At 43.5% G+C, this 144,179-nt stretch overlaps 1 protein-coding gene across 1 annotated transcript; it reads left to right on the top strand.

Moving 5' to 3' along the window:
* Window positions 1–29,309: 29,309 nt before the first annotated feature.
* PLRG1 (pleiotropic regulator 1) lies at window positions 29,310–127,227 on the top strand. Its single transcript, XM_077477071.1, has 15 exons — window positions 29,310–29,422; window positions 60,036–60,142; window positions 67,461–67,594; window positions 69,402–69,455; window positions 70,226–70,319; window positions 75,166–75,256; window positions 78,425–78,523; window positions 81,523–81,615; window positions 103,794–103,943; window positions 106,545–106,646; window positions 106,759–106,861; window positions 112,387–112,495; window positions 115,522–115,661; window positions 115,772–115,965; window positions 126,638–127,227. Exons 1-15 carry the CDS (start codon window positions 29,393–29,395, stop codon window positions 126,695–126,697), a joined length of 1,560 nt encoding a protein of 519 aa, XP_077333197.1. The 5' UTR covers window positions 29,310–29,392; the 3' UTR covers window positions 126,698–127,227.
* The last annotated feature ends 16,952 nt before the right edge of the window (window positions 127,228–144,179 follow it).

The following is a 144,179-nucleotide window of genomic DNA, read 5'->3' as shown; positions in this document are numbered from 1 at the left end:
ATGTTAGAGCGGAGACCCCCCACCAGAACACTTTGATCAGTGTAAGCAGCCATTGGTATTCCAGCATGCTCGTTTAACAGAAGATGGTCGTGAGACCAGCTTCTGTCTGACAGGGGGCTGTACACAGAGGCTAAAAGTTGTCCCAATTCAAAACTGACCACTTTTGGACATTTTTTGGCCCATGTGTACCCAGGCTTAAAATGGCCATAGATAGAGTGATTTTCTTTCCTTGCAATTTTGGGTTCAGTGTGCAGGAGACACTGCTGATGGGGTATTTATTTAATATGCTAAGGTAGGTACTTTCAGCTATTGAATTGCTATTATCCTGTGAGTGATGTTGGTTTGGTGGTAACTGATGGAGATATAAATATACATACAGGCATACTTTTAAGTACACAATGGGGTTTATTTACGAAAGTGGGAAAGTGCAAAATCAAGCTCACTTCTGTAAAGAAACCAATGATATTCCAGGTTTTATTACCAACACTTAATTGCACAAGCTGGGGTTAGAAACTCATTGGTTTTTATGCAGAAGGGAGCCTGATTTTGCACTTTCCATCTTTAGTAAATAAACCCCAATGCGTACTTAAAAGTGGGGTATGCCTGTATACACCCTCTGCCTTCTCCTCTATAGGTGACACCCTAAATGTTCAGATTATATTCTAATTTTGGATACTTTTGAGTCATGGGCTTTACCCTCCTATACTTTGGAAATACTTACCTTGTGCTTGACTTTACTTCCAAGCTTGGTCGAGATTAATACTAAGCTTTTTTGACACAAGATATCAAGCATTGTTATCATATATGCAACAGACCTAGCTGTGCTGTCTACAACCTACTTTGTTTTTTTGGGCCTCTTGTTTATGCTTCTATAAACCACCTCCTGGGTAAGATATACACAAGTCTGAGATATTAGTACATGGTTGATCTACCTATATTTAGCCGTCACTAAGCAGTATAAAATGTACCCCTTTCTTCTAGAGTTTTGTGGTTAAACAACTTTATTTCTATATGTTTGGTTGGTCTGGTTTGGGGAGTAGTGGGCATCGGAATCGTCTATCCAGGCCCCCCCCCCCCCCCCCGCTTATCCCTGAGCTTACCCCTGTGTCTTACCCCATGATTGGCTATTGCTCACATCTCTACATTCAAGGTTGATCAGGCAAGCACAATTTTAATGATCGTCTATGAATAGGATGCATATATACAGGTACAGATAAAATAAATGTATAGTCAATGAATAATACACTTTTCAATAAGATATGATACTTATGATACTTATGGAGTGTCTTTTGTATATTTTAAATACAATAACAGGACCTACCCAATCAGTCCTGAAGAAACAAGTAAATCTTGTGAAACACGTTGACTAATAAGTATGGAGAAACTGTGAATTTGATCTGTGACATACATGCTGACATCGAACATATATACTCTCCATTGATGCACTTCTATATATACTGCTTAGCTGGATCTGTATCTCCACGCTTACGATTGGGTATATGTTGATCTCCTAAATGTAGAGCTGTAATGATTTTATGTCTACTCATTTTGAAAGCATTTTTGAAATAAAGTTTGTTACATATTTTAAACAGATTGCCTAATTTTGTGCCTACAAAGTCCACCTCTGCAACACACATACTGAATGATGGCAGCCCATTCTTGCATAATCAATGCTTGCTGTTTGTCAGAATTGGTGGGGTTTTTTGTTCACCCTCCTCTTGAGGACTGACCCCAAGTTCTCAATGGGATTAAGGTCTGGGGAGTTTCCTGGCCATGGACCCAAAATGTCAATGTTTTGTTCCCCAAGCCTCTTAGTTATCACTTTTGCCTTATGGCAAGGGGCTCCATCATGCTGGAAAAGACAATGTTTGTCAACAAACTTTTCTTGGATGGTTGAGAGAAGTTGCTCTCGGAGGATATTTTTGTAGCATTCTTTATTCATGGCTGTGTTCTTAGGCAAAATTGTGAGTGAGCCCACTTCCTCGACTGAGAAGCAACCCTACACATGAATGGTCTCAGGATGCTTTACTGTTGGCATGACACAGGACTGATGGTAGCGCTCACCTTTTCTTCTCCGAACAAGGATTTTTCCAGCTGTCCCAAAAAATCGGAAAGGGGATTTATCAGAAAAAATTACTTTACCCCAGTCCTCAGCAGTCCAATCCCTGTACCTTTTGCATAATATCAGTCTATCCCTGATCTTTTTCCTGGAGAGAACTTGCTTCTTTGCTGTCCTACTTGACACCAGGTCATCCTCCAAAAGTCTTTGCCTCACTCTGCGTGCAGATGCACTCACACCTGCTTGATGCCATTCCTGAGCAAGCTCTGCACTGGTGGTGCCCCAATCCTGCAGCTGAATCAACTGTAGGTGATGGTCCTGGCGCTTGATGGACTTTCTTGAGTACCCTGAAGCCTTCTTCACAAATGCAGTGTAAATGTTTTTTATGGGATTAAGTTCATGTTCAAGGAAAAGAGGGACTTTGCCTTGTTCAAGGCAAAGAGGAACTTTGGAATTAATTGCAATTCATCTGATCACTCTGGAGTGTATGCAAATTGCCATCATAAAAACCGAGGCAGCAGACTTTGTGAAAATTAATATTTGTTTAATTCTCAAAACTTTTGGCCACGGCTGTATACTACCAGATTAACCCCCCTGGCTCGGGGTGGAATTTTTATACCAAAAGCGGTAACCCCGAGCCAGACTCGGGACCGCATCGCTGGATCCAGGAGGACGCTTACTTACCTTCTCCCTTGGATCCAGCGATGTCCCCGCGCTGTACGCGCGAGCCGTGTCTCGCTCTATTCATCGCATCGCCGATCTCCGTTCCCTGCAAGCGTTGCGACGCACGGGGACGGAGATCGGCACCAAATTCAAAAAGTGAAACACACAGTATACATGCAGTATAATGTAATCTTACAGATTACATTGCTGTATGTAAATATTTCACATCCCCCTTTGTCCCTAGTGGTCTGCCCAGTGTCCTGCATGCAGTTTTATATTATAAAAACTGTTCTTTATGCCTGGAAACTGGAGATTGTCCATAGCAACCAAAACTGTCCCTTTACATCAAAAGTGATTTCAGACCAGCTAGAAAACAGCGATAATAAATTAGAATCACTCGCAGAATTGAGCGACAGCGATTTGTGGGGAGATCCGTCATCAAATACTGAAAAGTAATGACAGTGACAATTCTGCAACTGAGCAAATTTCAGTGTTTTTGTTTTGATTACATTATTGAATCATTTTTATTATTGTTATATTATTATTTGGTACAATTATTTATAATTATTTATTATATTATAATTTATGATTTCATTTTTCAAACTTACTTTCAAACTATTTTTCATGTGGGATATCTGCTAGACTCTGGTTTGGACAGATTTAAGTTATTGCTAAGAATTACAGGACTACAATATAAAACACCAAATTTTCATGCAAAATAATTGTACCGCTTTCAGCACCTAAAATCCGAAATAATCATACCGCCAGGGAGGTTAAGTAAAATAGGGTTATGTATTCTGTCCATTTAACTATTTAAAATTGACTCACTAAATGGGTACAATATTTGCTTTTATACTTCTGTTTGGTCACCAGGTCAATGTACTTTGCTAGGTTCACAATCATATGAAGGACAAATGTTGGTACAAAGATTACTTCTGCAAACATTATCTAAGTTCCTAACCCTAGGAGAAGTGGCAGAGTGACCGAAAAAAGGCAGCAAAAAAATCAAATGTGGATTTGTAAAACAGAATAATAGGCAACCCATACCTATACCCAATCATGAGTAAGGGAAATTAAAAACACAGATTTGTGCGTTACACGTTACACTCTCACTGTATTTACTAACATTCAACTGACAAAGTGAACAGCCTTTGCTCTAGTAAGTCATTTCGAGGGAGTGAAACAAACATAAACTCAATAAAATAAGGTTTCACTTCTAGTTAGAATAATAAATCAATGAACCAGCCAAACAAAATTGTAACTGTGAACTAGATAGGTGAACAATCATCAACTGGAGCGCAAATACTTTTCCAATGGCAGTAAAGAACCCTTTTGTAATGCGTAGATCCAACATATCCATTGCTATATATGCTTCAACATGGAGGCTCTTAATTAGAGGTAGGACTGCATTTAACAGGGGGTCCTTGATGAGGCAGTGTGGCTTGCACAGTTTATAAGGCCTTGCTACATCTGTGTTTGTTAAACTTTTTACACTTTGATTACCGTTTGTCTGGTTGTGATTGCAATCATACCTCATGCCTACATGGTTCACTGCATATCAACCTGATGTCACAAGGAGGGACATTTTGTGATGTCGCTACTGTGCTGCTTGATGGAGAAGAATCTGTATGAACCTTTATGGATCAACCTGCTTCTACCTGCATCCATTCATGCTGCAGATCTATGCTTCCTACACCTCTTCTGTTGCTTCTTGAATATTCCCCCAAGAGTTATCAAATCACCAGGGGAAAATCCAGGTGTGAGGAAACAAAGCCCTGCTCAACCAAGATGGCTGCCTCCGCACAGAAATGCAGTGCAGAACAACATATATTCAAGTTATTTAAATTGCTATATATATCTATATTTATATACAGTATAGCAATATTATTTTTTTTTGCAGGCGAGCTGAAAAGTGTGCAGGGAAAAATCTTTTTGTCTGCCCTTTTGTCTGATAACACCTGTTTTTTATGCAATAGTGGAAATAATAGTCACCAATAACATTCAAACCATCCTTGGATGATTGTATATGCAAAAAAGGAAATAATAGCCACCAATAACATGCAAACCTGTCTTGGAAGCTGAATATAACTGGTGATACAAAAATAGGAAGATATGCAGACAAGTACACTCCTAATGTACCTGTCAGATCTTTTGCTGACTCTGGTTGCAGTGGATTAAAAAAACTCAAGTTACAGTATATTATAGTGTTTGCTGAAGGACAAGAATAGCTCACTGGAGGGGCATACCTACAGGGGTTGCAGGAGTCACAATTGCAACCCGCCACCATGCTCCAGGGGGCCTGTGTGGCTCCCCTGTACACCTGGATAGAAGCAGCGGTGTAGAAGGCTGCATATAGACAAACCAATCTCTCCATTTTCCTCTTGTAGCCACTGAATGTCCGCTTCTCCTCCTCTTCCTCCTGCAGACATTCAGCTGCTGCAGGAGGAAAATGGAGAGATTGGTTCCTCTATATGCAGCTACCCCCACCGGTCCTCCTATCCAGCTTCTTTCTGCTGCTCTGGGCCCCTGAGCTCTTTCCTGGCTCCCCTGTGCTCTCTCCTGGCCCTGCGTCTCCGTCCCTCACATCTCTGCTGGCTTCCCCCTCCCCTCTCCCACCAGCTGCAGCGGGGGGATGTGTCAGGATGAAGAGCAAGGAAGGGTCCGGTAATGTGTCTTTCTTGACTGAATAGACAGAGTGGCGGAACTACCAGGGTCACAAATGCCACACTTGTGGCCATGCCATGGCATTTCATTTGCAACCAGGCCCTGAAGCTTTTATTTATGCCACTGGCCTACTGGTTGGTTTCAGATGTTACCTAAAATGTTTTTTTTCAATATATACAGTTATGTTATTCATTTTTAGTGAATTAGTTAACTGCATGACCTGGGATATTTTTAATCAATGACCAAACTGTTTCTATTAAATGTTTTTTAGGTGTAGTTGAATGCCAACTTGTGTGCATTTACATTTAATTGCATTAATTGAAAATAGTTCTTTGTTGTGAAAATTACACATAGTATAACACATAGTGAATGTATAAAAAACCATAACATAATGGGGAGATGTAGAACTTTTGACATTTAAAGCATTTCTTCAGTCAATATGTCAATTCATATATTAATTTCCATATTGTATTTCAATTATATTTGGCCTATTTGAACAGTCTTCAAGTTTGTAAATTTACTTTGTGAAGATCCCCACACATTTACTTTATGTGACATGTTCACTATGCCCTGTGAGTAGGCATAGTGTCACACATTTCACAGAGCCTGCCTTCTACATTGAGAGAGGGGCTGAGAGGAGGAGTTTCAGGAGGCGGAGTCAGTACAGGAATTGCTGTTTGCAGGCGGCAAGGTACCATGGGATATGTAGTCTTTGAAAGTAAATAGCAAAGGAGAATCTGCAAGGCATGCAGGGAATCCAGGAAGTTGTGGAAAGAGATGACCAGCAGAAAGGCAGTAATCATAATACTAAAGGAGATTTTTCAAGCAAATTTATATTGGATTAACAAAGATAACTATTGTTTGTGATTCTATTACAATGCTGATGTTACAGTATGTAATATAATGAAAGTGTATGCTGTGACTATAGATTTCCTGTATGTGATATCCAGTTTAGCTAAGTTAAGTAAATAAAGATACAAGGTTTTGAGAGAACTTAGATCCCTTTACCATGCTTTATACATTTCTTTAATAATTAAATTTAGCCAATAAAAGGTAACATTTAAATTCTTTCACTATGAATTGATGGTTAACACGGTACATTACTTTAAATGTAATAATAATAACACTAATAATTATAATAATACATAATAATGTAACACATTAAAGGGAAACACATATTTATCCTTATTCAATAAAGAATTACTAATCATTAATGCTGATTTCTAACTACAATAATGCATCTATCATGTACTGACTGATCTGACTTTAGCAGAGTGAATTCTAACTAGTTTATGGATTACTGAACTAAATTAAAACTATTTATTGAATAAGGCTGCTCACTGTTTACCAGTAGTGATTCATGCTTTCCTAATCAACTCAACTGTATATAACCCTGCAAAATAATAGCAAAAACAAACAGCATAACGGTACATAAAGGTGTGGTGCTGTAACCCTATTTTGTTTTTTCCATTATTTATGTCTCACGCAATGATTATAGAATTAGTCAGCTCTAGAAAGTATGCAGAGTCAGCTTTTGGCTTGTTTTTGTCATTTGTAATTTGAAATTGATCTCATGTAGATAACTAGTGCCACCTAGTGCTGAACTATATAATTTCAGCTGAACAATAAATGGGGCAAATTTAAAATAATTTTCCAGGGGCAAGGTTGCCAACCGCCAGTAAATTTACTGACAGATTGTTAAAAAAACGCAGTAAATATCAGGGGCTGATAATTTCATGCTTTGTTGACTGTTTAAGTGTAAATCAAGAAAATGACTTTGCTATAGGTATTGTCGGTGTTTCCATATCACGTTTATACTGTTTAAATATTCACTGTGTTAGTTTTCAATAGAAGCTCTGTAATTTTTCAGGTTGCCAGTAAAAAATTTGCTCCGCCAGTAAATTTCCCATGTTTTGTCAGTAAAAAATGCAACGGTTGGCAACCCTGACAGAGGGAGATTTTGTAAAAACAGTCAAATTCAGGCACATTTACATGCTGGTCATTTGTCATTATTTACATTATCTTTACATAGGCTAATTATTATAGATCAACAGGAACAACATATTTAAAAAGTAGCCAGTGACTCATCCACAGACCATTTACATTTTGTTATTCTGGGTTGTTGCCAGTGAAGGATTTATTGCATTTGTCTTGCACAGTGGTCTCCAAACTTTATAAACAAAGGGCCAGTGTACTGTCCTTCAGAGTTTAGGGGGGCCAGATGTTGGTGTCAGTGGGAGGAATAATGCCCAATCATTGGTGTCAGTGGGAGGATTAGTACCTCATTGTTACTAGTGGAAGGAATCTTACCCCTATCATTGGTGTCAGTGGGAGGATTAGTGCCCCATTGTTGGTGTCAGTGGGAGGAATAGTTCCCCATCATTGGTGTCAGTGGGAATAATAATGCCCGATTATTGATAGTGGGAGGAATAATATCCCATTGTTTATGTCAGTCTGCGGAATAGTACCCCATCATTGGTATCAGTGGGAGGAACACTGCCTTATATCAGTGAGAGGAACACTGCCCCAAAGGCCGGATAAAGGCAAGCAATGTGCTGTATCCGGCCCCCAGGCCACAGTTTGGAGACCAGTGGTCTAGCACATCCGATATCCAGATACACCTGTTTGTTCACATGCTATGGGGATATTCTCCAAAGTCCCCCAAAATCTAATATCCCCAAAGTCAGAGGCACAGAGGTAATCAAATAACACCAAAAGAAAGCTCTATTTGTGGGAAAAACATCAGTTTTGTTTGGGTGCAGCGTTGCACAGCCGCGCAACTGTCAGTTAAAGCAACGCAGTGCCAAATCGCAAAAAAATGGCCCGGTCTTTAACCACTACAATACAGGGCACTTTCGCCCCCTTCCTTCCCAGCCCAATTTTCAGCTTTCAGCGCTCTAGCGCTTTCAGTGACAATTGCGCGGTCATGCTACACTGTACCCAAATGAAATTGTTATCATTTTGTTCGCACAAATAGAGCTTTATTTTGGTGGTATTTATTCACGACTCCGTTTTTTTTTTTTGCGATATAAGCGCAAAAATAGCGGAAATTTGGAAAAAAAACAATATTTTCTTTTTTCTATTTGAAAAGAAATCCAATAAAATCAAATTTTGTCATAAATTTAAGCCAAAATGTATTCTGCTACATGTTTTTGGTAAAAAAAATTCCGTTAAGTGTATAATAATTGGTTTGTGTGATCACGGACATATGTACGCAAATGATCATGTACATATGTGTGCAGGTGATCACGTACATATGTGTGCAGATAATCATTGGGACATGTGATTTTAGTGGGACATATGTGGGGGACATGTTTTTATTATTAGGGACATGTGTTTTTATTATTTGGGGACATGTATGTTTTGGGGACATGTGTGTTTTGGGGACATGTGTGGGGACTGTGTTTGTACTGTGTGGTGTGTTGTGTGTTTACACTACACTGATGATCAGTGAGTAAAAAGCTGTAAAAAGCAGCCCATACTCACTGATCATCAGCCGGCTGCAGCGTTCTGCTCTCCTCTCCTCAGCGGTGACTTCCGTGTGAGGAGAGGAGAGCCAATTGCCTAGCAACCGGCTGTTTGTTTACATCACATGACGGCCGTGATTGGACACGGCCGTCATGTGATCAGGAGGGCCAATCACAGAGCCCTCCTGCCGATCTGAGATGTGCCGTGTCCGGGTGAAACGAGCACATCGGGATCGCGCCGCTGCGCGGGCGCGCGCGCGCGCGATCCCGCTACTCCTGAATGACGTTCCTGAACGTCCTATCAGGAGTAGACGGCTCCCACCCGGCCGTATATATGCATTGGCCGGGTGGGAAATGGTTAAGCAGCCAAATCTTCCAGGGCTAAAGTGGTTAAGATGGCTCTCATAGGGAAACACTGATTTTTACAAGTCATGTGACATGTGCTCTCATAGTCAGAGCGAATATCGCACCGTTGTGAACCGGGCCTGAGGAAGAAGTCTCATTTCTAATTTATGGAACACAAATGAAACCACATACAATACTTTGGAATGAACAAATTAGACTTTAAAAAAAAAGCTTTTAACTCTCACTTGAATTAAGCACATATAGTTGGTCAATTTCACTACCAATAAACTTAAAACCTACCTTGTTAGCATGAGTGAATAAATAGATTGGGCTACTAAATTATGGAAAAACCAACCCACACAAAGGAGTTTGGGTCTCTCTCAACTCGAGCAGTGGGAAACTGTAGTGTGCTTGGGACAAACATTATTTTCTCTCTTCCCCGCGATTCTCAGTCCATTGTATTTTATATGGGAAGTCAATGGCAACAAGGAAGGCATTTGATTGACTGGACAAACTGGGGATAAGCATGGGATTGGTTGAGTCAATTCAAGTGATGGAAGGAGACACGGTGCATGTGCACATTGCTGATGTGTAAGCTGAGCTCTAAAGGGTTATATAGCACTCACTGTCATAGGAGACAGTGGATTTGTTGGGTCTTTCCCTTTCACACAGACAGGCAAAAGGAATTTTCATGCTTTCTCAAAGGCTCAATAAACAGTCCAGGGGTTTATGTTTTTTTTTTTTTTTTTTTAGAGAATAACTTGGATAGGGAATAGGGAAGCATGGGATGCACAAACTGAAGAACTTGAATAAACTGTGCAGACTTGCTAATATCTCTGGCTAATAAGAACTGACTTCAACTGTGCTGTCCACCTGTGGGAATGATGGTGCAGCTAAGAAAACAACGAAAGAGGTTCCAAATTGAGCACCTGGCTTTTACTGTCCCAGGCTAGAGGTATGTGATTGCTTCTAGCTGCTTTATACTGGCTCTAAGCTGACCCCTGGTCATGTAAAGACATGTAAAGTGTTGCAGCCTTACTGTCCTCTCTATATAGGCTTGGGGGTAAGTTGAAAAGGAAGTTACTCACTTAGTCCTTTAGGTAGTTCCTGGAATGCAAGAAGCTGCTGTATGGGCACAGTGCTATACTGGCTTGGCCCTGGTTCAGGAAGGCTTCAGCCTAGCTGAGGCTCTATCAGTGTCTCAGCTTACACATACAGTATCTCACAAAAGTGAGTACACCCCTCACATTTTTGAAAATATTTTATTATATTATTATACACGATTTATATAGCGCCAACAGTTTCTGCATGGATTTACAATGTAGAGGGGGGGACAACACAATTACAGTGCAGTTCAATACAAAAGGTACAGGAGGGCCCTGCTCATAGAGTTTACATTCTAAAGGGAAGGGGTGGTGGTACAAAAGGTAATAGATGTGATGAATGATTTGATGGGGGTGGCTCGGGGACAGTGGTTAGGTGGGTGTGGTATAGGCTTTCCTGAATAAATGAGTTTACAGGGATCTCTTAAAGGTAGACGGGTTAAGAGCTGATCAGACATACCGGGGCAGGGAGTTTCCGAGGATGGGAGAGGCTCTGGCGAAGTCCTGAAGGCGAGCATGGGAGATGCTAACAAGGGAGCTGGAGAGCAGGAGGTCCTGGGCAGAGCGGAGGGGACAATATGGGCGATATCTGCAGATGAGGTTGGTGATGTAGCTGGGGGAAATATTGTGGATGGCCTTGTATGTTGTGGTTAGCATTTTGACTTTTATACGGTGGGGTGGGTGTCCATGAAACATCCCAATTGACAACAATGAGACTGCCTGCACAAGGAGGAATATAACACCAGTGCACCTCATTTAGGTAAACACATCCCTCAATGGGCATACACTTTAGTACGACCTGTGCGAACGAGGCTATAGTGACAGTCCAATAAGCTATTTTCTTCTTTTTACTTGTTAATTGCACCAAAAACCTTGCTGAGAAGTATTGCACTAGGCAAAGGCCAGATAAATAATACAATTGTAGGACGGTGTTGTGCACCCTGTATATAAAGGTTACAATTTCAATGCATTATAGCGAACCTTTAAGTTAAACAAAGTTGAGTTTTTTATAAACTGGATAAGATTAGAGGTTTACTGATAGAGTTGACCTTTAACTTACTTTCCCTGTGTTCTAGCATCAAGGTTATATTAACTTCACACAGAAGAATACAATAAAAAAATGCTGTCTATAGCACTTTCTAAAACTTGCAGGTTTTCATAAAAAACATTTTTGCTGTTGTCAGCTATTATTCTGTCCTTAATATATTTTGTGGGTTATAACACATTAGCAATGCAGAAACATGAGGTTATTATTGTTAGGATAAATTGCTGGACCATGTGTGATGATGTATACACACACATAAGAGAACATTACCAGTTTAACACACTGTGCAGGTTCTCAGGATTCATATTGTCATTGCCAGAACTCTTTAAAACCCAATTATCTCAGAACAGAAAGTGGAATGGGAATAACATGATAGAGCAATATACTTTGTTGCAACAGGCACTACATTTTTTGTAGACTGTATGCAAAAAAAATCAAAAAAATCATGTAAACAATAAGCAAAGCTTTCTCGTATATATTCCTCTTTCTATAGTGCTTCGAGAACATGTGCAAACGCGCTTTGCACTTGTTATGCCATTCATTGTTAAAGGAGAAGTACAGCCAAAGCTCCTTTGGCTGTATTTCTCCTGTGGATCACAGAAGTGCAGTCCGTTCTGCACTCCTGTTACCTGTATTGAGCAGAGAGTGGGCTGAAGTCTATAGATACCATAGAGTCAGGATCCGTCTAAATCCCTGGACCGACATCCGGTTCAGCCTCTCAGTGAGCTGCTGAGAACCTGAGGTGTTCACTCCCGTCCCCTCCACAGCCCAGTGTTCCAGTGAGCGAGGAGGGGGCAGAGCAGAGAACTGGTGACTGAGAGTCTGCAGCTCTCTGCTCACAGAGCTGCGAGAACCGAGTGATCGGCAGTGTTCGATCGCTCCGTTAGAGGCGCCGGGGGACGGGTGCAACATCAGAGCAATGCTGCATCCACCTAGGTAAATATGATTCTAAAAAAAAAAAAAAAAAAAAACACATAAATCTCTTTTAAAGGCACTCTAAACACACAAAAACATATACAGGAGTTTCATGTGAAAAAACACACAAGTGCAACAAAATGCACAGTTAAAAACTACACCGAGATCAAAAAGGTGCATTTGTTGCATGTGGAATAGCCACTTAAAGGAGTTGTAAAGGCAAAAAGGTTTTTCATCTTAATGCATTCTATGCATTAAGATAAAAAAACCTTCTGTGTGTAGCAGTCTCCCCAGCACCCCTCAGAGCCCCATCTCTCCAGCGATGTCCACTAGTGTCTTAGCTGTCCAGGACTATCCTCCTGATTGGCTGAGTCACAGCAGCGACGTCAATGGCTCCCGGGGCTGTCAATCAAAGTCAGTTAGCCAATCGGGGAGAGAGGCGCGGGGCTAGGACTGGGCTCCATGTCTGAATAGACACATGGAGCTGTGACTCAGCTTGGGTGCCCCCATAGCAAACTGCTGGCTGCGGGGGCACTCAGGAGGGAGGGGTCAGGAGCAGCAAAGAGGGACCCGAGAAGCAGGGCCGGATTAACATAGTGGCTGATGGAGCTGCAGCTCCAGGCACCTGCCTTAAAATAGGCCTCCACAGCCAGCAGTATAAGCCCGATTTCTCCTGTCCATAAACGTCTATGGGACTGGAGAAGCTGTGTGTAAATTTAGGGGTGTCTGACTGTACCTGTGTTGGCTCACTGTGGTTGTTACAGTGTCACAGTGCACAGTCCCCCCCTACACAAATGGCTCTGCCTTCCCCCTCCCTCTCTCTCCTCTCTCTGTGTGCAGTGAAGAAGCCGTGTGGGTGGGGAAGTTGTGAACAGAGCAGCCGGCAGACGGAAGGTGAACTGAACACATATCTGAGTGATAAGCTTCCGACCATCCAAGTGTCAGCTCAGTGACTCTTATCTCCTTTCTCTCACCCTCTTCTTTTTAACTTTTTCCTTCAGCAATGGCTGTTATAGCTGCAGCCAATATGTTTAGACTTGGCTCCTTGTGCTTTTAGGTGGTTCACACTGGTTTGCAAAGTTTTGGCCTATTGTTGGTGTATCTGCAGTTTACCTGCAGTCCTATTGATTTCTATTAGGTTGCATGTTTTTTTCTGAAAGCACAGCAAAATTCCTACATGCTGCATCTGTCGCACTGTCAGAAAATGTGGCAAGGGTGCGGTCAAGTGGGCACAGTGTTCCACACCTGGTGGGCATGTCCAAAAGTTAACAGATTCTGGATAAGAATTTTTAATTTGATATACTTGGTGACCGGAGTGAATATATCTAAAAATGTTAAAACAGCCCTATTCTCTGACCTCTCGAATGACCTGCCTAAGCATCTCAGGTCCCTCATTTCTTTTATTTTGGTGGCAGCTAAAATTTCCACAGCATGAGCGTGGAAAACCCCTCAGATAAACCTGGCGCTAGTTAAAAACAAAATTTCCTGGATCATGATAAATGAAAAACTAACTAGTATTCTCCGAGACCAACAGAACTGATTTGAAAAGATATGGAACCCCTGGGTTAGATATCTTCAGTTGCCGTGAGGGGGGATTTAGTAGTCTGGAGCATGGAGATCGTCTATACACTTTTTATTTTCTCCCTTTTTGTCTTCCCTTCCTTCCCTCTTTTCTCCTGCCTTATTTTCTCCCTTTTTACCTTTCATCTCTTTTCTTCTTCCCCCCCCCCCCCCCCTTTCTGTTTCCCCTTTTTTTTTTTTTTCTCCTTTTACACAAAGAGCTATTTTGTTCCCATGGTTGGGTTCCCATTAATGTGATAGTGGGTTCCACGGATTATTCAAACCAGCATACATTAACCATTAAAGATCTGCTACGATTCCAGGCTGGATAACCGGATTCTACCTCGCGACGGTTTCTCTATAGTGTGATGTAAAGGTCATTGATAGTGTTGTCAGATATATAATGAACAGTCTTGGAAAGAGAAGGTTGGTTATTCTATGATTCACTAGTTTGTTGATAAGTGTTTTAATATAAGTACATATGGTTTCTTTCACACTAATTTGTGATCCACAAATGTAACGTGTAATGATTGTGAACAAAATATGTATCACAGTGAACCCTCTTATTGACAAAACTTAATTTCAATAAAAATCATTGAAAGAAGAAAATGTGTCAAAAACCTGCAACCTGATATAAATCAATAGGACTGCTACAACTGCAGATACACAAGCAGTGCAGCCAAATCTGCAGCACACCAATGGGAGCCCAAAGGCTTGTACACCCCTCTCTGTAGAACTTGGTCTGATCAATACTGCTGGCATTCATTTTACACACAGCCATACAGGGGCGGATCTAGAGTCTAGTCTCGGGAGGGGCACTTCTATAAAATATGTTTTTTTGGGGGCAATTTATATGGGAAATGGCTGGTATTGGCACTTCAATCATTACGGCACCATGGCTGTTATGGTGTCAGGATGATTGAAGCGCATTATTTCTATTAATACATTGTAATATAAAATTAAATGGTTCAACTCACCATAATGCAGAATCAATGGGAGCCCTGAGGGTGTCTTTCGCCATGTCGCCTGCCACCAAACGCGGATTGTCACTTGCCACTTCACTTGTCACCAAATGCGGATTGTTACTTGCCACGTCACCTGCCACACATTGCGGATTGCCACTTGCCACGTCGCTTGTCACCAAATGCGGATTGTTACTTGCCACGTAGCCTGCCACACATTGCGGATTGTCACTTGCCACGTCACCTGCCACACATTGCGGATTGTCACTTGCCACGTAGCCTGCCACACATTGCTGAGTGTCACTTGCCACGTCACCTGCCATACATTGTGGATTGTCACTTGCCACGTCGCCTGCCACACATTGCGGATTGCCACTTGCCACGTCACCTGCCACAAATTATGGATTGTCACTTGCCACGTCACTTGTCACCAAATGCGGATTGTTACTTGCCACGTACCTGCCACACATTGCGGATTGTCACTTGCCACGTCACCTGCCACACATTGCAGATTGCCACTTGCCACGTCACTTGTCACCAAATGCGGATTGTTACTTGCCAGGTAGCCTGCCACACATTGCGGATTGTCACTTGCACGTCACCTGCCACACATTGCGAATTGTCACTTGCCACGTAGCCTGACACACATTGCGGATTGTCACTTGCCACGTCACCTGCCACACATTGCAGATTGTCACTTGCCACGTCGCCTGCCACACATTGCGGATTGCCACTTGCCATGTCACCTGCCACACATCGCGGATTGACACTTGCCACGTCACTTGTCACCAAATGCGGATTGTTACTTGCCACGTAGCCTGCCACACATTGCGGATTGCCACTTGCCACGTCACCTGCTACACATTGCAGATTGTCACTTGCCACGTCACCTGCCACACATTACGGATTGCCACTTGCCACATCACCTGCCACCAGATGCGGATTGCCACATAGCCTGCCACACATTGCGGATTGTCACTTGTCTCGTTGCCTGCCACACATTGCGGATTGCCACGTCACCTGCCAGACATTGCTGATTGTCACTTGCCACATAGCCTGCCACACATTGCGGATTGTCACTTGCCACGTCACCTGCTACACATTGCAGATTGTCACTTGCCACGTCACCTGCCACACATTACGGATTGCCACTTGCCACGTCACCTGCCACCAGATGCGGATTACCACATAGCCTGCCACACATTGCGGATTGTCACTTGTCTCGTTGCCTGCCACACATTGCGGATTGCCATGTCACCTGCCACACATTGCGGATTGTCACTTGCCACGTAGCCTGCCACAGATTGCGGATTGTCACTTACCACGTCGCCTGCCACACATTGCGGATTGCCACTTGCCACGTAGTCTGCCACACATTGTGGATTGTCACTTGCCACGTCACTTGCCACACATTGCTGATTGTCACTTGCCACGTCGCCTGCCACACATTGCGGATTGCCACTTGCCACGTAACCTGCCACACATTGCGAATTGCCACGTAGCCTGCCACACATTGCGGATTGCCACTTGCCACGTAGCCTGCCACACATTGCGGATTGTCACCTACTGTGTCACTTTTCTGCGAAGGTGTTCTTTTGTTGAGTCCAGAGTGAAGATAGGCAGCAGAGAGATGATGTAATCTCTCTGCTGCACACAGCTTCAGTGAGGGCGGAACTGGAGGGATGTAGGGCAGTGAGAGATGATGTCATCTCCCTGCACCCCTGTCTGCTGGCTTCCTAAGCCGCCCAGCTGCCCCCCCTCACCCGTCCACTCAGCGCTGGCACCCGTGGAACCGGCCACACTGGTACCCGTGGAACCGGCCACGCTGGCACCCGCGGAACCGGACGCGCTGGCACCGGCGGAACCGGACGCGCTGGTACCCGCGGAACCGGCCGCGCTGGCACCCGCTGGCCATATTCTCTGAGGGGGCAATTGCCCCGTTGCCCCCTCCCCTGGATCCGCCACTGCAGCCATACCATCGCAGCTCAGGAGGGGTGGGGGCTCCAGGGAATTTTTGAATATGTAGGCCCTGTCCCTTCTACCCATCCAGGAAAAGTCCTGGAGGGAGTGGTAGGCTGCTGGTGGCAAGTGGCACACTGTATCTGGGTGCAGGCTGCTGGTGGCAAGTGGCACATTGCATCTGGTGGCAGTCTGTGGGTGGCAAGTTGCACACTGTATCTGGTGGCAGGCTGCTGGTGGTAAGTGACACACTGTATCTGGTGGCAGGCTGCTGGTGTCACACGGTATCTGGTGGCAGGCTGTCGGTGGCAAGTGGCACACTGTATCTGGTGGCAAGCTGCTGGTGGCAAGTGACACACTGTATCTGGGCGAAGGATGTAGGTGGCAAGTGGCACGCTGAATCTGGTAGCAGGCTATCAGTGGCAAGTGGCACACTCTATCTGGTGACAGGCTGTCGGTGGCAAGTGGCACACTGTATCTGGTGACAGGTTGTCAGTGGCAGGTGGCACACTGTATCTGGTGAAAGGCTGTCAGTGGAAAGTGGCCCACTGTATCTGGTGACAGGCTGTGGTTGGCAAGTGGCACACTGTATCTGATGGAAGGCTGCTGGTGGCAAGAGGCACACTGTATCTGGTGACAGGCTCTGGCTGGTAAGTGGCAGGCTGTGGTTGGCAATTGGAACACTGTATCTGGTGGCAGGCTGCTGGTGGCAAGTGGCACATTGTATCTTGGTGGCAGGCTGCTGGTGGCAAGTGGCACGCTGTATCTGGTGGCAGGCTGCTAGTGGCAAGTGGCATGCTGTATCTGTGGCAGGCTGTGGGTGGCACGCAGCACACTGTATCTGGTTGCAAATGGCACACTGTATCTGGTGGCAAGTGACATGCTCAGGTTCCCACTGATTCTGCATGATGGTGATTTGAACTATTTCACTATACATTACAATGTAGTAATAGAAATAATGGAATTTGATCATCCTGACACCATATCAAGCGTGATGTCAGGATGATTTTAAATGCTAACACCAGCCATTTGCCTGACGAATCACCTCCACCACTGATTTCCCCATCAACCCAGAGACTACATCCCCCACCCTCATTTTTTTTTTGTGAAGGGGGGGTTATCCCTGAATGGCAGTTTGGAAATGTGGTCTCCCTATGTTGCTGCTGGTGAGAGACCGCATAGCAGGTGGTATTGCTGGTGTTGCTGCTGCTCAAAGTCAGCGATTATATTTAATTTGTTTGCATTTTCATTTTGTTTCCATAAAAAGGCCCACCAAAATCCTCAGCACCAGGCCCATGATGCTCTTAATATGGGCCTGCCAAGCAGAGGAGGATCTGGGCTGTTCTGTGCAAAACCATCTGCACAGGAGGTAAGTATAACTTGTTTGTTATTTAAAAAATTTTTTGGAGCTAAAACATTACTTAGAACTCCAAAACATGATATATTTTTTAAAGCAGAGGTCCTAGAGAATAAATTGGTGGGTATTACATTTTTTTATATTACACCATATTTGCGCAGAGGTTCTTCAAATGCAATTTTTTGGGGAAAAATATGCTTTTTTAAACTTTAATGCAAAAAAACACAATACCTAACCCATTTTTTTTGTACAATGTAAAAAATGATGTTACCCCAAGTAAATAGATGCCATACATGTCACACTTTGAAGTTGTGTACACCCGTGCAACGGTAACAAAGTAATTTTTACTATCCATAGGGTACACTTTAAATGCCTTTACAAGTTACCACTTTAGATTTGCAGCAGTGGTCTGGTGCTAGAATTACTGCCCACAATCTGACATTTGCGGTGATACCTCAGATGTGTGGAACGATCGCTGTTTGCTTGAGTGCAGGACCGACGCGCGTTTGCTTTTGTGCGCAAGCGCATTTCATTTTTAATTATTAATTGATTAATTAATTCGTTTACACTGTGCTTTACATTTGTTTTGTTTGTTTTTTATCACTTTTATTGCTATCACAAGAAATGTAAACATCCTTGTGACAGCAATAGGCATGTGACAGGTATTCTTTATGGAGAGACCCTTCAGGTCTGGTATGCGTTTTAAGGGGAACCTCAAGCCAAAATGAAAAAAAAAAATGGCATGGGGTCCCCCCAAAAATCCATACCAGACCCTTATCCGAGCATGCAACCTGGCAGGCCACAGGAAAAGAGGGGGGGTGAGAGAGTGCCTCCCCTCCTGAACTGTACCAGGCCACATGCCCTCAACATGGGGAGGGTGCTTTGGTGTACCGACCCCCCCCCCCAAAGCGCCTTGTCCCCATGTTGATCCCCACAACCCTCGCCCGGGGTGGGGTCACCCGGTGACATCATCGTGTGGCCCCGCCCTCAGTTATAAAAGATCTGTCACCTGAGAGGTGGTCATTATGGTGGGTGCCTCCCATAGAGGCAGATCGGTGGCGGCATTTTTTTTCTTTTCTTTTTTCAGTCCGTCGTAGCGAGAGAAGAAGAAGATGAATGGACTTCATGGGACACTTATTTTTTTTATTTTTTAATAAAGGAATTGTCCCAAGCCGTGTCTTGTGTTTTTTTTACCATTTCCACACTTTTTTTGTGAAATGGTAGGGGTACATTTGTACCCCGTTACCATTTCACACAAGGGTGGAATACTGGGATCTGGGGGTCCCCTTGTTAAGGAGGCTTCAAGATTCCTATAAGGGCAAGGGTTGTGCGGATGAGGCCCTTGTTCCTGTCAACATGGGGACAAGGTGCTTTGGGGGGGCCGCTACACCAAAGCACCCTCCTCATGTTGAGGGCATGTGGCCTGGTACAGTTCAGGAGGGGGGCACTCTCTCGTCCCCCCCTCTTTTCCTGTGGCCTGCCAGGTTGCCTGCTCGGATAAGGGTCTGATATGGATTTTTGAAGGGACCCCGTGCTTTTTTTTTTTTGGCGCAAGGTTCTCCTTAAAATCCATACCAGACCTGTAGGGTCTGGTATGGATTTTGAGGGGGGACTCCCACACCATTTTTTTTTACATTTTTTACATTTTGGCGTGGGGTTCCTCTTAATATCCATGCCAGGCCTGAAGGGGGGACCCCCGCACATTTTTTTTTTTAAATTTTGGTTCGGGGTTCCCCTCTGGGGAATCCCATGCCGTTTTGTTTCAATTACTTTTATATGTATTGCCAGGACTGACAATTTATTATAGCCGGGAGTACTTTTAAATTACTTTTTTTTCCTTTAGAAATGTAATTTTGCTCTCGGACTGTTCTAAACACAGGAAACATGCGCCACTTTATAGCCATACTATAGACACCCCCCAGGTATGAAATTTAAAGGAATATTTCACTTTTATTGTTTCACTTTAAGCATTATTAAAATCACTGCTCCCGAAAAAAAGTCAGTTTTTAGAACTTTTTTTTGCATTGATACATGTCCCCTGGAGCAGGACCCAGGTCCCCAAACACTTTTTATGACAATAACTTGCGTATAAGCTTTTAAAATTAGCACTTTTGATTTTTCATGTTCGTGTCCCATAGACTTTAATGGTGTTCAAACATATTTTTTTGCCTGCATTTTTTTGAAAATGCACAAGTTTCTGCACCAAAGCGCATTCCTAACACAGGTCGGGCACAAAACACTACACCTTCAAGTGAAGTCAAACCCTCCCAATTACAAGGAGAATCTAGCCATCTGGAATCTACTGTAACTACGGGTACCATTATTACCTCAAAAATCTTTTCTACACAGACTCAAGCTCAGGCAAGTCAACCAATTGGCAACAATTCCCAATTGGATTTTCGCCCAGCACCAATCTTTTCTCAACCAGTTTTGGATGCAAAGAAGGGAGACCTATTGAATCCCCAACTGCACACAAACAAAAAACTAAGTTGAGATAATTAATTTATCTTCCCACATACTTACTGATGATCAGGTTCAGGTCTTTGGTTTAGGTTTAACATTCTGCCCCACCCAAAAGGTGGATCAGTTTGAACTCATCAAGGACATCAACCTATTCTCAAGAAAGTTAATGTTTAAAATCCTATATGACAAGGAACAACCACATTCCCAATGTCACTCCCTGGCTAATCCACTTTGGAAAGAACTAACAATCAATGATATAAAGGCATTAGACGATCTTATGGATTTATGGGAGAGTCATGTGTCATGAGCTCCCGGGCTCAGGCGAGCCATCCTTTGATTGGAATTTGGCGATCCCAATAGATACCCCCCCCCACAATGTCCCTCCCTAGGGATTATAAACCTAAATCCAAGGTATTTCCAGCTTTACAATGTAATCCCAATATATGGGCCTTCACGAAACAAGTTACCAATGAGATTTGGTAAGACTAATTTACCAGACTAATTGGAAAGGCCTATCTCTATCTAGTTTAACCCCGGCTCAGCAAGAGTCAGTTTCCTCATTACAACAAAACAAAAATCTGATTATCAAGCCCTCAGACAAAGGGGGCAACCTTGTACTGATGAATTTTCAGCAATATGAAACTATGGTCATGAATCTATTGAAAGATCGTGACTGATATAAAAAAATTTCCGATAGCAATGTCAACCTTACAGAGATACAATATCGCAAACTAATGGACTCAGCCTATTATGAAGGACTAATAAAAAAACTTGGGAGTTTTTAAACGTCCAATTCCCAGAGAGACCCACTCTTTACGCTTAGCCGAAAATACATAAAAATGTAATGCAGCCACCTGGAAGACCGATTACATTCGATTACATGTGGAATGCCTTACATCTTTTTTACAGGACACTTCAAATCTCCTTCGGGCTCCTGATGGGTTACATGTTCCCAAGGGAGCCTGGTTAGTACTTGGATGTTGAGGCCCTCTACAACTCCATCCCCCACAGGAAGGGGGTGGCTGTTGTGGAGGGCTTCATCTCTGAAGGTGAAAATTTAAATTCATGCTGAACCTTTTGGAATTGTCTTCACAAACAATATCTTTCTGTTTGGTCACTCCCACTACCTCCAGGTGCAGGGGGTGGCGATGGGGACTAGATGTGCCCCATCGTATGCCAACCTGTACCTGGGGGGGGTGGGAGATAGGCTTATTTTGCAGCGAGGAGATGCTGCCCTCTCTATGCAAGATACCCCTATAACGTTGATACATTGACAACATTTTCCTTATTTGGACTGGAACCAAGGATGAGTTGTTGTTTTTTTTTTGAGAAATTAAAAATCAATGAATACAACCTCAACAAATATACTTCAATCCTGATGGAACCTTTGGTTCCACCCTTTTTCGTAAACCCTCTGCAGGAAATTCACTCTTGCATGCCAACAGTTCGCATCCAACTTCCTTGGTGGCAAGTGTTCCATATGGGCAGTATCTTAGGCTAAAAAGAAGTTGCAGTGAAACCAAAACCTTTGAAACAGAAGCAAAGGCACGTCAGCTACGTGTGCAGTCTCCGCGTCTTGGATTGCACATGCGCACCTTGGAAATGACGTCCACATTCCGGAAGTGATGTCAGACGCCTCCGGAATGGGCAGTTATGAATGCAGCTTTGGCCACCATTATCTGTCAGAGGATCCTGTATGAGAGAGATGGTATCATCTCTCCTCTCCATCTGCATTCTCAATATAATATTGCCAGCAGGTAAGCTAAATATTTAGTCCTCTTTCCTTGATGTAACATATTACCAGCCATTGACAAACTTTGATTACTTGTTGAAAATTACTATTTTTTGTCTGACTAGTTTTTCTAGGCAAGCCAGCTTGTATACCACTCCCATTTGGGACAATCACATTTCTGGGGGTTTACTGGTGGAGTGATTTCCAAAATGCAGCTGGATCCTGCTCCTCTATATTTATACCCAGCAAATTCATGTCTGCCTTCAGGTGAATATACAAGCTTAAATAATAACCTTTCAATCCTATTGATCCTATCAACACTGATTCAGGTCATTCTTATTTACTATTCTCAACTATATATTTTTTTTTCCCTCTGTTGGGTCAAATTTGACCCAGCACAGAGTTTAACAGATGGTATGATGATATGGTAATGTAAGGGGCCAAGTCCCCATATTATTTGCCATATATACACTTGATTTAGAGATATTTGTGTTTGCTTTTTTTAGGATTCAGTATTTGCACATTGCCCCCCTGTGGTTATCATGCTCATGACATGGAGTCATCTGCTGGAATTATTCAATAATCAAAATGCCTAGGTTTCATACTGTGTAAAGTTTGTATACTTGGTAGGTCCTTTAATGCTTCAATAAATAATTGACTGTAAAAACTTTTTGAAATGCTTAATTATAATTATAAGTGTGTATTTTTGTGCACCTCTATTGACAAATTATAAATTATGAATTCTGTAGTAATTAATCCCAATTTTGTTGTTGCTTTACTTTTCTAGTAATCATTTCATACAGCACTCTAAAATCTCCTGAAGAAGCTCATTCGAAGCAAAACATGTAGAGCAGTAGTGTCTGTACATATGATTTGAACTTAATAAGCAAAAGGGATTTTTTATGAAAATGTTTTTATTGACATTAATAAAATATGTTTTATAATTAAAAATACTATATTGTTCATTTATTGGCACCTTAAAAGTCCCACAGTTAGCTGTTTTTTCATGTATTTTTCACAAAAATGGGATGTGGTGTCCTTTCTGACCAGACAACCCTCTATCTTTTTGATAGTAATATCTGTAGCTAACACCGCAATTTAAAACAAAACAAAACATTTTCATAAAACATCAGACAATGATACAGAAATGTTATCTGTGAGTGGTGTACTAGGTTTGTATCTGCTTTAAGAAAAAAGTGCACAGGGGGGCCACGGGCACCTCTGTGAACGTGCATGCGCGTGCGCAATCGCGACCACGATTGTTCATTGATGCGTGCATGTGCACACCTGTCGTTAGAACTGGCGCTAGTTAACCTATTTAAACTGAGCTTCAAGAGTGACAAGCTGCTGCTTGGTCTACAGCGTTACCTGAAGCCTGATCCCTGTGGGCGTGACTTCTGATACTGAACCGACTTGCTCCTGTCTACCTCCTGCCCTGATCTCTGGCTTCTCACGGACTGATCCCTGCCTCCAGTTACCTACACCTGTTGCCGAACTTGGTTGTGACCCGATTACGCCTCTGTCTGCTGTTTATGCCCGATCTGCCATTCTGTTGCCCGAAGCCTGCCTGTGCCCGACTACGCTCCTGTCCGCTGTCTCTGCCTGATCTGCCTGTCTGTTGTCTACACAGCCTGTATGACCCTGCTCCCCGCCGCCAGCCTGCTTCAAGTTCCAGTTTCTGGTGGTGCTTCTCGGTCTGTCTTCTGCCAGTCTGCCAGCCATCTGCCGACTCTTCAGCCTGCTACCTGCTGTGTTCCAGCTTCCTGTTTGTGAGTTCCCTGCCTCTACTGGTACAGACTTCTGGACTAATCAAAGGCACCCTTACCCCGCTCTTGAGCCAGCTATCTCACCATCAGCTGTACGAGGGCCTTCCTCCGCACGTCAGGCTCACCCACCGGGTACGTGACAGGAAGCACACTGGCTTAGTAGCCTGGCAGCACTGGGGTCATCGGTTCAAATCCCAACCATGACAAGATCTACATGAAGCTGTAATAGCCAAAACGCATTAACAATAATCCTATTTTACATGATGTAGCCAATAAAGAATCTTAAAAAGAGTTATCGAGTTTCTGCCTTAATTCTTTATTTTGGATGTCTACTAGGGGAGTTGGATCAGCCCAGCCTGAGCACTGAATGTCAGCAAGTATTAAGTACTACTCTTGGGGTTAAGCTTTGGGTATCTTTTGCTTGTAAGTTGCCAAAATATCCTTAATGGCTTATGCAAAGGGTCGATAAGGGCCATATATCACCCAGATCAGTGTATTTGTGGGGCAGGTGCATCCAGGTGTTTTTGATCAATCATGGACAGAAAGCCTGTACAGATCAATGACATGCACATTAACAACCCATTCACACTTGTGCGACTTGTCATATGACTTTGGACATCATACTTGGTAAGGTTGAATAAAGACACCAGTCCATCCATATATGTGTGACTTAAAGTCGTAGCCACTTCAAAGTAGTTCATGCCCTACTTTGGTCCAACTTTTATGCAACTTGAGGGCCATAGATTTCAATGTTAACCCTCAAAAGTTGTATGAAAGTTGCACCTGAATGTTTTACATGCAACAGTGGGTCTGAAAATTGTAGAGGGACAAGTCGTACAAGTGTGAATGGAGCCTAAAGCCTCGTACACACGATCTGATTTTCCGAGGGGAAATGCTGGATGTCAGGCTGCTGTCGGTAAATCCGGCCATGTGTATGCTCCATCGGACAATTGTTGCCAGATTTTCCACCAACAAATGTTGGCTAGCAGGTGTTCAAATTTTCCATTAACAAATGTGTGTTGTTGGATTTTCCGATCGTGTGTACACAAGTCCTTTGGACAAAAGTCCATAGTACAAGGATGCATGCTCGGAAGCAAGGATGAGCCAGAAGCAGTTGGCCTTGGAAACTAGCATTCGTAATGGAGAATTAACATTGGTGACGTGGCAAATTGTGAAATCTCAAAATGCAGCGCACAATTCTCTTCTTCTTTAATGGGATAATAATGAAGCTGCTTTGCTGGTGATACTGATGGAGTTACTGCAATCGAATTTTCAAAAGCTTTTTTTTTTCTAGTGATATCAAGAATAAAATAATTACCAGTATGTTTTTTTTTTTTTTTTGGGCAATTTACAACAACACCATTATCTTGTAGTTTTTAAGATCAAAGATACAACTACCGGTATGTTGGTGTCCCTTGTTAATTTTACATTTTCATTTCTAAATGTAACTGCCTACTTCCAAACTGTCATTTGAAGTAAAACACATAGCCTAGTATTATTCTACACAATTATTTTATTGTGTATTAAAAAAAGAAAACAAATAAAATTAGACATGCTATCTGCCAATAGAACTTAAAGTGGTAGTAAAGTCATTTTTATAAGTTTAACCTACAGGTAAGCCTATAATAAGGCTTACCTATAGGTAAAAAAAAATCTCCTAAACCTGTATGGTTTAGGAGATATTACCCTCGCAATACGCCGCTGACTGCAGCGGCACATGCGCACAGGTGATTCTCGGCTGAAAGACCGGCAGACGCCGGACCCTGCCGGAAAGAAATCTCAGAGGGAACATGTCAGCTCCCTCGGCGTGGATCGGGCCAGATGTGGGGGCCTCGTTCTAAGGTAAGTATTTCATAATGAGCTAGTATGCGGTGCATGCTAGCTCATTATGCCTTTTCCTTTGCAGGTCAAAAAAAGACAAAAACTTCAGCGGGTTTACTCCCGCTTTAACCAAAAAGTGCATTCTATACATCCAAAAATATAGAAAATATACCAAATCAAATCATTATTCAACCCAAAAAATTATGTCAAAGCAATAACACCAAGGCCAATGATAAATAACACGTTATCTCCTCTGATTCCGCAACATGGCTGGTTTATGAACGGCCGTTCAGAAACAAACTGAAAAGCACGAAATGAAAAGTGCGAATCAACACACAACAAACTTCTACTAACATGAAATTAGCAGAAGGAGCCCAAAGGGTGGTGCTAAAGAGCTGAAAAACCACATAGTACGTCATTGCGTTCATAATTGTTGGCCAACATTTGTGTGACTGTGTGTATGCAAGACAAGTTTGAGCCAACACCCTTCGGACAAAGTTCTACGGTTTTGTTGGCCAACAATCCGATCGTGTGTATGAGGCTTAAGTGTTTACCTGTGGTCAGGGATAGAGGTGCCCCCGGAGGCAAACTGTCTGCGCCCATAGGCGAACATTTGTCCCTAACCACAGATTAATGTCAGCCTGGTATTGATTTGTAAAGACTCCTTGTCTGCTAGACATGTACAGACTGAAATATTTCATTTCATTTCGTCCGAAAAATAAATTTATTTAGTTACTCCCGAAATTCGTTTTTATTTATTTTGTTTTTCGTTAAAAAACTGCATTCGTCCAAAAATCCAAATGAATTACGGTCGAATCTGTCATTGAAGGCTTATGGTGTCTGTCGGAATGTTTAAAGAAGATTCAATGGAGCAGCGAAACTCACTTATGATGCTGCAATCATACATTCCCGGTCGAATACAAGCTATAGTAGGATTCTAATGTTGTACGTCTTCTATGGGTTTTTTAAAGGCTATTTGCATTGCACACAGGTCATTAGCATTAGCATTAAGAAAAAAAAAATAATTAAGAAAAAAAAAATGTGTGGGGGTCCCCGGAAATTCCATATCAGGCCCTTCGGGTCTGGTATGGATATTAAGGGGAACCCCGTGCCAAAAAAATGGTGTGAGGGTCCCCCTCAAAATCCATACCAGGTCCTTCAGGTCTGGCATGGATTTTAAGGGGAACCCCGTGCCAAAGAAAAAAAAATGGCATGGGGGTCCCCCTCAAAATCCATACAAGGCCCTTCGGGTCTGGCATGGATTTTAAGGGGAACCTCACGCCCCCAAAAAAATGGCGTGGGGGTCCCCCTCAAAATCCATACCAGACCCTTATCCGAGCATGCAACCTGGCAGGCTGCAGGAAAAGAGGGGGGGGGGCAAGAAAGTGTGCCCAGTGGTTGTGGGGTCTGCGGGCCGGTGGTTGTGGGGGTCCGCGGGCAGGGGTCTGCAAGCAGGGGGCTTATCAGAATCTGGAAGCCCCCATTAACAAAGCGACCCCCAGATCCCGGCCTCCCCCCCTGTGTGAAATGGTAAGGGGGTACAGAAAACTACCATTTCACCAAAAAAGTGACAAAAAAGTGTTAAAAATGACAGGAGACAGTCTTTGACAATTCCTTTATTAAAGTCTTCTTTCATCTTCTTTCTTCTTCCTTTCTTCATCCTTCGGTTTCTTCCTCCATCTTCTTCTTCCTCCGATCCAATTCTTCTTGGTTCGGTGTTCTTGTCCGGCATCTTCCTTCACGGCGTCTCTTCTTGGTTCTCGGGACGCTTCTCTTCTTCTGACAGTTCTTTTATAACGGTGACTCCGCCCCCTCTGACGCACGGTTCCATGCGATCAGCTTTTGGCTGATCTCTTATATATGAACAACAATGACTATGGCTTCTCTCCAAATGCCAGACGGCACAGTTCTCTCGCATACACGGTTCCATTCGTCAGAGGGGGCGGAATCACCGGGTGGCCCCACCCTCAGTTATAAAAGAACTGTCAGAAGAAGAGAAGCGTTACACAGCGGGAGCCTCCCATTGCGCGGAGCGGCCCGAGAACCAAGAAGAGACACCGTGGAGGAAGATGCCGGACTAGAACACCGGACCAAGAAGAAGTGGATCGGAGGAAGAAGAGGATCGGAGGAAGAAGAAGATGGAGGAAGGTCCCCTTGTTAAAGGGGGCTTCCAGATTCTGATAAGCACCCCACCCGCAGACCCCCACAACCACAGACCAGGGTTGTGGGGATGAGGCCCTTGTCCTCATCAACATGGGGACAAGGTGCTTTGAGGGGCCACCTCAAAGCAACCTCCCAATGTTGAGGGCATGTGGCCTGGTACTGTTCGGGAGGGGGGGGCGCTCTTTCGCCCCCCTCTTTTCCTGCGGCCTGCCAGGTTGCGTGCTCGAATAAGGGTCTGGTATGGATTTTGAGGGGGGCCCCTACACCATTTTTTTTTTTGCGCAGGCTTCCCCTTTATATCCATACCAGACCCGAAGGGCTTAGTATGCTCTTGAAGGGGAACCCATGCCGTTTTTTTTTACATTAAAGTCGTGTTGTAAGTCGCGCTGTGATTCACACTCAAGTCGTGTCCAAGTTGCCTCCCAAAGTCGTGCTGGAAGTCGTGTTGCCTGTGTGAATGAATAGACTGTTATGATACAAGTTCAATAAACACAGATTGTTATTTCATGATGAATCTGTTATCTGTATCGAACTGTGCTAAAGCGTCGCCTATGGAGATTTTTAGGTGCTGCAGTTTGTCGCCATTCCACAATTGTTCGCAATTTCAAAGAACGACATATTAGGTATCTATTTACTCTGTGTAACATCATCTTTCGCATTATACAAAAGTTGGGATAACTTCACTGTTTCATTTTTTTTTTATTCATGAAAGTGTATCTCTTCCCAAAAAATTGCTTTTGAAAGACTGCTGCGCAAATACCGTGTGACATAAAATTTTGCAAGATTCGCCATTTTATTCTTTAGGGTCTCTGCTAAAAAAAAATATATCTAATGTTTGGGTTTTTTCTAGCAAAAAAATACAGATTTTAACTTGTAAGCAACAAATGTCAGAAATCACCTTAGGCATCAAAGGGTTAATATTTCTGTGATATATTTTTGTATAGAGAGGGGGGCTTCTGGCAAGGGGGCAGTTTCGCCTTTTGCCCCCTTAGAAACCCGGCACCGCACACACTAACAGATATCGGATTAGTATAATAGACAGGAAACTATTATTGCAATAAGCCGACATCATATTTCTCTAACACAAGTTTTTCTTTTGGCCGATCTCTTATATCTGAACAACAATGATTACGGCTCCTCTCCATATGTCTGACGGCACAGATCTCTCGCATACAGCGTGTCGCACATGCACATTTCCCTACGAGCCATAGAGGTCGCTGTAAAGAAGCCTCTATGGCCATCTCTATTGTTTTCCTAATCTTCCGGTTTAGGAACGTCACATCCGGTGGGGTTTGTGTTGGTACGGCGGTGCAGCTTCCTCTCGTTGCTCCTGTAGTGTTTGGCCGGGATGTCTCAGCGGGAATGGGGCGTAGTGGAGGTGAGTGGCAGAGGGCTGTGACTGGGTGTATGTGTCAGCACTGCTATCATGTCTCTGTGTGTGGGGACGTGTGTAATAAATGAGGTGTCATGTCCAGAGGGATGGGAGAACATCCCACGTGTGTTGTGTGACGGAGGTAAACACACACGATGTGCATTGGATGAGGTTAATGAATTATATGAATGGTAAATAATTTCCAAATAGAAGGTATCAAAACTGGAGTAGCTGTGCATTGCAACCAATCAGCTTCTACCTTTCATTTCCAGAGCATAAAGAATTCAAGTCAGCAATACTTACCTCTCAGTGGTGTACCTGGTGCTGGGATACGGCTGTGTTAATTGGCTGGTGGGGGATAAGTTCAGTCATCTCTGCACTCAGGATTAAGGATGCGCTTCAGTGTGTTTGCAAACAGCGCTTACAAAGCCCGCCAGGAAGTTGGCACTGCACTAATCACAGGCAGTAAGACATTTCCGATCTCTCCAGCCCCGCATTGGGACAATGTCTCACTGTTTGTGATTGGCGCTGCCAACTTCCGGGCGGGCTCTGCACGTGCTGTTTACGAACATGCCTGAGCTTATCCTTAGGATCAGCACAGCTAAGTCCCGGTTCACACAGGGGCGGCTTCAGAGCGCCCCGTTCAGCGCGGCTTGCAAAATGACTTCTGTATAGAGGTCAATGCAAGCTTCTCTGAAGTCGCCCCAAAGTAGTACGGAACCTTTTTCTAAGTGGGAGCGACTTGATTCGCTCCTATTAGAACAGTTCCATGGTACAGAATGGAACGTGGCTTGTCAGGCGGCTAAGTCGCTGTGTGAACCGAGTCTAAGTGTACATTCAAAGGAAGACTGTCAGGCAGGTCAATATGTTGTATTACAGAGGAGACATAGCATGTTGTGCAGTAAGGAGCCTGCTTGATTGTTTTTTAACTGCTCACCAACCACCCCATAGAAGATTTACAGCTACAGGATGGCCGCTCTGTGCAGAATCACCTACAGTGTGTATGTGTATATATATATATATATATATATATATATATATATATACCACTAAAACTAACCCCTGAAGGAGCTGCTGGTTATTTTTGGGCTTACCGTTGCCTTCTTTTCACCTTGTGGCACGTCTAGGGGATGTCCCATGGTAAATAGCCCATTAACTAGAGACTGACTACAGATCCACTTGAATGGATTTATTTGCAAAACTCAATCAATTAAACAGTCTTTTAACTTAGGATCAGAGGGTTGGGAAAGGAAGTCCAGGTACTCTTATTGCAAAGTCCAAAAACATTAAAGAACTTGCTTGCTTTGACTGCATCCAGAGAATAGCCATTCGCAGCTGGATGAACAATCAGGTTGGACAGTCCCTCTCTCACAAGGCCTAGCAGCCAACAAGGTGCTTACTCAGGAACAAAGTCTTTGTCACAGACATTGTTGCAGAACATGTAGGGAAACTAAGCTTTAGAACACTTGTAGGATACCTGGATCTTTCAGCCTGCTTAGCGATATCCACACGACTGGATTCTCTCGGTTACTAAAGCCCTTCCAGGCTCTTGTTAAGAAAACCAATCCATACGTGGTGTTCTTCTAAAGAGTCCTCTCCTAGAATGCTCAAAGTACAATGGGTCTCTCCCGAACCGAAGACGGCACCCAACCACTTCAGAATCCTCCTTTTAGTTTTCCTGCCTCGGGCTAGCCAGCCCCGAGACTTTGAAGCTGGGTGGATCCGCACCCCAGACCATAGCTTTCCTGGGGGCTGAGCAGGAGGACCAGGACCATGTAATCGACACTTCATACTGGACCGGAAACCCCAAACCACATGACGTCTGCATCTCAAATACCCTCTCCCAGAGGGCACAGCGAGAGGGCCACTCCCACTGACCTGATTCCGAAAAAAAGTAACTTAAGTGCCTGACCAGACCCTAGTTCCACGCCTGCCCCAAGAGACAGTGCCCCCTGTGGCCAGGCTGAACATCTCATGGTCCAGTCAGACTGATACAGAGGTCCAATTTAGACAAATAAAACCCAAACCAAACTGCAGTTTAGGTAACGTTTAACTATGAAAAACAAATAGCGGGTGCTCAGGAGCCGCCGCTACATATATATGTGATTCTGCACTCCGGGTAGGGGGGTGCGCTGCTTCTGCTGTGATTTATCAGAGCAGAAGCCAATCAGTGGGTGCCGGACAATGGATGTCCAGCTTCATCCTGAAGTGGGAAGGGATAGAATTCTGTGTTCCTGGAAAGCAGGTAATAAAATTGATCACTTCCCATAGTAAAAGCATCACAAATAGTACACACAAACACTGGCTAGGCACACATTTAACTCTTTGATCGTCCTTGATGGTAACCCCTTCTCAGCCAGTGTCATTAGTACAGTGACAGTGCATATTTTTAGTACTGATCACTGTATTAGTGTAATTGGTTACCACAAAGTGTCAGAACGTCTGCTGCAATATCGCAGGCCTGCTATAAGTCACTGATTGAAGCCATTACTAGTATAAAAGAAGAAAAATCCAGTATATAGCCCATAGTTTGTAAGCGCTAGAAGGTTTGCGCAAACCAATATATGCTTATTGGGATTTTTTTTTACCAAAATTATGTAACACAATATATATTGACCTAAATATATGAAGAAATTTGATTAAAAAAAAATGGATATGTTTTATAGCGGAAAGTAAAAAAAAGTAGTGTTTTTTTTTTTTTTTTTTTTTCGGAATTGTCGTTTTGTTTATAGCGCAAAAAAATAAATAAAAAACAGAGGTGATCAAATACCACCAAAAGAAAGCTCTATTTGTGGGGAAAAAAATGACATACATTTTATTTGGGTACAGTGTTGCATGACCGTGCAATTGTCAGTTAAAGTAATGCAGTGCCGTATCGCAAAAAAAATGGCCTGGTCATGAAGGGTGGTAGAGCTTCTGGCGGTTGATTAGAAACATAAAGCACAACTAAACCCTCTCTTTTGGATAAAAATGACAAACATGTCATACTTACCTGCTCTGTGCAGTGGATTTGCCCCAATCTTCCTCCCCTTGGGTCACTCTTCGGCTCTCCTGGCCCCTCCCTGCTGCCCCCACAGCAAGCAGCTTGCTATGGAAGCAGCTTTGCTGCTGCTCTGTGTGTGTCCATTCAAACATGAAACTGCGGCTCGACCTGCCCCTTTCTCTGTCATTGACTTTGACAGCAGTGGGAGCCCATGGCGCCATGCTGCTGTTTCAGCCAATAAGGAGGAGAGTCCCGGACAGCCAAGTCTCTTGTGCAACATTGCTGGATAGAGATGGGGCTCAGGTAAGTGCTGCACAAAGCAAGCTTTTTATCCTAATGCAGGGCTCGACAAATCCCAGGCGCCAGGTCGCTGTTGCGACTAGAAATTGTGCCCTGTGCCTGATTTATTGTCACTGACAGGTGCCTCTGTTGCTCTGTGTCTGGTGCCTCCAGACACAGAGCACTGTCTGGTAGTCGGGATGGAGCAGGAAGAGAGCGTCCCAGCAGCCTCTGACATCTTCCTTCCTTCTCCACACACTGTTGGCAGAGCAGCGCCGCAGTGTGTGAAACTGTGTGTAGAGAGGAGCTGTCAAAATTGAGGCCGAATGTTGGGGTGGGCGGGACCCTGCTTTCCAACACCAGCCAATGGGATGGGATCTGGGCGGGCGGATATGTGTATGTGGCCCCTCCCCTTTCTTAAGCAGCCCAATCATTGGCTGGCTAGCTGCTAGGTCCCGCCCACCTCTGACATCACGCTGAATGTGCCAGCTCCTCTCTCTCCATACAGTTTGACACAGTGCAGCACTGCAGGGAGCATTCAGTTTCACAGTTACACTATTGGCTGTGAAACCTGCCATTGCTTCCTGCCAATACCAGTTAGTGCCACATGCCAGTGCAAAACAGTGCCACATGCCAGTGCAATACAGTGCCAGTTAGTGCCACCTGCCAGTGCCAACCAGTGAAATCCAGTGCCACTTGCCAATCAGTGCCAGCCAGTGCCACTTGCCAATCAGTGCCAACCTGTGCCACGTGTAAACCATTGCCACCTGCCAGTGCAATCCAGTGCCACCTGCCAATGCCAGTTAGTGCCACCTGCCAATGCCATTTGCCAGCGCCACCTGCCAGTGCCAGTTAGTGCCACCTGCCAATGCCATCTGTCAGTGCCATGTGCCATCCAGTGCCACCTACCGGTGCCATCCAGTGCCACCTGCCAGTGCCAGTTATTGCCACCTGCCAATGCCATCTGTCAGTGCCATGTGCCATCCAGTGCCACCTGCCGGTGCCAGTTATTGCCACCTGCCAGTGCCAGTTATTGCCACCTGCCAATGCCATCTGTCAGTGCCATGTGCCATCCAGTGCCACCTGCCGGTGCCAGTTATTGCCACCTGCCAGTGCCAGTTATTGCCACCTGCCAGTGCCAGTTATTGCCACCTGCCAGTGCCAGTTATTGCCACCTGCCAATGCCATCTGTCAATGCCAATCAGTGCCTCCTGCCAGTGCCACATGCCAATGCCATCTGCCAGTTAGTGCCACCTGCCAGTGCCAGTTAGTACCACATGCCAATGCCATCTGCCAGTTAGTGCCACCTGCCAGTGCCACCTGCCAGTGCCAGTTAGTGCCATCTACCAATGCCATCTGCTAGTGCCATCTGCCAGTGCCAACCAGTGCCACCTGCCAATCTGTGCCACCCATTGCCACCTGCCAGTGCAATCCAGTGCCATCTGCCAGTTGGTGCTACCTGCCAGTGCCAATCAGTGCCATCTGCCAGTGTAATCCAGTGCCACCTGCCAATGCCAGTTAGTGCCACCTGTCAATGCCACCTGCCAGTGCCAGTTATTGCCACCTGCCAGTGCCAGTTAGTGCCACCTGCCAGTGCCAGTTAGTGCCACATGCTAATGCCACCTGCCAGTGCCACCTGCCAGTGCAAATCCAGTGCCACCTGCCAGTGCAAATCCAGTGCCACCTGCCAGTGCAAATCCAGTGCCACCTGCCACTTGCCAGTTAGTTCCACTTGCCAGTTAGTTCCACTTGCCAGTGCAATCCAGTGCCACTTGCCAATCTGTGCCACCCATTGCCACATGCCAATGCCATCTGCTAGTTAGTGCCACCTGCCAGTGTCAATCAGTGCCACCTGCCAGTGTCACCTGTCAGTGCCACCCATTGCCACCTGCCAGTGCCAGTTAGTGCCACCTGTCAATGCCAGTTAGTGCCACCTGCCAGTGCCAAGCAGTGCAACCTGCCAGTGCAATCCAGTGCCACCTGCCAGTGCCGCCTGCCAATTAGTGTCACCTGCCAATGCTGCCCATCAATGCCACCTGCCAGTGCTGCCCATCAGTGCCACCTGCCAGTTCCCATTAGTGGCACCTCAGTGCTGCCTATTGGTGGCCAGCAATGCCACCTGCCAGTGCCCATCAGTTCCAACCTCAATGCCGCCACATCAGTGCCCATTAGTGCAGCCTATCAAAGCACACCAGTGAAGGAGAAAAAAACTTATTTGCAAAATCTTAAAGTTTTTTTTTTTTTTTGAATATGGTCTTTTTCTCTTGGCATCAGGCATGAGCAATTCTTATTGTCTGATGCCCCAGACATGCAGTTCTGGGCGCTGGGCAGAGAATTTAAATAACTGGCTCCTAATTTTTTCAGCTGGCTCCTAGATTCTAAGCAAATTTGTCAAGCCCTGTCCTAATGCATAGAAGGCATTAGGATAAAAGTCTGCCTTTACAGTTGAAGGGGCTGGTCTGTTCATAACATGTTATTACACATTACACCATGAATATGGGGTGTATATACAAAAGGTGAACTTATCCTTTACTGCAGACAATGCATTAGGGCAGTGCTCGACAAAACCAGGTCGCATTGGCGACTAGAATCAGCGACCTTGCGCCTGGGGCAGCATAGCTGGGGGTATCCCGTCTCCGTGGACCCCCCCCCCGCGCGATCGCGTCGGGTCGCGCCGCAGGCGGCCGGTAATTGAGCCCCCGGCTTTGAGGCCTTCTGTGATCCTATGGTTCCTTCTGGAATCTGGCGCCCTCTTGTGGTGGCCGTTGGAATTACAACCAACAATGCTAATGGGCCAGTCTTTCTCCATCCCTTTACTTAGAACCCCTAAACAAAAAAAAAAAAAAAAATTTTATATATATATATATATATATATTTTTTTTTTTTTTTATTATTTATTCTAACACCCTAGAGAGTAAAATGGTGGTTGTTGCAATACTGTCTGTCACACCATATTTGCACAGCGGACTTAAAAGCGCACTTTTTTGGGGGAAAATTTCTTTATTTAATAAAAAAAAAAAAGACAACAGTAAAGTTAGCCCAATTTTTTTTTTTTTATATTGTGAAAGATAATGTTACGCCGAGTAAATCGATACCCAACATGTCACGCTTCAAAATTGCGCCCGCACATGGAATGGCGACAAACTTTTACCCTTTAAAATCTCCATAGGCGACGTTTAAAAAATTCTTCAGGTTGCACGTTTTGAGTTACAGAAGAGGCCTGGGGCTAGAATTATTGCCCTTACTCTACCGATCGCAGCGATACCTCACATGTGTGGTTTGAACACCGCTTTCATATATGCGTTCGCTTCTGCACGCAAGCTTGGCAAGACAGGGCGCATTTAAAACAATTTTTTTTTCTTATTTTAACTTTTATTTTTATTTTTTTCACTGTTCTTTAAAAAAAAAAAAAAAAAAAAAAAATGTGTGTCACTTTTATTCCTATTACAAGGAATGTAAAAATCCCTTGTAATAGAAAAAAGCATGACAGGTCCTCTTTTATATATGAGATCTGGGGTCAGAGAGACCTCACATCTCATATTTACACTAAAATGCAATTTAAAAATGTCCCTCTAAGAGCTATGGGCAATGACTTGGAGACAGGTGGGGGGCTGGGGGCTATCTTCCCCTCACTCGTCTCCATGTCAGGCCAGGGACAGGTCCAGATCGCCGTCACGGACCTGGCTCCTAACTTTTTTTAGCTGGCTCCTAGATTCCAAGCAAATTTGTCAACCCCTGCATTAGGGTAAAAAACCTTTTAGGCCTGGTAAACACTTTAAGTTTTTTTTCATTCAACCCAGAGTGCTGTATGAAGAAAATTTGTGAGCTCGGGAGGAGCTCTCTGTAATAACTATCCAATGTTAGTACAACAATCTCCCTGCTGAGCTATTGTGTTCTGACACGGAGACTGCCAATGCTCATTGGCTGCTGTTTTTCCAGCATGCCTGTTCGACAGCCGATGTTCGTCCTGTGTGTGCGAGGCTTTACAGGCTGCCATTACTGAGCGAGAAAAAAAAGAATATCAGGAAGATAAGATAGGACACTATGCTTGTAAGTTTGTAAGTCCCTGGCAGCAGAGTTTGTATTGTCACTTCTCCTGTTTTTCTTTTCTCCCTCCCTAATCTGTGTTCCCTCCAAACATTCTTTATCATTCCTTTTTGCTTTCTTCTCTGTTCAGCAACAGTAAATCTTAAAGCTGTCAGCTGATCAGCCTCTAGTGGCTCCGATTTAGACAAAGTAACTGAACAAGCTAAAGATAGAAACTGATTTTCTTTTGCCATGCACAGCTGCTCTAGATTCTGTGCCTTTCAGATGCCAATCAGTAATGCCGATCAGTAGCTCCTCATCAGTGTTGCCTATCCAGTGCCACCGATCAGTGCCCATCAGTGATGCATATCAGTGCCACTAAATTCTGTATATCAATGCAGCATCATCAGTCCCCATCAGTGAAGGAGAAAACAAAATTTTATAACAAACAAAGAAAAACATTTTTATTTTGATCTTTTCTAGTTTAGCAAAAAATAAATACTCCAGTGGGCAGCACTGATAGGAAGCACTGATCAGAGGCGCTGTCAGGCATCACTCATGGGCACAGAGTGCTATCCCTAATGGGCAATGATTGCTATGCCTGGTTTGCTCTAGTGGGCATCCTCGAGGGCTGCACTGATAATCAATCCGTGCAGACCCCCCTCTTTCAGGAGAGCAACCGATCGGCTCTCCTTTACTCACATCTATCTGTCAGCATAATACATGGCTTTTCCTGTTTACACTGTGACCAGCTGTGATTGGACACAGCTGAGCACGTGGTAAAGAGCCTCCGTCAGGGGCTCTTTACCTAGATGGGAGATGCGGAGCGCGATCACGGCTTATCCTGCTGGATGTCATATGACGCCCAGTCAGGTTAACAGAACCATTTCACGGCCTCCATTCTGATATAGGCCAGGCGGGAAGTGGTTAAGGAGCCTGGAAAGCACTGCACCATGCGATCAGCAGATCACAAGTGCAAGCTCAGGTTCCTGTAGACTGTCAGTCCTACCTTATATGGACAGGAAATGACACAATGACAAGAAGAATCAATGAACTACGAAAACTCTCAACAGCACCCTGGTAGTTTGTTCATTCACGGGTGGAGCCCCGTACCGCCATGCAGTTTCCAAATTATGACAGCTAGTACAGGGAACTTTTCTCCATACTGCTGTTATGCTAAATGCTCGGATTGACAGGCCACTGCAGGAGCGAGAACATGTTACATGTTCCCAAAGCTGAACCTATCCTTTAATGCTTTTTATTATATATGTGCAAAATGAATTTTTGTACTTGTGCTTTTCCAAGCAATGTTCTCACTTGCAATGTGCATATCATTCTGTAAGCACATACTCCCATTATCAACCTTAGATGGGGGTTTTGCATTGTAATAACACACATTTTGGTAGGCAGGGCGGGAAGTGGTTAGTGACTTCAGAAAGCTCAATGCAGTGACGAAGTTTGACACGTACCCAATGCCCGGGGTAGACAAACTTATAGACAGACTTGGCAAGGTCGCTATCTGACCACTTTGCACTTGACCGGAGGATATTGGCAAATACCCCTGACTGGTAGCGCTAAAGAAAAGACTGCGTTTTTGAGCCCAGGTGGTTTGTTTCAAGCTCTCCTAGGAAGGGTTTACAGTGAATCCAAAAAAAGTGCTATTGGTTTAGAGGAAGCCAGGTATTTGGGCTACACTATTGGCCGTGGAGTTATAAAACCTCAGTTAAACAAAGTAGAAGCCATCCAAGAGTGGCCAAATCCTACAAACAAGAAGCAGGTTACTAAGGAAGGTTTACCCTGAATTTTGCAACTCTAGCTGCTTCACTGACTGACCTTGGGTAAGGGAAAGACTCTGTAATGGTGAAATGGTCCACAGTAGCAGAGGGGTCTTTCTAAATCCTGAAGAATACTTTGTGCAAAGCCAGTGCTGTACTCCCCTGATTTCTCCAAGGATGTTTTGGTTCAGACAGATATGTCTGATGTAGGGGCAGTATTGTCACAGGTACACAATGGGGAAGAACATCTTGTGGTGTTACCTGAGCAGAAAGGTCTATGAAGTGAACATGATAAAATGTATACAGTCATTGAAAAGGAATGTTTAGACATAAAGTGGGCCTTGGATGCGCTAAGGTGTATTATTCTTTAGGGTGCCGGTTTGATTTAATAACGGACCATGCTCCCTTGAAATGGATGACCCAAAAGGAGACCAATTGACGGGTGAACCGGTGTTTTTTGGCTCTACAGGATTACTCCTTCAAAGTAAAATACAGACCAAGTGTTGAGATGGGGAATGTAGATGCTCTGTTCACTCATGTGGGGCCACAGGTGTTCCAACCCTGGGGTGTGTGTGTGTGTGTGTGTGTGTGGGGGGGGGGGGGGGGGCGGGCGAATATAGCAGAGCATCCCTGAGAGAGCTGGGAAAAGTCCTGTCTGGGGTTTATACATCTCCCAGGCATTGTTAATTTTAGTCTTAGGACTAAAATGGCATTTTAGTCTTCTTCAGTTGTTTTAGTTATATTTAGTCGACTAAATCTCCAGTACATTTCAGTAATTGCAACTTAGTTGTAGTCAATCTTTTGACTAAAATGGCTTTTAGTTTTAGTCATATTTTAGTCATCTAAATTGTTTTAGCCATATTTTAGTCGACTAAAATAGTATTCATATGTTCAACTAAAATGTTTTAGTAATTTTAGTCGACTAAATTAACACTGCTCCCAGGTTCCTCTAATACACATTTAGAGCTCTCGGATCCACGATCCAGTTTGGATCTTGGTCCTCTCCCCACGGCCAATTTATACTCACCTGAGACAGCCAACGCTCTCAGCCTGGGAATGGGACAACTCTTGCCTGTGAGAACAAGAGGTTGGTAAAAACTTACAAGCTGTATATGTGGGAGCTGACAAGCAGTAGGCTTTCTCAACCTGTTAGGGCCTATGTGTTTATATAGTTATTGCTGAGACACAGCTAGGTTTGGCTCGGTTCACACAGGGGCAACGCGACTTCAGTAGTGTGCATTAAGACGGCTCTCATTCACTTACATTGATTTCTACATGTTGTGCGACATGAGGTGACTTGGGGTGACTTGAAGTCGGATCTGTGTCGCCCCTGTGTGAACCGGCTCTTTTTGTTTTGCTATTATTGTTCTTGTTTGTTTTCTGAGACACTGTACAGCACCCGTATGTAGACTTGTAAATATCACAAATCAACAGAGCACGGGTTTTTCACTTTTGGATTTGGTATCTGTGCCTGAGAGACTGCTTATCCCAAGGAGCTTTTGTACCTGCTACCTGTTCCCCGCTCACAAAATATATATGCACTTTAGTCATTTTCGCTTGGCTCATCGCTTCTTGCGAACGTGTGTGTGTGTAAACAGTAGGGATGTACTGGTATCGGCGCCGATATTAGCCATTTTCGTGAGTATCGGTACTCGCGAAAATGCTCCGATACTGGAAGTGACATCGCTTGGGAGCGGACCACCTCCTCCCCTCTGGACAGTGCCTTCCCCGCCTCCTCCTCCCATTGGCATCGCTAGGTGCAGGCCCGCCCATCCTAACAGCCCACAAGCGTTTCCTTGCTGCATGATGCCTGCAGTCTCTGACTGTCTCCTGTGCCGTGCCTTTGGTCCCTGACTGTCTCCTGTGCCGTGCCTTTGGTCCCTGACTGTCTCCTGTGCCGTGCCTTTGGTCCCTGACTGTCTCCTGTGCCGTGCCTTTGGTCCCTGACTGTCTCCTGTGCCGTGCCTTTGGTCCCTGACTGTCTCCTGTGCCGTGCCTTTGGTCCCTGACTGTCTCCTGTGCCGTGCCTTTGGTCCCTGACTGTCTCCTGTGCCGTGCCTTTGGTCCCTGACTGTCTCCTGTGCCGTGCCTTTGGCCCCTGACTGTCTCCTGTGCCGTGCCTGCAGTCACCTCTGCCCCCATGTCTTTCAATAATCCTAACCCCCCCCCCCCCCCCCCCAAGGGATCACAGCCCTTTACATCTAAACTCTCCCACCCCACAATCCCTATTTCACCCCACCCTCAGCTACCTTGCCATCACCTGGCTCCCAAACAACAATCCCCCCACCACCTCCCAAACCACCCCTCTTGGTAGGGGATAGGTATCGGTAATTGGTATCGGCGAGTACATGATGTCAAGTATTGGTACTCTGTGTCAAAAAAGTGGTATTGTTGCATCCTTAACAAACATTATTTGTGTGAGAGGTGAGGCCTGCATATGTCAGATCATAGCTGCATTACTGGCCTTGTACTACTACTTTTTATAATTGGAATTAAAGTTTAAAGAGGAAGTAAACCCGCCCAAAAAAATTCCAATTTTCTACTGTTACTCTAATACTGTACATCAGCCTTCATCCTATATATGTTATTTCTCAAAACGAGCGCTGTAAATACCTTTTTTTATCGTTTCCAAAATATCTCCCTTCCGGGTATCGCCCGCGCCATTTCAAATTCTGGCTTTGACGTCCTTTCCGGACGTCATTTCCGCCCTTAGTTAGATTTCACTCCGGAAATCTCGCGCATGCGCCGTAGCGTCAATAGAAATCCTAACCAAGCCTCGATTGCAACGCGAGACTTCTCCTCTGCCGCAATGAGGAGAATGCCTCGTATTAAAAAAAGGCAGAGAGGCAGGAAGATGAAAGTCGGCAATACAGTATACGCCGCATTCGCACGACCACACTGCGCAAGCGCGGCTGACGTCACAGAAATGTAAACGGCGGTTTTTTCGAAAATGTGACAAGTAAGTTCACTTTCTCAGGCAGCGATCAGCTGCCTGAGAAAAGTATTATCTAACAAGCTAAACATGTTTAGGAGGGTTTACTTCCTCTTTAAAGCCTACGTTTAGCTAAAATTAAAAACAGAAACAAAAGGGACATAACTTACATTTAGCCTTGGTTCACATTGATGCGCTTTGACATTCCAAATCGCATGCTACATCGGCGGCAATGGCAGTGTCCCAAAAGTAGTCTCTGCTAGTTTTATCGATTTTGGGGTGCGATTTCCATTGATATCTGTGCAAATATCCACACAGAGGTCCCCGAAATCGCCCCCAAATTTGGGACTGACATGCAGGAATGAAATTGTGTGAGTTCAGCTGAACTCACATGATTTCATTCCTGCAGTCAGTGTGAACCTGGGTTTAGTGTGATTGGATTTCTGAATGGAGAAGGTCTGCCTGTCTCACGTTCATAGAAGCTTTAGGCCACTTTCACACGGACGATCTGTTCAGATCCGCCTGTCAGTTTTTTAGGTGGACCTGAACGGATAGACTCCATCCATAGAGGTCTATGGAGGGACGGATGTCAGCAGTGACATGTCCGGTGACATCCGACCCGCTCCGATCCAAAAAAAAGTGTGATGGAGCAGAAACCTATTTTTCCGTCCGTCTGCGGATTGGATGGGGTGACAACTCTGCAGTCCATCTTCATCCGATTCCCCCATAGGGGAGAGCGGCGCTCTGACAGGTCCATCCCTGCACAGTGTGTAGAGACAGACCTGTCATCTGCCTGCTCAGTGGGGAACGACGGATCGATCCTCCGCTGAGCAGAGCGGGCTCCGTATATACGGACACGCCTGTGTGAAGGACCCCTTAGTATGGTTTTCATGAATGACAGATCTGGAAGAAAAAAAAGGGTGGGCATCGTAGAGCTTTCTTGATCCAAGCTCCTGATAACCCTTTGCCTATATTAATCCATGCCACACCAGAAGATTACGGCGGGGGAGATGTGGGGTCTTGAAACACAATTTTTCCTAAAAGAAGGATCAGCACAAGGAACTTATTAAACTAAGGGAAGTTACGCCCCTCATACCGATTTTTCTGTTTTTAGTTTAGGCTAAAATTAGGCTTGAACCCCATCCTCCCATGCAGCAGCATTTTGAGAATCCTTTCTGTGGTTTGATTTTCTTTTTTTAATGTTACCTGTGATATATATCCAATCTTCTATTCCCTAGGCTTACATCATTTTATTCTACTGCATTACTGGCAGTTTGTCATGATTTTATTCTGTACATGATCTGAAACTTCTTAGTGCGTTGATCAATTAGTGAATGCTGCCCTAGGAAAGAAGATAAAGGTAGTTTGCTGTGTATTTGGTATGCATGGTAAGCCTTCAGATAATGCATAGTAATTCAGATCATGTTCCTATCTGACTGTCTGGAGGACTTACAAATAGCTGGCTAGAAATCATACTGTTCTAATAATGCATACCTTGTGAATGTAGGCGCAGATCTTCTTTCTTGCAGAATTTCTTACTTCCAAATATATTATGTTCTGAGTGTGAATGTAGTAAATTTGTTACAAGAAAAACAAATGCTAATTGCCTGTAATTATGTTGAACCATTAGATTTAAAGTCTATGTAAACCCTAAAGCTGGCCATATACATGGGGAGGTTTACTAAACCTGGAGAGTGCAAAATCTGGCGCAGCTCTGCATAGAAACCAATCAGTTTCCAGGTTTTATTGCTGAAGTTGAAGCTGATTGGCTACCGTGCACAGCTGTACCAGATTCTGAGTGCTCCAGTTTTAGTAAATAAACCCCACTGTTTACATTTTGGGCAGTTCCTGATGAGCCGGTGTAATGACATATTCGGCGACCCATTGCAGTTTGCTACGGAAGTGACGTTCCTTAGCCGCCATCTTGCTACACCCCACACTCGTCCACAGTAAGGATACACTAAAGGGGAAAGCGGACATGTTGTTACACCAACCGGAGTTTTGCATTTTACACGCCTTTATAACAGTAAAGTCAGTTTATATAGTGAAATACAGGACTTATAACTCCGTCTGACTACTTAGATCTTAAATTTTAAAAATAGTGGCAACCCTGCTCATCTCACAGGTTTACTAATCTGACAGAAGTTTGCTGCTGTTAAAATTCAACATCTAAGCAGTCAGGTAGAGTTCTAAGTCCTGTATTAAACTATAGAAACTCACTTTACTCTTATAAATACATCTAGAATTCCGGTGGGTGTAACAAGATGTCCGCTTTCCCCCTTCTTAGTGTATCCTTACTGTGGACGAGTGTGGGGTGTAGCAAGATGGCGGCGACGTAACGTTACTTCCGTAGCAAACTGCGATGGGTCACCGAATATGTCGTTACACCAGCCAAAGTTCGCTTAGTGGGTGGCCAGCTTAAAAACATTTTCCAGATTCAGTGCAGAGTTCTCACAGCTGTCAAAAAAAAAAAAAAAAAAAAATCCAGACAGCCTGCCAAGTTTATGGCAACATTGTTAGACAGAGATATAGAAACAATGTAACATTTAGATCAAAGTAGTGAACTTCGGTCTGAGGGAAGTTTAACCACTTAAAGACTAAACCTTTTTCTGACATTTTTTGCTTACAAGTTAAAATCTGAATATTTTTGCTAGAAAATGACTTGGAACCCCCAAACATTATATATATCTTTTTTAGACCCTAGAGAATACAATAGCGGTTGTTGCAATACTTTGTCGCACTGTATTTGCACGCGGTTTTTCAAATGCAATTTTTTGGTAAAAAAACATACTTTAACTGCTTTCCGACCGCTGCACGAACATTTACGTCAGCAGAATGGCACGACAGGCAAATGGAGAGTACTGAACTAGCCTGCAATGAATCCAGATCTGAATCCCGTAGAGCACCTGTGAAGAGATCTCAAACCAGCAGTTAGTAAAGGGAGCCCTTCCAATCTCAGAGACCCGGAGCAGTTGTTGAAAGAAGAGTGGTCCAAAATTCCAGTAGAGGCGCGTAAGAAACTCATTAATGATTACAGGAAGCGACTGATTTCAGTAATTTTTTTCCTAGGGATGTGCTACCAAATATTAAATTGAGGGTGACAGTTTTGCGTGGAATGTGTCAGATATGTTTTTTGTTTCTCCACTTTGTGTCATTCCAATACAAGCAAAAGACATAAACCTGACAATGCCAAAACATTTGTAATTTCAACAATTTTCTCAAACTATCATTCTCCCTCACCCCTCTTTCGATCATTGTCCCCCCACCCCCCTTCACATTAGCGCTCCCCCACCCCCTTTAGATCAGAGTTCCCCCTTAACCACTTCCTGTCCACTGTACTTTTATATACATCCTCAGATGGGAGTGATGATATCTGGATCATGGCTGCAGGGATGTTGTGCATCCCTTGTGATTACAATAAAGTTCAATAGAAAGAATTTGAGATGAAAAATAAAAGGTTTTTAAGGTGCCCTCATTCCCCCCCCCCCCCCTTGCTTATGCCCGAATGCACATGTAGGTCCCGAACACATGTAAATGGTGATTTAACCAATTGCCGACCGCGCTATACCCGAAAGACAGCTACACGGATCGTGTTTTCCTGGATGGATTTCCTCCCATCCGGCGCATCACGGATCGTGGTAAACGTCCGCTGATGGCAGCCGTTTACCATGTGTTTGCTCCGTCATATGATGGAGTGATCACATGTAAACTGGCGTCACGTCATGACGCCGGTTCCTCCCTCCCCTCTCTGTGCCAATCGGTACGGGGAGAGGGGAGAGGCGGAGAAATGGCAGTAGCGCTGTGGGCTGGATGTGTAGTGCCCACAGCGCTGCTCTGTGCCAGTACTCTGCCATCAATTTTAACAGAAACAAAGAGTTTTTATTTTATTTTTTTGCCGAATTTTCAGTCTTTTTTGATTTATAGCGCAAAAAATAAAAAACCCAGCGGTGATTAAATACCACCAAAAGAAAGCTCTATTTGTGTGAAAAGGACAAACCTTTCATATAGGTACAGTGTTGCATGACTGAGTAATTGTCATTCAAAATATGAGAGCACCGAAAGCTGAAAATTGGTCTGGTTAGGAAGGGGGTTTAAGTGCCCAGTGGTTAACCACACGTGATTTATTACCGCGAACATCAGAATGGGAACAACTGTTCTAGCGCCAGACCACCTCTGTAACTTTTAACTGGTAAACTGTAAAGGCTATGGATAATTTAAAGAGGAGTTCTTGCCTATATTAACTTCTCCCCGCCCAAGGTATGTAATATGATGTCATAGACTTTGTGCGGGTATATCTGAATGATGCCTGCAGCTACAGGTATCATTCAGATATTAGCTTTTTCAGCCAGCGATTTCCTAAACCATAAGACCAGTCATATTGGCTGTTCCGCCGCTTAATCATTCTTATGGGCGGCGAGAGGGGATGCCCCGCCGCACTCCAGTGCTTCTACTGACTCGCTGCTTCCATCGGTGAGTCGGAGACCGGATCCGCCAGCCCCAGATGTTGATCATAGAGATTGCTATAATCGTTCGGAAGGCCAGGCGCGATGTTATGACGTCACACTCTGCATTCAGACAAATGGTGCTGCCTTAGCAGGAAAGCCGAGATCGTTTATTTTATTTATTTTTATTTCAGGCTTCCCAGCCTAGAGGTGAGATGTGGGGTCTTATTGATCCCATATCTCACTGTAAAGAGGACCTGTCATGCCATATTCCTATTACAAGGGATGTTTACATTCCTTGTAATAGGAATAAAAGTGATCAAAATGATTTTTTTTTAAAGTGTTAAACAAAAACAAGAAAAGTACAATTAACAATAAAAAAAAAAATGTAATTCAAAGCACCCCTGTCCCCGTGAGCTCGCACGCAGAAGCAAATGCATACGTAAGTTCCGCCCACCTATGAAAATGGTGTTCAAACCACATGTGAGGTATCTCTGCAAACGGAGCAAGAGAAATAATTCTAGCCCTAGACCTGCTCTGTAAGGCCGTGTACACACGGGCGGACTGTTCGTCCAACTTTGTCCGCTGAACAGTGTTTGGGCGGACAGTCCGCTCGTGTGTGGGCTTTCAGCGGACAGTTTCAGCGGACAGTTGGACGGACAAGGTTTTTCGGAAATTCCGTAAAACTGTCCGCTGAAACCTTGTTTCAGCGAACAGTCCACTCGTGTGTAGGCTTGTTCGTCAAACAAAGTTGCGCGCATGCTCAGAAAGGATTTTCACGCCGAAAGCTATAATGCAGTGTATAGGACGTCGTATTTTTCGTCCCGTCGTACGTGCCGTTCACGTCATCGCGCACGGTTTCAGCAAACTGTTCGTCCGTCGTGTGTGGCCATGTCCGTCCATGCTAAGTTTGAGCGGACTGTTTGCCGAAACTGTTGGACGGACAAAGTTGGGCGAACAGTCCGCGCGTGTGTACGCGGCCTTACTCAAAACTTGTAACCAGTAAAACATTTTAAAGCATCGCCTATGGGGATTTTTAAGTGCCAAAGTTTGTAGCCATTCCATGAGCGCATGCAATTTTGAAGCATGACATGTTAGGTGTATCTATTTATTCGGCGTAACTTCTTCACATTATGCCAAAAAATTGGGTTAACTTTAATTTTTTTTTTTTTTTTTTTTTTTTAAGCATGAAATTTTTACTAAATTCCAAAAAAAGTGTTCAAAAATTGCTGCGCAAATACCGTGCGAGATAATGTTGCCACGACCGACATTGTATTCTCTAGGGTCTTTGCTAAAAAAACATATATAATGTTTGGGGTTCTATGTAATTTTCTAGCAAGAAAAATGATGAATGGTACATGTAGCAGAAAAATGTCAGAATTGGCCTGGGAAGTGGTTAAAAAAAATAATATATGGACACTTACCTGTCCAGGGAGCCCGTGATGTCGGCACCTGAAGCCGCTCCATCAATTGGCTTTGGATGCAGGCGCCAGAATCCTTGCTAAGGGAAACAGTAAATGAAAGCCTTGCGGCTTCATAGCCAGTTTTCTACTGCGTGAGTTTACGCTGTGCTTTCTGAATGGTCCTGCTGTCTTCTGTTCTGAAGCCTGTGTGTTCACATTTTACTTTTATAGTCCTAAACATGTCTAATGAAGAGCTTTTATCCAAAACCACTACAGGGAGTCCCCGAGTTGGCACCGGCGGGCACATCGGAAAACGACACCGGAAAACTTCGGAAACGCCATTCTGCGCATGCGCGTCCAGATTACGAACAAATCCGACTTCAGAACAAACAGGCAGTCCCTAACCTGTTCATAACTTGGGGACTGCCTGTACATGGTCACCTTAGCAGATAGGACATTTTGACTGTGCTTTCACATTTCCTTGCGAAATGGGATTAACTGTGCCCTGTTTTTCTTCCCATCATGTTAAGGCCTCATGGACACTGGACATTTTTACAGCTGCTATTTTTGGCTATAGGCGTTTTTTTTCTGCAGCCAGTAAACTCCCCAGCATGTTATCCTATGTGTCCATGCAGGCATAGGCTTTTATCAGTGTTTTTTGGCAGGGGTGTTTTCAGGCTGGGGAAAAACCCCCAGAACTACTTACTGCATTTTAAGGTGTTTTTCAGCTGTAAAAGCTTTTGTGGTAAAAACATGGAAAAACGTGAGTGTTTAACCACTTCAGCCCCGGAAGGATTTGCCCCCTTCCTGACAGGCCATTTTTTGCGATACAGCACTGCGTCAGTTTAACTAACAATTGCGCAGTCGTGCGATGCTGTACCCAAACAAAATGTATGTGCTTTTTTCCCACAAATAGAGATTTCTTTTGGTGGTATTTGATCACCTCCTGTGGTTTTTATTTTTTGCGCTATAAACAAACAAATTGACAATTTTGAAAAAATTACAATATTTTGTACTTTTTTTTTCTATACTAAATATCCCCCCAAAAAAAGTCTTCATCAATTTAAACCAATATGTATTTTTCTACATTTTTTGTAAAAAAATCGTAGTAAACATATATTGATTGGTTTATGCAAAAGTTATAGCATCTACAAAATAGGGGATAGATTTATGGAATTTTTCTACATTTTTATAATTTTTTTTATTTTTTTACTACTAGTGATGGCGGTGATCTGCGATTTTGGACACTTTTCACACTTTTTTTGGGATCAGTGACATTTATACAGCGATCAGAGCTAAAAATAGCCACTTATTACAGTATAAATGTCAGGGGTTAAAACTAGCAGGCGATCAAGGGGTTAACTGTGTTCCCTATGTGTGTTTCTAACTGGGTGGAATGGTATGACTAGAGGAGGAGACAGATCGCTGTTCCTGTCTCCTCTCCCCTGACAGAACCAGGATTTGTGTGTTTTACACACACACACAGATCCCAGTTCTCGCTCTGTCAGGAGCAGTCGCGGGTGCCCGGCGGTCATCGCGCCTGCTACAGCATCTTAAAGAGCCAATGTACAGCTATGATGGCTCGCCCAGGGGAGCCAACCTGCCGCAGTATAACTGCGGCGGCTGGTCGGTAAATGGTTAATGCGGCGTGCTAAAGCTACTGTCGTTTTTGTAACGTCTAATGTGCATGGGGCCTAAACGATGTTGTGTTTTGGAACATGAAGGCTTCATGTACACGGCTGCTGGTAAATGGATGTTTAGGGCCGGTTCACACTGCGGGCGATGCGAGGCGACACGACTCGCCTCGCCGCTATCTTACAAGTCGCCCCCGTTCTGTACAATGGAACCGTTCTGAGAGGAGCGACTCGAGTCGCTCCGACTCAGAAAAAAGGTTCCTGTACTACTTTCGGGCGACCTCGGGGCGACTTGCATTGACTTCTATACAGAAGTCATCTGCAAGTTGCCGCTGAGGTCGCGGCAGGTCGCGGCGAGGCAAGTCGGTGTCGCCTCACATCGCCTGCAGTGTGAACCGGCCCTTAGGAGCAGTTGGGCGTTTTTATCAGTACAAGTACACAGGGTTGTTTCTAGGCAGTTGAGTTTGGAAAGCAAAAAAATGTGTTCAGAATCGATGTTCAGTGGCATTTGAAACGCCAAATGCTTGTAACCGCTTTTAAACGCTGTAACTCCCATTTAGCCTACAGGCTTTTTTAATGGAGATGCATTTTTAGACTATTTTCAAGAAGAAAAAAACATTTTGTAAAACGCTCCTAAACGCAGCGTGTAAACGCGGCAAAACAGGTTTTTAAATGTTGTTTACTACATGTCCAGTTAAATCGTTCAGGGGAGGCCTTTATTATTTTTCATTCTTTGTTTTATAGTTGGCTTAGTTCAATGAAAAAGATTTGTAGATGTAACCAGATTGATTTAAGATGATTAGTGATCACGCGCCCAGCATATTTAAAGATAATACATAATCCAAGACTGAGAACATTGCATAACAGAATATTTATCATCCGATTAAATATTACCTCAATTCTTTTGTTCTAATCCCAGCACTGTCTGCCTTGGAAAGCCTACAGCAGTTTGGTAAAAGAAATGTCTGAGTACCAGCAGTATTTGTACAGTGGAGCTGCTATACTATACACATCATTATCCAGTATCATTATTGTGCAAAAGAAATGCCTTAAGCCAGGATTCTCATATATTTTCTTGGGAAACATGATTTATAGTTTTTGATAACAGATTTATATCCGCTAATTTGTTATATTTACCACGCTTTTTTTTTTTTTTGGGCTGTAGATTGTGTACGCAGTGTTTATTTTTGTGCAGGGTATAAAAAAGGAGTATGTTTGTTTTGTTTTTTTGCATATTTTCTTCAGTCTGATAATGAGGGATGATCAAAAAGTTCATAGAATGACCTATAAACAAATTTACAAAAGCTGAAGGTTAAAGGGGTTGTAAAGGCAGAAGTTTTTTTTTTTTTATCTTAAGATAAAAAAACTTTGTGTGTAGCAGCCCCCTAGCACCCCCCTAATTACTTACCTGAGACCCTTCTCTCTCCAGCGATGTCCATGAGTGTCTAAGCCAACCGGGACAATCCTTCTGACTGGCTGAGACACAGCAGTGGTGCCATTGCCTCTCGCAGCTGTCAATCAAGCAGCCAATTGGGGGAGAGAGGGGGTCAGGTCGGGGCTCTGTGTCTGGATGGATACGCAAAGCTCTGGCTTGGGTACCCCATAGAAAGCTGCTGGCTGAGGGGTACTCGACAGGGAGCGGCCAAGAGCAGCAAAGAAGGACCCGAGAAGAGGAGGATCCAGGCTTCTCTGTGCAAAACCCACTACACAGAAGAGGTATGGCTTTTCTGGGAGAGGCTTGGCGCACCCTGCTGGTGCTTCTGGCCTCTCCCCTTTGTCCAGTGCCTCCATGGGAAGCTGCTTCCCATGGGGGCACTCGTGCATGCTTCCACCCAAGCCCTGCTGCTGCATCCATTGACACAGCTGGTTAGACTTGACCCCCGACCTCTGCTCCCCGTCACTGGCTTTGATTGACAGGACTGAGAACCGATATCTCCCTGTGCCCCAGCAAAGCTAGCGAGACCCAGAATTGAAGGGAGAGAAGACGTGCATAGTGCTGGATCAAATGAGGGCTCGGGTAAGTAAAAAGAAAACAAAAGGGGGGGGGGGTGGAATGCTGACACCTAAACATTTTTATCTTAACCACTTTCAGACCGGACCATTTTGCTGGTAAATGACCAGAGGTCTTTTTACAATTTGGCACTGCGCTGCTTTAACTGGTAATTGCGCGGTCATGCAATGTTGTACCCAAACAAAATTTGCGTCCTTTTCTTCCCACAAATAGAGCTTTCTTTTGATGGTATTTGATTGCCTCTGCGATTTTTATTTTTTGCGATATAAATGGAAAAAGACCGCAAATTTTGAAAAAAAATTATATTTTCTACTTTTTGTTATTAGAAAAATCCAATGAATTCAATTTTAGTCATACATTTAGGCCAAAATGTATTCAGCCACATGTCTTTGGTAAAAAAAAAGTCAATAACTGTATATTTATTGGTTTGCGCAAAAGTTGTCACATCTACAAACTAAGGTACGTTTTCTGGAATTTACGCAGCTTTTAGTTTACGACTGCCTATCTCAGTTCTTGAGGTGCTAAAATGGCAGGGCAGTACAAAACCCCCCCAAATGACCCCATTTTGGAAAGTAGACCCCCTAAGGAAATTGATAAGTGGCATGTTGAGCCCATCGAATATTTTATTTTTTTGCCTCAAGCGATTGAATAATGACAAAAAAATAATTTATTTTTTTTTTTACACAAAGTTGTCACTAAATGATATATTGCTCACACATGCCATGGGCATATGTGAAATGACACCCCAAAATAAATTCTGCTGCTTCTCCTGAGTACGGAGATACCACATGTGTGGGATTTTTTGGGAGCCTAGCCGCGTACGGGGCCCCGAAAGCCAAGAACCGCCTTCAGGTTTTCTAAGGGCGTAAATATTTGACTTCACTCCTCACTACCTATTACAGTTTTGAAGGCCATAAAATGCCAAGATGGCACAAAACCCCCACAAATGACCCCATTTTAGAAAGTAGACACCCCAAGCTATTTGCTGAGAGGCATGTTGAGTCCATGGAATATTTTATATTTTGCCACAAGTTGCGGGAAAATTACAAACTTTTTATTTATTTTTTTCACAAAGTTGTCACTAAATGATATATTGCTCACGCATGCCATGGGCATATGTGAAATGACACCCCAAAATAAATTCTGCTGCTTCTCCTGAGTACGGGGATACCACATATGTGGGACTTTTTGGGAGCCTAGCCGCGTACGGGGCCCCGAAAACCAAGCACCGCCTTCAGGCTTTCTAAGGGCGTTACAGTTTTGAAGGCCATAAAATGCCAAGATGGCACAAACCCCCCCCCAATGACCCCATTTTGGAAAGTAGACACCCCTAAATTTAGGGGTACACTAGTGAGACTAGGTAATAAATGGCGGGTGCCCTGAAACTATAAAAAAATAACTAACCAACCAGCGTCACCTGTAACAGTTATATGGTGATCACTGGTGAAAGGGTTAACTAGGGGGCAATCAGGGGGCTTTATGCGGTAGTATATGGGGGTCCCTGGCGCTATAAAAAGTTGCGGCAAACCTAAATACCTACCTGCCTAACTAGCGTCACCTGTGACACTAATACAGCCATCAGAAAAATGATCGCTTATTAGGCTGGGTTCACACTGGAGCGATGCGGGAACGCCACCAATCCGCGGCGGGTTCCCGCATCGCATGCCTCCCGGCGGCAGTTCACACTGCCCTATGCGAACTGCTGGGAGTGTCAGTGAAATGTTAATGACACCCCCAGATCAGTTCGCATATCGCAGTGCGATCTGCAAACTCGGATCGCATGGTGTGAACACCCATGCGATCCGATTCTGCTGCGGACCAAAAAAAGGGTCCCGTGCGAATTTGCGGCGGGTGCGACACGAATTCAGCCATACTATCTGTATGGCTGAACTCGAATCGCACAGAGATCGGATGTGATTTGCACTGCAGTGCGGTGCGAATCACATCCGTTCTCAAACCGCTGCAATGTGAACCCAGCCTTAGTGACACTGGCGACGGGGGGTGATCACGGGGTTAAACCTTTATTGGGGGGGTTAGGGGGGTACCTTAGAACTAAAGGGGGCTAACCCTAACTGCCCTAACAGTTATTACAGTCACAAATGACACCAATGCAAAAAAAAAAAGCAATTGGTGTCACTGTGACTGGGGGGGCAGGGGTAATTGGGGGGGTGATCGGGGGGTAAAGGGGGGGGTGTGAGTGTGCCTGGCATGTTCTACTGTATGTGTGGTGTGTTGGTGCAACTCACGAACCTCTCTCCTCGGTGCCGGAACGAAAAATACCGACACGGAGGAGAGAATACATCACTTCCTCTCCTGTGTTTACATTACAGGAGAGGAAGTGATGTCACGAAGGATTTCCATTCGTCGAGAGCGATCGCGAGGGGGTGGCCATGAATGAATGGCCGCCCCCTCATCCCGGATCGCTCTCGAAGGAATGCCGACCGCCGCAGGCACCGGGGGGGGGGCCCGATCGGGCCCCCCACCCGCGGGCGGGCAGGGACTTATATATACGCCCATATGCCTGCCCGTGCCATTCTGCCGACGTATATCGTCGTGCGGCGGTCGGCAAGTGGTTAATGCAAGGAATGCAGTAAGGTAAAAAGTGTTTAGGCTTTACAACCACTTTAAAGCGGGAGTCCACCGGGACTCCGCGTTTTTTTTTTTCTTTTTTTAAAAGCCAGCAGCTACAAATACTGCAGCTGCTGACTTTTAAAATAGTGACACTTACCTGTCCAGCGCGCCCGCGATGTCGGCACCCAAAGCCGATCTCTAGGTCGTCTGTCGGGTCCTGCCGCCGCCATCTTGGGTATGGGAATCAGGAAATGGAGCCTTTCGGCTTCATTTCCCGGTTCTCTACTGCGCATGCGCGAATCGCGCTGCGCAATAAGGACACTCCCCGCTGCCTCTGGGATCTGTGTGTTTCCCAGCAGGCAGCGGGGCACTTGCGGGAAGGGGCGGGCACTTGCGGAAAGGGGCGTAAGTTAGGCCCCTTTCCGCAGAGAGCTATCCCGGAAGTGGGTGCAGTTACCTGGATTATCCAGGTAACTGCACCCCCCTCCCCCCTGAAAGGTGCCGATTGTGGCACCGGAGGGGGGGAGGGTTCCGATGAGCGGAAGGTCCACTTTAGGGTGGACCTCCGCTTTAAGTCTGTGTACTTCTCGTAACCATCATCAATTCATGCTCAAAGAAGCCAGTGAGTTGAAAACTGTTTGCCATGACATTTAGATTACACTGGGGTTTATTTACTAAAACTGTAGTGGAGTGCAAAATCTCATGTAGCTCTTCATAGAAACCAATCTGCTTCTATATATTATTTTTTTTTTTGTTAAAGCGGAGTTAACCCAAAAATGGAACTTCCGCTTTAAGTACTAGTGACCCTATGATATGCCACATTTGGCATGTAATTTTCTTTGGGGGGGGGGGGGGTTACCCAGTTTTGACAGGCATCCAGCTCCCACTTCCTCCTCTGGAACTGCAGTGCCGGAAGGAAGTTCACCTCTACCCCTCCCTCCCTGCGATCTTCTGTGACATGTCACAGCTCCCAGAAGATTGCCCGGCCATTAATAACGTGCGGCTCGCGCATGCACTGTTGTGCGCCCGGCTTTGAAGGCACACTTCATGCGCCCGCATCACCGGACCGTGGGACAGCTGAGTGTCTGTTTTATTACCATAAGTCAGCCGCTACACTTTTGTAGTGGCTGACTTTTAAATGGGTGGAACTCCGCTTAATGCCGGCCATACACGATGCGAATTCCGAACGACCCGTCGAACGATAAACGAAAGCGGCACTCACAACAACATGCGAATGTGCCATCAATTAAGTACGAAAATCGTACGTTAAAACACTATGTTTTAACGGGTTTTTTTTATTCCGTGTTGCGTTCGACCATTCGTTCGTTGTTTTATATGGTTTCCTTCTGGTTCAAACTTTCCAGAGATCGTGCGCAGTTCATTTTCTTATGTCAAATCGTCCAACTCTGCCATTAACGATACGATTTTTGGACGATTTTTGAAAAAAAAACCAACATGTTGGATTTGTCAATTTGCCCTGTCGTACGAAAATCGCATGTCGCGCATACCACACTAACGATACGAAAATCGGTCGATTTTACTTTCGCTCGGATTTTCGTTCGGAATTCGCATCGTGTATGGCCGGCATTAATTGAACAGGCTGAAGTTAGAAGCTGATTGGCTACCATGCACAGCTGCGCCAGATTTTGCATTCCAGTTTTAGTAAATCAACCACAATCATGTTACGATTGCCATACTGAATTCTAAAATTTGAGGCAAAGGCCATAAGTTGCTAGGAGTTCTAATATAAAATATCTTGGTCTCCCCTATAGAATGACCCCAATGTATAGCACACATAGTGATGGGATTCAGTTCCAAACGTTTGAGAAATTGCATGAAAGCAGATATGTAAAGCTTTAGAAAAACAATCTTGAATAAAGGGCAGCTAGCTAGATATGCACTAGATAGGGGCTGGTTCTGTCAAAATCTTTATTGATTTAGAAATGCTGGGGAAACCGTAACAATAATAAAGTGGCTTGTAGCCCACCAGCAATCTTTTGAAGCATAACTAAAGGCAAAATCTTTTTTTAAGATTTAGAGTGGAAAGGGATGAAAAGCCCGGTCAGGTTTTTATTGCTCTCTGTGCACCCGTTAGAGACTCACCCTTTCTTTTTGCCCTGTTTACCATTATCATTGAGAGTGAAAGTAAAAGGTAATCCAAATTTAGATTTATCCTCAGAAAAATAATAGAGGGGAAACCTTCCAATGGGAACACTAGTTTTGGTGACCTGGGGGTCCCTAATATATTTCATTGTTTTGCAGGGATTTCCTCTCACTTCCTGTTTGACTATAGGACAGGAAGTGATGTAAAATCTCCACAATAGGACACTGATGGGGGGGGGGGGGGGAATCTGACGAGTTATAACCCTCCCTTGCTCTTTCGTCTTTAGTTTTACTCTAAAACCTGTGCAGTTGAAATGCCTGCTTCACACAAAAAATTCTATATATGGTTCCCTTAGTAATGTTTGTTGTGAGGATCGCACTTCTATGTTTCTGAATGCTCAGGAAGTGATCGTTCTTGCATTTATCAATATGGCATTTTTAAGTGCTGGCAATTAAAGTGGTTGTAAAGGCTCACATTTTTTACCTTTTGTGCCTTCTGATCACGAAGATAAAAAACCTTCTGTGTGCAGCAGACCCCTCTACAGTAGTTCTTCCCCGAGCAGTGGGAAACGTTTTCCATCACAGCCAGTGAACCAATGAGGAGAGAGTGAGGGTGGGGCAGAGCCATGCTTTGTGTGTGAATGGGGACACAGCAGCGGCTCGAGACAAATACACGCCAAGTTTTACAGATACTTATTTGTAAAAAGAAATGTGAAAACCATTTATCCATTCCCTTCCACTTCACTATTATGTGCCACTTTGTGTTGGTCTATCACATAAAATCCCAATAAAATACGTTTGTTTTTGGTTGTAACATGACAAAATGTGGAAAATGTCAAGGGGTATAAATACTTTTTGCAGGCACTGTGTGTGTGCACACACACACACACACACACACACACACACACACACACACACACACACACACACACACACACACACACACACATTAAAAAAAGCTATGAACAGCCCTTGGATAAAGCTTATCCTGTCCTGAGTATGAGCTGTCAGCAATTGGATAAAAGCTGGGGGATCACATCAATAACTCGGTTTATATGCTACAATTTGGTTTATTTGTTAAAGTGGAGTTCCGCAAAAAATAAATAAAAGTCAGCAGCTACAAATACTGCAGCTGCTGACTTTTAATAATCGGACACTTACCTGTCGCAGGGTCCAGCGATGCGGGGGAACGAAGCCCCGCTCCTCTCCACCTCCTCTCTGCAGCAACAACATCGTCGCTGTGGGCACCCGGCTGTGGCTCCACACCCGGGCACGCACTACGACTGGCTGGGCAATCATCTGGGACCTGTGACGTGTCCCAGATGATTGCCGAGAGGGAGGGTGAGGTTAACTTGCTTCCAGTGCAGTGGGAGGAAGTGGGAGCTGGAACCCTCTAAAATGAGAGTCCCCCCACCCCCCCCCAAAAAAAAGACATGCTAAATGTGGCATGTCAGGGGTTCACCTTCTCTTAAAGTGGAAGTTCCATTTTTGGGTGGAACTCTGCTTTTTAAGTGTAAAATGTAATGGTAACATTTGTATCACTGAGCTTCAAGTTGTAAAGGCAGAATGTTTTTTTATCTTAATACACTCTATGCCTTAAGATAAAAAGCAGAGATTCCCCTTCCTGATTGGCTGAGACACAGCAGCGGTGCCATTGGCGCCTGCTGCTGTCAAAGTCAGCTAGCCAATCAGGGGAAAGAGGGGCAGGACCAGGTTGGGGCTCTGTGCCTGAATAGACACAGGGAGCTGTGACTCAGTTTGGGTGCCCCCCATAGCAAGCCGCTAGCTGTGGAGGCACTGACCAGGTAGGAGGGGCCAGGATCACAGAATAGGGACCCAAGAAGAGAAGGATGCAAATCTACTGCAACAGAGCAGGTAAGTAAAACCTGTTATTTTTAGAACGACTTGCGATTTGTCATATGATTTTGGACACACAGTCATATAACAAGTCACAGCCCATTGATTTCAAAGGCAAACGTTCCCATCTATGTGCCTTTGAAAATCAGTGACTTTGAAAAGTTGCCTGCACTACTTTGATAAAACTTTTGATTCGACTGATCCAGAGTGTAAAGTTGGATCAAAGCTTCACTCAGTCGCACTCTAAATCGCACAACCTTAGAGTCGTACTAGTGGGAAAATAGCCTAAATCTAGAGTGCGACTTTGGAGTGTGACTTTTATGCAACTTTACACTCTTGATTTAAAGTTGCATCAAAGCATTGCAGGTACCTTTTTTTTAAAGTCGCTGATTTTCAAAGTTGCATAGATGGGAACGGGTGCCATTGAAATCAATGGACTGTGACTTGTGATGCGACTTTGTGTCCAAAGTTGCATGACAGTTCATACTAGTGGAGCCTTAGTCTACATTTCCACTATTGCAACCCCAAATTTGCACGATTTAAGGTGCAGCTTTGATCAAACGTTACGTTCTCTGGATCAAAGTCACATTAAAGCATTGCAGGTACCTTTTCAAAGTCGCATAGATGGGAACGGGTACCATTAAAATCAATGGGCTGTGACCTGTCATGCGACTTTGAACACAGTCGCATGACAAGTCACGTCTCCACTATTGCGACCACAAAGTTGCACGACTTTGATGCAACTTTACACACTCTGGATCAAAGTTGCATCAAAACATTGCAGGTACCTTTTCAAAGTTGCATAGATGGGAATGGGTGCCATTGAAATCAATGGGCTGTGACTTGTCATGCAGCTCTGTGTCCAAAGTCGCATGACAAGTTGCGCTAGTGGGGACAGAGAACCCATCCTTTTTATGTCTTCATTTTCACATGAAAGAACCCTGGGCAGGAACCGACGATCAGCTCCTCCATCCTGTATATGCCCACTGGCTACACAGGAACCGTGTCCCTCCCAGGAAGTGATGTTGCCAGCTCTCAGTAACCACGCCCACTGGTTAATTTTAGTCTCAGAAGGAAGTAGAGTTGAAGTCATGTGACTGCATCGGATAATGCAACATAAAGGAAGAAAAACTGGTATTTTGAGACATAAGTGTTGGGGTAGACTTATACTTTAAAGGATAAACCTTTTTCTGACACTTGTTTCTTACAAAGTTAAAATCCGTATGTTTTGCTAGAAAATTACTTGGAACCCCCAAACATATATATTTTTTAGCAGAGACCCTAGGGAATGAAATGGCGATTGTTTCAATATTTTATGCCACATTGTATTTGCTCAGTGGCCTTTCAAATGCAATTTTTGGGAAAAAATATACATCAATGAATAAAAAATAAAAAAACAGGAACTTTTTTTGTTTAATGTGAAAGATGTTACGCCATGAAAATCGTGAGAGAATCGTGATCTTTATTCTAAGCAAATAAATTTTGTGATACCATTTTAGCCAGAATCGTGCAGCTCTATTTTGTGTACGGGGCTTTAGGTTCCCTCTGGGTTCTTCCAAGGGGGAAGAGCTCATCATTATTGATCAGTAGACTTACACGATCCAGTAGAGGACCATAGGATGATTAAAGCGGTATTAAACACAAAAGCAAAAATGTAATATATTGCAGCAGTCATTAGATGTGGCTGCATTAGCTTTCTTTTTTAGGCTTTTTTCTCCTCTGTTTTCGCCTGGTGATATTGAATATTTCAAAGCAAATGTTTATTATTTTTTGCAATAACATGGCGAAGGCAGAGTTTTTAAGTTGACTAACCATAAGGCCCCATTCGCACCTGAACACGCACAATTTTACTGCGATTTTGTGCAGGGCAAAAGGTCACCAATGTAAAGAGAAGAGAAAACGCCCAAATCCTGCCCGATTTGAGCGACAAAAAAGGGTCCAAGACTTGTTTGAGCTTCAGGCGTTCGGCTTCAGGCGACATGGACTGGAGATTGAGAATAATAGATTTTTTCCCTTCCGACGTTTTGTAGCTTCAGGCTTCAAGCTACAAAACGCTCAGGTGTGAATGGGGCCTAACATTCACTTTGTTCACACTGTAATATCTGGAGGAGACTCTGCCAATCACAGGATGTCACGCCTGTGTCTATGTACTGGGACTAACAGGGAAACGGGGAACCCTCCATCAATCGCTATCTTATATCTTGTCCCAATCGTGTTTAGCAATACCAGGACATGGAGGAGGAGTGAGGGTATTGTCATTTGCCACTGTGTATACACCCACTTGTGTGACTCTATAGTCGCTGCACAGATCAGAAAGAGGAAATGAACAGCTTTGAAGGGAACAGAAACTGGATCATGCTCAGTAGATGTCAACAGCTAGTCTACACATTCTCAGGCTGCATTAGGAACACAAAGAAAGAGGGAGGGATGGTAAACAGAAAGATCAACCAAGATTTTTGCAGTCTGAAGAAAACAAATGCTCTAGTGTATGTGTGAATATGGACACAATGTGTAATATAGCAAGCATTGACCGTTTTTGATGATTTGGCTTTAATGATCCTTGTTGTTGAATGTCATGCTATTTCTTTTTCTTTCTTTCTCAGGATGTGCAGAAACACTCGGTCCACACACTAGTGTTCCGATCTCTGAAGAGGACACATGACATGTTTGTGGCTGACAATGCTAAATCTGTCGCTATAGATGAAGAAAGGTAAATTTTGTAGCTGTATTTTTAGTTTATTTTCAGTGAATTATGTCCTATTTGTTTTTAGTAAGTAAATATCTGGTGAGCCTGAGCAGAAAATGCATTGCATCTGTAATAGTCATGGAAGCAGAGGTAATGATGGCAGTAGTAATTAACATCTGATAGTTTGAAGACTCCTTTAAGCTGGGTTCATGCCTATGGTGGGTTGCCCGCATCCAATTTGCATGACAAGAGATTGTGACCAGTTTTCTATGGAGCCGGTTTACACATCTCCATGGCGGCTGCGGACAGGCTTGCACGGGGGTCCTGTGCCTCTTTGGCTCAGTTTCAGGGCTGAATTCAGGCAAAAATTTTAGCCCCGATTCATCCCTGAAACAGAGAACAGGGACACACCGCACCCCCTGCCATGAGCCGCATGCAGAGATAGTATGAACCCAGACTCAAACAGCATGTGGCAAATTCAGTTACTTACATTTTGCTGACATGTTTCTCCTTTTTATGTGCAACAAGTACTGTAGAGCCGTAAACCGGATATTATTTATACCTCCTGTGTAGGTTCAGAGCAGGAAGTGAATGCTGATCATTTTTGTGAAATCCAGTGAATGAAATCCCTGTTCAGTCCACTTGATGCTTCATTTGTGGTCATACATAAAATGGATAGGGAACAATTCTCACCTGCACCTAGATGATGCCAAATTGGGCAATTGGCATTACATTTGTAACAATGCAATTTACTTTTAATTATAATGGTTTGAAATAAGCTTTAACTAATGCTAACAATCAGCAATTCTCATTGCTTTTATCATGTGTTCAAGTCACTTTGACAGTTATCTTTCCAAGAGCTATTTTTATGTATAATGTCACATCACGCTTGAATTTCACTACTATTAAAGCTACACACCTTGAGGTAGACTGAAGATGGAACACTAGGCAAACTGCTACGAACATAATTGAAATGAATTTATACTTGTTTACCTGGCAAAGAATCTTTCATTGTGGCCAGTTATCTTTGGCATTTACACACCGTTGCTAGTTAGTAAAGATCTCACTGCTACTCCCTAGTTTAGCATTACTGTTTCCTAGATCAGTTTTTGCTGTTTCTAGGTCCGCTCCCTGCTAAGTAGTCAAAGGTAAGGTTGCTGATTTTCTTGTCCATTGAGGAAGTTTGAGGTGGAGAGGGGACGCAGAAAGCTCAATTGTTGAACAAGAAGGATTAATTGCTTAATTAGGGACTTTGGGGTTGATTTACTAAAACTGGAGAGTGCAAAATCTGGTGCAGCTCTGTATAGTAACCTGTTGGCTTCCAGGTTTTAGTGTCAACACTTAAAGGATAAGTTCACCTTTTGGAATATGTAACATGTTCCAGCAGCTGGAGCCTCCCCCCAGTGACAGCAAGCAGGCATGTTCTCTGGGTGCCTGCTGGCCACGTCATTCATTCAGTGGTCTGTGAATGGGAAGCTAAAAGTACCAACAGCCTTTGAGCGCTTTGGTAGTTTATTCTTTTAGTCAGTGTGTATCTGCCTGCCCATATGAGGTACGAGAAGACTTATACGCAGACAAGCTCTGCAGGAGCCCTGCATGGCACTCGCAGTCTGATTGTGGGCGGGATGCTTTACAGGCTCCAAATAAAAAAATAAATGCACAGTTTTTGTTGCCTGCAAAAAGATGTGCATTTACTATTTATTTTTAAAGGGCAACTCATTCTTTAACCACTTGCCAACTGGGCACTTTTACCCCCTTCCTGCCCAGGCCAATTTTCACCTTTCAGTGCTGTCACACTTTGAATGACAGTTGCGCAGTCATGCAACACTACTTTTTCACCAAATAGGGCTTTCTTTTGGTGGTATTTAATCGCCTCTGAGTTTTTTTATTTTTGCTAAACAAATAAAAAAAGGCAGAAATTTTAGAAAAAATAAATTCTTAGTTAAAGTGGAGGGCCACCCTGAAAACAAAAAAATATTAAAAATTACAAAAAATATAAAAAAAAAAAAAATGAAAAAAATTTTTTTTTTTACTTACCAGAAATGCCTGTTGCTAGGCACTTTCTCCTAATCTTCCTCTTCCTCCTCCGCGGAGATCTTCTGTCTTCTGTCTTCGCCGCGGCGTCTTCTGGGTAATGAGTCGCGCTGTGTTCTGGGAACTGTGTGTTCCAGAACACAGCGCGTCCCATTCAGAAAGCGCTGCGGGACTCGCGCATGCGCAGTAGCTGCGGGACTCGCGCATGCGCAGTAGCTGCGGGACTCGCGCATGCGCAGTAGGAAACGGGCAGTGAAGCCGTAAGACTCCACTGCCTGTTTCCCTTACAAGGAATGGCAGCGCCGAGGGACGGGTCGGCCTCGGGCGGCCGACATCGCGGGCACCCTGGACAGGTGAGTGTGTTGATTAAGTCAGCAGCTGCAGTGTTTGCAGCTGCTGACTTTTTTTTTTTTTTTTGTATAACCGGCCCTCCTCTTTAAGTTATAAAATTTTGCAAATGGGTAATTTTTCTCCTTCACTGATGAAGGCTGCACTGATTTGAAAGCACTGATTGGGAGGAACTGATAGGTGGCGCTGGTGGGCAATGTTGGGACCAATGTCTCTTTAACTGAAGCCAGTTATCGGCTTTCTTCTGTTAACAAAAGCTGATAACCTGCTACTGTTTACATCCTGTAATCAGTTGTCATTGGCTGACAGCTGATCATTTGGTAAAGGGCCGCTGTGATTGGCCCTTTACCCCAATCTGTGATCAGCAGAGTCCGAAGGAAGGCATTATAAGCCTGCACTGTAGCCGCCTTTCGGCTATAGCGTGCAGGACCTGGTTAATTGAACAAGCTAGAGTTAGAAGCTGATTGGCTACCTTGCAGAGCTGCATCAGATTTTGCGCTCTTGAGTTTTAGTAAATCAACCCGTGTCAGTGGTCTGGTTAGGCAATGTGAACAGTGTATGTAAATCACAAAATTGGCTATGCAGAATTTACATTCCTGCTTGGTTTAAGATGGCAGAATTGTCCAATTGGCTATAAATGCTGAGGTATGTTTATTTCACTCGTTTTATTGTTGAAACCAATTAAATGAGTGGTAAAACTTTTTCATGGTAAAAAAAATACTATTCAATAAAATAAAAACTACTGCTAACTGCATGCGTGATATTCTCTATATCTTGGATAATTAGGTGGGGGACCCACCAATCAGATAACTGGCACAATCCCTTGTACAAATGAAGTAGTCAAAAAGGTAAGTCCCCCACCTCTCCTCCTCTCAAAATAGATGTAACACATAAATGCAATATAAATATAGGAAAAGTGCATTTTGGGACTTTAAATGAGGCCAGCATCAAAGGGACGCCAGCCTCCATCCCTGTCAGTAGTTTATAAGGAGAGGAGAGAGATGGGACTTTGAGTGAAGTACACAGCAGTAAATGGATTGGTCAAGTGACAAAAATTTTTTTTACATTTATTTATATTTCACAAATCGTACATTGTTTGCAAGTATTTTGGGCAACAGGCCTCTAAAAAATACTTGGGGCAACATGCCTCGTACAATATAAATCACAGTTCAATAAATAAACATGTATTGAGTAGTTTTGAGACCTTAGTTAGTAAGTAAATTTTAACCAAAAGTTCAGATTATGTAAAAACTTGATATTCCATGATTACAATAAAAAGAAGGTAATAATTCAAGGCTCTACACGTTTCACAGCGCTATAGCCGCTCATCAGGAGCAAGTACCATGGAATAGATATTTGCATCCGCACACCATCTGGGTGGCATCGAGGATCGCCAAAAAAAAGACCGCAAAGTGAAGCCCCCAGGTAGCACAGTAGCCTGAATGGATGGTTGCAACCGCCAAGAACACCTCCAGAGTCGGTGAGTGCAATGGGTGTGATGTAAACATTAATGATTGAAAGAAACCCCAAAGGGGACCTAAGTGAAATAAAGTATAAAAATTTGAATTGTAAACAAGTGTTGCAGTATTGATGGATGGATGGTGCAAGAAAAAAAGGAGCAAATAAAGTGAAAAAAAGAAAAAAGAACATGTTGTGTACCTATGTCAACTGAGAAGGACCGTAGTCGATCCACGTAAGTGTGATCATACTAGTGAGAGAGAAAGATGGAATGTGTGAACCTACAACGGGAGATGCCTGGGCAGACGCACCATCTACGTCCTGTCACCAGAGCCACGTAGGTGCATGCAACAGTGGAGGGAGGAAAAGCTTTCACCTAGACGGCTCAGCCGTCCGGCGATTAGCGCCTGGCCATCCCCGCACTTGGGTCCCCTTTGGGGTTTCTTTCAATCATTAATGTTTACATCACACCCATTGCACTCACCGACTCTGGAGGTGTTCTTGGCGGTTGCAACCATCCATGCAGGCTACTGTGCTACCTGGGGGATTCACTTTGCGGTCTTTTTTTTGGCGATCCTCGATGCCACCCAGATGGTGTGCGGATGCAAATATCTATTCCATGGTACTTGCTCCTGATGAGCGGCTATAGCGCCGTGAAACGTGTAGAGCCTTGAATTATTACCTTCTTTTTATTGTAATCATGGAATATCAAGTTTTTACATAATCTGAACTTTTGGTTAATTTACTTACTAAGGTCTCAAAACTACTCAATACATGTTTATTTATCGTACGAGGCATGTTGCCCCAAGTATTTTTTAGAGGCCTGTTGCCCAAAATACTTGCAAACAATGTATGATTTGTGAAATATAAATAAATTAAAAAAATTTTTTAGTCACTTGACCAATCCATTTACTTCTGTGTACTTCACTCAGTCCCATCTCTCTCCTCTCCTTATAAACATAAATGCAATATGTCTAAAAGCCACAAATTTTATTTATACAAAAATATATTAATTTAAAAGAATATGTATCATTGAAACATATCGACATTGTCAACATATGATATGATATAACCATTCCATTCAATCAAAGTGTGGTCTTGGTGCATGTAATTTCTGCTGTATATGGCTCAATGCATTTCGCCCAAGCAAAAGGGCTTTTTCAGGACCCATGTTTCATTAGCGATAAGTTGAATAGCTAATAAACAATATAAGTGTAATTTCTTCAATGTTTTCACATGAAAATATATAATAAAATATTTTCAAAAATGTGAGGAGTGTACTTACTTTTGTGAGATAATGTACATATAGCAGTAAATAACAAAATTAACACATTTTCTGACAGTAAAGAAATTGTGTTCAATTTATTGCTATATGTATGTATTCTATGCGTTTTGTATTATGTTTAATCAAAGCACTGTTTATATTGTATAAATAAAATTTGTGGCTTTTAGACATTGATGTGTTACAACTTTTTTGTTTTGGCACCTAAAACCCCCTTTTCCCACTATCTCCTTTTTCCTGAGAAGAGATGGGGACTTACATTTTTGACTACTTCTCTATCTCTTGACACCTTGAAGAACTTTGCCTACATCAAACTGCTTGTTTTCTTCTTCCTGTTCTTCTTTATTATAATAAGAAATACGTAGATCGATCTGTTATCAGATAAAAAAAAAAAAATGTCATAGTGTATATCTGTCCTTGTATCCCTGCTAGAGCAATGTTCTCATTCTTTTGGCAGCGATGGGGAAATTTACTGTATAATTTAGGATACCATACTAAAATGTTGTAGTGTGTTGTACTGTACTGCCTAGGGGTAGCAGCTAAAAATAAAAATGGAGGCAAAAGCTTTTCTGTGCCTAACAATATATTTTGAGGTAAACGCTTTCAAAAACACAAAAGGTATCTAAACAATTAGGTGTTTAATTATCTGTATTTTAATTACCGTATTTATCGGCGTATAACACACACTTTTCCCCCCTGAAAATAGGGGTCAAATCACGGGTGCGTGTTATACACTGATGGTGTACCTCGGAGGGGGACGAGCGCCTCCGGAATTCACTGAGCCGTCATCTCCTGTATAATCGGCTCTGACGTCACACTCAGTCCTGCCTCCGGGATCGGACCAGTGTCAATCATAGGAGCTGTTCCAATGCCGATGGTGGAGGCGGTACTGTGTATGTGACTGCCGACTGAGAGCCGAGTAAACAGGAGATGACGACTCTGTGATTTCCTGCATGAGAGATGGTAAGGCTGCATTGATGGGAGATGGGCGCAGATCAGGTTGCATTGGGGCTGCATTGAGGCTGCAGATGGGCACAGATCAGGCTGCATTGAGGCTGCAGATGGGCACAGATTAGGCTGCATTGATGGGCACTGACCATTATTTTGCTATAGAGTGGTTTATTTTGAAAAGTTTTTTTCCCTCAAACTCCGCTCTTAAATTGAGAAGCTGCATGTTATACAATCATAAATACAGTATGTAGTTAGTTTTATTGCTTTAATTGGATCTGCTAACGCTAATAATTTGTATATATGAAATAAATGATCAAAAAAGTATATGTACTACTGCAGGGCTCGACAAACCCCGGGCGCCTGGTTGCATTTGCGCCTAGAATTCGTGTCCTGGCGACTGGGGCAACGCTGCTGGGGTATCCCGTCTCCATTTGGACCCCGAACTCCGCCGCGCAATTGCATCGGGCCGCGCCGGCCAGTAATTGAGGCCGCGGCTTTGCGGCCTTCTAAAATCTTTCGGTAGTCTGGCGCCATCTTGTGGTGGATGTAGAAATTACACCCTATTCCAATAATGCTAATTCCTAATGGAGTGAAGCTCCCCTGCCTGTTTTTCACATTTCCTTCCCAAAGTGATTGCGGGCATCATCTGGCGCCTTTTGCCCAACGGTGAGTGTGGTGGCTGGTAAATGGCTTCTCATTATATTATATATATATATTATTAATTTATTTATTAATTTAATTATATATATATATATATATATATATATATATATATATATATATATATATATATATAATTATTATTTTTTTTGTAAAAAGTAAAAAAAAAAATTATTTTAATTAAGGAAAAAAAAAGGGGGGGGGGGCTGCGGCGCTATCTTCCCCTCACTCGTCTCCATGTCAGGCCAGGGACAGGTCCGGATCGCCGTTACCGACCTGGCTCCTAACTTTTTAAGCTGGCTCCTAGATTCCAAGCAAATTTGTCAAGCCCTGTACTACTGAAAATGCATTCCAGAGAAAGTATATGTGGGTTATTGGTTTTGTATTTGGTAAGTTGTCATATAGTCTAAAATGCATGGTGACTATAGTTTCATCAGATAGGAAGTGAGGTAGAATTGCTAATTGCCAATGCGGCTTTGTATTGGTGTCCGTTTCCCTGTTCCAGACTTTTCCTCGCTTTTTGTCTAGAGAAAGACTGTCAATGCAAAAGTAAATTAATAAATGTTATATTTTCTGCTGATCAAGATTTTTTTGTTCCATTTCTACTAGTCACAAGCTAAAGATGTCTGTGAAATTACGGACTGAATACGGCCCTGTGCTACACATGCCCACACCTAAAGAAACCCGCGAAAAGGTTCAGCTTGCCATTGGCGATGCATATGAGCACTATACTTCTAATCAAGGTTTATTGAACTTTTTAACTATTTTGATTTCTTGTTCTTCGTGGTTGTATTTGTCAATAAATCTATTTGAACAATTGTACTTGTCAAAAAACAACAGCTACGGGACTTTTTTCTGTAAACTTTTTTTTTTTACATGAAACCTATCATCTTGAGTGCCCTCTTTTCCACTTGGCGGAGACAAAAGCTGGTCTTTGGGACATTTATTGTGGTTGTAAAGGCTTTTTTCCCCCCCTAGAATAAAAAAAAAAAGTGGTTATAGTTACCTGATCTGTAGAATGGTATTACAGAGAGTGGCCCCTTACCTCCTCTACTGGGGTCCCCTGCCAGCACTGTCTACTCCTCCCTTTCTGAGTGTGCCCTTATAGCAAGCTACCTGCTATAGGCCCACAGGTGTGGGCTTCACTCTAGTGCCTAGCTGTGTGCATCCATAGATATACCGTGGCTTGACCCTGCCCCCTACTCTCTCCTTACTGGATTTGATTGATTGCATCAGGAGCAAATGGCTCCTGTTTCCAACGCTATATCTTGGCATAGGCTGGCACTTTGCATGGGGGGACATAAAAAGAGTTCCCGCTGGCTTTCGCTACAGTTTTAGTGTAGCGACAGTCTTATGGGGCGGACTGGGCCAGGAGGCAAATCGGTCTGGCGCCCCCATAAAGTTGTTGCCCTGCTGCGGGCGGCTGGCGTTCTGCAACTGTGGGGGAGGGGGGCCCGCCACTTCCAGTTTTGACCTATCATCAAAGTGGACCTCTCGCCTGAGTTCTCGGCTAGAGAGAGACAGATGCCATATTGGGAGGCTAAAACTGTCTGGAGGAGAAAGTCAGTTGACGGACGTGGGCTGGTAAAGTGAAGGGGGAGGAGCTCTCCACCATGAGCAGTGACCCAATGTTGGGACAGGTGCAGTGGAAACACGTGAACGGAGCCAGGCAGGCTGTAAGTACCGAGGCTGAAAGGAAAACCACACCAGTTAAGTGGAAATTGTAGGACAACTACCTAGCTGCCACGGGGCTTCTAATCACTGTAGTAGGGACGGTGCAGATTCATTGGAGGTAGGTAGTAAGACTTTCCTGCAAACCTTTCGGTGGTCCCAATTATATATATATATATATATAATATATTCTAAAACCCTGAGGGCTTACAAGCTTGTAATGATGCATATGGCAGTTAAATATTAGGAAATTTTCTTCTTATTTATTTGCCTTTGGCAGAGGAGTTGCTATATATTATAGTGACTTGACATAGATATCAGCTATTGGTAATCTATATAGGAGGTGGGTGTTAATGTTTATACAGTAGCTGACTAGATTATATAGCATCGGCTACTCGGGGTAGAAGGAAAGCTACACTATTTGGTTGAAACCTGCATGGCACTTAGCTGCCAAAGGGCTTTTAATCTAGGGATGGTGCAGACACAAGAGACACTGACATGGTCACCTATACCTGGCAGGTAGGTAGTAGGACTCTCCTGCAATCCTTAGCTTGTGTCAGTGGTACATATTAAGGAATCTTAATTGTATTTCTGTTGATTGCTGATGAGTAAAATAAATGGATGGATTTATTTGTTCCTGCCCCCAATCCTTCCTTTGCTAAATGCCTGAACCACATACCTTTATCACTGTTCTATGTGTTTTCTGCTGCACCACTGGCATGGTTATAACAAAGTATTTTTGTTCTAGCAAAAATTTTAACATGTAGTTGAAAAAGGTCAAAAGTGGCCTTGACAACAAGTCATTAAATATTATATAGTGGAAGGAAATTAGAAATGCATATTTGTGCTCTGTTTCATTCTTATTTTATATTTCATTAGGCCTCGATTCTGAATACATGATAACTGGAACACACCCATATCCATCAGGCCCAGGTAATGAACTTCTTTTATTTAAATGTGTTGCAAAACATATGGATTTCTCTAGCTCTCTTTAAAGGATACCTGTACTATAAGGGCATACATTCACTGCCATTGATGACCTCTCCTTCTGATTGGTTGGCATGGTGATCCATAATACTTTGATCAATGTTCTTGAATAGGTATTTAGATAACAAGTTAACCTCATTTTAACTTTACTTTCCACATGATTTATGCATAACATTCAAGCCAGAAATAGCTTGGCAACTAGCATTTTATGGGGACCTGCAGGAGTAGTGACTGGATTTCCTTAGATCGTCAGCTCAGTCAGGAAAACTGAACCACCGCTCGGCTGTCAATTTGCTATTGGCCAGGCGGGAAGGTGTTAAGTTTATTCACTAGAAGTATAATACTCGGATGTTACAGTATGCCTGTGATTGATGTCTAATACTTGCTACTGTACTTGATCTGCCTGTCGCTCTCTGTTTACTCCTGCTTTTTTGCATGTCATATCAGTGGGAAGTGTTCAATGAACTCCTTTAGTAAAAAGAGGAGATGTACTGTTTACTAATTCTGGCAACAGCTTTTTATTATGGGTATGCTTCTTATGCTCAGGAGCTATGATTCTAAACACAAAGCACTGCCATATACTGTACATACTCCACACTTCCAAACTCACAGATATACAGACCAGTAAGAGGCAAAATGTGTTCCATGTAAGGTGTGCAAAGCCATCTTCAGACTGCCTTTTTTATATGTAAATTTGTTATCCCCACTTTTCCTAGGTCTTGCTTTGACGGCCGATACTCAGATCCAGAGAATGCCTAGTGAATCGGCCGCACAGTCTCTGGCTCTGGCACTTCCACCTTCACAATCGAGGTACATGTTTATTAAGCTATCCTGAGGAATTTCTACTACTTTATCTTGCATATTACATATATTGCAGTGAGGTATAGTAAATGATTGAAACAATATTTGTGTTGACTAGTCAAGATTACTTCATTGCTTGCTGTTTACCGTATGTAATTTTCCATGTTGCTTATTGTTTTCCTAGCCAATAAGTTTACTTTTGCTGTTCTGAATTATTTTTTATTGCCTGGCTGATCCTAATGGTAAGCCATCCAAGCACAGTGGTGTAGCTATAATTCAGGAAATGTGCTGAGGGACTAAGTAACTGACAGCAATTAATAATATTCACCATCTGCACTTTGATGTGTGTCAGATGACTATCATAATTCCCCCATGGCTGTTCACTGTCCCCACGCTAGCATTTTCTGGGGCCACAATTTAGTGCAAATGGCTTACTAATTTGGCTAAGCCCCATAATAAAAAACCAAGAATTTCAAGGCATCTTTGGTGTGAAATTTTATAAAATTTTTGTAGAGTCTGGTGTACAGTTTATCCTGTTATGTTAACTGCACCTGACCTTTTAATAAGCTAAAGAGAAACTGTAATCTCATAATGAAATATTTTAATCATTCAGCACAGAACACAGGCAAAGCATTACTAGACCATGGATTTTAGGCACCTAACTTCAGGTGATTACACACTGGCAAAGCTTTCAAGGACATGCCTCCTGGGCACTTCTCATCATTCTGTAAATCCTCTTTTTTTTTTTTTTGCTAGTGCCTAAGGTGATGGACCTCTGTTCTCTTGTGGCAAAATCACTCTTAGGTTAACTAATTGGTTATTTTATTATTTTCTTTCTATTCTTCAACTCTTCAGTTATCTCCTTCACTTCCTTTTAATATCATAATAGATGATTATCAACAATACTCCTGGCATTGGATCCTGCTTGGGCTGACCTTGGCACTTAGTACATCATGTTGTTGTCAGTTGCTAGGATACTATACAGGTCCAGGATTATGGTCCATCCCTATGAAGCCCAAAACCTTGAGTCCCCTCTGGGATTATGCCCACCATGATGGGTGAAGCCCGGACTTTATAAGCAGTCCAACATTAGGCAGGATCATCCTGTATTTCTGACTGTTAAAAAAAAAAAAAGGGCTATGTTTGGAATGTGTAAACTCTTCAAATTCAGCACTGAAATTGAATCGCCTGGACCCTCAGTTCTAGGTACATAACCAGGTGTGACATCTCATCACAGTTCATCCACTTCCATCTGGAGCCCTTATAAGGTACTTTCTACAGCTCTTTTGCCACAAGTAATTGTTACAAGATGTTCTACACCCAGGTTGCTGCGTACTTCTTTTGGACATGCTTACCCTATATTTTGCACCTTTCTCACTGAGAACCCCATAGGGGAATACCCTCCTCTGTAGCTGTGGCATGAGCCATGGCTAAATCTCAGATGAATATTCGCCCTGCTGAACAGCTATACAGCCCTCAACCTCAGTGACCATGCTTTCCTTGCACTGAAGCAGGAACTAATTTTTAACACCGTTCTCTGTATCCGTTTCTGTCTCTCAGACATGTAACAAGCAACCTACCCGACGAAGTAGAAATTTCTGCATCTATGTCACAATTCCAACTAATTGCTTTAATATAGCCATCTTTGTCCAGGGCAACAAAACACCAGCTCCTCCACCTCTACCTGTGGCAGTATTACAGGAGGCTGTGGAAGATTATTTTCCCCCCAACACTCTCTGAAATCTGAATCCGCAGCTTCACACAAGATGCTTGCTAATGTGGATAAGCTCACTGTTACTGTACTCAAAAGCCATGGCACTGTAGTTCTTGATTCTCCTTTGTCTCGCGAGACCGATTTAAGTACAAAGAGACCTGCAAATGTGGTTAAGACATTGTCCTCTCGTGAATAAATAAAATGGGCAATCTGTGATTATTGGATCACTCCAGAAAAGGTTTTTACGCCAACAAAAATCTTTGAACTCTATCAAATGGAAAATTAATTTAAAAAGTTGTCTGTTCCTGCAATTGATCCCACATTCTCAGTCAACAGACATCTTGCTGTACCGATTGAAGATGTACCTTTGTGCAAGGATTCTGCATGCAGAAAGTTTGAGATGCTTCTAAAGGCTCACTTTTTTTCTGGCAGGCCCAGCCCTGCAACCAGCTTTTGCTGTAATTTCAGTATGTTGATCTGCATCTAACTTGACCTAGAGCAAAGAAACAACCAAGAGGATCCTGTGCTTTAATAAAACAATTATCTGCAATTATAATGACTTTAATCTCTATTAACATCTGCAGAAATGTGGCTCATAGCCTGAACTGCTGAAACTGCCTGTAAAAAGCATTGAACACGTATGCCCCTTTTTAAGGAGGCACTTGACAAAGTCATCAAACATGTCACAGGGGGGAAGGTTTTACACAGAGAGATTCCAAAACCCCCTCTTTAGGAACCCCTACCTCCTCAAAATGCAGAGTGCCTCTCCACACTGCTCAGGCTTCAACTTTAAATCCTAAATTCAGCCCTTCCTTTCGGCACCAGACTCAGCCCACCAAATCTTTCCCAAAGTCCTCTTCCCAGTGAGGGGGGGGGGGGGGCTCACTCACTGTTGCAGTTTGCCTCTCTCTGGGTCACAGCAAACCAGATTGGACCCGCATGTCTGGAACATCTATGGGGTACAAAAAAAAAATTCAAAGCTTTAGCCCCTCACTGCTTTCTTCTCTAAAATCAACCACAAACTGCCAGAATGCCCTGAGAGTCCCAGGGAGTAGGAGGGCCAGAACCTCCACCAGACGGGTTCACAGAATTCTGTTCAAACCTGCTTCATGGTGCCAAAGCCAATCAGTGGAATTCATCCATTTCTTGGCTTAAAATCCCTTAACAAATACTTTCAGATTCCCCAAATTTTGCATTGAATCCGCAAGGTCTGTTATTTCTTCCTAGCTGTTGCCCATTCTTTTCAATCATTGCTTAGGCATGTCCCAGGGTTCATGAATACTTTGCCTCGGTCCTGTACTGTACGGTTAAGAGGAATTTTGACTGAGGATTTATGCAGTAGGGGTAGGATTACAGGGAAGGTGCCCAGGGAGCATGTCCTTGAAACTTTTTCCAGTATCCAATCGCCTGAAGCTACGGACCTATAATTCTGGGTCTATAAATACTTTGCCAGTGTCTTGTGCTGTATTCCAAGATGTGGAATTTACAAGCAAGTCCATATTCCTCTTTTTCTTGAAATGCAAAGTGTGGTTAAATTTTTTTTTATTTTTTTTTTATTTTTTTTATGGTAAAAAAAAAAAAATTCCTCATACAAAAAGATGTTCTCTGTTGTATACATTTTATGTCCCTCTTTGCTGCTGATTTACCACATGTATCTGCTTAGAGCAGGGATCCTCAAACTACGGCCCTCCAGCTGTTGCGAAACTACACATCCCATGAGGCTTTGTAAAACTCTGACATTCACAGACATGACTGGGCATGATGGGAATTGTAGTTCCTGAACAACTGGAGGGCCGTAGTTTGAAGACCCATGGCTTAGAGGCTAGATGTCCTGGGAACCCGCTGTGTGAACAAGTGGCAGTCTCAGCCTGGACTCCCGCCGGGCCATGTCCCCAACGAGCAAGCTCTGGTGGGCGGGGCAAAATGTGTTGGGGTGGCTGGCGCGGGTCAAGACTGAGACTGACACTTGTCAACACAGTGGGTCTTGTCTTAATGTGTGGCTCCCTGGAGATCCATCCCCTCATCTATTATTGTATTGAGCGTGGGCAGGCAATATGTGGCAAGTACATGTACATTTTATTTATGCTTTCTATATTTATGCGTAGTTTATATTTAAAGTAATTCTAAAGGAAAGAAAACAAACATGTTATACTTACCTGCTCTGTGCAATAGTTTTGCTCAGAGTCAACCTGTTCCTCTTTTTTTCGGGTACCCTGCTGGTGTTCCTCGCTCCTCCCCCATGCTGAGTGCCCCCAGTAGCAAACCTCGCTCCCATGCTGCGCTCTGTGTGTCCATTCACGCATAGAGTGTGGCTCGACCCTGCCACCGCTCTCTTCTCATTGGCTCACTGGCTGTAATTGACAGCAGTTGGAGCCAATGCCTCCTGCTGCTGTTAGATAAAGTGAGAAGAGAGAGGCCCTGGAGAGCACCCACTCTCATGCACATCACTGGATCAAGATGGGAATCGGGTAAGTATAAGGGGGAGCTACACCCAAAAAAAATTTTTTTACCTTCAAACATTAGGTAAAAGAAAAAAAACTTGAGCCTTTTATAGTCACTTTAAACACTATACAATTTCATTAGAACTTAGAAGCCAATGAGGAGGGGAGTCCCGTACAGCCGAGACACTCCTGCAACATCGCTGGATCTGGATGGGCTCAGGTAAGTATTAGGGGGGCTGCTGCACACAGAAGGCTTTTTATCTTAATGCATAAAGCTAAAAAAAACCTCTGCCGTTACAACCCCTTTAATAATACACTGTTAACCAAAACCACAATCGCAGGTGCCGCCCAAGACTCCACTGGGTCCTCCTATGACAAACCACTGGGAGTGCAGGCAAGGATGGAGCTCCTCCCAGTTCCAAAAGTCAAATGGGAGAGAGAAATTCCAATAAATCCCCATTAATAAGCTCCAGGGGTGGAGTGAAATGCATTGCAGGGCATGGCCTGGCCTGAGGCAGTCATCACACACGTACAGGGTCTTGCAGTGATGTACGGCTTATAGGATTTTCTTTTTCCCCATTTGATTAATAGTACAGTTGCATTTCCCATTTACAGTAGGTTTGTTTTTGTTTCTACAGATTACTGAATCATTTTTATACAATTTATTTATTTTGATGGAAATCTTTGTGTCTATAAACAGGTTAGATGCACAACGCACAGCTGCTAGTGTTGGAGATATCTACAGACATGCTGGAATTCCTGAACGCTCACAGCCCCCTGGCCTATCAATGGTAATGTTAGTCTAGATTACATTAGCTTGGTAAACACCATGTGGCAGAGAAATAATGCTGGGAAAAGTACACATGAACATTGGGTGTCAGTAATGGCTCTCAGAAGAACGAAGTTGCAGCATTAGCAGCCCTTGGGAGTCTCACTACTGAACTGATATCTGTTCTATTTTACAGTAATCCGAACATGCAGGATATATCAGTATTGTGTTTTTTCTTTTTTCTTTTTATTGATAGCAAGCATGCTTTTGAAGATAATAAAAAAAAATGGATAAAAATAGCCAGAGTTAAGGAAACCCCCACTGGCTGGACGCAAGCAAGGTGCCTGTGGTCTGTAAAAACAGGCAGAAATACTTAGTGTTACTAAACTCACAACAGTAAAATAAATCTGTATATGCAGCATAGCATGCTTTGTTATACTCACTGTGGAACTTAAGGGGTTAATCCTCTGCATTGTGTAAAAGGGCTGTTATATCCTGCATGCACAGATCCTTCCCTCCTGCACTGTCTGTCTGGGGAAAGCCAGATAACACAGGCAGTCACCAACCTGCACATGCTCAGTTGTGTTTTTTTAATGCTGGAGAGCACATTTACTTGTTCTCGGAAATAGCCAGGTCACATATTGGCATCACACATGTGGGCGTGTATACAAGCTGCAGTGGAAATCTCCTCCTACCTGACCTCTCAGCACTGGAGAAACTGTGCAGTTAATCAGTGACCATGGTATACAGATTAGTCAAAAAGGTATACAGTGGCAATATTTTAATGTAAAAAAGATTTATAAGCTGTGGGCACAAGGGTAGGGGCAGATGAACGATTTTCATATTACTGGTTATTACAGTACACCTCCTGATGGTGTCGATGTCTACATCTTGCCCCCTGCTTCTGGAGTCCAACCTGTCATTTGGGTCCTTTTTCTCCTTTGGGGGGCTGGTTCTTCTGCACTTCTGAAATTAGAGAATTTTTCTTGTTGCTTCTTCTGGTACTTTTTTCATTGTTTGGTCCCTTAGGGGCCCTAAGGCTGCAAAGACATTATAACCATTTGGGGAAGATTTTGTAAAAGTCAGTTTACCCTACTGTGGATCTGGCAGTGTTTCGGTCTTGACAAAGCTACTACCTTACTGGTAGAGGATGCAATTGTCTTTAATCCAATATTGGGAGACCTCTCTAGAGCTCTGTTCCTGCCACCAGGGCTTGCCTGTTCCTCATTCGTCATGGCTGTTACCCTATTGTGCCTAGCGATGACTGAGCAGAATTCCTGCTGTGGATGATTTCTTGCTTATAGAACGCATGGAGCAAATGACCTTCACTTTAAGCTTCAGTTATAAAAGTTTGCTGGAGGCTTTCTGGCTTATCTCTTGCAAGGTTTTCCTGTCCGTACACATGTGTAGACACTTTGTTTAACCCACAAGAAGCACCTGATCTGCCTTTAAAGTATTAGATCTACTCTTGATAACGTATCAAGGATGATACCAGTGGCAAGAGCACCCATCTTCCTCAGCAGGTGAAACCCAAGGAAAAGACTGCAAAGTCTTCCTGAGACAAACCTTCCTCTACATGACAGTGTTCCCCCACTTTTTAGATAGTCTGTTTGTTAACCTTTGTGGATATTTGAGCAGCTTACATCCCAGACACTTTGGTGCAGGAAGTGGTATACCAGGATTACAAGCTGCAGTTCTTTCCCCTGCACCCTTCCTGTTTCTCTCCTCTAAATATCCTGTCTCACTGCACAGATTAGCAGATCTCTGTTGAGCCCTCTCAGGTCTTCTGCACCAAGTTGTCATTACCTCAGCTCATGTGTCGGGACGCTATTAGGGTTTTTTACAGTTCCTAAAGGGAACATTTGCCTCATTTTGGATCTCTAAGCTATGAATGTCCTGAATCATTATCATACATTCTGCATTTAATCCACCAAGTCTTTCATCTTTCTTTTACCAAGCAGGTTTTCTGGCTTCTGTGGACATTGATGCATAGCTGCATGAAAAAAAACGGACAGCTCATGTGGAGCCTCTGTACTAACAATCCAATGTTAGTGTGCTGATCTCCCCGCAGAGCTAATATGTTCTAACAGGAGGACACCCCCCACCAGAACACACCTATCAGAGCTCTCAGACCTTATCGGTCATGCCTCTTTGACAGAAGCCAGCCGTACTGGCTGCCATACACATGGGCCTAAGGTTGGCCGGTTTCTATTGAACTACCCGACATTTGGCCCATCTGTGCTAGGCTTAAAGGGGAAGTAAACGCTCCCACTCTGATGCTTCTTTTCATTTAGTCCATTATAATAAGTAATTCTCAAACTATAGCCACTGTAATCCAACTCAAATCGCATATTACTTACTGTTTAAAGACATTTTAAAAAACTTGTTTCCAGGGGTTAGGCAGCGCCATCTTAAGTATTTTCTGAGTCCACAGTGGAGTGTATTTCTGTCCTTGCATTGAGCACTTCCTGTACTGTTAACCAAGCCTTCTTCTCAATCCAACGTTTCTATGGCAACCCTGCTTCCCTGTTCATTGCTGACTTGTTTATTTCATAGTATTTACTTGTGTTGATTACCTAGTGTTTGCCCGTATGAGTCCTATCAGCTGATAAGACTGCAGTACTGCTGTCCCATTCCCTGCCTTACACTGTATGTGAGGTCACATGGTGTGTAGAAGGAAGCTCTGAGTGATTAGCAGCCTGCTGGGAGTTCAGTGCTGTGCTGTAGGAAGTCCTGATAACAGATAGATTAGGCATAGAGAGTGTGCAGTAAATCAGGGGAGATCTGGGCATGCTCAGTGATGTCATTCTAAAGAACAAAAAGGATTACTAAGCAAGTAAGGAGATATCTACAAGCAGTGTTCATTTGGGTTTTTTATGCTGATTCACATGGGACAAAGTTGTGGGGGAGGATTTACAACCACTTTAAGGGTTTGCTTTTGTAATTTTAAATTTTAGTAGCTACTTTTGTTTAAAGGAGGCTGCCAAATTTCTATAATCTTAAAATACTAGCTTGTTGCTTAATACTTTGAGTCCCTGTTCCATAACAAGTACACTAATAAGGACTTTTAGTCTTTCCCTGACATCCCTGATCTACACTACCTGTTACAGAATGATGATTCTAGAAGTGCCAATCCTCATATTTTCTTGTGATATTTACATTTTAAGGTTTTCTTTGTTATTTTTTTTAGGCTTCCATGGAATCTGGTGGAACAAAAAACTCTGCATTAGCAAAAAAAGCCCCAACCATGCCAAAACCACAGTGGCACCCACCCTGGAAACTGTACAGAGTGAGTATTGGCTCATGTCTTGTAGGGGTTGTTTTTTTTTAAACACATACAACTCACACTCAGAGGTTGCACGGAGGTTGAACTTGTTAGATCTGTGACTTTTTTCAACCTTATCCACTCCACTGTTTATTATAACTATGTCTTCTACTACCTTCTAGAATTGTAAATATTGATCATAAGCCATAAATCTACAAATATTGGCGACCTTTTACTTCTTATAGCCTTTCTTATAGTTCTCTAGGATGAAGACATCTTACATTAAAGTGGTAACAATAAACACCTTCATGATAATTTAGTTTGTGTTCTTGAAGATAATATAATTGAATGTATTCAGATGTTCAGAATAACAATACATCATCAATATTTCTAGTTACATACATTAATGGAGATTTTTTTATTTTTTACTATTGATCAACTTTATTACATAGTAGGTAAGGTTGAATAACGACAATAGTGTATTCAGTTCAACCTGTGTAGGTGTATCGTCAATAATTTCCCATATCCCTGTATGTTGTGTTCTTTAAGATGCACATCCAAGAGTCTCTTAAAAATATCATTACTCCCCGCTGGCACCACCAATTGTGGAAGAGAGTTCTACATCCTTATCGCCCTAACCGTGAAAAACTCCCTGCACAGCTTAAGGTTAAACCACTTTTCCTCCAAACTCATTGTGTGCCTCCATATCCTCTTACACTCCCTGGGACTGAATTTTTTTTTTTTCCTACTCTGGGATCACCATTGAGGTGTTTGTAAATTGCTATCATGTCTCCTCGCAAGCGTCTCTACTCCAATGAGAATAAATTTAGTGCTTGTAGTCTTTCCTTCTAATTGAGGTCCCCCAGTCCCCTTATTAATTTTAATACTCTTCTTTGGACTTGCTCCAGCACATCCTAATTCAATTTTAACATTGAAAACAAACTCCAGCATCCATCCTTGTCTCCACGCTTTATTTTACTGAGAAATCACCCTACAAAACACCCCTAGCATTTCTGACTGAGGCCATCAGGAGTAAGTGCAGATGATTTGTGTGATACTGTCTAAAATCCATCTGCCCTTAGCTCGGGTACAAAGGCCTAGACTGCATGCTTAAATGAGACAGCCCCCTCCTGAAGACTTCTGGGATGTATGACAACATTTGCCAAGGCAAGAAACCAGGAAGTAACAGTAGAAATGTAAAAAACAAGTAAATATGATATACTTTCATATCATCTAGTTACTAATGCCAGCACGAGGATTAAAAATAGACAATGTTGATTGAAAGAGTGAAGTTCCACTTTAACCACTTAAGCCCCGGACCATTTGGCTGGCCAAAGACCAGAGCACTTTTTGCGATTTAGCACTGCGTCGCTTTAGCTGACAATCGCGCGGTCATGCGACGTGGCTCCCAAACAATTGATGTCCTTTTTTTCCCCAAAAATAGAGCTTTCTTTTGGTGGTATTTGATCACCTCTGCGTTTTTTATTTTTTGCGCTATGAACAAAGAAATAGCGACAATTTTGAAGAAAACACATTATTTTTTACTTTTTGCTATAATATCAGTATCAGTATCCGTTTAGGCCGATACGTTTTCTTGTACATATTTTTGGTAAAAAAATTTGCAGTAAGCGTTTGGTTTGCGCAAAAGTTATAGCGTTTACAAAATAGGGTATAGTTTTATGGCATTTATTTTTATTAGTAATGCCGGCAATCGTCGATTTTTATCGTGACTGCAACATTATAGCGGACAGATCGGACACTTTTGGTGTGATTTTGGGACCATTCACATTTATACAGCCATCAGTGCAATTAAAAATGCATTGATTCCTGTGTAAATGTGACTATCAGTGAAGGGGTTAACCACTAGGAGGCACTGTATGGGTTAAGTTCATCCTAGGGAGTGATTCTAACTGGGGGGGGGGGGGGGGCGCTGTGTGTGACACAACACTGATCACCGCTACCGACTACTTACAGGGAGCTGTGATCAGTGACAGTATCGCTAGGCAGAACGGGGAAATGCTTGTTTACATTAGCATTTCCCCGTTCTTCCTCTCCATGAGACAATCACGGATATCCCCATGGACATAGAGTCCTCTGCACCCACGATCACGCTTCCGAAGCTCCCAGCGGTACGCCCGCAACACGCCTCTTAAAGGGCAATGTATAGGTACGTGATTCTGCCTGCACGTGCCCTTCTGTCACAGTATAATCTGCGTGAGGTGGTCGGGAAGCAGTTAAGAGCCATAGTTTCCATATCCTGCACTAATGTGAGCTGACTTTATGCAAGTAAAATTAATTTCTAGTTTGGCAGCTTTTGCATTTCGGAATGCCTAGTTGGCCCACTGTCCCTCTATGGGTAATAAACCTCTTCTTTTTTTTTTTTTTTTAACTGTGGTGATGGTGTTGATGTCAACGTTTTCTAAACATTGTTTTTCTATATTGCAAATATATATATATATATATATATATAGTATATACCTGGGAGCAGGTATATTTGTTCATTGCATCATATACATACTGTGCTTTCTGCTTGTTGGGACAATAACCTTGCCCTTTCTCTCAGTGCAAACATGGATTTAAAGAAAACTATAGCCAAAGCTTTTTTGGCTATACTTCTAGGGATCACAGAAGTGCAGATCTCTCTACAGTCCTGTGACCGGTTTCAGCTGAGAGCGGGCTAAAGCAATGATTGATAATCATTGCTCTCTACTCACAGCAGAGGGGGAAAACTGAACGATCACCGGTGTTTGATCACTCAGTTCTCAGGGTAGAGCCAGCGGAGGACATGGGTGAGCAAGTATGTGTGCTTTTGTTTTTTTATTTTTTTTATTTGCCATTTCCACACTTTTAAATCTAGTCTGATTGGAAACAGCAGACATTCCAAAATGTACCAAGCTTATCTGAGTAGTTAAGCAGAAAAGACTTATCACAGTCCCTAATACACAGATTACCATTTGTGAAATACAACAATAAATTCATGTATCGGCTTTGATGTAAACAAATATGTGTGCTTTTTTGTACAGGTCATCAGTGGTCACTTAGGATGGGTGAGATCCATAGCTGTTGAACCTGGAAACCAATGGTTTGTCACAGGCTCAGCCGACCGGACAATTAAGGTAAGAGGACTGCAGTATTGAAGTAGATCTTTTATGACTCATTGTGCTGAAGTGTATCATTTCTAGTGCTCCTATTGAGTCCTTGTAATTTTCTGCATGCCGGTTTAAGCTGTTTTTAGTGGCGTAAAAAGAAAAAGTAATTTTCTTTTCCACGCTAGGAGGTGAGAATCTATGCCCTCAACAAGTACATTTCTGTCAAAGAAACATTCTAGATTTAACTGAATCTTTGTATTGTCATAACACTGTCATTAAAAATATTGCATGTGAAGTGCCTTGAAAAAATATTCACGCCCCTTGAAAGTTTCCACATTTTGTTATGTTACAACCAAAAAATTTAAGTCTATTTTATTAGGATTTTATGTGATAAGCCAACAAAAAGTGACACATTTGTAAAGTGGAAGGAAAATGATGAAAGGTTTTCAACATTTTTTTTTTACAAATATCTGAAAAGTGCATTTGTATTCAGCCCCCTTTACTCTGATATTCCTATCCAAAATCTCGTGGAACCAATTGCCTTCAGAAGTCACCTAATTAGTAAATAGAGTCCACCTTTGTGTCATTTAATCTCAGTATAAATACAGCTGTTCTGTGAAGCCCTCAGAGGTTTGTTAGAAAACCTTAAACATCTCACGGAGCACTGTTCAATCCACCATCCAAAAATGGAAAGAGTATGGCATAACTGCAAACCTACCAAGACATGGCCGCCCACCTTGACTGACAGGCCAAGCAAGGGGAGCATTAATCAGAGAAGCAGCCAAGAGGCCCATGGTAACTTTGGAGGAGTTGCAGAGATCCACAGCTCAGGGGGGAGAATCTGTCCACAGGACAACTATTAGTCGTGCTCTCCACAAATCTGGCCTTTATGGAAGAGTGGCAAGAAGAAAGTCTTTGTTGAAAGAAAGCCTTAAGAAGTCTTGTTTGCGAGAAGCCATGTGGGGGTCACAGCAAACATGCAAAAAGTTGCTCTGGTCAGATGAGACACAAAATTGAACCTTTTGGCCTAAAAGCAAAATGCTATTTGTGGCGGAAAACTAACACTGCACACCATCCCCACAGCGAAACATGCTGATGGCAGCAGCATGTTGTGGGGGTGCTTTTCTTCAGCAAGGACAGGGAAGCTGGTCAGAGTTGATGGGAAGATGGATGGAGCCAAATACAGGGCAATCTTAGAAAACCTGTTAGTCTGCAAAAGACTTGAGACTAGAGGTCAGCTGATATTTGGCGTTTTTTAATTAATCGGCCAATTGTACTGATAAAAAAGACTGATTATATCTTCTGTAATAGAAGTCAATGCAAGTTGCCTGAACTCATCTGTGGAGACTTGTCTCTTATCTGGGCAGTCTGCCAAGAAAAGATCAAAGAGATACAATGTTTCTTCTTCAATGAACTGAGCTCAGTGTGTAGAGTTCTCAGTTTAACCATTTAAAGACTAAATCTTTTCTGACACTTGTTGCTTACCCAGTAAAAATCCTGTATTTTCTGCTACAAAATCACATAGAACCCCCAAAAATTATATATATATATATATATATATATATATATATATATATATATATTTTTTTTTAGCAGAGACCCTAGGGAATGTTGTTGCAATATTTTATTTCACACGGTATTTGCGCAGCGGTCTTTCAAACGCAGTTTTTTTGGAAAAAATACACTAATGATTTTTAAAAAAAATAAATAAAACCGGAAAGTTTGGCCATTTTTTTTTTTCGTTCAAAAGTTTTGAGCACCTGTTTTTGTGATTAAAAAAATAAATTATACATTAAATCTAAATTATACATACAAGTGAACTGATTGGAGGTTTGTTTTGTTTAATGTTTAAATGTAAGAAATTCAGTATCGCTTATTACTTGAGCCTGCTTTCACACTGGAGCGGGCAGACGTTGACAGTAAAATGCTGCTAGTGGGGCACTTATAACCCAGCTAGTGGTCGAGGAAAGGGGTTAAATGCGCCCGTGAAACACTGCTGCCAAATCGCATTGCAGTCGCTTCAGCAGTGGTGCCCATTCATTTCAATGGGCAGGAGTGGTGGAGGAGCGGTGTAGACCGCTCCAAAGATGCTGCTTGCAGGACTTTTTTTAACGTCCCGCCAGTGCATCACCACAGTATGAAAGCACTCGGGGCTTTCACATTGAGACTGCAGGGGAGCCGTTTTGCAGGCACTTTAAAGGCACTATTTTTTATCCCAAAAGTGCCTGAAAAATGCCCCAGTGTGAAAGGTGTTTAAATGTTAGATTTTATGAGATGAAGGGGGGGGGGGAGAGAAATCGGCCTAAAATATCAGCCCAAAAAAATTGGCATCATATATTGGCCATCAGCCGCCGCGATTTCTAAATATCGGCATCGGCCAGAGAAAAACCCATATCAGTCGACCTCTACTTGAGACTGGGGCAGAGGTTCACCATCCAGCAGGCCAACAACCCTAAACATACAACCAGAGCTACAAAGGAATAGTTTAGATCAAACCATATGGTCCAGTCAAAGTCCAGACAGACCTAAATCCATTTGGGAATCTGTGGCAAGACATGAAAATTGCTGTTCACAGATGCTCTCCATTCAATCTGACAGAGCTCGAGCTATTTTGCAAAGAAGAATGGGCAGAAATTTTGCTCTGTAGATGTGCAAAGCTGGTAGAGACATACCCAAAAAGGTAAGACTTTCAGCTGTAATTGCAGCAAAAGGTGGTTCTACAAACTATTTATCATTTTCCTTCCACTTCACAATTTTGTGTCACTTTGTGTTGGTCTACCAAATAAAATCCCAATAAAATACATTTACGTTTTTGGTTGTAACAACAAAATATGGAAAATTTCAAGGGGAATGAATACTTTTTCAAGGCACTGTAAGTGTTTAATAAACAAGTATTGCCGGCGACAAGTACTATTTAAATTTTTTACAAGTAGAATATGCAGACACTTAGCATTTATACTCGGTCAATTTATTAGGAACAGCTAACGAGTACAACCCCTTTAAGACCGCATAAAAGTGGTGGGAAAATGTCTTGGGGATTTCTGGTTCATGACGATTTGACAGCGGCATGCATTTCCCCCAAGCTTTTTGGCTGCAACCTCCCAAATATATTACCGAATCCCCAAGGTACATTTTTGAATTGTGAATACCATTGTAGTACACTGAAGAGTGCCATGTTAAACTTAATCTGTCACGAGAAAAATATGGGAGCTAAACAGTTGACACTAGACAAGGGTGCATTCATGCTGTGCATATAGCAGCATATGGAAAGTTTTTTTTATAAACTTGACTTAGTGTATGTATATGTGCGTGTATGTGGGTGAGAGAGAGATGTATAGATATAAAAAATATTTGAATTTTTTTCGTCATACCTGTAAAATCCCTTTCTTGGAGTACATCATGGGACACAGAGCAACCATAATGATGACCATATGGGTTATACGCCACATATAGGTGAATGGACACTGACAGATAGTCAAACAGAAAGTCCTCCAACACAGGAAGTACCTCAGTTTTGTAGCAAAGCAATGAATATCCCAAAAAAGATGGGAGGGACCTTTGTGTTCAGTGATGTAGACAAAAAAAGGATTTTACAGGCAAGTATGATGAATAAATCCTATTTTGTTTATCATACATCACAGGACACAAAACCATAATAATGACTATATGGAATGTCTTAAAGCAATGCACTTGAGGGGAGGGAGACGCAATCACAAACCGCCACCTGAGGAGGACTTCTGACGCCCAGAACATACTGTGGCCAAAGCAGTATCCTCCGTGGCTTTTACATAGTAGGTGAGGTTGAAAAAAGACACCAGTACATCAAGTCCAACCCATGTGTGTGATTTTAATTCACTATTACATTGTATAACCCGATATCTTGTGGTCTTTCAGGTGCTTATCTAATCGTTTTTTTTAAACTATCGCTCCCCACTGCAACCCACCACCTGTGGAAGGGAATTCGACATCCTTGTCGCTCTTACAGTAAAGAACCCTTGGCACCGTTTAAGGTTAAACCTCTTTTCCTTTTTTTAATGAGTGGCCACGTATCTTATTAAACTCCCTTCCGCTGAAAAGTTTTATCCCTATTGTGGGGTAAATGAGTATGATATTTGTAAATTACAATAATATCCCCTCTTAAGCATCTTTTCTCCAGAGAGAATAAGTTTAGTGCTCCTAGCCTTTCTTCATAACTAATGTCCTCCAGTCCCTGTATTGGTTTTGTTGCCCTTCTCTGTACTTGCTCCATTTCCAGCACATCCTTTCTGAGGACTGGTGCCCAGAAGTGGACAGCATACTCCAGTGAGGCCTGACCAGAATCTTGTAGAGTGGGAGAATTATCGCTTTATCTCTTGAGTTAATTCCCTTTTTAATGCAAGTCAATATTACTGTTTACTTTGTTAGCAGCAGCTTGGCATTGCATGCTGTTGCTGAGCCTATAATCTACTAGGACCTCCAGGTCCTTTTCCTTCCTTGATTCCCCCAGAGGTTCTCCCCTCAGTGAGTAGATTGCATTCACATTTTTGGCGCCCAAATGCATTATTTAAAATTTTTCTACATTAAACCTCATTTGCCATGTAGTTGCCCACCCCATTAATTTTTTCAGATCATGCAAGGTTTCCACTTCCTGCGGAGAAGTTTTTTCCCTGTTTAGCTTAGTATCTTCCTCAAATACAGAGATTAAGTTGTTTGCCCCATCCTCCAGGTCGTATATGAACAAATTAAATAGGATTTGTCCTAGGACAGAACCCTGGGGAACCCCACTTTTCACCTCTGACGGTTCCGAGTACTCTTCATTTATCACTACCCTCTGCACTTGCCCTTGTAGCCAGTTTTCAATTCATGTACTCACCCTACGGTCCATGTCAACGGACCTTAATTTTTACAGTAAACGTTTATGGGGAACTGTGTTAAATACTTTTGCAAGTCCAGATACATCACGTCTATGGGCCTTCCTTTATCTAGATGGCAGCTCACCTCCTCATAGAAGGTTAATATATTGGTTTGGTAAGAACGATTGTTCATGAATCCATGTTGATTACTGCTAATGATACCGTTTTCATTACTAAAATCTTGTATATAGTCCCTTATTATCCCCACCAAGAGCTTGCATATTATTGATGTTGGGCTACCTGGTCTGTTCCCAGGGATGTATTTTGGCCCTTTTTTCAAAAATTGGTGCTACATTGACTTTTCTCCAATCATCTGGTACCATTCCTATCAGTAAAAATTAAGAACAATGATCTGGCAGCTACTTGACTGAGTTCCCGAACGACCCTCTGGTGCAAGCCATCTGGTCCTGGTGACTTATTAATGTTATGTTTTTCAAGTCTGTTTCTAATTCTGTCCACTGTTAGTCATGAGGATAAACACTGCCATTTTGGTTACTGAAGGCCAGTGATTCCCTCCTGAAGACTGAGGAGAAGAATAAATTCAATACCTCCACCATCTCACCATCCTTTGTAACAAGCTTCCCTTCCTCGTTCTTTATGGGGCCAATATGGTCTGTCCTCCATCTTTTACTGTTTATATTCTTAAAGAATTTCTTGGGATTTGTTTTTTCTCTCATCTGCTGTGTGTCTTTTGTGTTCGATCTTAGCTGCCCTAATTGCACCTTTACATTTCTTGTTGCATTCTTTGTAAAGTTTGAATGCTGATGATGATCCCTCAGCCTTGTATTTTTTTGAAGGCCTTCTCCTTTGCTTTTTTTTATGCATTTTTACATTGGCGTTAAGCCACCCAGGACTTTTGTTCTCAATTTTTTAAATTTAAGTCGCAATGGGATGCACTAGCTAATGCCCTTATTTAATATGCTCTTAAAGCAAACCCATCTCTCCTCCGTTTTTCTTTGTTGTTAACATTTCATCCCAATTTATATCTTCTAGCAAGATTTGCACTTTAGGGAAGTTGGTTTTCTTGAAATTGACTTTGTATTCCCCTTATGTTTCCTATTTGTGTGATTTATACTGAAGCTATTTGACCTGTGATCGCTGTTTCCTAAATTACCCCTTGTTTCCCCATCCATGATCAGGTCTGTATTGCTTGTAATCAGTAACGCTTTGTTTCTAGTTAGCGCATCTACCATCTGACCCATGTAATTGTCCTGCAAGACACTTAGGAACTGGCGAGCCTTGGACGAATGCACAGTTCCTTCCACCCAGTCTATGTCTGGATAATTAAAATCATTCATTATGATGGCCCCTCCAATCCTTGCCGCTAATTCAAATTGTGATGGGGGTCCGCCCCCCCCCCCCCTCCAGGTTAGGGTGCCGATAGCATACTCCCAGTATTATTTTTCCCTTAGTTTCATCCCTTTTGGGGTGAAAAGATTTCACCTCCTCCCTAGCTCCCTTAGTGATGTAATTTCTCAAATTCACTTGTACATTTATTCTTGATATATACAGGCATAACCCCCCTTTTTTACCCTCTCTATCCCTTTTGATAAAGGGAATACCCTTGAATGGTTGGCAGCCAATCATGAGAGCTGTTGAATCAAGTCTCTGAAATTCCCACAAAATCAAAATCATCCTCATACAACAGTATCTCTAGTTCTCTCATCTTGTCTGCCAGGCTCCTGGCATTGGTGAACATGCCACGTAGTTTAGACCAGTCGCATACTGTCTTCTTATTGGGTGTTCCAAGGTTGCAAACAGAACTTGTTACTATACTTACCATGGTTTATGTGCTTTAGTCAACCTACCACTAATGCCCCCAATACCACCCTCTGGTATATGATACGCGCTGACAATCTCTACTTCTGTACCCTCCCTCCATCGCCTAGTTTAAAATCCCCTCTGACTTTTCGGCCATCTTCACTCCCAGCAGATCTGCACTCTCCTCATTTAGGTGCCGTCTGTCCCTTCTATAGAACTGGTGACTGACTGAGAAGTTGACCCAGTTCCCCAGGAACCCAAACCCCTCCTTGCTACGCCAGCTCCTCAGCCACTTTACTTCCCTAACCTCCATCTGCCTTTCTGGTGTGGCTCGAGGTATCGGTAGTATTTTTGAGAATAATACCTTGGAGGTCCTTTTCCCAAATTTCCTAAGTCCCTAAAATCGTTCTTTAGGACACTCCATCTTCCTTTGACTTTGTCATTGGTGCCAATGTGCACCATGACAGCTGGGTCTTCCCCAGCCCCTCCCAGTAATCTGTCCACCAGATCCGTGATGTGCCAAACCCGAGCACCCAGTAGACAACACGCAGTTTGGCGCTTCAGGTCTTTGTCACAGATTGCCCTCTCTGTCCTTCTAAGAATTGAGTCCCCTACCACCAGAATCTGTTTTTCTTTTCCCTTTGCTTCCCCCCACTCTCACTGAAGGAGTTCTTCCCCCTGGCAGCTAGGGGAGTCACTCGGCTCCAGCAATATTGGTCTCTGACTGGTTTCACCAGTCACTAGACAGACGTACTTATTGGGATGTTCCAGCCCAGGATCCTCCCTGGCACTTTCCCCTCTACCCTTCCTGTCGCCCATCTACTCTTTTCTAGCTGTGATATCCATCTGGTAAAATTCTGTGAATGTCTGAACAAAAGAGCATGTAATGGCCTTAAAATCCTGAGCAACTGATGACCCAAGGTGCCCCCACACATCTAAAAGTGAACGCTTTTACCAAAAAAACAGATGGGGACCTTGCCCTTTCAAGCCATAGGCTCAAATAATCAACTGGCGAATCCAATGAAAATAGTTAACTTCGATGCCTGCTGCTGATCCTGTGCTCTACTGGCAGCACAAACCAGGATTCCTGACCTGTGCTGACAAGTCAAGTAATTCTGACTGCTTGAAATGTCTCCAGAGTATGTAGAAGAAGGCAAGACATTTGGGAAAATTTTACTATAGTATAGTAACCAATTGGCTTACATGTTTTATTGTAAAAGCATGATTGAACAAGCTGAAGTTAGAAGCTGGTTGGTTTCTATGCACAGCTGCACCAGATTCGATGTGCACCAGTCATTGGTTGACTCAAGTGAAAACTAGACACCACTCTAGGCAAAAAATGGATGAGGACGCAATATCACCTTATGATGCGAGACCAAGAACGTCTCCTTGCATGAAAGAGCCGTCAATTCTGACACTCCACTTAGTGAAGTGATAGTCACCATAGAAGTCACTTTCCAAGAAAAAGAACCAACAGAATCTCCCGATTGGTTCCAAAAGTGGCCTCTGCAAGGACAGTAAAGATCAAATTCAAGTCCCAAGGACACGAGTGACCTGGCACGCGAGAATGCTTATGTTACACGCTGTATAATGTTGAAAAAACGGCCCCTGAGAAAAATGAATATGGACAAATTCTGACCCTTAACGGTACTTAAGAAAAGTCTGGGCATAATTCCCTCTACGGGGGCGTGGCCTGGACATGGCGGTGTGAGGACGTGATTTTGCAGAGCTCCCGGGCTTGATCCCCTCCTCGGCTATATCTCATTATTTTACTTACCTATACTGTTATACTGGCATGCCTTCCAAGCGGCACAGAACTCGAGCCAATACCCAGGGGACATTAGCGGCTAAAAACCCGCTGGAAATCCGCCGCTTCTTTGAGCAAATTCCGCCTGTCCCTTCAGGCTACGAGACTACAACTCCACGTGGTTCGGGCGGCAGAGCTGTGAGGGACTCCCCGCCGCAGGATGAACCGATAAGCCTGACCAGCCCCACATCCAACACGAGCGTTCTTGCAAGCGCTGCTAGCGAGACTAGTGAAACAGCTGCATCGCCTGGAGAGATGTCCTCCAGGGACCCCGCCGTGATCGTGGACAGTGATATCCGAGCGCTCTTACAAGCACTTCCAACACGAACGGACATAGAGGCACTGATCCTACGTCTTGAGGAGACTCACCGGCGGGATATTCAGGTGATTCGGGAAGAAGTAGGCGGTCTATCCGAACGGATGAGTGCAGGCGAATCGTCCGTTACTGCACTTGAGAACAGGGTGCTGTTATTAGAACGTTCGAGAGACCAACAACAGGAGGAGGTGACTGCCTTACATCTTCAATTGGAGGAAGCAGAGGATCGGAGCCGCCGCTCTAACATCAGGCTGCGTGGCATTCCAGAGTCGTCTGGAATTGACAACCTGGGAGAAGTGGTAAGGTCTATTTTACGTGAAGTAGCAGCAGACCCTGACATGGATTTTGAACTAGACAGGGTGCATAGGACCTTGGGTCCTAAATCAGTGGATCCGATGAGATCACGAGATGTGATCTGCCGCTTCCATCGTTATGTGCAGAGGGAGATGATCCTCCGGTGTGCCTGGGAACATGGCGCATTGGAGTTTAATGGTGCACAGATCCAGCTTCTCCCAGATCTCTCCAGGGCCACACTACGTCGAAGAGCCTTGCTCAGACCATTGCTGGATATAGCGAAGCGAGGGGGTTTTTCCTATCGCTGGGGATATCCACTGTCGGTGACTTTCCGGAAGGAGTTGTCTTCGTTTAACCTGCAGACACCTGCGGATCTGCCAGCTCTGTTTGATTATTTTGGAGAAGTACCGTGCTCGGTACCGGACTGGTTGCTACCCCTTCCACGATTCACAGGTAGATCGGGAGCCCGTCAGCATCAGGGTCCTCCACCCCATTACCCCCATCAAAGTTCGTAATGGGGCGAGCGACGGAGAGCGATATTTAGAGATCCCCAACGCGAGTAGACAGATGGGTGCCCACCCCCCCCCCTTGTTCCCCTGCTGATGGATTAATTACTAACTTCTAACCCCTTCCACCTAACTGACTGTTTTCTTAGTAGTCCCCGGGTTGCTTCTCCCTCCCCCCCCTGCCCTGCCCTGTTGGTCTTGGACTGTTCAGGTCCCTCCCGTGCACTGGCACTTGCTGTTTCTTGCTGTTTCTAACATGCCATTTTTTGCCCAGTGACTGTGGCTCTGCTGACCGCTCCCGGTCATAGGGATGCGGCCGGAGCCTCTTGGGTATGGGATAGGGTGAGATAATGGATGGGGGGAGGGGGGAGGGGGGGGGTGGCTAATATGGTGGGTAGTATAGATTATATCTCATTCTGATTATATTTGAAATTTTTCTATAAATATCTCTCGGAACAAATAAGGTTAATGAATATCCCTAACTAGGTCTGCCATTGGTGGGGGGGATGACCCATTGGGAGGAGTGAATGGACGACTGCTGGAAGTCGCCATGGGGGTTGTTCCCTCGGGTCCCTTTGGGTGACCCTGGCCTGAGATACTGTAAGATACTATGGGGATATTAAACGGGAAATATTTGCGGGTTAACAATAGTATTTGAGAGTGATATGTGCTGGGGAGGGGGGGGTGGAGGAGGATATTTTTTTTTTTTTTTTTTTTTTTTTTTTACTCCTCCCCTCCCTCCCCCCCTCCTCTAGCAATATTTATTGTAGGGAAGCCCTCTATCACGGAAAGAAAGTGATACCTGGTTGGTTTTAAGGAGAAGTGAGGGGGTTATATTCCTTAGGTGACCTGGGGGGGGGGCGTGGATGACAGGGTGGGTGGGGGGATCACGCTCTGGATTATGGGGGGATTGCCCCGGTGGGTTCGTTCTGGTGTCTATCCTAGATTTGGAGGGCACGGAATGATCCACCGGAGCAGCGGGTGGCTCTGTGTTTTGATGTGGTTAGGTTCTTTTTTTTGTATTTATGAGTAGATGTCTTTCTGTCTGTTCTTGGTAAGGCAGCCTTTTTTTTTTTAAGTAAAGGCACCTTTTAGACCCCTTTCACACTGAATCACCGCTAAAACAGAGCTTTTTTTTGTATTTATGTGTAGTTTATTTAATTTTTGATGTTGTTTTGTTTACTTTTTTTTTTCTCTCTCTTAGGTGTACATACTGATAGGTGTAGGTTATTACAGTATGTTGAGTGAGGGGAACCGAGACCCGGGAGCTCACTCTATGCCCTGTCTGTCCACACCCCGAATAGGCCGGCGCCTCTGACCCAGTTAGGGTAGATAAGTGCCAAAGCACGTTTTTGTGCTTTAATCTTAGTTTAAGTGGAGGCCCGTTTCCGTCGCGCCTTGTGCGTGGACGGTAGGGTCCTCCTACCTCCCCTTTTTTTATTTAAATCTTTCCCCCTTTTTCCCTTTTTTTTTTTTTTTTTTTTTTGCTTCTCTGACATGGTAGGGACGGGATGGCTGATCTTATTAAGTTTCTTTCGCTAAATGCCAAGGGATTGAATTCCCCGGAGAAGCGACGGATCTTGCAACGAGAGATGAAGACTAATTCTGTAGATATCGCGTTTATTCAAGAAACCCATTTTAAAACCTCTAGTCTGCCGATCTTGAAGTCCCGTGCCTTTCCTCACGTCTATCATTCGACTAACTCTTATTCTAAAACTAAAGGGGTCTCTATTTTGATATCTAATAAAAGGACATGGGTTTATCGGGACCTAATGGCGGATCCGGAGGGGCGTTTTCTTTTCCTTAAAGGCCAGGTTGGGCAGTCTCTTTTCACTTTTGCTACGGTATATGCTCCTAATGACCACCAGGATGTTTTCATACAGCGTACCATGCGTAGTCTAGCTGACTTCCAAGAGGGCCAATTGATTTTGGGAGGGGACTTTAATATCCCTCTTTCTCCAGTTTTGGACTCCTCTACCTCCTCCTCTTCAATTCCAGTCCCAGTTAGGAAACGGGTGACTAAATGCCTACAGTCGGCCCAGCTAATGGACGTTTGGCGACTTCAACATTCGGGAGAGAAAGATTATTCTTTTTACTCCTCCCCTCATAAATCCTACTCACGGATAGATTTTTTTTTTGATTCCCCATGATCATTTACATTTAGTGAGCTCTTCTTCTATTGGCCACATTACCTGGTCGGACCATGCACCGGTTATGATCACCTATGTGCTTTCGGGAAATCCCTCACCCAGGTCATTATTCTGGCGACTGAATGAGAGTCTCCTTCAGATACCAGAAGTTCTCGTAGATGTGACTAGAGCAATGGAACTCTATTTTCAGGAGAATGAACTGGAGGGTTCTGATCCGGGTATGATCTGGGAAGCTCATAAAGTAGTTCTTCGTGGGGTGTTGATTAAACACGGGACACGTATTAAACGCGCGCGAAACGAACAGCTGCAGGGCCTGTTTCAGGAGTTAGCCCGAGTTGAAGCACGATATAAACATGCTCCCTCACGACCTTTAGAGATCGAACTGGGGTCGCTTCGCTCTCAGATTAATGATCTTCTTTACTATAGAGCGAAAGCTGCACTCCAGTTCTGCCGTAAATTAACATACGAATCTGGAGATAAGTGTGGGAAGCTTCTGGCCAAGTCGGTTAAGGATTTGAAGTCGGCTGCGTTTATATCACAGATTACAGATGCTACTGGCAAGTTGGTCTCGACGCCGAAGCAGATATCTGAGACCTTTGGGAGGTTTTACTCTGAGCTTTATAATCTTCCAAACACGGGGACGGGGAGGGAGGAGATAGACAGTTATGTGGTTGGAGCTGGCTTGCCCTCTTTATCGACGGAGGATCGGGAACTACTAGAAAAACCAATTACCCTGCAGGAGGTGCAGGGGGTGGTGGGTTCTCTGAAATTGGGCAAAGCGCCGGGTCCGGATGGATACACCGCGCAATATTATAAGGTCTTTCTCCCCATCCTCGGCCCACGATTGGTCGATTGGTTTAATGCTCTGAGTTCCGAAAGAGACTTTGCTTTTGATACCCTTAGGGCACACATTTCCTTGATCCCCAAGGAAGATAAAGATCCAGGCCTGTGCGGAAGCTACAGGCCTATTTCCTTGCTTAACTTGGATTTAAAATTATTTTCTAAAATTCTTGCTATGCGTTTAGCTCACTATGTGCAATTTCTCATTCATGCAGACCAGGTAGGCTTCATTCCCTCTAGAGAGGCTAGGGACAATACCATCAAGGTCCTGGCTCTGATACACAAGGCTCAGGTGTCGAACACTCCGTGTGTCTTTGTGAACACAGACGCGGAGAAAGCCTTTGATAGGGTCCACTGGCCTTTTATGTTTTCGGTTCTCCGTCACGTAGGATTAGGTGAACGGATGCTTACCTGGATTAGTAAAATATATTCAAGACCCTCTGCGCAAATTAAGGTAAATGGGGTGCTCTCTTCTTCTATCAATATTGGTAATGGGACCAGACAAGGTTGCCCGCTATCACCCCTCTTATTTGCTCTGTCCCTGGAACCTTTTCTGGCGTCGGTCCGGCGTAACCCAGATATTACGGGTTTGCGCATGGGTGGGAATGAATGTAAGATCTCTGCTTACGCAGATGATATGATGTTTTCCTTGACAAATCCAAGAACTTCCTTGCCGAATCTTCTTCGGGAATTTCAGATATATGGGCAGATGTCGCATCTGAAAATTAATCTCTCAAAATCGGAGTCTATGGGGGTGGCTGTTCCCCCAGGGCTACTTCGGGATGTGCAATCGAATTTCCGTTTTAGATGGACGACCACTGCACTTAAATATCTGGGTACTTATGTCCCACCGGACGTCGCGAATACGTTTAAGTTGAACTTCCCTCCTCTGCTTATTAGAACACGTACCTTGCTTCAAAAGTGGCACGCTGGGCTCCACTCCTGGTTTGGGAGATGTAATTTGGTAAAAATGAATATACTTCCTAAATTTAACTACCTTTTTCAGGCCCTTCCCATTAAAATCCCTTCTTCATTTCTTAAACAGGTACAATCCGTGATCATGGAATTTGTTTGGGCGCACAAGAAACCCAGACTCCGGTGGCCACAGCTGACGCTCTCTAAACAACAGGGAGGGTTGGCATTACCCGACATACGGCGTTATTATGTGGCCTCCCATCTTGGAAGGATTTTGGATTGGAATCGTAACAGTGCTACCAAATTATGGGTGCAAATGGAGCAATCTCAGTCCCGCATTCCGCTGAGAAGTGCCATGTGGTGCTTCCGGGCGTTGCCAGTAGAACTGAGATCGCATCCTACTATAGGGGTCTCTTTAAGAGTGGGATATATGATCGCCTCTCAGAATAAAATCACATCATTGTCTTCCCCCTTGTACCCGATCTTAGGTAACCCGCAGTTTGAACCAGGGATCTACCCAGGAGACTATAAATTACTTAGTGAGCTACACGTAGAGCATGCGTCCAGATTTGTAATCAATGGGAAATGGCCATCTATCGCCGATTTGACTGACCAGGCAGGTTTGTTTCGTCTTCCTTTCTGGAAAGCGGTGCGCTTAAATCATTTTCTGCGCTCCATACCCGATCCTCAGGTTTTTGCGGGCCCCATGACGGAGTTTGAGACCTTATGTAGGGAAGAGGGCCCGCTGGCTCACGTCCTCTCTCGGACTTATAATCTTCTGAATGGGCATCGGGACCACCCTCACCTGTCTTGTTTGTCTAAATGGGAAAGGGATCTTGGTTGTTCGTTCTCTCCCTCGCAGAGTCAGCGCATTATTACCTTAGCTCTTACGACTTCGTTGTGTACAAAGACACAGGAGTCGAATTTCAAACTTTTAACTAGGTGGTATATGACACCGGCTAAATTGCATAGGTGCTTCCCATCAGTTTCGGACAGATGCTGGCGATGCGAAGTTGAGGAGGGTACACTGCTTCATGTTTTCTGGTCCTGTCCGGGTTTGACGAACTTCTGGACAGAGGTCCGTCGTATAATACAAGCACTTATTGATTATCCTATCCCGGAAGGACCAGCTTTTTTCCTCCTCCACCACTCACAGATCCCAATAAAATGTTATAAAAAGTCACTTTTGCGGCATTTGGTTAAAGCGGCGAAATCATGTATTCCTCTTTATTGGAAGCAGCGTACCCCTCCTTCGGTTACACATTGGGTTAGAAGAATTGAAGAGATCAGGAAGATGGAGTATTTGATTCTAACTTCTTTGAATAAACAAGAAATCTTTAAACAGACATGGGACGCTTGGTGTGTCTTTCGAATCTCGTTGGAGGGTCGTCGACTGTTGGTGCCCTAGCAAGATATTTTCGTCATGGAGCACTCCCATGTCTCTCCCATGTCTTTTTCTATTCTTTTTTTTTTTTTTCTTCTTCCCCCCTCCCCTCCCCCTTTTTTTTTTTTCTCTCTCTCTTTTCTTTTCTTCTTTCCCTCTCTATCTTTCCCTGTATTATTGGTAAAAAGTGAAAACTGGGCACGCTGGGCCCCCTCCCTACGGGTTATAGGTGGATGTGGGCAGGGCAGAGGGTTGAGATGACTATGGTCGGTCGGTCTCATTGTTTATGGGGTTGTAGGAAGGAATATTTGTATTGAGGATACTTACGCTACGTCTCCCCTTCTGCCTTATGCCTTGATGTATTTTGTTTATTATGTATTGTGGGTCCTGTGTGCCCTTTCGGTTGGAGTTGAATAAAGTTATATTTGGAAAAAAAAAGGCCAGTCTCCTTTCCCCTACCGATTGGAGAAAGAAAAAGAAAATCTACTCGCATATTTCTGAGGGTGCCACTTCCTGGCTTCACCCAGGTAAAAATATAATTTTTTATCGTAGATCATAGGACACAAGTATAGTCGTTTCTACGGGGGTTATAGGCCACCTTCAGGTGATGGACACTGGCTAAGGCAGGCTGCCTATATAACCCCTCCCACTACTGGGAATACCTCAGTTTTTTCTCCAGTATCTTAGATGTTGGTCATGAGTAAAGATGTGCTATGCTGAGCTCCACTGGAATATTCCTTTCTGGGGCAGGCTATGCAACCAGATCCATTCAAAGTGTCTTTTTCAGGCCGAATTGAATGGTACCCACCCGGGCCTCCTGGCAGAAGAAACAAGGGTTAGCCCGTAACGCTTCTTTCTAGAGAGCTAGACCCCGGGATCCAGTGCTTTTGTTTTTTTCAGCCATAAAGTTACCTGGTGGGGTGTTTTACGGGTCCAGGAGTGTGGATCCCCCGATTTAAATAGGGGCCCTGTTTCCTGAAGTTTCTTTTAACTGAGCCCACCGTGAGGGAAAACGCTCTTTGAAAAGAGAGCGCATTGTTACAGAGGGGGCCTGGCTTAGCGCAGCGTTGGCGTGCGGCAACGTCCAGCATGAGAGTATTTTTTTAAAAAGCTCAATTTTGCTAGCTGCAGCTGTCGGAGGGTCATGAGCAAAAGGGGGCATGTAAGTGATGACAAAGGCATTTCCTTGGCACATTTACTGAAGCATCAGGCTGAGCACTAATAGCGGCAGTTGCTGGACTATTTGCTCAAGCAGTCAATGCAATTTCTTCTGGTAGTATCTCTCCATTTGTGCATCGGGCTATGGTCAGAAAGGGGGGGGTAGAAACACCCCAAAAAAGGGCTCAAGAGGGATTCCTCCAAGCTCAAAAAAGCCTAAACTCATCTCTACAATGGCACCCTCCCCTGAGAGATCTGAGGTGGCTGGTCAGAGTGAGCCATCAGGGCCATCAAATGTTGCTACTGTTTCCAACACTGCAGCCCCTGTCTGTTACTGAAGAGTTTTTTTTTTTCCTCAACCATATTAGGATTGGAGCAAAGGTTAGCAGCTTTAATCGAATCCCAGAGTGGGATAAAGCGCGACAATTCCCCTCCCACGACCCTCAAACTGAGGTTCTGGGGGCAGAAGAAGATGGATTTTTCTCTGAGGACCATGAAGAGGCTGATGACTCCTCTTCTGGAGGTCTGATGCGGAGGGTTCAGCTTCACAATCTAAGATTGTTGGTACAATCTCTTACTGAATTGGTCCGCTCCACATTTATGCTACCCTTAACTGAGTCTGTTGATAAGCTCACTTCTTGTTTGGGTTCGCTAAAGCCCCTCCCAAGCTGTGCATGCCTTTCCTGTCCATTCGTTGCTGGAAAAACGTATGTATTCTGGGTGGGATCACCCCGATAAGCATTTTTTTCCTCCTAAAAAGTTTTCATCACTTTATCCTATGGAGGAAAAGTTTATAAAAAAAAAAAAAAAGGGAAATGCCAGCAATTGACGCTGCTATATATCCTCTGTGAATAAAAGTTTGACTTGTCCGGTGTTCAAATGCTTAAGGATCCAATGGATAAGAAGTTGGAATTCCTATTAAACACGTTTTCCCTGGCAGGTTCAGTGACTCAGCCTGCTCTGGCAGAAATTGGTGTGTCAATCCTTGAGAGGCCAGTTTAAGCAGGTACTCAAGGTTATTCCTGATCAGCAGGCCCAGGATTTGGCCCCCAAGCTTCATGCAAAAAGCTCCTGGTTAGTTTTCCTTTTCAAGGTGAATGGCTGTTTGGGAATGATCTGGAAAAATACATTCAAATAATTTCTAAAGGAAAAAGTATCCTTTTGCCAGTTAGGAAAAGGAGTAAGCGTATTTTGTTTAGACGAGCTTCCTCTCCAGTGCCAGGGGTATCCGCCTCCAGGCAGTCACAACGGCCTCTGCCATCAGGCTCAAGAGGTAAACCTCAGGGTCAATCCCAGGGACAAAAGAAGTCCTGGGAAAGGAAACCTACAGAACAAATTACAAAAGTCCCCTTATGAAGGGGCGCCCCTGCTCACTCGAGTGGGGGAAGACTTCTGCAGTTCTCAAGGGTGTGGCAGGAAGAGTGTCAAGACAAATGGGTGGCTTCCTCAATATCTCTAGGGTACAAACTAGAGCTCTGAGAGTCCCTTTCTCCTCGTTTCCTCAGATCAAACTTTCCCAAGGATCCAGAGAAAAAGAAGTCTCTGGATCTATTGTCTCAAAAGGTGAAATCGGTGGTCCCCATAGAGAGCAGGGATTGGGGTTTTATTCAAACCTTTTCAATGGTTCCAAAACCAAATGGAGATGTCAGACCCATTCTAGATCTCAACCATTTCTGAATATCTGCTCTTTTTCGCATGGAGTCAATCCGATCAGTAGTCTCCATCCTGCAAGGTGGATAACTTCTGGCATCAATCAACATCAAGGATGCATAGCTCCATGTGCCTATTTTTCCCGCTCACCAGAAATATCTAAGTTTCAAGGTAGAAAATCTTAATTTTCAGTTTGTAGCAAGTATGTAGAAAGTATAGCTGAATTAGAGATCCCGATAACGCCAGAAGAACTGGACTTAGCACTTAACTCGACTAAGCCTGGGAAAGCCCCTGGGCCAGATGACCTTACCCTTCAATATTACAAAACATTGTTACTGTCCCTCCTTGGCGACCGGCTCTTTAGAGCCTCTTTGGATGACAGTATTAAGAATGCCACAGGTGGTAAGAGTACTCTACTCCCACAGGCCAGGAAGGCTAAGGAGCCACTTTATAAGCAAGGGCCCTCTTTTTCTTCTCAAACGCCTTTTTCCGCTAAACGTCCCCAGCCCAACAGGACGACCACAGAAGGACAAACGTCCCTGGAACCGCAAGCCTGCAAACAAAAGTGCTACCTAATGAAGGTTTTCCCCCACCCATGACTCGGGTGGGTGGTCGCCTTCGGGAGTTTGCAGCCCGGTGGTCCTCTCGACTGTCCGACCAATAGGTCTGCGACCTGATTTCCTACGGCTACAAGATAGAGTTCCTCTCTTGGTCACAAAACCGATTATTCCCCTCCAGCATACCCGTTCTCCTGGTTCGCCGGGAGGCCCTCTTGGGGGCAGTAAGGGCCCTGCTGAATCGCGGGATGATTGTACTTGTTCCGGAATCGGAATGTTTCCAGGGGTTCTACTACCTGTTTGTAGTTCCCAAGAAGGCAGGGGTACGTCCAACCTTGGATCTAAAAGCCCTCAATCATTTTGTGAAAGTGCAGAGGTTCAGAATAGAATCAGTTCGCTCAGTAGTTGCTGCACTCCATCAAGGGGACTCCCTGGCATCCTTAGACATCCAGTATGCATACCTGCACATACCCATATGCCTCCTGAATCAAAAGTTTCTGCGGTTTGCAGTCGGCGAAGCCCACTACCAGTTTGTGGCTCTCCCTTTTGGTTTGATAGCTGTGTCAGTCGGTGAATTATAGCGAAAATGATTTTACGGTGAGTACAAAAAATCCTGTTTTTCCAAGTCCTGTAATTGAAGTTGGCAAAGCTGGCTTCCAGGGGCTCAACAGTGCTGAGATACAGGATTCAAGACCATTGGGTCCCATTGGACTGGAAATGTACAAGGAGCGACCCCTCAATGTACCAAACTCCTCCTGTACCACCTCCCGGATTCTTCACAAAAGATGTGGCAGAAGTCGAAACAGAGGGAAGCGTCAAATAAGGGAGAACTGGTCTCTAAGGTGTTACCAGTGCATCTACCCCTATTGCCAGTAGGACTCTTGTCCCGAACACAACCTGTCCCAACTTGTATAAATTGGAATCTAGTAGATTCATCTGCAGAGTTTCCCTTGCCAATATTCTATACCTGGAATATGCACTGACAATAGAGACAGCACTTGTGCTGTCCCAGCCAGAATGTGGTTCACCTTCCTGAGCCCCATAACTCCTGTTGCCACCCTGGTGGTTGATATATATGGCCCTGCAGAGGCTTTTATGGATAGAACGTACATATGGTTTGTACCATAATCGAGAGCAAGGCATACTGGCCAAAAGTCCACTGAACTGTAGCCACCCTCAAACCAAATGGAGAAACTGACATTCGTGGTTATCTTCCAATACCTGAAAGGAAGAATTCAACCTTTCTAGATTCCAAACCATCAACCACCAATCTTTAGCTGTGCAACACCCTGGGAACAGAGCCTTATGGCAATCCAATGCCTGGAATGATCCTCTACGAAGACCTGGAGTAGGACTGTACATAAGGAATGTGCTTCGACCTAGCTACAGCTTCCTACTGCAAAATGTATTGAAGGAAAATCTGGACCAACTGCTTCCTGAGCAAAGGTTATTGAGGTATGAGTTTGACACCCCCTGCATTATTAGCAAGTCCACCACCGGTGTTAGGAGCTTTGTGAACCGAAGGATGGTCACAAACAAGAAAACGGACTACTTTCCACTGCAATTACAGAAATCTTTGAGGCTGGAAACAACCCAACATATGAAGATGTGTGTTTACTGATGATTATGGGCCCCACAATATACCTCTTGTAGAGAGGTCATCACTAACCAAGACTGAGCCCATCTGAAACAGAAGGATGCCCAGCGGATTGTGATCTTAAGATAGACCTCATGTCCCTTATCAGTTTTGAAGCTGCTACTATTTGTTTTACAATGAGCCCATAACTTCGCATAACTGCTCCAAGAGCCAGTGCAAGGCAAAGACTGACCCGACTAAAGGAGCGGGCCACCTCAGAGACTGCTCCAAAATCTTATGGTCTGAGATACTCTCAAACACATCAACCTCAGATGCCTCCCTCACTTAGGAGGGAAACCTGGGCAGTCTCACATTCAAGTACTAAACATGCTTAATCTAAGATCAGGCGCTACAGTGGCTCCAATCACCCTGATGCCATTGGTCCAACAGGAGACGTGACCCTTGCCAGACCACTGAACCTGAGGATGGGGTACCTGCCTCACCCTTCTGAGTCATTTAGCTAGTCTAACAGATAAATCTTAAAGTGACTGTATTAGACAAACTAATACGCAGTTCCACAAGGATGCAGGCCTAGACAATGTTGGTTTACCGCTATACAACCCTGTAGGTATGGAAGTATGCAGGTACCCAGGTATGCAAACATGCAGGTTGAATGAATGAATGAAATACTTATATAGCGCACAATGCGAACTGAATCGCCTCTAGGCATATTCTTGCTGTTTATGCATTTATGTATACAGTATAATGCAAATAAATACATATCTATACAGTTTCATGTACTAAGCACACATTTATGAAATGTAATGCAAAAAAAAATAAAAAATGTATGCAGTTCAAGTTTTTTAGAAACTGCAAAAAATGCACACTTACCATTCCTGCTGCATGACTCTGAGCATAACAGGAGTCCAATCTTCACTCATCATGGCGGGTTTAGTTATAAAAGGCCTTCAGGGACTGGGTTCCCCTTAATGTGGGGTCCATTCCCCTGGACCTGTATAGCACACTAAAGGAAAGCATCTTGGTCCGAACAAACACTGCACATGGTTCCATTATACACAGAGTCCAGCACCGTAAGGCTGCATTACAGGCAAACCTTGAGGAATCTTCTCTCCTTCCCATGAGGCTCAGGTACCATCCATTTTGGCTGACAACTTTTTTGAATGGATCCGATTTTTGAAGTCCTTGATCTGCAGAACTGTACCAGACCTCCAAGTATGCTCCAAGAGCACATGTATTACATCGGTGACCACCACCTTACAGACACTGGCGAAAAAAACTAAGGTACTTCCTGTGTAGGAGGGATTATATAGGGGAGGACTTCCTGTTTGACTATCTGCCAGTGTCCATTCGCCTAAAGGTGGTGTATAACCCATATAGTCATTATTATGGTTGCTCTGTGTCCCGTGATGTATGATAATGGAATATAATTGTGTGTGTATGTGTATATATATATATATATATATATATATATATATATATATATATATATATATATACACACACACACACACACTCCATTATCATGCATCATGGGATATATATATATATATATATAATGTATGTTTGTTTGTGTGTGTATATATATATATATATATATGTATATATATCTCCTTTACTCTGGAAAGGAACAATGAAAAACAAATCTTGCAGACTATTCAAATATGCAGAATGGTTCTAAAAGTTGGCTATCACATTATCAATGCTGATTCCAAAAAGAGTCATGTCATGCGTTCTAATGCATATATCTACCTTGGCTTGCAGACTGAATCTCTGCATTTTCATACATCATAAAGATAATCATTCAGAACAGAATAGGACAGAGCACATTGTACAGCTTCATATAATCTAGTGTTTGGTCTTCCAAACTTGACTTTCACAACTCCAGGTTGCTGCACATGTTAAAACAAGGATAGTGTCCTGGCTCTACAGTAGTGTTGGGATTCCAGTTTCTGACTTCCTTCTAGCCGGGAGAAACAACAAATCCTAAGAACTCAAGCCCCATAATACAGTGTGCTAGGCACTTTAGAAATGTGACATTTCCGTCATAATATATTTTTTAGCATGATTTGAAATTGTAAACTTAAAACATATGACCAACTATTTTTCCTTTTTTCTTTTTATTTTTTTATTTTTACTTGTGGATTTATCTGTTGATGCAGTCACTGGAGTTTGCTTTCCTTTCTGTGCCTGAATTGAACAGCACAACTCTGTCCAGCGATAGAAGTCCCAGGAGAAATATATTGTTAGCACATTGAATAATTCTAAAGTGAGCTTCAAGCCATAGTTTTAATAAGATTCTTTTTTTATGGAAAGTATTTTTTATCATAAAATATTAATGTGCTGCATATAGCTTAATGTCTCTTCTGTCTTCTCTTGAGATCTGGGATCTGGCAAGCGGTAAATTGAAGCTGTCCTTAACTGGACACATAAGCACTGTCCGGGGAGTGATTGTAAGCAGCAGGAGTCCGTATTTGTTTTCTTGTGGTGAGGACAAGCAGGTGAAATGCTGGGATCTGGAATACAATAAGGTTTGTAGTGTGTATATGTATGTATGTGTGTGTGTATATAATTCCACAATACTTTATGCTAAGGGGGATTCCTTTTGCCATGGTTTACGTTTAACATTTAGAAAAATTGGAAGTGTTTGAACCTTCTCCTTGCTACTGAATTCAAAATATTTGGGTACTGTACAGATTTAACTTGCTAAACTGAATTAAGAGTTGCAGAAGAGAATTATTGCTAGGAACTAAAATTATTTTCACTGTCACCATTAAAGAAAACGTTGGGCAGAAGGAGGCTGCCAGGCAGAGTTAAGCTAGCTACTAGGTGAAGGGGGGTGTTCTAGCTTAGGGACTGCTGAGAAAAGGGGGTGGATAGCTAGGTCAGATTTGTTTGGGGCTAGTGAAGGTAAAGTGGTTGGCTTATGTATAAAAGTAAAGTTGTCACAAGTAAAGTTAATCCCAGCTCCAGCTAAAGCACTTTTTTATTTTTTGTATTGGATCGAGAAGGATTGGGTTAGAGCCGCTTTCAGGGTATTGCTAATCCGTCAGGGCACATCTTTTCAATAGTGACACAAATCGAGAAAAACAAATGTATTAGAGGAGGTAGGAGTTAGGGCTGCTGACAATGCCTTCCTGTCGTTTTAGGGTGTCACAGGGAAGGGGAGGGAAACCTCCCTATTGGAGTCAACTAGAAATAAAGTCCTGAGAGAAATTTTGACTATACAAAAGAAAAGCAGTGTCTGTATTAATCGGTTGACTTGACATTTAACTCCTTTGACTAATTTACACCTAATTTGTGATCCATATTGACAGCTGAATTTGGCAGGTTTGTAAGCAAACCTATGTGACCTCCATGATATTCTTGTTAACCATACCATTTGGTTTATATCAATGATAATAGGAAATCATGAGAATACTATTCTAGAAGTTCCTTCCTAGCTTCTGTGTGTTAAGACAAAACAACTCAATATTCCTTTTATTTATTTTTTTTTTTTTGTAAATTATTATTTCTATTATTAAATTATTAGTAAATTTATAAAGAGACCAGGTTGTGTGTCTGTGTGTGCCACACTAAGCACTGACAACAGAAAGAGGAGAAGAGAACTGTCTGAGGACTTGAGGACCAAAATTGTGAAAAAATATCAACAATCTCAAGGTTAAGTCCATCTCCAGAGATCTAAATTTGCCTTTGTCCACTGTGCGCAAAATTATCAAAACGTTTGCAGCCCATGGCCCTAGCTAATCTCTCTGGGTGTGGACGGAAGAGAAAAATTGACAAAAGGTTGCAATGCAGGATAGTCCAGATGGTGAATAAGCAGCCCCAAACAAGTTCCAAAGAAATTCAAGCTGTCCTGCAGGCTCAGGGAGCATCAGTATCGGCGCAAACTATCCGTCATTTAAATTAAATTAAATGTTGAGGCAGGAGACCCAGGAGGACCCCACTGCTGACACAGAGACATAAAAAAAGCAAGACCACAGTTTGCCAAAATGTACTTGAGTAAGCCAAAATCCTTCTGGGAAAACGTCTTGTGGACAGATGAGACCAAGATAGAGCTTTTTGGTAAAGCACATCATTCTACCGTTTACCAAAAATGGAATGAGGCCTACAAAGAAAAGAACACAGTACCTACAGTGAAATATGGTGGAGGTTCAATGATGTTTTGGGGCTGTTATGCTGCCATTGGCACTGGGTGCCTTGAATGTGTGCAAGGCATTATGAAATCTGAGGATTACCAAGGGATTTTGGGTCGCACTGTAGAGCCCAGTGTCAGAAAGCTGGGTTTGTGTCTGAGATCTTGGGTCTTCCAGCAGGACAATGACCCCAAACATACCTCAAAAGCACCCAGAAATGGATGGCAACAAAGCGCTGGAGAGTTCTAAAGTGGCCAGCAATGAGTCCAGATCTAAATCCCATTGAACACCTGTGGAGAGATCTTAAAATTTCTGTTGGGAAAAGGCACCCTTCCAGTAAGAGACCTGGAGCAGTTTGCAAAGGAAGAGTGGCCCAAAATTCCGGGTGAGAGGTGTAAGAAACTTATTGATGGTTATAGGAAGCAAATGATTTCAGTTATTTTTTTTCCAAAGGGTGTGCAACCAAATATCAAGTTAAGGGTGGCAAGAATTTTGATCAGCCCAATTTTGGAATTTTGCATGACATTATGTCCAATTTGTTTTTTTTCCCTCCCTTTTTTGTTTTGTTCCAATACACACAAAGGGAATAAACGTGTATAGCAAAATGTGTTACTGCAATACTTTTCTGTGAGAAATACTTTATTTTCTGGAAAGATTTCTGGGGTGCCAACAATTTCGGCCATGAATTTATAGATCTTAAACTGCCCCCTAGCTCAGCTCGCAGAGCATCTGGAGGGGTGATCATTCTAGCTGCTGTGTGTTCTGTCACCTTGTATAGGGTGAATTGCCAATCAACAGATGGCTGAAAACGGACAGATTGAATGTTTGTGTAAAAGGGGATGTGCAATAGGTTTCTGTGATAGGTAGCTGTACCCTTTGTTTTTGTAACTTGAAAACCTGCTTCAATGTAATATAATAAAAAACAATTTACCCTACAAATCTTTACAGTTACATTTATTTTATATATTAACCTATATTGTATTTTGTTCATATTAGGTCATAAGGCATTACCACGGTCACCTGAGTGCAGTGTATGGTTTAGATTTGCATCCCACCATTGATGTGCTTGTCACTTGTAGCAGAGATTCAACTGCTCGTGTAAGTAGTAGTTTATTTTTTGTACTACATGAAAACTTTGTGGTTACTACAGATATGTTTTCTATTGTCTCACTGCACATTATAAACTTACTATTTTCCCTTCGCTGAACAGATCTGGGACATAAGAACAAAAGCTGGGGTTCACACCCTTGTTGGACACACAAATGCTGTTGCAACAGTAAGGTGTCAGGCTGCAGAACCACAGATCATCACAGGTAAGCCATGGCAAAAATCTTTTGGTAAAGAGAAAATTCTTATGCATTGGAGTTATAATAGGTAGACTGAAAGGTCAACATACATGTACATACCTTCGGTTTATTATATTTTATTTCTTTGTGATACTTGCTTTGAATTAACTATTTCTAAGCAAGTAACATAACAAATGCAATCTATAATCCTTTAAAATATGACTTTTCCAGTGTAGCAGTGACTGTAATGCTTAATGCCAGCATACAAGAACTACCAGGTACTCATCAGAAGGAATTCAGTAGCACAACCACAGTAGATCAACATGTAGCATCTGAGAACAATACTTACCCGCCTTCAGGCAGTACAATGTAGGCAGCTTTCTTGGATCACCCAAGCAGTGAACACCTGTCAGGCAGCAGAGGTTTGAATAGCTGTCATTTGCAGTCTGTCCATCCATTTAGTAGACACCAAGGAACAGTAAAATGTAATTCTCCATTAGTAACAATGCATATAGTCAGGCAGGATAGCACATGAAGCCCTGCTAACTTTTGAAGCCACAGTTTGAAATTTGGGCCTCTGTTTCTGATCTTTTTGGGAAAATCAGGGAAAAGCACTACTCTAGCCTTTCTGCTGGCAGACAGGTGGCAGCCTTAAGCGAGCCGGACATTCCCCCCCCCCCCACCGCATCACCGCTCTTCTTATGGCCGGTGTTCTGTCAGCCTCAATGTCAGAGGTACAGCGGTGAGCAGAGAGATGACATCTCTCACCGCTCTCCTGCTTTCACTGGAACCCACCACTGCACAGAGGCCTGCCTCTGCCCTAAATGGACCAGTGCTGCCACCAATGCAGTGACAATTCACATCTGGTGGCAGGCAGTGTGGCAAGTGACAATCCACATCTTGTGGCAGGCAGAGTGGCAGGTGACGTGGCAAGTGACATTCCACATCTTGTGGCAGGTAGCGTGGCAAGTGACAGTCCACATCTGGTAACATGCAAAATGGCAGATGACAATCCACATCTGGTGGCAAGTGACATTCCACATCTGGTGGCAGGCAGCGTGGCAAGTGACATTCCGCATCTGGTGGCAGGCAGCGTGGCAAGTGACATTCCGCATCTGGTGGCAGGCAGCGTGGCAAGTGACATTCCGCATCTGGTGGCAGGCAGCGTGGCAAGTGACATTCCGCATCTGGTGGCAGGCAACGTGGCAGGCGACGTGGCAAGTGACATGCTCAGGGCTCCCACTAATTCTGCATTATGAGAGTTGAACTATTTCATTTATTACTACAATGTAAAAATAGAAATAATGCGCTTCAATTACCCTGACACCATATCGAGCATGGTGCCGTAATGATTGAAGCGCTAACACCAGCTATTGCCCTGACAAATTGCCCGCGAGAAATCGCTTTTCCCCAAGGTAAGACGGGGTTCCCCTGTACCCCTATATATACCTTTTCCTGGTATTCATGTCTTGATGGCTCTGTAGTATAGATTACATCCTTATCCCACAAAACATATTGCAGTACTATGCGACAAGCGATTCATAGGGCACAGGTGTAGGGGACTTGCACTCTCAGTGTTTTCCCTTAACTTTGTCTTTTTATACAGCTTAATGGGTATCTTTATTATAATGTTTACCTATTTGAAATTGGTGGTTGTCTTTAACATCCCAACCATAAGTTCTTCTCTGGGTTCAGAACCCAATAGCTGAGTTCACAATTTTTTTTAGAATGGGTATCCCCTATTTTTACTGATTAGATTCGTTCGCACCCCCCTCAGAAGCAATTGTTATCTACTGTGGGTCCTACAGGCCATGGTAAACATTCCTCCTCTAAGCTCACCAGAGCTGCTAAAAAGCACTTCTCATGCTAGTGGTTCACCCTCATTGTGGAGTTGGAGTAGTCTACTGACATTTTTCTTCTACCTTTTACAGAAGGTACACAAAACTTTAATTGCCAACCTCTGCCTTTGTCATACCAGGATTGTTTACCCCAACCTTTTATTGTCTTGGTGCCAAGGTCTTTCCTGACATCCTTCCTCAGCATGAATTTTTAGTCTATGCCTGATCCATACTACAAAAAAACAATGTTTTTGTGGCTTTCTGTTTTGCCATGACATGTCCTCCCTGGCTTTAACCCTCGGGTCTTGTCCTGAGCCCTGACACACCCTTACCTGTTCATTCGACAACTGTAAATTGCCAAATTGTCAATTTCCAGGGTAAAGCAGCCATTCTGCCTTTCCTTCTCTAGGTCTTGTTCTTCAAATGCACAGAACTACTAGGTTATTCTACTTTCTCTCCATCTGTGACCTATAGGAGTTTGGCCAATTCCCTGCCTTTTTCAGCCTTCTTCAATACAGCTAATAGGATAGTCTCACTATAAGCCCTTGTACACACGGTCAGAGAATCCGTCGGAATGTGTCCTATTGGACCGTTTTGTCGGATAATCCAACTGTGTGTGGTCTGCATCGGACTGTTTCCGTCGGACCAAATTTTCCAACTTGCTGGAAATATTTTCCGAAAAATTGGTCCGATCGGACATACTCCGATCATGTGTAGAGAATTCCGATCAGACAAAGTGCCACGCATGCTCAGATCAAATTCCTACATCAAAGCTATTGGCTACTAGCGTGAACGTAGTGCCATCGTAACGAAATTACGACCGTGTGTATACAACAGTTTCGGACAAAATCCGACGGTTTGGTTGTTGAAATGTCCGACCGTGTGTACAAGGGCTAAGAAGTATCTATGTCTAACCAGCATTGGTGAAAAACCTGTTCGTAAGGGGCTAAGTTAAACTTGTTTGATGCTGACTTCAGAGGAGAGAGACACCCAGGTTAGAAGAGTTGCTGTTACAGTCTGCGCTTTACTGTACTGAGAACTTTCTAGGAGAAGCAGCTAAGATCAGTCAGAGGCACTCAGTAGTCTGTCTGGCTTTTGTCTGCACATGTTCATTGTATGCAGCAAAGCTGTATCAGTTCCAAAGCCAACAGTGTGCTAGAAACATTTTGTAAAGCTTACCAATGTGGCTTTATAGTTTTTCAGTACCACTATGTATATGGGCTCCAAAGTCTTGTATAATGAGGCGGAACAGTAAGCCCAACTGTTGTATAGCATTGCAAAGCAGTATATGCATATGTAATATGTATATATGTCTGCTTCAATGTACATAAACTTGTACATTAAACCCAGCTGAACTTTTTCTTGTATATCTAAAAACAAAACACATTTTTGAAAAACCATCATACGTCCATCAGGAAAGTAGTTTTCCTGCTAAAGGGATTGAAGACTACAGATAAGTATAGCCTTTCTAAATTATAGTCACGTAATATTACCATCGGTTATGGCAAAGCTAATGCCTCTACTGAAAAAGTGAAAAACAAATATGATATAAAATAAAAGGAAGCGGGCTGACTTTGGAAGACAGAAGCATTGTACAACATGTACTCTTTCTTGTAAGAGAAATTAACCCAAGATGATGGCTTATTTGTGTGCAAGTGCCTTGTTTCTGGTGCCCTGTGCCTGTGAAGGTGTTACTCTGTGAAGTTTGCAGATTTAAAGCATGCTGTTTGCTGGCACGTCGTTTTTGTCTTTGTTAATTTCAGCTGCTCTGCATCTACTGTACATCTTTGTAGCTCCTGCTATCAGGATAGGTTTGTTGGAGTTCTCTGTCTTCTCATTATATTAAGCCTTTCTTTAACCACATGAATACCAGCATGTTCCACCCATTTTGTTATCTGTTTTCAGTACTGCAATAGTTTGACAATTGCTCTGTCATGCAACATTGTCTCATAAAATGACATAAAATTGAATTGGATACAGATAGCTTTCTTTGGGTGGAATTATTGGTTGTATTTAATAATCTCTAGAATATATATATATATTATTATTTTTTTTACTGCATAAAGGGGGAAAAAAACTTTCATAATGTCTGATCTGTGTCAAATAAAAATGCTAATACCATACAAAATCCCCCAAAATGGCCCTTTTTGGAAAGTACATAGCCCTAAGGCACAGGTGTCAAACTGGCGGCCCTCCAGCTGTTGCGGAACTAAAAGTCTCATGAGGCAGTACTGACCGTTACAAGCATGACTCCCACAGGCAGAGGCATGGTGAGACTTGAAGTTTTGCAACAGCTGGAGGGCTACCAGTTTGACACCCCTGCCCTGATGTGTTTTTTTTTTTGCCACAAATGAAGAAACATACTGGTATTGAAGTGTATAGGTCATACACAGAGGGAGGAGGTGATGAAGGGGTTAATGTACAAGTCGTGTACAGTGGGATGATGGAAATGAGGGGGTTGATGTTGCAGTACAGTGGAGGTGAAGGTGTTGATATACAGGTCACATAGATACAGCATGCAGATAAGATGTACAAGAGAGGAGACGGGCTTAAAAAACAGCGCTCCAGAAATATGGTTCATACTCTGCTGTTCCTAAATGTATGGCAGAAGTGAAGCATTTCATTGGCCATACATCGTGTGTCCATGTCTTTCATGCAAGCGATCCAGTGGACTTTAGTAATAAATAGTGAGTAGTGATATACTAGATACAGCAACCCATAGCAACTAGATTTTACTTTTTACTGATCAGACTATGGTAAAATGAAATTTGAATGCTATAGGGTATTGAAAATTCCATATTGTTATTGCTTTTTTCCACTGCTGTCTTTAGTGAGTCTGCTGGTTTTATCTGGATCTAATCACAGTTTACACGCAAACGTATTCCTTTATGAATAAAGGTGCCGGATCTTTTAAGCTGGATGTTCATTGCCTAGGGCAGTTCTGACAGTCTGACATGAATTAAATGCTGTATGGCTGTTCATTTATGGCTGAGCACCTCTGGTCATCACAGGCTGCTTTGGAGCTTTGAACACAGCAGTTCTAAGGAGCTGTTTGATCATTTTTCCTAAGGCTGCTTTCACACTGAAAGCGCCGGCCGTTAGTGGTAAAGTGCAGCTCGTCTTATCGGCGATTGACAGCTGTTAAGTCGACCTATGTGCAAATGCGCCTCTTTCCGGCCACTAGCAGGGTGCTTTTAACCCCAAAGAAGGGGTTAAAAAAAGCCTGTGTTGCTGCGTTTCTGAAGCACTGCCCATTCTTTCCAATGGGCTGAGTGTCGCTCCCAAAGATGTTGCTTGCAGAACTTTTCCTAAGGTCCCACAAGTGCACCGCCCCAGTGTGAAAAGACGCACTGAAGTGAATAGGAGATGATTTTTCAGGTGCAATTTAGAGGCTTTCTAGAGCTAAAACGCCTGAAAACCACCTCAGTTTGAAAGGCGTCTAAATCTGTTTGCGTATAAGATGTTGCTGGGGTGTGGGAAAGGGCCAACTTTGGTTGGTAATGAAGCCATGCATGTAAATGTATCTGTATCTCTATTTTAATAACTTATCTCTACTGCTGATTTTTTTTTTTTGTCATGGGTTTTTTTTTTTTTTACTTGGTCATGTACCGGTTTCCTCTTTATTTTAGGAAGTATAGACCCGTAAAACTGAATTTTGTATTAATCTTTTTCTTTGGTTCCTAATTGCATTTTTAATAAATTTTGTCTTTTCAGGAAGCCACGATACCACCATTCGGCTTTGGGATATGGTGGGTGGAAAGACTCGTGTCACATTGACAAACCACAAGAAGTCTGTCAGATCTGTTGTATTACATCCACGGCAGTAAGTGTATTTCTTCAGTATTTGATCTTGTACAACATATCGTACTTCACAATATCATAGTGGAAATTTGTTTTACTCATTGCTAGCCTCTAAGTAAAACACCTTCATTATCAACGTACATATTCATTCTATTGTGGGGATTTCTTTGGAAGATTATTTTCTCCCTTTTAAAATGATCTCTGCCCCTCCTTTCCCATTCCAGTTGACAATAAGATATCTACTGCCTACATATGATTGAATGTGCATCTCTATGGCTTTTGTACATGTGTGTTTGGTATATGCATCTGAAATAAATCCAGAGGATGAAATGAAGTTATCGCAGTAGACTTTAAATTGTGCAGCATTTTTTCCCCCCAAGAAAGCAATTTCTCCTCTTTATATAATAGAAAAGTGTAGCACTCCACTTATAGTAATGAAATCAAAATGTGAATATACCAAAAATATTACTAATCTCTCAAACTAAAAACATTTACATCAAATAAATTGCTATAACATTTGTGGTGCAAAATTAATGAAATAAAAAAAAAAAAATTTAAATGTCGCTGTACCCAAAAGTGTCACAAACTTGTGTGCTCCAATAATATGCAATTATTATTATACAAGATTTATATTAGCTCTTAAAGCTCTTAAAAGTACAATCAAACCATTAAATATTCATTCAGTGTCACCATGTGATCACCACGTATGTTCATAAGATTTTTTTTTTACCATCAGGATTTTGACCCCCAAATATATAGTAGGTCAATAAACACTAGTCATCATACAGATATAACCAGGCCCTCCATCACACTGTCCTTGTGGGATGCCAGCCAATGCACCAAACCCTCCTTTCAGGGCAATATCACCCTGCTTGACAATGCTGCCTTTACTACATACAGAAATTTCCTCAAAATCACCTCTAATTCTGCCCGTATAAAAAAGTTTATTGGCCTCAAAATATTAGTCACCTAAACAGAGCTTGTAATACCGCATGTAATGGCACCTGTGCATTCTCTCCACTGTCTAGTCTAACTGCAATCACTGCAGCCATTTGGCTTTGCTGAAACTCCACCCAGTAGCATGCCGACGCCAAGGGCCAACCCTACTTGGCACGTTGTGTCCCAGTGGGACTTCCTCAGAATCTAGGGAACAATCAGCAACTGCACAGTTTAAATAGAAGCACCCCTTGGTGTTATCACAGCAACCACTAAAGTCTTATATAAATTAGAGTTGAGGTATAACCTCGTGTTCTTGTGCACTAAACCTTTCCTTGCTGACTTTTCAAGTGCACACATACAGGTCAGATAATGCTTTATCTTTTCTTTATACAATGTCAAAATATGCTTTTTTTTTTAATCGGTGCTTGACAAATTTCCTTTTAAATCTAGGAGTCAGCTAAAAAAGTTAGGAACCAGTTACCAGTTAGGAACCCTAACTTACTTACAGTAGAGCAGCCAGCCCATAACCCCAGTGTAACGCCGTTATGTCAGGGTTATAGGCTGTGTGGAAAGAATGACAAAAACCTATAATGGGGGGACTTTGCTTTGTTAGGCCCCGGTCACACCTTGGTGTTTTGTAATTGCAGCAGAATCACTGCAGTTCTGCCCACAATCTCAAAACTCTCTACAATTGCAAAACGCAGGTTCAGCTGTCATTAATTTCAAGGGCCCCTAAATCATGGTGCAGTTTTGCCATCATTCTTATGTGATTTACTGCCCGGCAATCACTGCAAATCGCATTGCAATTCTGCTGCAATCCCAAAATGCCCAGATGTAAAAAGAGCCTCCCTGGTTCACACATATGCGATTATTGATTGGGGGGGGGGGAATTGAACCTGTACTGAAATCACACAAACTGGAATGACATTGCGATTTAAGTAGACAGATGTGTGAACCTGGGCGCTGGGACGCATTTTCTAGTCGCCATGGCGACCAGACGCTTGGGATTTGTTGAGCCCTACTTGAATATCGGGGCCTTTGCAATTATGTTAGTTGCTTTTTTTATTTGTTTTATGTTGTGCAATGTAAATTCATAACTTCTAATGTTGCAAGCATGTAGATATTCAGCTTTCTATTAAAAAAAATCTGCTTTTAGCTGCTGATCGTGTACCTTTTTCATGTTCATCATTAAGGGCTCGCACACCATACCTGCATGAAAACTGATGGAAAAACCATGCAGATTTCACTTAGAGACATCAGTTTCAAATCGGCTTTCATGCACGCTGACATCAGTTTTCAAACCCATCAGTTATGTACCCTATTCACACCAATGTTGATGTCATGTCAGTTTTTTTTTCCCAATGCAGAAAACTGCATACATGTTGCAGATTCCAGCGCAGAAAAAATCCACATGTGATACCAGTGTTGTGGTGTGAACATGGCACATAGAGAACAATTATTAATTTTTTTCTGCCCTTGCAGAACGCAGAAAAACTGACATCTCTGCACCATGGTGTGAATGATGCCTAAAAGCCTTTTATAAAGAGCATAAAATGACTAACAATGCATCATCCAACTCTCAGCTCAGATCATAAGTGAAGCATCCCCTATCCTCCCATTATACAGATGTTCTTGGGAATGTTCAGGATGTATTGCTCTGTTACACCAGCTTGTATTCAGTGACCCTCTGAAAGTGTAGTTAAACAATATGGTGTTGATTTCTTTTTTTTCCCAAGGAATAAGATTTGTGGTCAGTAACATCACAGCGCTTCAGAGAATCGAGTACTTAGTAGTCAATAATGAAATATTTTGTTTGCCTGGGCTGAAATGAAGTGTGACTGAAATGCAAAAAGCAGAAGAAAGATAGCTGAAAGACCAGTAATAGTTTTCTTTACTGAAACGTTTTTTCTGCATATCCTGACAACTGGCCTTCAGAGGAGCCCAAAATAGATTTACGTTCACAGAATCTAGTTACGTGATACAATAAGTGCCACTGCTGCAGTTCTCAGCTTGTCGCTAAAGTCAGCACAACTGTGTTTTGTGCCGCACAGTCAGTTCCAAAATTATCTATTACGTTTGTATGCTTCACCATCTTGGCTTTTATTCTAGGTACACATTTGCATCTGGGTCACCGGATAATATTAAGCAGTGGAAATTCCCTGATGGAAACTTTATCCAAAACCTTTCTGGCCACAATGCTATAATCAACACTTTGGCAGTGAACTCTGATGGTGTGTTGGTGTCAGGAGGTAAGAAACAATTTCTGCCGATTTTCCTTTAGAGAAAAGACATTTTAGCAGCGCTCATTGACTGAGCTAGGTGTGGTTTCTGTCTGACACCTCTCATTTCTGCCCTACAGCGGATAATGGAACAATGCACTTATGGGACTGGAGGACGGGTTATAATTTCCAGAGAATTCACGCTGCTGTCCAGCCAGGCTCTCTAGACAGTGAATCTGGTATATTTGCATGTACGTTTGACCAGTCCGAGAGCAGACTGATCACTGCTGAAGCCGACAAAACTATCAAAGTCTACAGAGAGGATGACACTGCGGTATGTGTTCCATTTTGTTACAAGACAATTGGCTTAGCATCTTTAGCCATTTAACTTTTTTGTTTTTATAAGCTTTTATTATATGAAGAGAAACAAAGTCCCTTTTTAGTGCATCTGTTGTCTTGCACCAAAACTAACATGCGTCTTGAAGGCCTCCAATCATCACAGGACTTGTAGAGCTAAGGCAAACTTGTGCATTCCTTTTTCTAATAAATAAATGCAGGCATCTAGAGGTCCCTGCCCATTCTGATTAGGCAAAGCTCTAGCACTGAAGTGTTGAAGCTTTTTGTGTTTAGAAAAGCCTGACATTTGGTCTTAGAGCAGAAAGTAAAAGCTGTATGTGCAGACACCTCTAACTACCTGCACTTTATACATGCTAGTAGCTTTACTTTAAGGTAAGTTATACTTTAAGCCTGGGAGTATGGATTATCAAGGCTATGCGAATACAGTTTTTTTCAATTTAGCTTTTAGCATGTTTATGAAATTTTGCAGACACATGACATACAGACATCTGAAACATTTTACTTTGGAGTGTTTAAGTCCTTCTCAAGTATAGGCAAAGTAAAATCTGATCAAGAAATAAATACTTGAAGTGTATGCCAATAGCTATTATACTAATGTAAATGAGCTGGGTGCCTCAGTGTTACACTATAATACAGACCTAACTAATGCTGTTTCAGGTCCAAAGCAGCATTGAGCATCCAACTATATAGAGATTATTTTTGTGTATCCCCTGCTGAGGGGGTCACTCGAGCTGCTGCTCTGTTTGTCCAGTCAGACACGGAGTTGCAGCTTGGCTCCAACCCCTTTTCTCTCCTCATTGGCTCACTGACTTTGACAGCAACGCGAGCCAATGGCACAATCAGAATGGAGAGTTCCGGACAGCCAAGGCTCTTGTGCAACATTGCTAGATCGAGATGGGGCTCAGGTAAGTCTTAGAGGGCTGAGGGGTGCTTCTGCACACACAAGTTTTTATTTTATTTTATTTTTTTATCTTCATGCATAGAATGCATGTAGATAAAAAAACTTCTGCCTTTAGAACCACTTTAAAAGTCTAATGAACTGACTTTAGTTTAAAGTTCAACTTCGGGAAAAGTAAAAGTTTTCCCTTACAGTGGGGCTGTGCTAGAAAGGGCTAAATGCTCATTTAGTCTAGGGACATGAAAAGCATTTTTAGTTACCTGATCCTCTGCTTCTCTTCTAATGGAGTTGCTTTGGCAGTGGATTGTCTCTCAGCGTTTCTGCGTCCAGTGCGGGGCTATGGTATTGGCATTGGTCTTGATGGATTAGGTTGCAGGGATCAGTCTAGCAGCATGGAGGATCAAGTAAGTAAAACTGCTTCACTCGTCGCCCTCGATATAAACAAGCATTTAACCATTGCACTGTGGGCACAACCCCCTGCAAAGAAGGGCTTTTTCAAGGATTTAGCTTGAAGGCGAGTGGCAAGGTAAATTCTGTCATTTCTGGTTTGTATGGATGCTGTAAAGTTAGGCTAGCCATTGCTGTCTCATTTTAAAGTGTTTGGCACTTGGAATTTTGCTTCTTATATTTTAGTTCCACCTACTCATCCATTAATGTGGTTGTAAAGGGTGAAGGTTATTTACCTTCCTGCATTCTATGCACCTCCCAACAATACTTGCCTAAACCCGATCTTGAACCAGAGTTGTACACGAGACATGAGTCTCTCCCTCCTGATTGGCTGAGATGCAGCAGCGGGAGCCATTGGCTCAGTCACAGCCAGTGAGGCAGGGGCTGAGCCACGATCTCTGTCTCTTATGAAAGAACAAAATATTACAGCACACACATGCAAAAAAGACATTAACCTCCAGCAAGGCTTATTTTAAAACACCTAGACATTTTTACAAAACATTATCAAAAAATATTGGGATTTGGTTACACCACATTGCTATATGGTGCTTAAGCCCACTTACTGCGACAAAGTACCCCATGATTAGTGGGCCCTACACTATCCATAGCTAGGGAGATGCTGCTTCTCTGAACCATGGGAACAATACACTCCTCTATATTGGAGAACTTGAGGTCTCCACCCATGACATAGGTGAACACTAATGAGAGGTACTTAATGAGGGAGTGGGGTGCTCCTCACTCAAAAGGATTTGGTCAGAATCCATACAATAACAAACAAGATATTTGGGGGGCACACACTAAAAAACTCCAGGGAAAAATCCCTTGCATCCCCCCTCCCCCCCACAATGCATCAATTGGATGCTCATTTATGCTTAGGGTACCAGTAAAACAAAAAAAGGCTTCTATAATCCTTTGCTCTCCCAGCTGTCCTCTTCTTGCTGATTCTCTGGGTCATAAGCGGTCCCTCTGCTTCCTTGCTTACAATGCATGGCTATTGGTCAAACTACATGCGACCACTGGAGCACTTTAGAGAAGAGGCTACAGGGACCAGTCTTATAGCATGAAAGGAGTCTATGGGAGTGAGGCATTAAGTCAAAGTTGCTTTTACTGGTAAACCCTAGATAGAAACAAACATCACTGGAGTGCAAAAGTATTTGGGGCATTTACTGTGGGAAGAGATCTGTAGATCTTTGGTTATCAGGGCATGTGCTGAACTTTTTTTTTTCCTCTCAATGTCTTCACTTTCTTTTCATACTTTTGTCCATAGTGTGTCTGCGGGTCTCTAATGAAACTCTGCTGAGCAGTCTTTCTTTTTAATTCGATTTATGGAGTGCTGCTGTTATCCGATAAAAAGATCACATTGAGGAAGTTTTTTCATTTGAGTATTCAGATAAATTGAGACCGCTTTATAACCAGCTGAATAAATGATTCCCTCAAACTTTTGTGGTTCTTACTTAGAAACATTTAATGCCAGAAAGCAATCATTTTAGCCACCTTTTAAATGTAAGATCTTGCATGGCATTTCCTGCACAGCCTGTTGCATGACACAAACACAAAATCCTAGCATGCTATAATCGGCACTAAACCTCTTATTTTAGCTTGCAATTCATAATATAATATTTAGAAATCCAATGTGATGGCTGCCCTGGAATAATCAGCCTTTTAACCACTTCAGCCCCGGAAGATTTGGCTGCTCAATGACCAAAGCATTTTGTGCGATATGGCACTGCATCGATTTAACTGACAATTGTGCGGTCGTGCTACACGGCATCCAAACAAAATTGATCCCCCCCCCCACAAATATAGCTTTCCTTTGGTGGTATTTGACCATCTCTGCAGTTTTTATTTTTTACACTATAAACAAAAAAACCACACTATTTTGTACTTTTTGTTATACACATCCCCAATTTTTTTTTAAAAAGCTAATTTTTTTCTCAGTTTAGGCCAATATGTATTCTACATATTTTTGGTAATAAAAATCGCAATAAGCGTATATTGGTTTTTGCAAAACTTATAACCCCGGTACAAAATAGGGGATAGATTTATGGGATTTTTATAATTTTTTTTTTCTCTTCTATTCACCGACTGACACAGCTTCTCTCTTTAGACCATTGGGTTGTTATGCCACCTTCAGGAGAGGACTAGGCATTACATGTTAACGTGATAATAAAACTAGAACGTTCTAGTTCCGCCCAAGGGGCTATCCCTTAGGTAACAACCCCTCAGCATGCTACTGCAGCCTCAGTTTTATTTTGCCTAGTGAAGGAGAAGGACCTAGGAACCCTGCAGGCCCATCAGTCTGTGGTTTTACTGCCGAAGCTTTGCTTTTTGCGCAAGATGAAAGATCCTGTGATATGCTATCAACAGCCGGCTGGGTGACAGGCTGGATACCCTTATCTTTGTAGTCTCCTCAGCCTGGCCAGCGAGCGTGTGCAGGTCGCAGCTACGCGCTAGGCCAGCCACGATGTACCTCAGCTCCAGAGGTGGTCGGTGAGCTTTTATGTTCTGGGGCGCACATATGACCGGTCGTCTGTGTCAGTGTGCCGAGGCCAGGATCCACCCTGATCAGAGAGTGGGTCTGTACTGGAATGTCTCCCAGCTCTTCAGGACTGGTAGGTACAGCTCTCCCTGCCTCGGTGGGGCTGGGCATTCCCTTGGAGGTCGATTCGGGGGTCCCTCTCTTCTCTCCTTGTCCCTATCTTCCCTCCCCCCTCCCTGTGGGGGATGCTGCTTTGCTGTGTGTGTGTCATGTGCAGGGGCTCTCGGGGGGGGGGGGGGGTGGCTGCGCTGGCTGGCTGTGTCCTGAGAGATGTTTTTCATGTCCCTGGGGGTTCCTGTGAGGCTGTGCCTGAGATATCTGCAGCGCTGATCACTGCCATTTTCTAGCTCTGTCCCTCATGGTTTTTCAGTGTCAGTGGCCATCTTGGGTATGGGCAAGGGAAAGCATGCTCTCCTGTGTCTGAGCGGCCATTTTCCCTGTGATTTGTCCTTATACTGGATGCCGGCAGCCATTTTCTAGAAGCCTGAGCACGTTTTTTCAGCTTCTCTAGAGACTGCGTGTGTTCCTGTAATCCAGCGGCCATTTTCCCAGTGCTTTATGTCCTTATGCTGGGCTGGGCGGCCATTTTCTTTGAGCATGAGCACATTGCAGAGCGGTTTCAGCGCCATTAGCAGCAGCTTTGAATGACACAGAGCGGATTCCTCTGCACCTGGGAGCTGACAGAGAACACGGGCACTACTTGCTGGACAGTGAAGAACCTGTCAGGGGGAGAGCTCTGATGCAGACTCGGGCCCTGCTGAGGCTGGTAACCCCTGCTCTGTCGTTTCAGATGACGCTGACCAGGACCGTTTGGACAGTGAGGATGAGTCCCTGTCCGGGTCCGTGCGTGAAAAAATGCTTGTTGGAGCACTTATCACAGCTGTGCGTGATACCCTGAGGATTCAGGAGCCAGCAGATCCCCTCTGCTGATATAGTGGTCCCTTTTGGGTCCCGTAAGCCAGCCATTCACCTAAGGTGTTCCTGTATCTGACTTATTTTGACAAGTTCATTTACAAGGAATGGGATCGACTGCAACAGACCTTTTTGGTCCCCGAATACATGGCAGTGTGTTGCCCCTTTGAGGGGAGCCTTCTGAAAAAGTGGTCGGCTCCTCCGGTCGTGGACCCCCCAGTATCGAGGTTAAACAAAGTAACCATGATCCCGGTAGAGGGGACTCCTGCATCCAAGGATCCCACAGACAGGAAGGCCAAGGCAGTGATTCCTTGTTTACGATTGTGGGGTCAACCATGCGACCAGTATTGGCATCCATACTTGTGTCGCAGACACTGAGTGGGTAAAACTGTTGCACCGCGAATTGGGAGAACAGCAGGCTTCTCCTGTCTGCGTGGGAACTAGCAGACCAACTAGTGCAAGGCCTTAAGTACGTTTGTGACGCGGCCCTGGATACCCTCCCCCTGTTATCCAAGGCTTTAGTGTCAGCAGTGGTGCTGAGGTGCCTGATTTGGTTGAAATGCTGGTCTGCTGTCCAGGCATCCAAAAAAGCCCTGACGGATCTTCCCTTCCTTGGCGACCGGCTCGTTGGAGCCTCTTTGGATGACATTATTAAGAATGCCACAAGTGTTAAGAGTACTCTACTCCCACAGGCCATGAAGGCTAAGGAGCCACGCTGTAGGTAAGGGCCCTCCTTTTTCCGTTCACAAACCGCTTTTTTCGTCTGCCTGGAGCCTCCGCTAAATGTCCCCAGCTCGACAGGACGACCACGGAAGGACAGAAACTTCCCTGGAACCGCAAGCCTGAGAACAAAAGTGCTACCGCATGAAGGTTTGCCCCCACCCATGACTCGAGTGGGGGGGGGGGGGGATCGCCTTCTGGAGTTTGCAGCCCGGTGGTCCTCTCGACTGTCCGACCAATGGGTCTGCGATCTGATTTCCTATGGCTACAAGATAGAGCTCCTCTCTTGGCCACAAACAGATTCTTCCCCTCCAGCATACCCGTTCTCCCGGTTTGCCGGGAGGCCCTCTTGGGGGCAGTAAGGGACCTGCTGAATTGCGGGGTGATTGTACTTGTTCCGGAATCGGAACGTTTCCAGCGGTTCTACTCAAACCTATTTGTAGTTCCCAAGAAGGAAGGGGTACGTCCAATCTTGGATCTAAAAGTCCTCAATCACTTTGAAAGGGCAGAGGTTCAGAATGGAATCAGTTCGCTCAGTAGTCGCTGCACTCCATCATGGGGACTCCCCAGCGTCCTTAGACATCCAGGATGCGTACCTGCACATACCCATATGCCTCCGGCATCAAAAGTTTCTGTGATTTGCAGGTGGGGAAGCCCACTACAAGTTTGTGGCTCTCCCTTTTGGTTTGGTATCAGTCCCCCAAGTCTTTACCAAGGTATTGGCTCCTGTGTTGGCGTTGCTACGGCAACACGGGATCACGATTGTGGGTTACCTAGACGATCTCCTGAGAGCTTCTTCCACCTCAGAGTTAGAAGAGGATGTGGTGATCACCATGCAGATACTGCAAGAATTTGGGTGGCTGTTGAACCTAAAAAAGTCAGTGATGGTACCAACTCGGCGTTTGGAGTACCTAGGCTGCTGCTGGACTCCAGGGAAGCGAGAGTGTTTCTCCCTTCAGACAAGCTGCAGACTCTCAGAGCCGCAGTAAAACCGCTGATGATCCGCAGGTGGTCATTGCGGTGCTTCTGCATGCGAGTCCTGGGACTCATGGTGGCCTCCTTCAAGGCACTATCATATGCCCAGTTCCACACCAGAGTCCTGCAGAAGGAAATCTTGACAAAGTGGGACAAATCTCTGTTGTCCATGGATCGACAGATCCAGGTGAGCCAGTTAGTCAGGGGTTCCCTGATCTGGTGGCTGAGGTCCACGGTGCTTCAGTCCGGGAAGTCGTTCTTACCTCTGAAATGGAGAGTGATCACAACGGATGCCAGCCTATTCGGCTGGGTTGGAGTGATGGGAGTTCAGTCGACGGAGGAATCCAAGTTGCTGATCAGTCTGCTCGAACTGAGAATGATCAGGCTATGCCTCTCCACATGGTCAATGAGAATGCAAGGGTGTCCGATCTGGATCCAGTCAGAGAACGCCACTACTGTGGCATAATCACAGTGTATATATGGGCATATCTGTTCTGCGGTGGTTACTGGGCTGCTTTCAAAATGATCCACGGGTGCAGCGCAGAACACCTGCGGGTTATCTACACTGAGCCATAGACTTCTGTTATTACCTGCAAGATTAGTGCACTTTCAGAAAGTGCACCACACCTGCAGGATATAATGGAAGTCTATGGCAAAGCACAGGTGAACTTGTCTGCAACCTCTGTGTGGGTAAACCGCAGCATATCAGTGTGGAACTGTCATCCTTCTGCTCCGCTCATTGTGGCCCGCGATCAGTTACCAAGTCGCTTAAGTGGCCCTCGCTGTTCAAAAGGTCGGGCACCCCTGATCTACGCCTTTCCTCCACTGAAACTGTTACCACGTCTGCTTCGCACAGTGGAAGCCGAGGGGATCCCAGTAATACTGGTTGCCCCAGATTGACCTCAGCGTCCTTGGTACGCAGACCTAGTGTGCCTGGTGGCAGACGCTCCCTGGCGACTGCCGTTGCGAGAGGACCTTCTGTCTCAAAGTCAGATTCTCCATCCTGCTTTACCATCGCTGGCTTTAATGGCATGGCTATTGAGAGCCAGGTGTTGAGGAACCGGGGTCTGTTGGACTCAGTGATCCCAACTATGTTGAGAGCAGGGAAATCTTCTTCTCGGAAGATATATCTTCGTACCTAGAAGGTCTACATCTCCATGTGTGAGGAGGAAGGTTGGCGTTCCAGCTCCTTTTCTATATCCAGGATGCTGCTGCTTCTTCAGCAAGGGGTGGACCAGAAATTGTCGTTAAGCACTATTAAAGGACAAATATCAGCTTTGGCTGTCTTTTTTTTTTTGAGCGACCTCTGGTTTTTTCACTCTATAGTGAGTATTTTTGCTCAAGAGGTGAGACGTGTAGTCCCTCTGGTGCGTCCACCGTGACCCCTGTGGGATCTGAACCTGGTATTATCGGTGCGCTTCACAAACTGCCATTTGAAAATATCAGCGTTTCCCAGAATGTGGTCTTTCTAGTGCCCATCACATCGACCAGGAGGGTTTCAGAACTGACGGCCTTGTCCTGCAAGCCCTATCTGGTTATCCACAAGGATAAGGTGGTTTGCGTCCACAACCATCTTTTTTGCCGAAGGTAGTCTCAGCGTTTCACATCATTGAGGACATTGTGTTACCATCTCTGTGTCCTAAACCGACGCATCCTAAGGAGGTAGCCCTTCATGCTCTGGACATGGTTCGGGCTCTGAAGGTGTATTTGTCTGCCACGGCTCCCTTCCGGAAGTCAGACTCGCTGTTTGTTTCGGTGGCTGGTCCAAAGATGGCATGGCGTTCTCGTCGGCCACCATTTCCAGGTGGATCAGACATTGTAGTACAAGCCTACACCTTGAGGGAGCAGGTGCCCCCCTTTCCGGTCACGGCCCACTCCAAGAGGGCAATCGGAACCTCTTGGGCCTTCCAACATCAAGCGTCTGCCGCTCAAGTGTGTAAAGCGGCGACCTGGTAGTCTGTCCACATGTTTACAAAGTTCTACAAGGTAGATGTCAGTGCATCGGGTGATGCCTGTTTTGGCCACAAAGTTTTGCAGGCAGCTGTATAGTTGCAATTGCATATGCAATTTTTTCCTTTTGTCGTGTTTTTTTTTTGGGGGGGTAAAAACGCAGTACCTTTAAGTTAATGCACCGTTGCATTCCTAACCACAGTTTTTGGTGCGGTTTGAGGGTAGTGCTTCTATGTTGAGGAGCACCCTGTTTTTTTGTGGTGGTTATTCCACACACTGTAGTTTTTTTTGTGGGTAAAGTTTTTTTCTAGCTCCCACATGCCATGGTGGATGAAGTTTTGTGCTGTTTTCCCACCCCCTCGTTTTGGCACTGCTTGGGGACATCCCAATGGTCTAAAGAGAGAAGCTGTGTCAGTCAGTGAATATAAGAGAAAATAGGATTTTTTGTACTCACCGTAAAATCCTTTTCTCTGTAATTCACTGACACATCACCCGTCCCTCATATTTTTCTTTACGTTATACTGCTTGTTGACTTACTGAGGCTGCAGTAGCATGCTGAGGGGTTATTTCTTAAGGGATCGCCCCTTGGGCGTAACTAGAAAGTTGTAGTTTTATTATCACGTTAATGTGTTAGATTTGTGCATGCGGGAACTTAAAGGGGCCTTCCACAAACTGTTGCCACAAGGATAGCAGCATATAGTTGTCTAAAATGTCTTGACAGCTGTTGAATTAGTAGTACCCTTTAATGCAGGGGTCTCAAACTGGTGGCCCTCCAGATGTTGTGAAACTACAAGTCCCATCATGCCATTGCCTTTGGGAGTCTTGCTCTTAACTGTCAGCCTTTCAATGCCTCATGGGGCTTATAGTTTTTCAACAGCTGGAGGGTCACCAGTTTGAGACCTCTGCTTTAATGAATGCACCCGAACTCTAAGGCCTCATATACACTACTGCTGCTGCTAAACAGACATTTAAGAGCAGTTTGGCATTTATTTCAACTGCTCCTAAACTCTCCTCTGTGTTCTCTTATCTGTACATGTACACAGGGTCGTTTATAGTAATTTCTAGGCAGTTGAGTTTAGAGGCCTTTTTTGGAAAGTAAATAAATGAGTTCAAACGCTGAGTTTAGAGACATTTTAAGTGCGTTAACTCGCGTTTAGCCGTGTTTCGTTTACAGGCGTGTTTTACTTTTGGCTATTTTATTTTTCAACCGCTTCTGAACACAAATGCGGCAAAACTGACTTTTTAAATGTGGGTTACTATCTGTCAAGTTAAATCGTTCATGAGAGGTAGTAAAAACGTCCCATGTACGTTAAGCCTAAATTTGGATGAGTGTCCCAATGTTTTTGGTCATATAGTCTACCTGTGTTTAGGTGACAGGCACACTGCTCATTAAATTTGCAGTTGCTGCTTTCTGCTTAGTGCTGCACAGTGTTTACCTTGTGAACTTCTTATTGCAGTGGAAGTCTACCAGACAGGGTTTGTCTGGTTGAAAAAAATTTGATTATAGTCTCTAAGGATGTGAAATGCATTTTCCTGTTACCAAGAGACCATACAATTTAGTTTACTTGGGGTTTAGGTTGCGCCATTGTTTTCTTATTTATGTCAATGCTTAAAATATTGTGATTTTGGTAATTTCATAAGTATTCTGTTCATGCGACATGTGGATTTATTTAGACGGGTCAAAGTGGCTGGAAACCCTTTCATATGCCCAGTGAAGTTATTTGCCTCTGTTGATGAACAGAGATGAAACAAATCCTGTTGCATAAGCTGTACCTGTTTATCTGCAGTCTTCTCTTTTCTACATCCATTCAAATTCTAGAATTTATAAAGCTTGAATGTGAGATCTGTGAGGAGAGGTCTGAGAGCTGATTGGAGGGATGCACACTTTCACACTGCACACAGGAACAGAGTTATTCAGGAACTACAATTCCCATCATGCCTAGTCATGTCTGTGAATGTCAGTTTTACAATGCCTCATGGGCCGTTGTAGTTCCACAACAGCTGGAGGGCTGCAGTTTGGGGATCCCTGCTCTAGAGGGATATGCCTTGTTCATATTTCGTATCTGGTTTACAATCAATTTAAGGTGCTTAAATGCTTAGAATGTTTGCTTACCGGACGCCCACAGTGCTTTTCCTTTTAACGCTTTTAAAAAGTTTTTCTAAACATTGGGAAAACTCAGCCTGACAATTTGTGTTTCTCTCTTTCAGACTGAAGAATCTCATCCAGTGAACTGGAAACCTGAAATTATCAAAAGGAAAAGATTTTAATAAACTGCATCTGTTTTTTTTTGTTTTTTTTTTACATTTTACTTTGTTTATCGCAGTTTGACAAGCATGGATTCTGTTTCAAACATTCAGCATAATTTTGGCTGCGGCTTTTGTCTTTCATCATTATATTAAAATACATCCTGTTATGGCTATTTGTTCTGTGATCCCTGGAAGCCGTCACATTTTTTTTCCATGAAGAAAACGTATAAAAGTCAGAGATGTCCCAACATGGAAAGAAATGCTTGTGTCCTCCTTTCTTGATTTTGAAGATCTGAACTCATTAAAGAGAACTTATTAACAGAGAAAGCTCTCTCGCATACAAAGTAAACCAGCTTTGTAACAGTGCTTTGTTTTCAGCATATTCAAATATTCCTCCATTGTACAAAATTCGTACACCAGCAGGTGAAGAGATTACTTTTTTCATTTTAAAAAGATGAAGGCCAGTCTTTGGTTGCAGCCACCCAGATGTTTTCTCCGTAAATGTTTTATATTTCCCTCTCTATCTCAATAAAATAGAGACATGAACACAACTCTGGTTTGGTGCTGACCTTTTAATAAGCTGTTTTTTTTTTTATTATTTGCAGGTAATAAGGCGAGTTGTAAATCTAGTTTGTTGATTCCTAAGTGGAAGGTTTTTATAATATAGCAGCTACTACAATCTGTTATAATGAATGATTGTGAGTGTATTATATTGGGCAGAGAGAATGTTGTATGCAGAATGAATGTGAATGAAAGTAGGTTGAAAGTCCGGCTAATGCTTGTAGTATGGGTATTAGCGGGAGTCTTGCACACTTTTCGCTCGTATGTGGTTCTTAAATTTTGATGGCATTCACGGAAAACTAAAGGCCCCCTTTAAGAACTTGAGACATCTGAATACAAGAGACAGTAGCTGGTAGAAGAGTGGAAGGATTCCTTACGTGAGATTATATCGTCAGGAAACAATCAATGATTCCTGTTCTCCTGGCCAAAACCTAAATGGAAAATTATGTAACACTAAAGGCGGTTAGACTTTAAAACATTAAACAAAACAGTTGTGTTTTTTTTCTTTTTTTATGTTAATTCTGCTCAGTAGTCCAGAAAGGATATTTACAGCTTAGGCACTTGGATGGATTAAGACTGAGGTCTGTGAAGCATGCACATCAATGGGGATATCACAAGTCCAATTATGCTCCCATCAGCCAAGTGGAAGAATGTGTGGCAGCGGATGCCAGTGAAAGCCGCACAATCAAGACTGCAAAGCTGGCACGTGGTCTTCATTACTGTTATCCTGGAATAAATTGTCTGTCTGCTTCTGCATCATTTCTTAGAGAGTTTTTAAGAGCTTGGAGTCACCAATATAATATGTTAAAGCCATACTTCACTAGTGAGTTATTCAGATTGCTTTAAGAAAAATTAGTAGCAATTATAGGTATAATAAATATTTAGACCCATAGGGTGCATTGCTGGAACATGCACATTACATGCATTAGCTCATTTACTTCAAGACACACACACACACACACTCATGCTATGCAGTGTAACACACTTTTGTGAATTGTGTTCTACATTAGAGAAAATTATGCATGTCCTTTTTTATTCTTATACAGCACTGGACACAGGTCTTAGACAACTGGGTTATATGCTTTCACTGGTAAAACAGGACTATAAGAACCCCCATATAACCTCTACCACTCCCAGCAATCCTCATTTTTTTTTCTAGTGTCCTATTGAGGGTTTTTACTTGGGATTTTCCTGTGTGCATTCCATCTTCAGGTATGCAACTGTACTCCACTCCTCTAGACTAATGGCACAGTTTCTGGATTGGTTATGCATGGTCACTGACTGTACCTGCATCCTGCCATAAGGAAGATGGAAAACTAGCTTGTAATGTTGCTGCAGACTCTGGACTTGTTTGGCGCTTTTCCTTGGTGTAATGTATGGCGTTGACTGCAGATTGAAATATAGTTTCAGGGCAGTGGCAATCCATTATTGTAGTCCAGTCCAAGAAGACCCTCTCCTTGGTATGCCCATTCGAAGTGGGTGAAGTAAGGGTGCCACATTAACAGTATTCTGTGCTTCAAGAGTGAACAAATTTCAAACATCACAACAGCGGAAATATAACTCCAGCAATTCCCACAATAAAGTTAAACAAAGATTGCAGTGCTACAAGATAATCAATGAAATGTGTAAAAACCTATGCAAATGAATCCATAAATATCGATTGATACATTACAATATTGGTTTTATTGCTTGTGCTTATGTTCTTAACCAATTGTATACTACAATCCTTGTGATATGACACAGTTCATTAAATAAACGTATTTCTGTTTCGTTCATTGATTGATGCAGCTATTTCTCGACCATAGGGTTTATAGCCCCACCTACAGGAGTAGTACACTGGGCAAGAAAAAAAAAAACTTGGCACTGCCTATGGACAGTCCAAGCTGGTATAAACCCCCTTTTTGCTATAGGCAAACCAGTTATTTCTGCCTAGTGTTTCAGGAGTACTACTGGGACCTGCAGTTACAAAGCTTTTTTTTTTTTTTTTTTCCCCTGGGATTTTTTACTGTGGAGATCTTCAATCCACAGCCAGGCTGGGTTAGAGGCCGGATAGTCTAGATTCAGTAGTCTGCGAGCGCACACAGACTTTTAGTTATGCGTTAAATGTCTCCCTGTGGAGTATATGACTGGACACGGAACATCCGTGTCACAGTACTACTCTGGCTGACAGATCTACCCCCCACCCCCCCTGTTTGGTGGATCACGGTTCTGTCTGTGGAGTATCTCTGACACGGTTCATGGGACCGGTAAGTAGTAACCCCCTCTCCCAACCGGTTGCAATGGGGACCATAGGTGCTCCTTTGGGTGGTCGATCCTGCAGGTTTCTCCTCCCCTTTCAGGCCTCCTGGCCTGCCAGTTTTCCCACCTGGATCCCACCTGGATTTCTTGATTGGCATTAGGACTTTTAAAGTGTTTGTCAACCCAGCATTTCAAATTTTAATTCTCACATATCCCCTAGCAGAGCCACGCTAACTTGCCACTCAATGTGAACATCACCCAGGAGATCTCAGCATTGGATGACGGTGCACTCCTATTGCTAGTCCACTTCCCGAAGTGGTTCTTCCTTAGTAGGACTTTCTCAAGAGGAACTATCTGTGTTTTTTAATTACAGAATTACATTATTGGGTTTTTTTTTTCTTTGTGCAACATCCCAATGAAAGCTCTTGTGGAAGATGGCTTACAAGAATAAAGCGCAACCTTTAAAGATCCGCTTATCTGGAGGAGTTAAATGCCTTATTGCATATCTAGAAATAGAGGCATTTCAGTCTGGCGAGTTTTTGTCTGGGTGATGGTCACTGAAGCACAGAGTGAAAACTTGCTGCATATTACCATAAGAAAAGTCCAGATCTGAGCACTTTGGAAATCTAAATTCATTTCATGAACTTTGTGTCTTATGAAATTTCGAGTATAGCCTCAGATAAACAATTTTAGTGTTTAAAAAGTACCATCATCCAAATATTGTATGGAAAGGGAGGAGAGGACTGTTGAGACTGTTCTCTCACACGCTCCAACCATGAGAAAATGTTTGTGGACTATCCCAGTACTTATGAGAAAACAATCAATTATAGTAAAAATTATTTATTACTTATAAAAGCATACAAAGTGAACTAAATCAATAAAAAGGGAATTTAATCCTTACAGTATACAATTACTTGTAGGTTTTTCCCAGAGGAAGTTATCCTCATAGATTAAAGCTCCTCCACTAGTTGCGCGATATTAATGTCGCTTCATCGGGAGGAATAATCTATAAAAACAGGTACCGTATATACTCGAGTATAGGCCGACCCGAGTATAAGCCGAGGCCCCCAATTTACCCCCAAAAAACTGGAAAACTTATTGACTCGTGTATAAGCCGAGGGTGAGACATGGCTGTCCATCCCTGTGTGTCCGTCCATCCCTGTGTGTGTGTCCGTCCATCCATCCCTGTGTGTGTGTCCATCCATCCATCCATCCCTGTGTGTGTATCCATCCATCCATCCATCCCTGTGTGTGTGTGTGTGTGTGTGTGTATCCATCCATCCATCCATCCATCCATCCCTGTGTGTGTGTGTGTGTGTGTGTGTGTGTATCCATCCATCCATCCATCCCTGTGTGTGTGTGTGTGTGTGTGTGTGTGTATCCATCCATCCATCCGTGTGTGTGTGTGTGTGTGTGTGTGTGTGTGTGTGTCCGTGCAGCCTTGTGTGTGTGTCCAGCCTACCTGTGTCCCAAGCCTCCGTCCCGAGCCGCCGTCGTCCCGAGCCTCCTCCGTCCCGTGCCGTGCCTCCCCCATGCCGTGCCTCCTCCGTCCCGTGCCGTGCCGTGCCTCCTCCGTCCCGTGCCGATGGATCGCCGCTCTTCTCGGCGGCCATTCTACAATTCAAAATTCCGCCTCCGCCTGTGATAGGCGGAACACTCAATTTCCCAGCAGCCTGTGTTCCGCCTATCACAGACATCCTCTCATACTCGTCCGTAGTATGAGAATGAGCGGATGTCCGTGATAGGCGGAACACTGACTGCTGGGAAATTCAGTGTTCCGCCTATCACAGGCGGAGGCGGAGAAGGAGGCGCGGCTTTTGAAAATTAATGTCCGCCGTCTGTCTGCTCGATACGCTGATCGAGCAGTCAGACAGCGGCGACTCGAGTATAAGCCGAGGGGGCACTTTCAGCCTCAAAAAAGAGGCTGAAAATCTCGGCTTATACTCGAGTATATACGGTAGTTTATTAAAGACATGCATAAATACAGGTTGACAAGCATATTAACAGCTAAAACGAGAGCTTGCTTATCCAAAAGCCCAAAGCCAAAAAGGGTCCCAAAACGCCAATTGGTTCCCTAGAAGCTGTTATTAGTGTCTATGCACACTACATTAGGCTATTGGCATTTTGTAAGCTTCAGCATTTAGGAGCAGGAAAAAAAGTGTTTTGGACCATTTTCCACCAAAAAAAAAACATTAGTGCGCATGGAGCCTAAGCCCGTGCAGATCAAAAAAGTCAGGCATCTGTAATGTAGATCCTGGTCAGTGATTCAAAGTTTTAAAGAATGTCAAAATGCTAAAAGGAGAAAAAGAGCAGTGCCGCTCTAAGCGTAATAACTTGGTAAAAAAAGAGCTTTAGTTTTCTTTCAAATGCACTCACATTGTAACAGTGGTGATCAGGCATTGGATTGTGGTGCGGTTCGGTTGTCTTCAGCTGTGCTGGGTAGTCCTTCGGTTCCAACCTGGGCAGCAGTGATTCGTCAGTCCCCGGCCACTCCAGTGTCGTCCATAGCTCCGAGTTTGAAGGATGGCATGGCAGGCACATCAGCAGGGTATGTTTACAGGGCACGTCAGATGCTGGAGAACAATGGGCGTGGCTATCTATAGCGCTTGGAGCATGCGTGCTCCTTAGGCATAGGATCCGGCCATCCTCAGCAAAGTTTATATGGAGATAGAGAGAAGGGAGGGGGCGGCGCTGGCGGACTGCAGGTTCCAGCAGACCAGCGCTAATTGAAACATGCAGGAGAATGCTTTTATAGGGAAAGAATCGACTCCTTGAACCTGTAGTCCGCTAGCACTGCCTCCTCTCTCTCTCTCCATATAAACTTTGCTGAGGAGCTACGGATGCCACTGGAGCAGCCAGGGACTGACGAATCACTACTGCCCAGCTTGAAACCGAAGGACTACCTAGCACAGCTGAAGAGAACCGAACCACACCACAATCCAGTGTCTGATCACCACTGTTACAATGTGATTGCATTTTAAAGAAAATTAAAGCTGTTTTTTTACCAAGTTATTACGCTTAGAGTGGCGCTGCTTTTTCTCCTTTTCCTGTCTGAACGGTGGATCCAAGGTCATCCAGTCCCTGTTTAAACAAAATGACTGGAAATTTGCTGTGCGCAGCATGGTAAACACAGCAAAACATAAAATGATTAGTAATTGTCAGAAGATGCTACCAATATTTCTGGCTTGCAGACATAAAAACAAGTTCACAGTTCAATGATGTATTGAGAATAAAGGAACCCTCACAGAACACAACAAAGTAATTAATCAGTTGCTTGCAGTGTATGGATTACAAATCATTGAAACACATACACCTCTCAAGAGTTTTCTGAAATATACAAATTAATGGTTGTGGTAAACAATCTGTAATTGATCAGAGTACATTAAATATCACATTTATTACATTTTTGATACAATTATACTTCCTCTTCTACTCTCTGATTTATTTCTGGAGCTGATCAGTGATTTCATCCCCAGAAGTCTTTGCAGTACTTGATACATGTTTGTAAGTGTAATACGAAGCAGTTTGTATGCAAGAAAAAGGTGGTTGGATCTGTAAATAAAATTTCCTTGTATTTTATTGCGGATGTGCCTGGATTTTCATCTGTCTTGCCATATCCTGAATATTTCTGCCATCTCTGAATGATCTTTCCACATAAAGCGCAGTGTGCTGTTCTGTTACTAGATACCTTTTGTCTCGGCTGCATCCCAGTGAAGATTCAGTCTGAGTACAGACAGATGTCTTACCAGAGTGTGCAACCAATTTACTGATCTGACAATCACATTTTATTGCTCATAAAAGAAACAGCCTGACTCCATCGAGCTGTGATGTATGCTGGGAAAAAAAAAGACAGAGGTGTAATGTGTTTTTTGGAGTTGGCTGCAGTGTGAGGCGACAGGGAGTAACTTTTATTAGCGGAATTATATCACTTATTGTGAATAATTAGCTTGCACAACTATTTTGTAAATGGTATAGGCTTAGAAAACCGGAAATTTTATATTGTAGTTTTCATTTATCCAGGTCATGGTAGTGAATAGTGTTTATTCACATTCAACTGGACTTGTTCTGTAATGTTGAAGATGTGTCACAGCTTATCCAAGCTGATTCTTTGGTTCTAATGAGTGCCAGGAAGATGCCACACAGGTATCTGTCACCTTAAACCAATCTTAATGCCTTAGCACAATTTTGCAACTTAGACATGTGGTGTTAAAACCGTACATATCATCACAACTAATTTGTGCATCCAGATTAATTATATCTTGTTTTTTTTCAGAACTGGTTAAGCTTTTGACATGGACATTCACTGTACTGTTCATTTAAGCACAAGAGACTCCATTTTGTTCTCGCTGCTGAAATGTGTTTGGTAACCTTCACCTAACACACAGAAACATCTCCAACTAAACACGCTCTACTCCCCCCCCTCCCTTCTCAATGTTTTACTTTTGCAATTGTTCTATTCGCTAGCTTTTAATAATATATTTCTATTTGTTAGCTTTTAATAACATCTCACACCACCCCTTTCTTACCTATGTATAAAATAACACGTAGTAATACATTTTGACACTGAACGGACATTTTAAACACAGTGATTGAGTCCTGTGAATCTGTTCCTGCAGCTGCAGTATTAACTTTATTTTAGAGTTCTGATCAGAAACTAGTCATAACAGTTTTGGCGAGCCAACCAGGAGGTTGGCAGAGTTTTCAGAAGGAACCATGCTTTTATCGGGATCATCGGGAACGCAGACATCTGAATGCCGGCTAGGTAAGCTGTCCTTAAGCTTGCTATATTTCTGCCTTTCCTATGTATCCTATCTGTCGGTTCTCAAGGAAACCAGACCACTCTCTGACCTTTCTGGTTGGGTAACGTGTGTGTGTGTGTGTGTGTGTGTGTGTGTGTATGTGTTTGTGTCCCCCTTCAGGGGTCGGACTGTGTGTGGATAGGGAGAATCCTCTGCAGTTCCCTGCGTTGACTCCTTGATGTTTAACAGCCCCATATCAACCTACAAAGAGGGCTTTGGCTCGTATCCTAGAAACAGATGATTGGCATAAATCCAAAGGCACATATGCAAAACTAGACTTCTCTGAACTTAAAGCGGGAGTCCGCTGGGACTCCGCGTTTTTTTTTTTATTTTTTTTTTTTTAAAAGCCAGCAGCTACAAATACTGCAGCTGCTGACTTTTAAAATAGTGACACTTACCTGTCCAGCGCGCCCGCGATGTCGGCACCCGAAGCCGATCTCTAGATCGTCTCTCAGGTGCTGCCGCCGCCATCTTGGGTATGGGAATCAGGAAATGGAGCCTTTCGGCTTAATTTCCCGGTTCCCTACTGCGCATGCGTGAGTCACGCTGCGCAATAAGGATGGTCCCCGCTGCCTCTGGGATCTGTGTGTTTCCCCGGGGCACTTGTGGAAAGGGGCGTAATCTACGCCCCTTTCCGCAGAGAGCTATCCCAGAAGTGGGTGCAGATACCTGTACTGTACAGGTTTCTGCACCCCCCTCCCCCCTGAAAGGTGCCAATTGTGGTGCCGGAGGGGGGGAGGGTTCCGATGAGCGGAAGGTCCACTTTAGGGTGGACCTCCGCTTTAAGGCTTTGGCCAGAGAAAGAGAGAGTCTGAACTTCCGGAACAAACCATAATTTCCAAATTGTGGCAGCAAGATGAAGAGAGAAAGAAGGTAGATGCCACCCCTTCTGCCCCGGTCACAGAGCAATCTGTTGCAGTTTATCCTGTCAGAACCCAATTCGTTTTTGAAGGTAATGCTGTTGACAATAAGTCTCAAATTAAATGGCATGTACCTTTTAGTCCCCAAGATATGAGATCCATATTGGAGGGATTGGGAGATCCTAGAAAATCCAATTGGGTTTGCAAACAAACTTAGCGCTGCACAGGAAGCATATGAGGCTTCGGCTACTGACATTCATCAGCTGCTTATTAAAGCAGTGGGAAGCAACATGTCTGGCTATATACTTAAAGAATGTGGTGTAGATGTCAAAAATCTAGGTAAGGTGGTTAGTGGACGGGAGGTTTGTGAGAAATTGAAGGAAAAATTGCCCCAAATATATGGACAAACCGGACATGCTGAATTTATGAATGCTAAGCAAGGGAAAGAGGAGGCATCAGGGGCTTATTGGAGGAGGTTAAGTGATATGGCTGAGGAAGCAGGCATTAAAATAGAGGAAGAGAAGGTGGGAGAAACTGCAAGTCCATCTATACAACTGGTGAAACAAAGGTTTCTTGATGGTTTAATACCCCAGTTGAAAGAAAAGTTGTTCACAGCAAGGCCTAAGGCAGGCAATATGTCTAATCGAGACGTCCTGCCTATCCTGTTATCCATAGAAAACTGGATTAACCAAAAAGAAAGCAAACCCAAGGTTATGTACGTGGGGAAGCAGAGAGGAAGAGGCAAAGGCAATTTCAGAAATCGTGGCAATCAGGACCAATTATATGCTACAATTGTGATGGGGAAGGACACATAGCCAAATTCTGCCATCTTCCTGACCGTAGACTGGACAAGAGCTTAGAGGCACTTCATGCTGATCCCAGTTCTCTGCCAAAAGCAGTGGATCAGGCATAGGAAAATAGCATGCCAGTATCAATCATGTTAAATAGGGGAGACAATGGTCCCGAGGCCAGAGTAAAATTATTTTTACAAGAACTCCCCTATCCTGGAGGAGAAACAGAATTAACCTTTTTAATAGATACTGGTGCAAGCCGAAGTGTTTTTAGCAAACATAGACTACACTTCTACAGGAGTCCAAGTGGTCAGTAGTCTGTCAGGAGAAGTTTTAAATACTGCGTGTGGAATATTTTTAATCCAAGACTCCACTCCGCCATTTCCACCAGAATTTAAAGTGATTCCTGCTGAATTATGGGCCACCAGCAAATATGATGTAGGTCTGCTGGATTGCACCCCCGTCATGATAAAAATTAAACCAGGAGCCCATCTCCCACCGATTAAACACTATCCACTGAGTATTGCTCAGATTGAGGGGATAAAAGATCAAATCACTCAAATTAAAGCAGCAGGGGTTGTTGTACCAATTAACTCCCAAGTCAATACACCCCTGTTCCCAATAGCAAAGAAGCCAGACAAGAAGGGTGGGCAAGTGACATACCGCATGGTGCATGATTTGAGAGCCATTAACAATATAATTGAGGCAGATACCCCGATCGTGCCCAATCCCCACACTTTACTAAGTGGAATACCTGCCTCCAGCACCTGCTTTACAGTGATTGATCTTGCAAATGGTTTCTTTTTGGTGCCCATGTACCCAGATTGCTGGCACCTTTTTTCTTTTACCATTGATGCCCAAAAATTAGCATGGACAACACTGCCCCAAGGCTGTGTGAGTAGCCCCTCTGAATATAATACTGTGTTAAAGCAAGTATTGGACCAATAGTCCCCTTCACACCCAAACACAGTCTTGCTTCAGTACATAGACGATTTGCTTATTTGTTCTGATACAAAAGACATTTGTAGCAGAGAAACAGTAAGCCTTCTCATGTTTCTCTATAACAGTAACAACAAAGTTAGCAAAGATAAGCTACAATACTGCCAAGAGAAAGTGATCTTACTGGGTCACTGCATTTCACATGGAATCCATCACCTAACCCCAGATAGAGTTAAAACTCTACAAAAATTTGAAAAGACAAGAAATGTACGGCAACTACATGCCTTCCTGGGGTTAGTGGGATATTGTAGGGACTGGATTCCAAATGCATCAGAACTTATGGCTCCTCTATATGAGGCTACCACTAGAAACCTCACCTCAAACTCACATGGGACAATGAATTGCAGATGAAGGAGCTTATTAAAATTTTGTCTGAAGCTCCTGCCATAAGACTTCCTGACTATACTAAGACTTTCTCGTTGTTCTGTCATGAAGTCAATGGATTTGCTGCAGGTGTACTCACCCAGCTACATGGAGACAAACAGAGGCCTGTAATGTATGTATCAGCCTCATTAGACCCTGTCATCAAAGGCTCCCCCAGTTGTATGCGAGCCATAGCAGCCTGCATTTTGCTGCTAGACAAAGTAACTGAGCTTGCACTAGATTCTGCTCTGATCCTGTATGTGCCACATGCAGTACAGGAAATCATGAATCAAGTAAATACCAGACATGTGTCTGCCAGTAGATTTGACAAGTACCAGTCTGCTCTTTTTGCTCCATCGAATTTAACAATCAAACGGTGTGATACTTTAAATCTGGCTACTTCTTCCTATAATTGATGAGGAAGATGCAACAAATGGTACTGATGTAGAATCAGAGAGTTTTTCTCATGATTGTATGGCTCTGATGGAGGTAGAAAGGGCCTCTGTCACACTAGAAAAAGATGAGCCTTTATCAGATTGTGACACACACTTATTTGTAGATGGTTCCAGATTTTACACTGATGATGGTCAGCCACACACAGGTTTTGCTGTAACCACTACAGACACCATTTTACACTAGGAAGCATTGACACCCCAGATGTCAGCACAGGAAGCGGAGTTGTGTGCTGTAGTCAAAGCATGTTATCACCTAGAGAATCAAAGGGGAAACATTTCCACAGCGGATATGCGTTTGGAATTTCTCACAATTTTGGGTCTATTTGGAAAGCAGGGAATCCAGTGAGACATGCAAAACTCATAGAGCGGCTATTTGAGGCCTTTCAGAAACCAGCAGAAGTTGCCATCTTGAAGGTAAAAGGGCATGCAAGGGGAAATGACATGACAGCCAGAGGAAACACTTTAGCGGACCAAGCGGCAAAGGATGCTGCCCTTATGGCATTTGGAGTCACACCCACTGTAGGGGTTGCCCACGTAGCGGGGACAGATTCCCCTCATCAAGAGCAGTGGGATTTAGAAACTCTAATTCAGTTGCAGAACCAGGCCCCTGATGAAGAGATGGATAAGTGGATCAAATGTAATGCTACCCAAAATCAGCAGGGCCTGTGGAGCGCTGACAACAGGTGTCTACCCAGAAGTTTGTACCCAGTTTTGGCACATGGCATCAGACATCTTGCTAATGGTGCGATGGTGGCACTTACTGACTGCTATTGGATAGCACCTGGATTTAGTGTATTTGCAGCCAGGTTTTGTGCTTCATGTCTCACTTGTGCTCTGTACAATGCAGGGAGGCCTGTCCATGTTCCCCAAAACCATTCTCCTAAGCCAGATTTCCCTTTCCAAAGAATTCAAATAGACTACATTCAGATGCCCAGAATAGGCAACTATGAGTTGGCTTTAGTTTGTATTGACATGCTCTCAAGCTGGCCAGAGTGCTGGCCGGTAGCTAAAGCAAATGCAAAAACAGCAAAGAAAATTTTGAATGAAATAGTTTGTAGATATGGAGTTCCTGAAACTTTTGAGAGTGACAGAGGAACCCATTTTACTGGGGAAGTAATGAAGGAGGTAATGGAAGCACTTCACATACAGCAAGCTTTCCATACACCTTATCATCCACAAAGTAGTGGTAAAGTTGAGAGACTTAATGGAATTTTGAAAAACAGATGTGCAAAAATTAAAGCAGATACAGGAAAAGGATGGGTGGAAGCTTTGCCATTAGCCCTATATTCTGTACGAACTACCCCTAAACAACCACATGGGCTGTCCCCCTATGAGATTTTATTTGGAGGGCCACCCAAAACAGGGCTATATTTTCCCCAACAGTTGCAGGCTTCTCACTCTAGTCTGTTAGAATATGTTCAGATTTTGCAAAGAACTTTGAATAAAATACATGAAGGTGTTTATAAATCTATCCCCGACCCAGATTCTGTTTCAGGTATTCACAGAATCCAACCAGGTGACTGAGTGTTGGTCAAGCGACATGTCAAAAAGCCACTAGAACCAAAATTTGACGGACCACATTTGGTGCTTTTGACAACCGGTTCCGCTGTCAAGTTGGAAGGAAAGCCCATCTGGATTCACGCCAGTCACTGCAAGAAAATCCTGAAGTGATGATATCCTTTGAAAAAATTATGATGTTGTTCCTTTTTTTTTTGTTGTTTGTGAGAACTGAGACATGGAAACATAACCCTTTCATCCAAATGTTAAAATTGTATGCAACCCATAGCAATGCTAGTAACTGCTGGAGAACTGTGTTCTCAATTACATCCCCAAACAGGAACAATACCCATGATAGCAATGCCTCTCAAATTCACTGATCTAAACAGGACCAGAATAAATGGCTCATACATAGTCTCCACAGCTAATGAGCACAGATCAGTAACTTTGATGGTTTCAAAACAGATAGACACTCCACAGATTTGTTTAAACATGCCCGTTTAAAACTAAATGTACACGGTTGGGCAATTCAGATTGCACCGGAGCAAATATTACAGTTTATGGAGGAAACCATGGTCAATATTATTATATCCCAGATCCAGAACTAAATAGAACCCTTTATAGTACAAATTGTTCACAGTTCCCAATATGTGAAAATATCGGTTACCTGAGATTCCATGTTATTGCTTCCAGTTTTTTAGGCGCAGGCATACCGTCCATACGTAGAGGGTTATATTATATATGTGGAAATAAAGCTTACACCTGGCTTCCTACTAATGTTACAGGTACATGTTTTATTGGGAAGTTTTCGCAAAGATACAGTGCGACCAGATCAAAGTCCAGAATACCCTTTAGTGTTCAGAAGAGAGCTGTTCACTGAAGGCGACATGGCATGGTCCTGGTTCCCTTCCTGGACAGGATGGGGAATTGAAGCAATGAAAAGAATAAATAATTATACTAGAATTGTAGATGAGATTATTAACCTTACTACCACTGATGTAGGTTTATGAAGAAATGGCTGATTTAAAAAGTAGTATTAGAGCATAGGTTCACGCTAAATTATCTCACTACAGCTCAAGGTGGGATGTGTAAGTTATTTCGCCCGACTGTTGTATATACATTTCTAATAATGAAGACATTATTAAAGGGCCTCTTACTAAGATAAGAGAACTACAGAATAAGGCCAGATATATTGCTAAAGATGGATGGAACCCCTTTAACCACTTTCAGACCGGACCATTTTGCTGGTCAATGACCAGAGGTCTTTTTACAATTTGGCACTGCGCTGCTTTAACTGGTAATTGCGCGGTCATGCAATGTTGTACCCAAACAAAATTTGCGTCCTTTTCTTCCCACAAATAGAGCTTTCTTTTGATGGTATTTGATTGCCTCTGCGATTTTTATTTTTTGCGATATAAACGTAAAAAGACCGCAAATTTTGAAAAAAAATGATATTTTCTACTTTTTGTTATTAGAAAAATCCAATAAACTCTATTTTAGTCATACATTTAGGCCAAAATGTATTCAGCCACATGTCTTTGGTAAAAAAAAAGTCAATAACTGTATATTTATTGGTTTGCGCAAAAGTTGTCACATCTACAAACTGAGGTACGTTTTCTGGAATTTACGCAGCTTTTAGTTTACGACTGCCTATCTCATTTCTTGAGGTGCTAAAATGGCAGGGCAGTACAAAACCCCCCCCAAATGACCCCATTTTGGAAAGTAGACCCCCTAAGGAAATTGATAAGTGGCATGTTGAGCCCATTGAATATTTTATTTTTTTGCCTCAAGCGATTGAATAATGACAAAAAAAATTTTTTTTTTTTTTTTTACACAAAGTTGTCACTAAATGATATATTGCTCACACATGCTATGGGCATATGTGAAATAACACCCCAAAATAAATTCTGCTGCTTCTCCTGAGTACGGGGATACCACATATGTGGGACTTTTTGGGAGCCTAGCTGCGTACGGGGCCCCGAAAACCAAGCACCGCCTTCAGGCTTTCTAAGGGCGTAAATTTTTGATTTTACTTCTCACTACCTATTACAGTTTTGAAGGCCATAAAATGCCAAGATGGCACAAAATCCCCACAAATGACCCCATTTTAGAAAGTAGACACCCCAAGCTATTTGCTGAGAGGCATTTTGAGTCCATGGAATATTTTATATTTTGCCACAAGTTGCGGGAAAATTACAAACTTTTTTTTTTTTTTCACAAAGTTGTCACTAAATGATATATTGCTCACGCATGCCATGGGCATATGTGAAATGACACCCCAAAATAAATTCTACTGCTTCTCCTGAGTACGGGGATACCACATATGTGGGACTTTTTGGGAGCCTAGCCGTGCATGGGGCCCCGAAAACCAAGCACCGCCTTCAGGCTTTCTAAGGGCGTTACAGTTTTGAAGGCCATAAAATGCCAAGATGGCACAAACCCCCCCCCAAATGACCCCATTTTGGAAAGTAGACACCCCTAAATTTAGGGGTACACTAGTGAGACTAGGTAATAAATGGCGGGTGCCCTGAAACTATAAAAAAATAACTAACCAACCAGCGTCACCTGTAACAGTTATATGGTGATCACTGGTGAAAGGGTTAACTAGGGGGCAATCAGGGGGCTTTATGCGGTAGTATATGGGGGTCCCTGGCGCTATAAAAAGCTGCGGCAAACCTAAATACCTACCTGCCTAACTAGCGTCACCTGTGACACTAATACAGCGATCAGAAAAACGATCGCTTATTAGGCTGGGTTCACACTGGGGCGATGCAGGAACGCCACGAATCCGCGGCGGGTTCCCGCATCGCATGCCTCCCGGCGGCAGTTCACACTGCCCTATGTGAACTGCTGGGAGTGTCAGTGAAATGTTAATGACACCCCCATATCAGTTCGCATATCGCAGTGCGATCTGCAAACTCGGATCGCATGGTGTGAACACCCATGCGATCCGATTCTGCTGTGGACCAAAAAAAGGGTCCCGTGCGAGGCTGCGGCGGGTGCGGCGGGTGCGACGCGAATTCAGCCATACTATCTGTATGGCTGAACTCGAATCGCACAGAGATCGGATGTGATTTGCACTGCAGTGCGGTGCGAATCACATCCGTTCTCATAAACTGCTGCAATGTGAACCCAGCCTTAGTGACACTGGCGACGGGGGGTGATCACGGGGTTAAACCTTTATTGGGGCGGTTAGGGGGGTACCTTAGAACTAAAGGGGGCTAACCCTAACTGCCCTAACAGTTATTACAGTCACAAATGACACCCGCCGGGTGATCAGGGGGTTAAACCTTTATTAGGTAATAAATGGCGGGTGCCCTGAAACTATAAAAAAATAACTAACCAACCAGCGTCACCTGTAACAGTTATATGGTGATCACTGGTGAAAGGGTTAACTAGGGGGCAATCAGGGGGCTTTATGCGGTAGTATATGGGGGTCCCTGGCGCTATAAAAAGCAGCGGCGAACCTAAATACCTACCTGCCTAACTAGCGTCACCTGTGACACTAATACAGCGATCAGAAAAATGATCGCTTATTAGGCTGGGTTCACACTGGAGCGATGCGGGAACGCCACGAATCCGCGGCGGGTTCCCGCATCGCATGCCTCCCGGCGGCAGTTCACACTGCCCTATGTGAACTGCTGGGAGTGTCAGTGAAATGTTAATGACACCCCCAGATCAGTTCCCATATCGCAGTGCGATCTGCAAACTCGGATCGCATGGTGTGAACACCCATGCGATCCGATTCTGCTGCAGACCAAAAAAAGGGTCCCGTGCGAATTTGCGACGGGTGCGGCGCGAATTCAGCCATACTATCTGTATGGCTGAACTCGAATCGCACAGAGATCGGATGTGATTTGCACTGCAGTGCGGTGCGAATCACATCCGTTCTCATAAACCGCTGCAATGTGAACCCAGCCTTAGTGACACTGGCGACGGGGGGTGATCACGGGGTTAAACCTTTATTGGGGGGGTTAGGGGGGTACATTAGAACTAAAGGGGGCTAACCCTAACTGCCCTAACAGTTATTACAGTCACAAATTACACCAATGCAAAAAAAATAAAATGCAATTGGTGTCACTGTGACTGGGGGGGCAGGGGTAATTGGGGGGGTGATCGGGGGGTGAAGGGGGGGTGTGAGTGTGCCTGGCATGTTCTACTGTGAAGTGTCGTGTTGGTGCAACTCACCGATCCTCTCTCCTCGGTGCCGGAACGAAAAATACCGATACGGAGGAGAGATTACATCACTTCCTCTCCTGTGTTTACATTACAGGAGAGGAAGTGATGTCACGGAGCATTTCCATTCGTCGGGAGCGATCGCGAGGGGGTGGCCATGAATGAATGGCCGTCCCCTCATCCCGGATCGCTCCCGAACGAATACCGACCGCCGCAGGCACCGGGGGGGGCCCGATCGGGCCCCCCACCCGCGGGAAGGCAGGGACGTACAGGTACGCCCATATGCCTGCCCGTGCCATTCTGTCGACGTACATCGTCGTGCGGCGGTCGGCAAGTGGTTAAGGGTTTAGGAGGTTTTGGTGACTTTATATGGCATAGCAACATGGTTACAGAAACTAGGCGCTTACATTGTGATGTTCCTATTTGTCATATTTGTTATTTCCTCATCAGGCTGTGCCTCTGTGTGACTACCCGCTGTACCAACAAATGGTCCACCGGCCCTGATGAACCCATTATTGTGAGAAAGTTAGGAGAGAGCTGAACAGGACGCCGTCTCTCTGCGCCAATGTAACAAGAGTTAACAGCAATCGGCTGAATGTAACGCGGAGAAGAATGGTGTCAAATAAACAAAAGGAGGGAAATGACATGGACATTCACTGTACTGTTCATTTAAGCACAAGAGACTCCATTTTGTCCTCGCTGCTGAAATGTGTTCTGTAACCTTCACCTAACACACAGAAACATCTCCTGCTAAACACTCTCTA

Source organism: Lithobates pipiens, unplaced genomic scaffold (assembly GCF_037356315.1).
Source record: "Lithobates pipiens isolate NorthernLeopardFrog02 unplaced genomic scaffold, aLitPip1_a1.2 Scaffold_13, whole genome shotgun sequence".
NCBI lineage: Eukaryota > Metazoa > Chordata > Amphibia > Anura > Ranidae > Lithobates > Lithobates pipiens.
Note: the sequence above shows the minus strand (reverse complement) of the source record. Positions and strands in the feature narration are given on the sequence as shown.

Excerpts from the sequence above, each read along its gene's own strand:
- PLRG1 (XM_077477071.1), top strand. The coding sequence starts at position 29,393 with ATGTCTCAGCGGGAATGGGGCGTAGTGGAG. Across the intron at positions 67,595-69,401 it reads GCACTATACTTCTAATCAAG|GCCTCGATTCTGAATACATG; the intron begins GTTTATTGAACT and ends ATATTTCATTAG. Across the intron at positions 106,647-106,758 it reads GCAGAGATTCAACTGCTCGT|ATCTGGGACATAAGAACAAA; the intron begins GTAAGTAGTAGT and ends TTCGCTGAACAG.